Source organism: Pinus tabuliformis, chromosome X (genome assembly GCF_031772625.1).
Source record: "Pinus tabuliformis cultivar Carrire ecotype Pingquan chromosome X, CPIR1, whole genome shotgun sequence".
Taxonomy (NCBI): domain Eukaryota; kingdom Viridiplantae; phylum Streptophyta; class Pinopsida; order Pinales; family Pinaceae; genus Pinus; species Pinus tabuliformis.
Genome location: NC_142308.1, coordinates 1,325,314,507 through 1,325,458,685, shown reverse-complemented (window position 1 = coordinate 1,325,458,685; position 144,179 = coordinate 1,325,314,507). Strand labels below are relative to the sequence as shown.

Below are 144,179 nucleotides of genomic sequence, written 5' to 3'. Positions count from 1 at the left end.
TCAAAGGACTCAAGAAGACAAGATGTAGATGTTGAATGCTACAATTGTCATCAAAAAATTCACTATGCTCAAGATTTTCCTGAGAAGAGAGATGCTCCAAGAAGAAACACCTCAAGGTCCTACAAAAGTAATCGTGGCTACAAAAATAGGTCGTATGATAGAAGAGATGGAAGAAAGAATGATAGAAGAATAAGAGACTCTCCCGATGATCATGATGAAGGCTATCATCCACAAAAGAGGTCAAGAAATTCCGGGTGTTGAAGTATTGTTTCTAATCAATATGAATATATCCTTATTTATGCTTTTTCTAGTTCCTCTCCTATGGATGCTTGGAATAGTTGGTTCGTTGATAGTGGGGACTCTCATCATTTCTCGGGTATAAGGAAGTTCTCTCAAATTTGGTAGAGAGGGAGTCAAGTTTGAGGATTATACTTGGAGATAACTCCACTCATCCCATTAAATGATTTAGGTCTGTTAAATTTCACTTGGACTCTAGGGAATATGTTTTGCTTCATGATGTGATGTATGTGTCAAGATTGAAGAAGAATTTGGTATTTATACCTGCTTTGGAATACAAATGAATGAGGGTCGCTTTCATTAAAAGAAAAGTACTTACTTGCCCTGTTGGTTCCTAGATGAGAGATTCTTTCACATTGGGATCTAGATTCAAAGGACTATATAGAGTAATTGGAAGACCTCTTCTAGCAATGGTCCATGATACAAATCATCCAAGTGAGTTGTGTGTTATGAAACCAGCTCAAGAAAAGATAGAAAAGATAGATCAACGCCTTAGAATTCAGCCTCTTCGAGGGGGCAACCTCCTTTACATTACATAAATGAACAATTCTTGGATGATACAAATGACAAAACCTCATTTCTATATATAGGAGTCTAAGGAGTCACAATATAATCCAGCCGACCTAACAATAATAATATAAAGCCACAAAAATAACAATAGAGGGATTCTATGGGGCACATAAATAACAATATGGGGGTAATAGGGGCACAACAATATAAATAAGGGGTATAACTACAATAGTAATGGGGTAATCACTAGTATTATAGGGACCCAACATGCCCCTCTCCTTCAAAAAAGTGTTGTCCTCAACGCTTGAGTAGTTCTGGATACTTCTGCATAAAATTCTCATCCTCCCATGTGGAATCTTCAGCGGATAAGTTCTTCCACTTGATAAGATACTCTGAAATTGATCGATTTCGTAGCTGTCGAGTTCTTGTTTCTGTGACTGCTTCCGGTTCCAATATAATTTTTCCTTCCTCGTCAAGTTCTGGCAATATTGTTTGAATTGGGAGCTTGTCACCTATAACCTTCTTTAAACATGAAACATGGAAAACTGGGTGCAATCGAGAAGCTGCAGGAAGCTCCAATTTGTATGCCATAGTACCAATCTTTTGCAACACCTTGTACGGACCATAATACTTTGGTGATAATTTATTATCCTTCTTAGCTTGCTTTAGGGACATTTGCTTATATGGTTGTAGCCGTAGGAATACCCAATCACCTACATCAAAACTTCTTTCACTGCGATGTTGATCTGCCTGTTGTTTCATTCTATTTTGTGCCAACACGAGGTTATCCTTTAAGAGTTGGAGGACTTGTTGTTGATGTTCGATGTGATGTTCCACTGCCTGAACCTTAGAATTTTCTCTTAAATATGATGTGATGGATGGTGGTTGATACCCATAAAGTGCCATAAATGGGGTCATTTTTGTTGCTGTATGGAAGGAAGTGTTATACCACCATTCAGCCAGAGGCAACCATTTGACCCATTGTGTCTGTTTATCAGATACAAAGCAACGAAGATATCCTTCCAAACATTTGTTTACTATCTCAGTTTGCCCATCAGATTGAGGATGATAAGATGAGCTATGAGCTAACTGAGTACCAAGACAAGAAAATAATTCTGTCCAAAAATTTCCAGTGAAAATGGGATCTCTGTCACTTACAATAATCTTTGGGTTTCCATGTAGCTTTTGAATTGTTTCCATAAATGCAGTAGAAACTGTACTGGCTTTAAATGGATGTGATAATGCACAAAAGTGTGCATACTTGGTAAGTCTGTCAACTACCACCATGATGACACTCTTTCCCTCAGACTTGGGTAAACCTGTGATAAAATCCATTGAAACCTCCTCCCAACGTTGGCTTGGAATGGATAAAGGTTGTAATAGACCCGGTGTCTTAATTGTTTCAACTTTATTTTGTTGGCAAACCAAACATTCCGCCACAAACTTTTGAATATCTGATTTAAGGCCATCCCAAAAAAATTCCTTCTTAACCCTGTGGTAAGTTTTTAAAAATCCTGAGTGCCCTCCTAAGGGAGAAGTGTGCAATTCCATAAGAATCTTTTGTTTTAGCTGGGAATTCTTACAGAGGTATAAGCGATCTTTGTACCATAACGAATCATTTTTCCAGCTAAATGTATCAGAAGTACTGGAATCTTGTTGTAGCTTTCGAATAAGTGCCCACACTTCTTCGTCATTCTTCCATTCCTCCCTTGCTTCGTTTATCCAATCTGGTTGGATAATAGAAATGGCACACAACAATGCTTCCACATCCTCATCCTTTCTTGAGAGTGCATCTGCCACCACATTTTGCTTCCCTTTTTTGTAGATGATTTCAAAGTCATAACCCAACATCTTTGTGACCCACTTTTGTTGCTCTTCAGAGGATAATCTTTGTTCTAAAAAGTATTTAAGGCTATCATGATCCGTTTTTACCTTGAAGTGTCTTCCCATTAGGTAGGGTCGCCATTTCTTAAGTGCATGGAGTATTGCCAACATTTCCTTCTCATAAATAGCTTTGCTTAAAAACTTTCCCTTGATTGGACGACTTTCAAAAGCAATGGGTCTTTCATCTTGCATTAGAACAGCACCAATTCCATTTCCTGAAGCATCACATTCCACAATAAAGGTTTTTGTGAAGTCCGGTGTAGCTAAGACCGGTGCTTGGCACATTGCCTCTTTAAGATGTTCAAAGGCCTTTGTTGCTTCCGGAGTCCATGAAAATGAATCTTTCTTCAATAATGTTGTTAGAGGTGCTGCTATTCTCCCATAATTCTTAACAAACTTGCGATAATACCCTGTCAACCCAAGAAATCCTCGCAGATGCTTTATGGATGTGGGGATTTTCCATTCCTTAATGGCTTTAATTTTGCTAGGGTCTACCTTAACTCCTTCATGAGATACAATATGACCCAAATATTCCACCTCCTGGACTCCAAAGAAACATTTGGATCTTTTTGCATATAATTGTTTCTCCTCCAATAGTTGTAGCACCCTGTCAACATGTTCAACATGATCCTTCCAAGACTTGCTGTAGATTAGTATATCATCAAAAAATACTAACACAAATTTTCTAAGGAATGGTTTGAAAATTGAATTCATCAAACCTTGAAATGTTGAAGGTGCATTGGTAAGGCCAAAAGGCATGACCAAAAATTCATAATGACCCTCATGAGTTCTAAATGCCGTTTTCGGAATGTCTTCAATCTTCATTCTGATTTGATGATATCCTGAACGAAGATCCAACTTGGTGAAGTAAATTGATCCATGCAATTCATCCAGTAATTCATCAATGACAGGAATGGGGAACTTATCTTTAATAGTGAGCTTGTTGAGCTCCCTATAATCTGGACACATGCGCCATGATCCATCCTTCTTGTGCACCAATACTACTGGAGCTGAGAAAGAACTTTGACTCGGTTGAATTATACCAGCCTCTAGCATTTCTGCAACCATACGTTCAATTTCACTTTTTTGGACATAGGGATATCTGTACGGCCTGATGTTTGGAGGAACACTTCCTGGAATCAGATGAATAGCATGATCATGATCACGCATAGGTGGGAGACCTTGGGAGTCTCAAATACCTTGGAATGATTGTCCAGGACTTTTTGGAGATCTGGAGAAATAGATGATTCCAATGTGGAAACATCTAGCGAACATAATTGTGCAATTACACCTCTTTGCTCCTTTTTTAGAAGCTTTGTCATACCATTAGAGCTGATTATCTTTCCTGGTTTCCCTGCAATACCCCTTAATTCAACTTCCTTTCCTTCCGTAGAAAATTTGATGAAAAGTTCTTGAAAATTAAAAGCTATTGTACCCAAGGATTGTAGCCATTGGACTCCTAGTACAACATCAGCACCTCCCATTGGAATGGAAAGCATTGGGCTAGTCAATACATATTCTCCCATGGATAGCTTGATATTATGGCACTTTCCAGAGCAATTTATTGTTCCTCCATTTGCAATCATCACTTGACACTCTGGTGCTGGATATAGGAAGCAATTCAATTCTTTTGCTACCCTACAATGAATAAAATTGTGGGTGCTTCCTGAATCAATCAACACTATTACCTTTTTCTTCTTGATTTGTCCTTCTATCTTGATGGTTTGAGGAGTGGTAATTCCCGCCAATGCATTACAAGATATGGTCGGATTTATTTGTTCTTCATCTAGGCTTTGTTCCTGGAGTATATCTTCTTCTTTTGACCTTTCTTGCTCCTTTTCTTCTTCCTCTTCACAATCTATGTAGAATAATTTCTTCTCAGCACACTTATGACCTTTAGTGTATTTGCTATCACAACTGTAACAAAGCCCTTTTGCTCTTTTTTCTTCCAATTGTTGTGGTGTCAACCTTATAGGTTGTGGAAGACTAGGGGCAACAACACTTCCGTCTTTATAGTTGTGAGTGGTATGCTTCCTGGTTGCCATAATTTTGCTTTCCATTTTTCTTGCTAACCTGAATGCCTTCTCTAATGAATCAGGTTCCCAAAGGCGAACATCATGTTGGATATTATCCTTTAAAGACCCTATGAACACATCAATCCTATGCTCCTCTGGAATATCTTTTACCCTTATGTTCAATTTTTGGAACTCCTCAATGTGCTCCATTATTGAACCCTTTTGTTTGAGACTTATCAATTGGCTAAAAAAAGTGTTGCTTTTTGTATCCTCATAATGTGCTATCAATTCTTCCGTAAAAATTGCCCAAGTGATAAATTGTTTACGAGAGCAAAGCCATTGATACCATACAAACTGATTTGGTTCCAAATATACAGTTGCCATACGTACCTTTTGTGTGTTTTGCACATTATTGAGATCGAAGAATTGCTCCATCTGTAATATCCATGTGGCGGGATCCTTGCCATCAAACTTCCTCATATCGATTTTTGGAATATGGTGATTCTTCGATCCAACATTAGCGTCTATGGAATCATGATTAACATTTCTTTTGTTCTCATCATGAGTTTCCTTTACTACCTTTTCACCATTAGTGACCCTTTCTTGTAGCAACTTCTTCAATTCTTCCATGTCTGTCTTCAAATCTATCTTCAAATCTGCCATATCTCTCTTCAAATCTGTCTTCGAATCATCCATCTTAGCTTCCATGCCCTTTATCTTAGATTCCACGCCACTTATCTTAGCTTCTGTTAGCTTTTGTGAGCGTGACATTTGTTGCACTTGTTCTTGTAATTTTGATATATCATGTAGCATTTCTTCCTCTTCTTCATGAGTCATGCTAGAGCTTTCAGGTTCCTTACTAGGTGTTTGCATTTTCTTTCCTCGGGGCATCAGTTACCGATAATAATGCTTTACTATGCCCTTTGAATTCCGTTAAACCAAGCTTACACAAAAATTTAAAAAAAAAAAACTACACACCTTTTTTCACTTTATAGAAGCCTGATATTGAATCTGATGTATCTCTGTAATTTCGGATCATCCAGTTCTAAAATTGCTACCTGTAGTAGCCTTCTGTGTCCTCTTTCCAATGCCACAAGTCTGAGCCCAATTGGATTCTCCAAGGAAGAGTTATGTGAAATCTCCCACAGTGACTTGCTTTTAGACTGGTTCAGTAGAGCGAACTTGTACGACGTGCCACGAGTCACTGTTTCAACCTTTGAATCTTAAAAACACACACAAGAAACTACAGTCTGTCCTCTTTCTGTACCTTCTTACGAAATTTCAATCCGATCCCCAGAGAGAAAGTTATGACGATTTTCCCCAGGTCACCTGTTTTGAATGTAATTCAGGAGTCTGCAAAAAGACCAACTTCCTCAGATCATATCTCCGCAAATATCGCGCAAAAAGCTCTGAAATTCGGACCCAAGGTTCAGCGCGATTTCTTCTCAAATGGGTTTTTTTTGCGACTTCTGAAACGTCACAGAAAAAAAGTTATAGCGAAAATTCCACGATGACCTGTTTGGAGCAGCGAAACCCTAGAATCCAAAGCTCTGATACCAAATGTTATGAAACCAGCTCAAGAAAAGATAGAAAAGATAGATCAACGCCTTAGAATTCAGCCTCTTCGAGGGGGCAACCTCCTTTACATTACATAAATGAACAATTCTTGGATGATACAAATGACAAAACCTCCTTTCTATATATAGGAGTCTAAGGAGTCACAATATAATCCAGCCGACCTAACAATAATAATATAAAGCCACAAAAATAACAATAGAGGGATTCTATGGGGCACAGAAATAACAATATGGGGGGAATAGGGGCACAACAATATAAATAAGGGGTATAACTACAATAGTAATGGGGTAATCACTAGTATTATAGGGACCCAACATTGTGGCACCGAAGGCTGGCCCATCTTCACTATGAAGCACTTTCAAAATTGAAGAAGTTAGTCTCTGGGATCCCTGATGTTCAAGCTCAACATGATGGAGTATGTCTGGGGTGTGCTAGTGGAAATAAGACAACAAGACGATTTCCCTCTAGCAAGAACAAGACAAAAGACATCCTCCATCTCATTCATTCTGATATATGTGGTATAATGTCTATACATTCACTTGGTTGTCATATCTACTACGTTACCTTCATCGATGATTTCTCAAGAAAGATATGAATATATTACTTGAAGCACAAGGATGAGGCATTCGATATGTTCAAGGAGTTCAAGGCTTTGGTTGAAAAAAAAATAGCGAAGAAAATTAAGAACTTCGGGTGTGACAACATTGGGGAATACATCTCAAATGAATTCATAGACTTTTGTAGGAAGGAAGGTATCAAGAAGGAGACTATTGTTCTCTATAATACCAAACAAAATGGAGTAGCTGAGAGAAATAATAGGTCCATTATAGAAGTTGCCTGAGTTATGCCCCATGATCAAAAGTTGTCAAAGTTCCTTTGGGTTGAAGCAACAAATTCAGCAGTATATGTTCAAAACGAGGTACCTTGTAACTTACTTTGTATTTTATATTTATTTGTTGAGAAAAAAGAAAGAAAAATAAAAATATATATATAAGATATATAAAAAAAAAGAAAAAATAGGAAAAAATGAAAAGGGATATAAAAAATATATATATATAGAAAAATAACAAAAGAGAAAAAAGGAAAGAAGGAATAAATCTCGATAACTATTGGAAAAGGTGTGCTAATTTAAATGCTGCCCATAATTGTTAATTAGTTGATTAATTTGTTTAAACATAATTAAACGACTAATTATAATCTCTTGGTAAATTTGATTTGATGCTTTGTCATTTTCTGTAATAATAGTTATAATCTCGACAATCGAGATGCTCCCCACCCAGATCAACGGCTGGGGAAGCACTTCTAAACCCTCCCCCCCATCCCGCGCCTCTGACGTTTAACCAAGGGGGGTGGAGGGGGCTCCGAAAAGTTGATTCAAATAAACTGTCGATGCAATGAGTCCTCCCCTCAAGCATTTCAGACCCCCCTCCACCCTCCCCTCCGTAAAGTACTTACCATCCACCCCCCACCCCAAAAACCACCAATTGATTGTTTCTGCTCCCGCAAAAAGGATAAAGTCACTCTGCCTTCGCCATTTGTCCACCTTCCATTCGTGAAACAATTAACTATTACCTATACGTTCAATCTCCTCAACCATTTCCTTCCTGTAATAAATGTCCTGCTCTTGTTAATGGATATCCTTGCAAATGGTTAAACCTCCCATTCCATAAATAAAATGCATATTTTTACTTCTGTTTCTTTTACGCATTCCATTTACAAGTTGCATGCCTAGGTCCAATACAACCAGACCAGCATCGAAAGCACATCTTTCATCACTACAGAAATCCGCTAATCACCTAGTAAATGTCACTCCTTACTTAATTATATCTTCAGCATGTCTTCCAAAGGAAAATCTAAAATGGTAGAGGAAAATCCAATGATGCCCCCTGTCATAGACTTAGATAGATTACCCCTAGTCGACTAGGAATATAAAATCTCTGATACCAAATGTGAGTTCAACCTATATGAACTCCACAATTGGGCCAAACAGAAATTTCTTGATGCCAACGATGAATTGAGCATGTGGGACTCCTTCCTGCCTCAATCCATCTTTCCCTGGACCCATTTCTTTCCATAATTTTTAGCCTGGTGTTATTTCAGATACATTCCAAGCCAAAGAGCTATTATTGCTCAAAATAATGATGCTTTTTTATATTATCCCCTAAGTCTATATGTCAAATGCTTCAAGTGAAATCTTCAGCCCCTCTGCACCATTTTTCTGTAGATTCCCTCATGGAAATCTATAAAGAAAAAAACTCATCTTCCCTCAAAGAGCTAAGATCTTTGAGATACTCCTTCCTGAAAATGCAGAATTACCAAAAACAAATCCTCCATACCCCTCTTCAATGTTCCCATAAATGAGTAGACATGTTGTCTCAGTAGTTTTTTGTCTATTAGGTTATCCAACTAATTAGTGGGTTGATGAAATTATTCTAAGATTCCTGTCAGTGTTTTCATCAGGTGAAAAACTCTTAATGATCTTCCATTACAATGAATTTGTGTCAGAAGCAATACATGATCAATTCTTGAAGTTTTCAACAGAAGGATCTTTTAAATATCAATCAGTTCTTGTATACCTGTTCTTGTTTCATCAAGCAGATAAATTTCAGTTTCAATTACAGAAATTAGATGAGCAGGGTAATCCTCAATCTGTAATTCATTGGACTTCCTTGGTAAGGAAGAATACTAATGAATTTTCCTTCAATGATTACACTAGTCAATTTTTATATATGGCTTCATGCTTGCTCAATAGTGATGTTGTTCCCAGGGTTTCCCCTGAAATCAAGAGAATTACCCACCTTGACGAGTAAACAAAGACTAGAGATTGGTATTTGTATGAAATCAGAGTATATGGATGTGAGCTTCCTCCATATAAACTACCTAAGTTTTTTCCAATTAATAATTTTCATTAGAGTATATAAGGCAGATGATGAACATGGATGAGCTACTCTTTGTGCCAGCTAAGAAGAAATCTCAATTTAAATTAAAGGCTCATATTGGACCCTTTATTTGTAATACCATAGTAGCAGCAAAGGAAGCAGATCTCTGTCTGAAACAAATGAAAATCATATTAATTTTTACCTAGTCTTATGATCCCTTGGGGATTGTTTCTAAGCTAAGGGTAGAACAAAAAACTACTCCTTATGCACACACTCCTAGATCATATATTGAACAGTACATGAACTAAGAGGAGTGGCAGGAAATTACATTGCAGGAAGCAAAAGAGCAGGTTTTCATTTCTACAACTTCACAGACTCTAGTACCACAGGAAAAACATGCTAAGAGGACAAGGGAAAGTATTTCCCCTCTAGTTTCATAAATTCAGCAGACAGACTTCATAATGTACAAGAAGAAGAAAAATAACCCTCTTGAAGAGCCATCTCAGGAAGAGAGTTCACAGGAACATACCACATTAGGTTTAACAAGTCTTCATGTTGCGACATTTCCGAGGATTGAAGAAATTTTCTCAAGCTTTCTTGTATCTGCAGTCACTCAGGACCCATTAGAATCAGTTCAGACAGGAGAGCTAACTCATACTACTACAGAACCAAGTATCTTTGATAGTGTTGTAGGGAAAACCCAACAGCCTCCCCCCTCCCATTTTTGACTCAATTACTTCAAATAACGGGGACCCTTTCCATTAATTTTTGGCAAAACCCTTTTATGATTTTCATTTAATTTAATTATCTTACAATTTTGCCATTTTTTATTTTATTTTGGTCAAATTTATATTTTGATTGTTTCATTGAATTTTACTTTTCACTAGTTTTCCATCGATATTTGTTTTGTCTTGTTTGGTTAACCGGTTTGTAAATAACACTCCTTTGAAGTTTGATCATTTTTGTCGTCTAGGTTAATAAATGTAAAAAATGTATGATATTTCAATTTTTGCAATTAAAATAGTCATTCATTGTAAATATTAACTCTTAGTTAATTTTTACTATTTTTTTCATTTTTCACTAACGATCCTACAAAATGACCCAGCCAAATTATAGAACAATTGAAAAACGTGTTTCAGGTTCTCGGTAATTTACTCCAATTTATTATTTTAAAACAAATTGCCAAACCCGAAATCTCAAAATTGCAAAGTGATTATAGTTCAATTTGTAGAATATTTAATTCCATGTGGGTCCCACTTCACATCACATCCTTCCAAAATCGTCGATCTAACAATTCTGATTTTTAAAAATCGATGATATTCCAATATCGCATATTAACTTATCAGCAAATTTGATTGTACATGCATTTTTATGAAACTTTGATTGTCGATTTAAAATTATGCGATAGGGTTTTTTTATTTAATATATGGTTTTCGATTTACCTCCTTATAACTCCCGCTCACGTCATCCTCACCTCACTCTCCACCTTATCCCTCCACCTCATTCTCCACTCACCCTCCTTATCCCCTCCATTACCACAATCTTATGATATTGAAATTCTTTATAACTTTGTTTTTTCTATATTTATCAAACATTATAATAATATAATAATAATTATATTTTAAATATGATATTTTTATGATAATTTTAATATAATTTAAATTATAATATTAATATAATTTAAATTATAATATTAATATAATGTAATAATATTGTTATTAAATTATTAATTTTTTTAATTAATTAATTTCTTATTAATTAGTTTAACTTTGTAATTACAAATAATTAGCATTAATCAATAAATAATTGTAATTTAATTTAGCATTAGAATTCTAGCAGTTTTAACTCATCAATTTTGGAGGCTCATAAATTGAGTTTTAGTTAGCCAAATGAGCCTCAATATGGCTCGTTGGATAGATAAAATAATGGAGATTATTTCTAAAGTGGTTGCAAAACTAAATTTGATCATTTAATGGGTCTAAAATTCAGCAGAAGATCAAGCTCCAAATTTTTAAATAAAATCAATTTTCTGAGTTTTATTTTCTGCATTCTCATTTGCCCACAACTCTTACTAAGTGCAGATCCATTCATCTATGTTCTCCTTGACCAATTAGATTCTCACAGACATCAATATAAAGCTCATATTTCTTTTTCATTTAATTATTTAATTAAGTTTTGATTGAATATGTTTTAAATTCCAGATTTGGTATTTTGATTTTATTTTTGTATTTTAATTTATTTTTTAATTTACTTTTGCAAGAAAATAGTTGAAGAAATGAGGAGAAGAAAATCTCAATCAATGAGAATGCTCCAGCAATAGAAGAATAATATTTTGGAGTCAATGAAAATTGATTGATCAAAACTACTCTTCAACAATTTTATGATTGAGAATTCTATTTGTAAATATTATAAATAATAGATTGTAGAATGTATGAGGGGATTCTCTTCCCTTCTATTCTGGAATTCTGAAAAGAATTATTGTAATCAGGAAAACAGTCGTAGATGAAAGAAGAAAAAATCTCAGATCTAGGGATTATTGAGGATTTTTCTTTTGCATTATGAATTATGTATAGAGAACAGAGTTTGCACTATTGCAACTCTAGTTTTAACAGCAAAAGTTCAAACATTGTTAAGGGTTGTTGGAGATCAGAGCCAGAGAAACGGTTTCAAGAAATTAGTATTTATAATACTATTATTTTAAATATTGGTTTCATTTTATGATGGAAAAAATGTGTCATTTTATTCATATTTGTGCACTATATTCAATGTGAGTAATTTGCTTCCATAATATGTTGTTATTTATCTCTGCTCTTGTGAGTTGAATTGTGAAGTAACTATTTGCTCATAAATCTATTTTTTAATACTGATTTAAAAAACAGTGATATTTTGTGAACTATTTCTTTATATTATTGTTTAATTATTCAAATTATTGATTTAACAATCAATATCATTTTGTGAACTACTTCCTAAATGTTGTTGATTGATTATCTCAGTTAAGAGGTCTCTAAACATAATGTGTTTTGGTATTCATAATGTCAGTTAATTGAACTACTTCGTTAGCTTGATATTCATTATAAGTCAGACATATTTAAATCTCAATCATTTAAATATCTTGCTCTCAGTTGGGTTAGATCTACATCTTCCTAATCGAGATAGGCTTAGGATTTATTTCCTTTTGCTTGTATTTTAGGATAATTTTGCATTTAGATTTAATTCTATATTTCTAGAAGTCCTCTTCCAAAAGAGGCAAACTTTAGTTGTGGCTTGGCTGAGCCCCAGATCAGCTTAAGGATCACTTTTTTGCCTGATTAGCAAGAGGACTGATCTGATGTCTCTTCTCTATTGGTAGATTAAATTTATACTTTAAGCCATTAGAAATAGAAAAAAGGTAACTAGACCTAGTTAAACCAATCAGAACCACCATCTCAAAGGAGAAGGAGTTGCTTTAAGTTCTGGACTAGGTGGTCTCCCTTATAGTGTTGTAGGCAGAGAATTTTGAGCCTTCAACAGCTAGATATAGGGAAATTAAAAAGAAAAATGAGGCACTGAAGGCCACCACTTATTCTAAATTCTAGAAGCAAACTTCAGCTTCCCAGTACAGGCTTCTCTCAGCATTAGATATTGAAAGAGGACAGTTTTAGATGACCCTTCTAGAGCCTAAAGTACCTTTTCCGAAAACTTAAGAAGATTACAAACAATATGTTTTTGCTTTTGACACTAAAAAAATTCATCCTATTGACCATATTGATCTACACAAGCAAGTTGGGGAAATGATTTACTTCACCTTGACTAGCTCAGCAATGGCAGCATCTAAGTTGCAGGTTTCAGTGAATAATATTTAGTCCCAGCTAAAGCTAGAAAAGATATCATCACTGGCCAAAGATACCAAGATAAAATCCTTAGAAGATCTGGTAATCAAATTGGGATATGATCCCAGTAATGTTAAAGTTGTCGAGGAAATGACTAAGTGGGAAAATGTTGATATTCAAGCATTGAGAAAACAGATAAAACTCCCTACTACTGAAGATCCACAGACCAAAGAAGTTGGTGAGTTAGAAAAAAAAAGGAAAGCATGTTCAAAATTATTGTTGTACAAAATTTATAGATACAAAGGATGGAGACTGAACTAGAAAGTTTATTAAAGGAAAAAAAAAAAACAAACAGATGTGGCTATAGTTATTCCTATAGCAACAACTTCTATTGCATGTACTTCAACAACTTCTATTGTAGGGACTTCTATTGCAGCAGCTATAGTAGTGGAAACACAGTCCATTGACTCAGCGATTGATTTAGCTAAGGCAATGGGACATTTCCCCATAAAAGGTCAAGAAATTGAAAAGCTGAAGGCTCAACTCAACAATCTCCAGGAGCAAAAACTAAAAACTGATAATGCTTACTTAGTAGAGCTTCAGAAAACTCATAGACTAACTCAGAGAATAGAGACTCTAGAAAATGAGTATGTTCTTGCTCAAACCATTGCACAGGCCAAAGAAAATATATGGCTGGATAAGTTATGAGGTTGGATATTGTGTCACTATGAGTGCTTCTATGTTATATTTTCATTTTGTTTAAATCTGCGTATGTTTGAAATTAATGGGAATTCTGGGTAGGATAAGACTAAATCTCAATCTATCTGAAAGCTCCCACAAAGTTATAATCAATCACAGATATTAGTTAATTGGACTTTCTGTTTTAATTAACTCCTCTGCATCTTTTAATTGTCACTTCCCTTTAAGCTTTAAATATATTTTGTTTGGTTGTAAAAATATTTTACAAACATCATTTGTATATGACTAGTTAAATACTTTGATTGAAGATTTAATGAATCATATATTTTCTAAATTTCAACTTTACACATTTTTTGAAAGTTAAATTTTGTTAAAGGTGAAGAATCATCCCTTCTAATATATCATAAGTAATAAAGAGTTTGCACCTATTTAACAATTTAGAGCATTAGTCATCCAAAAATCCAAAACAAACAAAACATTTTAGATGCTCTCACATAATTCCTTATCCTAGAATTATCTACAGAGGTACAACATCAGATTGACGTCGTTGCCGGGGAGCAAAAAATTTTGAATTATATTTCCCTGGGACAACGATTAGGGTTTCCTTTTAATGGTGAATAAAATGTTAGTAGGTTAGAAAATTTCACTTGGAAATTCCACAAAACAAAACTCGCTTCACGTAGGCACACTAGGTCTCTCTCATATCCTCAACTTTATTATCCATTATCATATCCTGGGAGACTGGTGAGAGTTACCTCTTTAAGAAGAATATTAGAAACCTCTACCTGTGCTCCTGTATCATTTCCACTTGAAATTGTTTTAGAAACTGATCCTTTTAGACTTGTCACAATTCCTCCTAAACTATCAGATCTACCACCAAAAGTGTTAAAACTTTTATCCAAAGGGGTTGATTTGTAGTAAGCTCTTCTTGTTTATCAATTAGAATCTTACCATATTCCTGAAACTCTTTCAAAGTCTCCTAAATCAGAAGCAGAATTCAGTTTAGAATTTCCTGAATTAAAACCTAGTGATTTCATTTCTTCTGTCATTCATACCTACCCATCTACTTCTCCTAATCCTGAAGATAGATTTTTTGTTTATACAAATCCTTTATTTGATAGCGAATGAAAGTTTAGTCCAGAAGTGTAGAAGTTAGTTATATAAACACCACTAATAAAAGCTTCTAGAAATTATTCTCAAACATCTTCCCCCCCTACAACCCCTAAAAGATCATCTTCATCTTCACCATCTTCATCTCCTCAAAGTTCATCTTCATCCTCTCTGTCTTCGCCTAATCAAATGGTTGGTTTTAAACCTATTATTCAAGATCGTTATGCAGCATTAGTCCTTCCTAATCAGCTTAATAGTTTTCCAAACGGATATCTAAAGCACTTACCTAGGTTCAATGGGGAAACTAATTTGTCTGTTGAAGATCATTTAGCTGCCTTTTTGGACTTTGCTGATAAAATGAATATAGAGCATGAAGATGTGTACATGATATTATTTGTTCAATCTCTTGAAGGAAATGTTAGGATCTGGTTTACACAACTATGAGTGCATTCTATCCCTAATTGGAATGAATTAATTACTATCTTTAAAAACCAATGGGGAGTTAAAAAGGATCCTACTTACTATCTTACATAATTTAATGACCTAAAAAGAAATCTTAGTGAACCTGTGGTTGATTTTATAAAACGATTTAATAAAATTTATAATAAAATGCCACTAGACTGTAAGCCACTAGTGGCTGCAGCTAAAGTCAAATTTTCTAAATCTTTTGATGATGATTTTGTTGTTATGCTTAGAGAAAGAACATATGTCACCCTACCAGATATGCAGACTAATGTCATTGAAGTTGAGGCTAATATATCAACATCAACTAAACTTAAGGTAATGGCAAAAAAAGTTGAAAGAAAGATGAAATCTAGGGAAGAAGGAACTTCTTCATCTAAAAGTAAGAGTGAGGATCATAAAATAGATGAAATTACTTCTACTAAGAAATCTTTCTAATAGAATATCAAAAATGGAAGCACAGCCTAGAGTAGTTCAACCAACATCAAATAGACTTCAAGTTCAATATACGAGACCTTTTCAACCTCAAATCTTACAAAGACCTAATACTAATCAACAAATTAAACCCCCATTAATGATTGATGATCAAGAACCTGAAGAAACTGGACCTTGAGTTACAAATGATATCAATTATTGTGATGATCTATCATCACAAAATGTTATAATTCCAGTTTCTCATGATCAACCTTCACTTCAAAATCAAGAAGCTTCTCAGGTTTCTAAATACCAGGCCTTCTCTAAATTTATTATTGCAAAATTAAACAGAAGATATGATTTGAGACTTAGACTAGTACCTGGTAGACCAGCTAAAAATTTCACTATTAATGAACTTCTGGTCAAAACAACTGAAACACAAACAACAGTGATGAACCTCTGGTCAAAACAACTGAAACACAAACAACAATGATTCAACCATTAAATCAACCAAATGAACAGAACACATTTGAAAAGATTGTTCCAACAACTTTTAATGTGGAGAAAGAATTAGAGAGAGTTAACATTCCCATTCCATTATTTGAACTCTCCAAAAACCCGGGTTACAAGAATCAAGTGCCAGAATGGATTCAATCCTCAACTATTGATGTTGAGGGAGATGTGATCAGTTTACAGGATGAAAAACCTTCAGTGGTTTTTGGTCCTAGTTCTAATATGATTGATGAAAATGTTCCTCCCTTTTCTCTTATACAATTGTATGTTAGATTTTGGGGCCTCTCACAATCTAATGCCTAAAGTAACTCTTGCCCAAATCCCTATTAAGAGTGTAGTTTAAGATATTGTTGTTACAAATATTCCCCCAAAATTTGGAATGTTATTATCCAGATCTTGTTGTGCCAAGTTAGGAGGAAGTCTGCAAATGGATATGTCTTTTTCTACAATTCTTGTTTATGGGGGAGAGCATCTTAGATTATATAGAGAGGTGATATTTATTAATATTGTTTGTAAAGTTGATCAAACAATAAGTCATCCTATTTATGTTGCTGATCAGGATTTTGGATGTTTTAATTTATCAACTAATTATCTCCAAAATGCTCAACTTAGCATTGAACAGACTGTGAATAAACCTAAATGTATAAAAACTGATGTTTGGAAGTTATATGTTGATGGGGCTTTTTCCAAAGATGGTGTTGGAGCTGGAATTGTACTTATCTCTCCAAATAAAGAAAATATAACTCAATCTTTTAAGCTAGCCTTTGATATTGTTATCACTGAAAATATTTCAAAGGAAAAGGAGAGCAGAAATCTTCATCAAATTCAAGCAAGGCAGCTCCTCAATTAAGCAAGGTATTTTCTTCCAAGTTGTTTTGTCTAAAGAAATTTCAAAGGAGAAAATGTCAAAAGAAAGGAAAATATCATCATCAGTACAACCATCACCAATGTACAAGAATGACAGAAACAAGGCAGCCAGCAGTCAAGAAGAAAGACAGAGCTTTGAGGAGGATAAGGAGAAATTTTGAAACTAGCTACGAATCCACGTTTTCGTAGCGCAGACAGTGTAAAAATCCTGTTTTGCGCTACGAAATCAGTGTTTTCGCAGCGCGCTGCAAAACCCCTGTAGCAGCCTGTTTCAGCTGAAGAAACTCTGTTTTCTGCTTTTACTAGTCAATTTCTAAAAGCTTTCCTGAGCAGCTGAGAACTTAATTTTGCAAACTGAAAGAGGCTTTTCTTCCTAACATGCTGCACTACAAAAACCTCTTTCCGTTTCTTCAAATTCGTTCTGAGGTGGGAGTAATTTATGGTTAAACTTGCGCTACGAAACTGCAGAAAGTCAAGCTTTGTCTACTGGTTTTAGTAGTGTTTTTCAAAATCAGTTTCTGGTCACATGAAAGGCTATCTTGGAATTCTGAAGGAGGTTTCTCTTCATAACATGTCCAGCTACAATAACCTATCTCACTTTATTCGTATGTGTTTTCAGTTGGGAGATAAGAAGCTTTCATTGAGACCCTAATTTCAGAAAACGGATTTTTCCCTGTTTGCCACGTGTTTTTCAAGGACAGGTTCTGGACAGCTGGAGAAATATTTTAAAAAAACAGGAGAGGTTTTTGTTCTAGACAACATGGGCTACAAAAACCTCCTTCAGTTTCGTAAAATGTGTCATGGATGAAGAGATAAAGGCTCTGCAATTTTCAAGGATCTAACCCTAAAAACAGGGAAACATGTTCCCTAATTTCTAGGGTTTGTCATCAGCAGTTGGGTGACCACGTGGGAGGCTTCATCAAGTTCGACTTCATGGAGTGTTAGGTGTCAATGAATGCTTTAAATGTTTAGATAATATTGTTGAATCATGATAAGGAGTTACACTCCTAGTTGTATTAGGTCTCTAGGACTGCTAGTTAGGTGTCATTTGCATTTAATAGTTAGTTTTGAGTGTCATTAGGTGTCACTGATGGCAAATTCGAATTCTCTTGTTGAGGGATGATGGAATCCTAATTGTAAATGCTTTATATAGAGCAAGAGGTCGAATTAGCAAGGGGTTGGAGACTTTTTGGCTCAACTGCTGCTCTATGTGCAGACTGTGTATATTTTTAACCTAATGCAGAATTTCTACTTAGACAACTCAAGATTCATGAAGAGTTCTTGTATGTTCTTGTTTTGATGGCATCTTCCAATACTTACATTGCAGTGAGGTTTACTTATGATACTCAGAATTCATCAATGATGCTCTGACTTCCTTCATAGATAAACTAACTATGTTTCATTGTTTATATTTGCATTTCTGCACTTGAACTCTATAATGCCTTGACTTCCATGCTAGGTAGAATGTTTTGGCTTCACTACTCAGGATTCAAAGAGGGTTTTTAATGTCCTATTGTCTCATGGCTTTCCTCTTTCACTTACTTGCAGTGGTATGAATACATGTTACTTAGAATTCATCAATGATGCTCTAACTTCCTTCATGTATTTATAAACTGTGTTTCCTTGCATTATATCTTTGTTTTGTTGATGTATAAAAACTCTCTATGCCCTGACTTCATGTTAAGCTGATCTTGCTGTGGTACTGAACATACTTTGACTCCATAGCCCAATGGTAGCCAACCTTCATCTTTCAACCTATAAACATATACAACCACAAACCATAGAGTTAGCCATCTATCTTATTCTTTAATCAAAATCTTTAACCCTTTGAGAGAGCCCTCTCAGGCTAAGGAGGCTAAGCCTTAGCTAAAAGATTGGTTTGAAATAGTTACACTAAGATAGTCTGATCAGCAGCCTATCAGGGTCCTATTTTGGTGATAACATTTTGGTGCGTCTGCCGGGAGCCTGAAGTCTATTCATTCCCAAAATTTAGAGGCTGAACTTCTGAAGGTAGCAGGAGCTTAGACATCTTTTTGAGGTTGCAAAACTACCTTGGCGACTCCACACATCGAATAAGAAATTGGAAGGTGACTCCACTGCTAGAAGATCAGTAGCTTGATGAAGTTTCAAAATGAGTTCCACTGCAAGAATGAATGCCAGGTATGCTCCTATGAATCGGTCTCATATCCCTGGTTTTCCAAATCCTATGCCAAAGGTTGATTGGTTAGAGGATCTTCCAATATTCAAAGATGAAAAGAAAGACAATGCTGCTCTTCATTTGGTTAGGTTTCATATGCATGTACGCAGTCTTAAGGTTCACTTTCCTGAGGATTGTCTCATGAGGATGTTTATGGCCACTTTAGAAGGAATAGCATGGTCTTGGTATAAAAGTTTGGAAAATGGTTCATTATCTTCTCTGGCTGATTTCCATGATGTGTTCTATGACATGTATAAAGAGTGTCATCCTTCCTTATTGTTGCTCAAAGATTGTTGTATACATTCTTTAAATCTCATTCAGTACTTGGAGGATTGTTATGATGATGATGAGTTTATGGATGAAGAAATTTTAGAGGCTCTTCATAACAATGCATTTCAGCACCAAGAAGAAAGTACAACATCTCATGAAATGCAGCATGAAGATCAGCAGGGGTTTACTTATGAAAACCATGTTCAATCCTCTGATATTGATGTAGAGATGCAGCAGACTTGTCAGTCTTCGGATCATTATCAAAATGAACATGATTACAAACACCAAGAAGAAATGTTGGAAGAAATTTTTTATGACCCTCAGGCAGAGGAAAAGATTGTTCATTTTTGTAATTTCTTGCAGCAGCTTACACCAAAGAATGATGATAATAATGAGGAAAATTTCATTGTTTGTTGGAATGATTCAGAAAAGCAGTTGGATAGCTTGTCAAATAGCAAATTGGATAGCACATCAAAGGGGTTTTGTGTGGCTAAGGATCAGTTGTCTAAAGAGATAGAATGTTATGATGATTATCAAACTAACCATGTGTTTTTTGACCCTATAGCTGACTACATGGAAAAGATTTACTATTCAGGCTTCCAATTATATGTTCATCTTGAAGAACAGTTGCACCTCATGCTTCCTTGGTTATTTCAGTATCTGGTTTATTTATGCTTCAAGCACAGTAAGGAGATCCAAGTTTCAGATCAGATTGATGACTGGATTTATTGGAAGTTTCATGTTCCTTGAGCTACAAGTGGAGCTTGCAGCTGATAGGGTAGGTAGGTAGGAAAGTGCAAATAAGCTCAAGGTGACTGAGCATTTTTATTTTTCAGTAGATATAGACTTCTTTCTCCTACAGTGATCATCAAGCTTAAGCCAGAGGTGAAGGCCCAAAGAACTTAAAGAAGATGTTTGTCAAATAAATTTTTGTTCATGATAAGAGGATAAGGCACTGGAACTGCAGGTTCTTAGTGTACCACAAGGGCACACTATCCCAAGTGGAGCCACTGTTATCACTGAAAATATTTCAAAGGAAAAGGAGAGCAGAAATCTTCATCAAATTCAAGCAAGGCAGCTCCTCAATTAAGCAAGGTATTTTCTTCCAAGTTGTTTTGTCTAAAGAAATTTCAAAGGAGAAAATGTCAAAAGAAAGGAAAATATTATCATCAGTACAACCATCACCAATGTACAAGAATGACAGAAACAAGGCAGCCAGCAGTCAAGAAGAAAGACAGAGCTTTGAGGAGGATAAGGAGAAATTTTGAAACTAGCTACGAATCCACGTTTTCGTAGCGCAGACAGTGTAAAAATCCTGTTTTGCGCTACGAAATCAGTGTTTTCGCAGCGCGCTGCAAAACCCCTGTAGCAGCCTGTTTCAGCTGAAGAAACTCTGTTTTCTGCTTTTACTAGTCAATTTCTAAAAGCTTTCCTGAGCAGCTGAGAACTTAATTTTGCAAACTGAAAGAGGCTTTTCTTCCTAACATGCTACACTACAAAAACCTCTTTCCGTTTCTTCAAATTCGTTCTGAGGTGGGAGTAATTTATGGTTAAACTTGCGCTACGAAACTGCAGAAAGTCAAGCTTTGTCTACTGGTTTTAGTAGTGTTTTTCAAAATCAGTTTCTGGTCACATGAAAGGCTATCTTGGAATTCTGAAGGAGGTTTCTCTTCATAACATGTCCAGCTACAATAACCTATCTCACTTTATTCGTATGTGTTTTCAGTTGGGAGATAAGAAGCTTTCATTGAGACCCTAATTTCAGAAAACGGATTTTTCCCTGTTTGCCACGTGTTTTTCAAGGACAGGTTCTGGACAGCTGGAGAAATATTTTAAAAAACCAGGAGAGGTTTTTGTTCTAGACAACATGGGCTACAAAAAACTCCTTCAGTTTCGTAAAATGTGTAATGGATGAAGAGATAAAGGCTCTGCAATTTTCAAGGATCTAACCCTAAAAACAGGGAAACATGTTCCCTAATTTCTAGGGTTTGTCATCAGCAGTTGGGTGACCACGTGGGAGGCTTCATCAAGTTCGACTTCATGGAGTGTTAGGTGTCAATGAATGCTTTAAATTTTTAGATAATATTGTTGAATCATGATAAGGAGTTACACTCCTAGTTGTATTAGGTCTCTAGGACTGCTAGTTAGGTGTCATTTGCATTTAATAGTTAGTTTTGAGTGTCATTAGGTGTCACTGATGGCAAATTCGAATTCTCTTGTTGAGGGATGATGGAATCCTAATTGTAAATGCTTTATATAGAGCAAGAGGTCGAATTAGCAAGGGGTTGGAGACTTTTTGGCTCAACTGCTGCTCTATGTGCAGACTGTGTATATTTTTAACCTAATGCAGAATTTCTACTTAGACAACTCAAGATTCATGAAGAGTTCTTGTATGTTCTTGTTTTGATGGCATCTTCCAATACTTACATTGCAGTGAGGTTTACTTATGATACTCAGAATTCATCAATGATGCTCTAACTTCCTTCATAGATAAACTAACTATGTTTCACTGTTTATATTTGCATTTCTGCACTTGAACTCTATAATGCCTTGACTTCCATGCTAGGTAGAATGTTTTGGCTTCACTACTCAGGATTCAAAGAGGGTTTTTAATGTCCTATTGTCTCATGGCTTTCCTCTTTCACTTACTTGCAGTGGTATGAATACATGTTACTTAGAATTCATCAATGATGCTCTAACTTCCTTCATGTATTTATAAACTGTGTTTCCTTGCATTATATCTTTGTTTTGTTGATGTATAAAAACTCTCTATGCCCTGACTTCATGTTAAGTTGATCTTGCTGTGGTACTGAACATACTTTGACTCCATAGCCCAATGGTAGCCAACCTTCATCTTTCAACCTATAAACATATACAACCACAAACCATAGAGTTAGCCATCTATCTTATTCTTTAATCAAAATCTTTAACCCTTTGAGAGAGCCCTCTCAGGCTAAGGAGGCTAAGCCTTAGCTAAAAGATTGGTTTGAAATAGTTACACTAAGATAGTCTGATCAGCAGCCTATCAGGGTCCTATTTTGGTAATAACAGATATTACAAAAAATGTAACAGAATATGAAGCCTTACTTTTAGGACTAGAGTTGGCTAAAAGTATGAAAGTCCAAAACTTAAGTGTATTCAGTGACTCATAGCTAATTGTGAAACAAGTAAGAAATCTATGCCAAGAAAAACATCCTAGGCTTAGATCTTATCGAAATGAGGTATGGGATTCTGTGGATAATTACTTTCAAGCTTTTAACATTACAACAATCCCTAGAAATGAAAACATTTATGCACTCTTTAACAGTCTCCACCAGCTCTTTCAAAATTCTTGATCCAATGCAATTGCAATAGGCCTCCAATCCCTGACAATCTTAAACATTAGCAATTTTTCGAAGATGATGAGAAATTAGAGGTTTTCTTACAAGCAATTGATGATTTTTCAACCCTACAAATTGAAGAAAAAAAATCATTGACCATAAGTCAAATAATGAAAATCAAACTTCACAATTAAATCATAAGATAGTTGATCATAATATCATTCAGTTGCCTAATAATTACATTCCAAAGGGTTTAATTCCTCTTGAAAAACTTTTTGATAATAATGATGTTTGAAATACTTCATTATCAAGTTCACAGCAAGAGGATGTTGAAGATTGTAATATTGGAACCAATGAAGAAATCAAAAATGTAAAAATTTCAGCATCATTACCTAAAGAAACAAAAGACAAATATGTTAGTCTTCTCAAACATTATAAAGATGTCTTTGCTTGGTCATATGAAGAGCTTAAAACCTATGACACAACTCTTATTGAACATAAAATTTCTCTCAAACTAGAAGCTAAGCCTTTCAAATAGAAATTGAGAAGAATAAATCCAGTTTTGCTTCCAACTATTGAAAAAGAACTTAAGAAATTGTTGGATACCAAAATTATTGTTCCTCTAAGATACTCTGATTGGATAGAAAACCTAGTTCCTGTCAGGAAGAAAAATGGTGAAATAAGATTGTGTGTAGACTTCAAAAACCTAAACAAACTATCTTTAAAGGACAATTATCCATTTCCCAAGATGGATCAATTGCTCCAAAAAGTTTCAGGCTCCAATAGAATTTCAATGTTGGATGGATTTTCTGGATACAATCAGATCTTGGTAAGTCCAAAAGATAGGGAAAAAACAGCATTCACAACTCCTTCGGGTACATTTATGTATGCTAGAATCTCTTTTGGATTAACTAATGTAGGAGCTACCTTTCAAAGAGCAATGAGCCTAGTATTTGTTGGTAAAATTAACAAGTTTTTTATTATTATCTGGATGATCTAACTATATTTTCAAGTTCTAATGAGAAACATTTAAAGCACTTGAGAAAGGCTTTTGATAGATGTAGGAAATATGGAATTTCACTCAATCCAAAGAAATCTTTGTTTTCTATAAAGGAAGGAAAGCTATTTTGACACATTATTTCAAAGGAAGGAGTAGTGATTGATCCAAAACAAGTCTCGGCCATTGAGGTAATTAGCTTACCTAGAAATAAAAAGGAAATTCAAACTTTTCTAGGAAAGATTAATTTTTTAAGAAGATTTATACCAAACTATGTTGAGATAGTCAAGGATATTACTGATATGCTAAAGAAGGATCATGAAGTCAAATGGACAGTGTAGGCAAGGTATGCTTTTACACAAATCAAGAAAGTTATTTTTGAAGCCCCAGTACTAGCCAGTCCTGATTATTCAAAGCCTTTTAGCATTTTCTCCTTTGCCTCTGATACTACCTTAGATGTTGTCTTATTGCAAAAGAATGATAATGAAGATGATCAGCCTATTGCCTTTTTCAACAAAGTTATGAGAGATGTTGAGTTGAAATATGATATCATTGAAAAACAATCCTATTCTCTTGTGCAAGCCTTAAAAGCCTTCAGAACTTATGTCCTTCATTCCCCTATTACTGCTTATGTCCCAAATAATGTTGTAAAGAATGTCTTGACACAACCTGATACAGATGGTAGGAGAGGAAGATGGATTGCAAAAATACTAGAATTTGATTTAGATATCAAATCTACCAAGTTGGTGAAAGGACAAGGTTTAGCCAAACTCTTAGCTGAATCAAATTGTAAAGTTCTGGGAATCAATACTATCATGCAAGTATCAGGAAAGAAGAATACACAAGAACCTTCTCAAAGTTCAAGAGAGAAGAATACACAATAACCTTCTTCTACTGCAGATTTAACTCCTCTTCCACTTCATATTGATGAAAATTTCCTATTATCTGAATGAAGAATGATATTATACATTTTTCTTCGTGATTTTGGAGTATCATCTTGGATTCACAAAGAATCAATGTAAAAACCTAAGATTAAAGGCTATGAAATATTGTATCATAAATGTTAATTTGTATTGGAAAGATCCATTGAATATCCTTATTTTATGTCTAACTGAAAATGAAATAGGTGTAAGAACAATTTCATGAAGTTATATGTGGAGGACATTATGCTTGGAGAGCAACAACATATAAAATTTTGGGAGCAAGTTTTGATTGGCCGAAATTATTTCACAAATTGGAGCAAAGGTCATTGGGAAGCAAAGGTTAGCATCACTTCCACTTGTTCCAGTATTGATCGAAACACCTTTTTATAGTGGGGACTAGATTTCATGGAGAGATAATTCTAGCATCTCGTAATCATCATAGATGGATCGTAACAAGTATAGACTACTTCACAAAATGGGTAGAAGTTATCCCTGTCAAAAATGCAATAGACACTGTTGTCATCAAATTCATTGAAGAAAATATATTATCCAGATTCGGTTGTCCACAAAAAATAGTCACTGATAATTCACGGGAATTCAGTAGTGTTAAAAATGAGAATTTTTCCAAAAGTATCATATTTTATTGCATCATTCTACCCCATATTACCCTCAAGGAAATGGATTGGCATAATCATAAAATAAGAGTTTGGTCAAAGTTATCAAGAAGGTACTCTTGTATCATAAGAGGAATTGGGATAGCCATCTCAAGTATGCAGTTTGGGCTAACAGAGTTTCACCTAAAAGATCTATTGGTAAATCCCCTTTTCAACTTGTTTATGGCACTGAGGTCGTTTTTCCTACACAACTAGTTTTCCCTATTATGAAATTTTTACAAGAATCATATGAAGAACCTGATGATTTTTCAAGAAGAATCAATCAGATCATTGAGTTAAATCAAGAAAAAGATGAAGTTCAGTACAAGCTTCGCCAATACCAAAACAAGATGAAAAGTTTGTTTGACAGAAAGGCTAGAGAAAGAGACTTCAGACAAGGAGATTTAGTCTTAAAATGGGATGCCTGAAGAGAGGAAAGAGGAAAACATGGTAAATTTGATAATCTCTGGTTAGGACCATTCAGCATTGCAGAAGTCAAGGGAAATAATATTTTTATCTTGCAGAATCTGGAAGGAAGATATTCTTCATTGCCTGTCAATGGACAATATCTTAAACACTATATTCAATATTGAAGTTACTACAGTCATAGTCCATTGTACATTACCAATTTTATTTACATTTTGTTGTCAAGTGTGATTTTCATAACAAAGACTCCATAGCCTAAGGAAAAGGCACATGGATCTACATGTTCTCTGCGTCCCATAGGGGGGAACATTCCCCAGATGGAGCTGATGTTGTAACTTAGTTTGTATTTTACCTTTATTTGTTTAGAAAAAGAAAGAAAAATAAAAAATATATATATAATATATATAAAGAAAAATAAAAATTAGGAAAAAATGAAAAGGGATATAATATATATATATAGAGAGAGAGAGAGAGAAAAAAAAAATAACAAAAGAGAAAATTTGAAAAAATGAATAAATCTCAATAACTATTGGAAAAGGTGTGTTAATTTAAATGTCGCCCATCATTGTTCATTAGTTGATTAATTTCTTTAAACATAATTAGACAAATAATTTTATCTTTTGGTACAGTTGATTTGAAGCTTTGTCATTTTCTATAATAATAGCGCTAATTCCAACTCCCGAGATGCTCCCCGCCCAGATCAACAGTTGGAGAAGCACTTTGAACCCCCCCCCTGTGCCTCCGACATTTTACCAAGGGGGGTCCAAAATTTTGATTCAAATAAACTGTCGATGCAACGTGACCTCCCCTCAAGCATTTTGGAACCCCCCCCCCACCCGAAAGCCACCAGTTGATTGTTCCCGCTCCCGCCAAAAGGATAAAGCCACTCTGCCTTCGCCGTTTGTCCACCTTCCCTTCGTCAAACAATTAACTGTTATCTATCCATTCAATCTCCTCAACCATTGCCTTCCCGTAATATATGTCCCACTCTTGTTAACGGATATCCATGCAAATGGTTAAACCTCCCATTCCATAAATAAAACGCATATTTTTACTTTTGTTTCTTTTATGCATTTTGTTTACAAGATGCATGCCCAGGTCCAATACAACTAGACCAACACCGAAAGCACATCTTTCATCACTGCATAAATCTGCTAATCACCTGGTAAACGTCACCCCTTACTTAATTATATCTTCAGCATGTCTTCCAAAGGAAAATCTAAAATGGTAGAGGAAAATCCAATGATTCCCCCTGTCATAGACTTAGATAGATTACCCCTAGTCGACCAGGAATATAAAATATCTGAAACCCAATGTGAGTTCGACCTATATGAACTCCACAATTGGGCCAAATAAAAATTCCTTGATGCCAGCGATGAATTGAGCATGTGGGACTCCTTCCTGCCTCAATTCATCTTTCCCCGGACCCATTTCTTTCCAGAATTTGTAGCCTGGTGTCATTTCAGATACATTCCAAGTCAAAGAGCTATTATTGCTCAAAATAATGATGTTTTGTTTACAGTATCCCCTGAGTCTATATGCCAAATGCTTCAAGTGAAACCTTTAGCCCCTCTGCACCCTTTTTCTGTAGATTCCCTCATGGAAATCTATAAAAAACTCACCTTCCCTCAAAGAGCTAAGATCTTTGAGATATTTTTACCTGAAAATGCAGAATTACCAAGAACAAATCCTCCATACCCCTCTTCAATGTTCCCAGAAATGACTAGACAGGTTGTCTCAGTAGTTTCTTGTCTATTAGGTTATCCAACTAATCAGTGGGTTGATGAAATTATTCTCAGATTCCTGTCACTATTTTCGGCAGGTTAAAAACCCTCACTGATCTTCCATTACAATCAATTTGTGTTAAAAGCAATACATGATCAGTTCTTGAAGTTTTCAACCGAAGGATATTTTAAATACCAATCAGTTATTATATACCTATTCTTGTTTCATCAAGTAGATAAATTCTAGTTTCAATTACAGAAATTAGATGAGCAAGGTAATCCTCAATTTGTAATTCGTTGGACTTCCTTGGTAAGGAAAAATACCAATGAATTTTCCTTAAGTGATTACACCAATCAGTTCTTATATATGGTTTCATGCTCGCTCAATAGTGATGTTGTTCCTAGGATTTCCCCTGAAAACAAGAGAATTATCCACCTCAGCGAGCAAACAAAGACTGAGATTCGTATTTGTATCAAAACTACATAGAGATCAGAGTTTATGGATGTGAGATTCCTCCATATGAACTGCCTAAGTTTGTGCCAATTAGGATTTTTGTATTAGAGTATGTAAGGGAGATGATGAACATGGATTAGTTGCACTTTATGTTAGCTAAGAAGAAATCTCAATTTAAATTAAAGGCTCATATTGGACCTCTTATTTGTAATATTAAAGCAGTTGCAAAGGAAGCGGGTCTCCTTCTAAAACAAATGAAATTCAAATTAATTTTACGTAGTCTTATGATCCTTTGGGGGTTATTTCTAAGCTAAGGGTAGAACAAAAAACTACTCCTTATGCACACACTTCTAGACCATAGATTGAATAGTACATGAACCAAGAGCAGGAAAATACGTTGCATGAAGCAAAAGAACAGGTTTTCATTTCTATAACTTCACAGACTTCAGTACCACAGGAAAAGCATGCTAAGCGGACAAGGGAAAGTATTTCCCCTCTAGTTTCATAAATTCAGCAGACAAACTTCATAATGTACAAGAAGAAGAAAAAGAACCCTCTTGAAGAGCCATCTCAGGAAGAGAGTTCACAGGAATAGACCACATTAGTTTTAACAGGTCCTCATGCTGCAACATTTCCAAGGATTGAAGAAATTTTCTCAATCTCTCTTGTATCTTCAGTCACTTAGGACCCATTAGAATCAGTTCAGACAGGAGAGCTAACTCATACTACTATAGAACCAAGTATCTTTGCTAGATACAAGGAAATTAAGAAGAAAAATGAGGCACTGAAGGCCACCACTTATTCTGAATTCTGGAAGAAAACTTCAGCTTCCCAGCACAGGCTTCTCTTGGCATTAGATACTGAAAGAGGACAGTTTCAGATGGCCCTTCTAGAGCCTAATTTAACTTTTCCGAAAATTGCAGAAGATTACAAACAATCTATTTTTTATTTTGACACTAAACAGATTCATCCTATTGACCAGATTAATCTACACAAGCAAGCTGGAGAAATGATTTACTCCACCTTGACTAGCTCAGCAATGGCAACATCTAAGTTGTAGGTTTCAGTGAATAATATTCAGTCTCAGCTAAAGCTAGAAAATATATCATCACTGGCCAAAGATACCAAGATAAAATCCTTAGAATATCTGGTAATCAAATTGGGATATGATCCCAGTAATGTTAAAGTTGTTGAGGAAATGATTAAGAGGAAAAATGTTGATAATAAAGCATTGAGAAAACAACTAAAACTCTCTACTACAAAAGATCCATAGACCAAAGAAGTTGGTGAGTTAGAAAAAGAAAAGGAAAGTATGTTCAAAATTATTGTTGAACAAAATTTAGAGATACAAAGGATGGAGACTGAACTAGAAATTTTATTAAAGGAAAAGGAACAGCAAGCAGATGTGGCAGCATCTATTCCTATAGCAACAACTTCTATTGCAGGTACTTCAACAACTTCTATTGCAGATACTTCAACAGCTTCTATTGCAGCAGTTATAGCAGTGGAAACACAGTCCACAGACTCAGCAACTGATTTAGCTAAAGCAATGGGAGATTTATCCATAAAAGGTCAAGAAATTGAAAAGTTGAAGGCTCAACTCAATAATCTCCAAGAGCAGAAGCTAAAAATTGATAATTTTTACTTAGCAGAGCTTCAGAAAACTCATAGACTAACTCAAAGAATAGAGACTCTAGAAAATGAGTTTTTTATTGCTCAAACCATTGCACAGGCCAAAGAAAATATCTTGCTAGATATTAATGAGTCTATGACTAATTTATGGCCTTCCATTGAAATTATTTTTGAGAAGGAAGAACTATTGGAAAAATCAAAGGAAATAATTGCAGAAGTAAAGAAAGACCTAGGTCAAAAACTAGGAGAGGCAACAACATTAATCAGAATTCTGAATTCAAAAACAAGGGAAGAGCTGGAAGAATATGAAATTGAGGACAGAACTGAAACCATTTTGGAAGTAAGAAGGATTCTCACTAAAAGGAATCTAATGATGCAATTAGAAACTTAAGTTTCATAATCTAGAAGCTATTATTCAGAAGTTCCACAAAAAGTTTAATGTTCTACATCAAAAAGGACTTTCAGGTTTAAGAGGAATGGCAAACGGTCTGGTTCCCCTTGAAGAATACCAGCGTAGGTTGCATGCTATAGATATAAACAAATCCAGCTTTGTTAAGATTAAGGGGACTATTACAGGAAATGCCTTTATTGAAGGTTTGAGTTTTGATTTATTGATAAAACATGAAATCAAACATATGTTCGTAGTCAAACCCACTTTTCAGAAATACACTAAAGTGGATGAAACATATAGAAAATTAATCAAATATTCCATTCTTGATGAAGAAAGATGGGAAAAGATATGTCAGCTCATTAACTGAACAGACAATAGGTTTCTAGCAACAGACAAAAAGTTTTCAGCAACAAGATGCATATTTTTAGGAGCAACAAAACAGCGGCCTTTTTAGCCCAATCATCACTAGAAGTCTTGAATTTTGTGCCAAGATATCCAAATAGTTTTATTTTCCTATTTTGTAGTTCTATTTTTGTAAAACAGTTTTGAGATATTTGTAAATAAATCTTAATATTTAAATCAAGATATTTTCAGGAAAGTTGTATAAATACTTTGTAGATCAAATTATAAAGGGTTGAACCCTTGTGATAAACTCTTGAGCATACTTGTAATCCTCTGAAGTTATTTTATGAGACTAATAGAAGGATTCTAGATTCATTTTGAAACAACTTGTGTCACTGTGAGTACTTCTATGTTATTATATTTTCATTGTGTTTAAATCTGCATATGTTTGAAATTAATGGGAATTCTGAGTAAGATAAGATTGAATCTCAATTTATCTGAAAGCCCCCACGAAGTTATAATCAATTACAGAGATTAGTTAATTGGACTTTTTGTTTTAATTAACTCCTCTACATCTTTTAATTGTCACTTCCCTTTAAGCTTTAAATATATTTTGTTTGGTTGTAAAAGGATTTTACACACATCATCTCTATATGACTAGTTAAATACTTTGTTTGAAGATTTAATAAATCATATATTTTCTAAAGTTCAACCTTACACATTTTTTCAAAGCTAAATTTTGTTAAAGGTGAAGAGTAAACCCTTCTAATATATCATAAGTAATGAAGAGTATGCACCTGTTTAACAGTTTAGAGCATTGGTTGTTCAAAAATCCAAAACAAGCAAAGCATTTTAAATGCTCTCGCATAATTCCTTAACCTAGAATTATCTGCAGAGGTACAACATACCTCTCAAGGAAGTATACACAAGTGTTAAGCCTAACATTGGTCATCTCAGGATATTTGGTTGCCTCGTATATTTCCATGTGTCGAAAGACAAAGGAAACAAGTTGGAAGACACCGGTGTTATTTTTGTAGCATCAGATGTGTTCTAGCCTTGAAATTTTGTGGAGATGATACAATACATGAGATCTCCAAAACCCAGAAATCGTTTTTGAAAATTCTGCCTAGAAATGACTTCATTATATTATTAACCAGTTTTTAAATATTTCCTAAGTCTAAACTTAGGGAATATGGTTAATTAATCAGTATTAATTAAGTCAAGGTGAGAATCATTTAGAAACTCACACGAATAGACCTCAAGATGATCCTAGCCATTGATTTAGATTTAATTTTGGTCGTTGGAGTCCCAACAGAGGATCATAAGAAGAAGTCAATGGGCACTTGGAGAAGACACTTGAGTAATTCGATTTCTTGGCAGATCGATTCCCAGAGTAGCAGTAGTCAGTGGTCAGAGAGAGAGAAAGAGATCGAAGCAATGTGAGAAGGGAAAAGATAGTGAGACTAGAGGAGGCATTCTAGATCCAGCGAGTGCATTTACATAGAGGCAGAAGAGCCACAGAGAGGTTGATGTTGGGGCATCCAGCAACTTCTAGAGGCAAAGTCGAATTGTTGAGAGGGATTGACATTTTCAGCTCCAGAGGCCGGGAAGGACTCCCAGAGTTCCAGAGAAGCATATTTCCACTCAGCTGAAGGCAGAACAACTTCATCATAGACCAATCTTAGGATTGACGTCTTGCAGGTTGCGTAGAGCAACGCAGAGGCTGACGCAGAGGGTTAGAGGGCCGAATGTCTAAAGGCTCGTGCCAGGAGTTTGCCTTGGGTGACAAAAATTACTCACTAGTTTGTGTCAATATTTTTCTCTGTAGGATTGCCAGAATTCGGCATCCTATTGTACTCATATTTTATCACTGCTGCATAGTAATAAAACCCTCCTCTGTTGCACCGGTTTTCCCAAGTTGGGCTTTTTCCATGGACTTTTGCCCCAAAATAATTGTGTTAATTTTATGTGTGCGCTAGCCTTTCTCAGCTTCTAACGTTTTATTTTCTTCCGCAATGTTTTATTCGTGAAGGTTGCAGTGTGATTTATTCAGTGTTTGTTGTAGCAAACAGCAAATAAATTGTTAAATAAAACTAACAATTAGGAGAATAATTTTCAGTTGCTGCAATAGGGTTACAGTTTGGAATTTTAACATGGTATCATAGAAAAGTTGATTAGCCAGAGAGATCAAAGGCAAAAGAGAAGGAATTTCGTTGCTCGGTGTGGGAAGCAGGCCGAAATTCCCAAGGGCAGCGTAGTCATTCTGCAAGGAGGCCGAGTTACTTGTGGACGTTCGATTTTTCTAAGTGATGGGTAGAAAAATTCGATCCTACTAGATCAAGTGATTCCAAACGCAGAGGGAGCAACTCAATTTTTTTTGTCGTTAAGAATATCTCTAGCTAGACGCAATGGTTTTTGCAGCGGTTCGCTAAAGTAGAGCCAGCGTCGAGGTGGAAGAGAAAAGAGAACACACAGAGGGAAATTTTTCCTCAGGGAACTTTTAGTCTCAAGAAGTCCAATTTTCCTTGCAGATTGCCAATCGTTATGAGCAGATCTTCTCACTCCAAAAGGGAGTGTGAATGGTAGAATAGCGGCCAAGCAGAAGGAAAGAGGAAGTTTTCAACAGTTCATTGAGATAGGCACTACTAGGCTTTGTGATCATGACAGGTTGGATGGAGCTTCCAACTACGTCATCTAGAAGGCAAGGATGTCCTTCCTTCTAGATGAATATGGCCTGAAAGCCTATATTGATGTAGTGGTAGCAATTCCCACGGATGAAGATCAGCGAAAAGATTACAAGAAGAAGATGGCACGAGCGAAATGGATGATCCTAGATGGAGTCTGGTATCATGTTGTTTCACATATCGATGGCAAAGATACTGCCTAGCAGATGTGGGATGCTCTCGCCATGTTGTATCAGGTTACATCCGAGCAATGGAAGGTGTACCTCGAGGAGAAGCTAAGGCTCATCCAGATGCAGAAGGGGGAAGGCATAGACCCCTTCCTCACCAGGACTCAGGAGGTCTTGGACCAATTGTCAACTATTGGGGCAACACCTCAACCCATAGAGCTTGTGAGATTGGCACTCAATAGTGTCTCTGAGGACTGGCAGGTCTTTGTCCAAAGTATATTGGGAAGAGACAAGTTACCAAACTGGGACAAGATGTGCTGACTTGCAGTGGGAGGAACTGAGGTGAGATCTTCTAAATAAATCCATCAGTGGCAACAGCAGCGGATCGAAGTAGGTGGAGGAGGAGAAGAATGTGGCCCTCGCATCAAAGGGTCCTAGTCATGGACAGGGGGGAGAAGAAGGACTTGTCGAAGGTTAAGTGCTTCAAGTGTGGTGAGCTCGGTCACTACTGTACCCAGTGTCCTCTCAAGACGAAGGACAAGGAGAAGAAACAAGACCAGTAGGCATCTTCTGTAAATATCGATAGGCTTTCCTCCAGGCTGGAGGAAGACTTCGCAATGATGGCAGCCATACCTCCAGGAGTGAGGTGGGATGCCTTGGAGTTGTAGCCCCAAAGTGCTATAGTTGGGCAGGGTCCTTGAAGAGTCCACCTCATGGATCAATACCTTGCTACGAGGGCCCACAGTATTCAGTAGTAGGATGGATCAATGATAATTGGTGTAGTCAGAGACTGAGTGACAGTTACAGAGACTAGTAGCAGTGATATGTTGGGGAGCACAATGCAGTTGGCACACTGCAGAGTCAGCAGTAGCGCAGATTCTTCAATCACAGTGCAGATACTAGCAGCAGTCAAAGACTCGGGTGACAGATGCATTATACTGGTCATAGTTGATTCAATTTTTTGGATGCTTTTCAGCTGCAGTTGTAGCGGCAACAAATGAGAGGGAGTTGCAATGCAAATGCATTGTTGGCAGCAATATAGCAATGTCAGAAACAGCACGGATGTAGTGTATATCAAATTTGCACAATGGTTGGTTGGCAGTGTATGTACAGACATCAGCAGCATTGACAGGAGATGATGCAGAGACAGGACGCTGCTACAAGGTGTGCAGTGGCACTAGAACACATTCCTCACTAAGAGGGAGTGTTAGTTTTTGTAGCATCAGATGTGTTCTAGCCTTGAAATTTTGTGGAGATGATAGAATACATGAAATCTCCAAAACCCATAAATCATTTCTGGGAATTCTGCCTTGAAATGACTTAATTAGATTATTAACCAGTTTGTAAATATTTCTTAAGTCTAAACTTAGGGAATGGGGTTAATTAATCAATATTAATTAAGTCAAGGCGAGAATCATCTAGAAACTCACACAGATCGACCTCAAGATGATCCTAGCCATTGATTTAGATTTAATCTTGGACGTTGGAATCCCAACAGAGGATTATAAGAAGTCGAGGAGCACTTGGAGAAGACACTTGAGTAGTTTTGATTTTTTGGCAAATCAATTTCCAAAGTAGTATTAGTCAGTTTCCTAAGAGAGAGCAAGAGATCGAAACACTATGAGAGGGGATGAGACAGTGAGGTTGGAGGAGGAATTCCAAATCCAGTGAGTGCATTTGCATAGAGGTAGAAGAGACACAGAGAGGCTGACGTTGGGGCAGCGCAGCAACTTCTAGAGCCAAAGTCGAATTGTTGAGAGGGACTAATGTTTTTAGTTCTAGAGGCCAGGAAGGAGTCCCAAAGTGTTGAAGAAGCGTCTTTCCAGTCAGTTGAAGAAATAATGACTTCATCAGAGACCGGTCTGAGGCTAGATGTCCAACAGGTTGTGTAGAGCAACACAGAGGCCGACGTAGAGGGTCAAAGGGCTAAATTTCTGAAGGCAAGTCGTGCCAGGAGTTTGCTTGTAGGGTGATGAAAATTCCTCACTATATTTGTGCCAATATTTTTCTCTGTAGGATTTCCAGAATTTGGCATCCAATTGTAGTCATAGTTTCTCCCTGCTGCATAGTACTAAAACCCTCATTTGTTGCATCGGTTTTCCCAAGTTGGGTTCTTCCGAGGAATTTTGTCCAAAAATAATTGTGTTAATTTTATGTGTGTGTGCTAGCCTTTCTTAGCTTCCAACATTTTATTTTCTTCCGCAATATTTTATTTGTGAAGGTTGCAGTGTGATTTATTCAGTGTTTATCGTAGCAAACAGCGAATAAATTGTTAAATAAAATTAACAATTAGGAGAATAATTTCCAGCTGTTGCAATAGGGTTCCAGTTTGGAATTTTAATAACCGGAAGAAAAGGTACATTCATTGGATATTGTGAAGATTCTAAAGCATTTAAAATATATATTCCTAGTCAAAGGAAGGTTGAAATTAGCAGGGATGTAACATTTGATGAAGATGTTTCCCTTTAGAAAGCAAGGGACCTTCCATTCTAGAAGGTCCTTTTGTGCCAGAATCCAAGAAAGATATTGTTGATGATCCCATGGAGCTTATGGACCCCTTGGATCCTCCTCCATGTGATCCTCCTGCCAGGAAGAGGCCACTTTGGCTTCGTGACACATTACAAGATGCCAAGAGACACATTCCCACCAGAGGGACCTTTAGAAAAAGCAAAAAGTTGTGCAAGTATCAAGGATATGTGGTAGTTATGAGCAACATGATTCAAATTGAGCCTCCCACCTTTGAAGAAGCCATTCAAGAAAAAATCTAGAATGATGTTATGGCTGAAGAATACGAGTCAATTATGAAGAACGACGTATAGGATGTTGTGACGAGACTGAAGGGGAAATCCATGGTGACTTCAAAATGGCTCTGCAAAATCAAGCATGGGGTTGATGGAAGCATCAAAAAATACAAGGCAATGTTCGTAGCCCGAGGGTTCTCCCAAAAAGAGGGAGAGGATTATGATGATATATTAGCTCCAGTTGCTCGCTACACCACCATTCGATCCATTGTTGCACTTGCAATGAATCAGGGATGGACTGCTCACCAAATGGATGTGAAGACTTCCTTCTTGCATGGTTTGCATCAAGAAGAAGTATGTGTTGAACAGCCTCCAGGACTTGAAGTTCATGATAGAAAGACCCATGTGTGTCGATTGAAGAAATCTCTCTATGGATTGAAGCAAGCCCCCCGTGCTTGGTATGCATGTAATGATAGTTACTTGATGAAGCTGGGATTCACAAGGCGTAGTGCCTATCCAAACTTGTACTCAAAGTGATCCAAGGTATGCCTCTCATTTTGGTATTATATGTTGATGACTTATTCTTGACAAGTGCGTACCCTCTCATTCTTGAACGTAAGAGGGAGTTGGCTACTAAATTTGAGATGAAAGATCTTGGTTTAATGCATTATTTACTGGGACTTGAGGTATGGAAAATATTGGGCGAGATTTTCCTTTCATAAGGAAAATATGTTGTGAAATTGTTAGAGAGATTTGGCATGGTTGAATGCAAGTCCTTTCCTACACCTATGGAGATGAATTTCAAAAATCTATGGGGAGAGGTTGTCGGACCGGACCTAGCAAACCCCTCTGAGTATAGAAAATTGGTTGGTGCTTTGATGTTCCTTGTGAACACTCGTCCGAACATATGTTTCACAATTAACACTTTGAGTTAGTTTATGACCGAACCTCACCATGTACATTGGGTCGCTGCCAAACATGTATTAAGATATTCTACATGGGAGTATTAACCATGGACTAAGATATGTCATTGGATATGTTAGACTACATGGAAATACAGATGCAGATTGGGCTAGTAGTGTTGTTGACAGGGAGAGTACTTTCGGATGTTGTTTTAGTCTTGGATCTGCCATGATATCGTGGATGAGCAAGGAAGTAGAAGTTTGTAGCTCTTAGCACAGTTGAGACAGAGTATATTGCGGCTAGCCTGGCGAGTTGTAAAGCAGTTTGGTTGAGGAAGCTCTTTGGAGAGTTATTTGAGTAGGTCCTAGACACGACAGTTATCTATTGCGACAGCAAGAGTGGGATTTGTTTGTTAGAGAAGATAGTGTTCCATGACAAGTCCAAGCATATTGAGATTAAATATCATTACATCTGAGGCATGGTGCAAAGAGGAGTTGTGAGACTCCTTCACATTTTGATAGATGAGCGGATAGTTGATATCCTCACCAAGGCTTTGCCGAAAGGGAAGTTCTTGGTCTTCAGAGAGCAGCTTGGATTGGTTGAGATGACCCTTTCAAATAAGGGTCCTAGCTGATCAAGAACATTGAGCAGTGCTCTTCCCCCCTAGTTGAGCTCCTAGGGTGATGAATGGAGCTAATGAGCTCTTGGGGATGAGAGACCCCTGACCGATAAGGTGTAAATACTTAGGTTCTCCCCTAGTCATGGTATGCATGTTAGCGTCTTGCCCACTCTGTTGGATAACCTCCCGATCTGGCCAATGGGATGAGAGACTTGGGATAGTGTGTGATCCCTACCCTTTGCAGTAGGTGGATCTCACCCAAGTTGGTGGATGCAAGTGTTCTACCATCTCACTCTCTAGGGTTAAGATGGATGATCAGGGACAATAGGGTAGAGTGTGATCCTTACCTTCAGCAAGTTGATCTCACCTATTGTCAGGGACTTTGGGATATATTGTGATCCCTATGCATTGGATTAGGTTGATCTCGCCCATTGTATTTAAGATATTCTACATGGGACTATTAACCTTAGACTAAGATATGTCGTTGGATAAGTTAGACTACATGGATATACAAATGCAGATTGGGCTAGCAGCGTTGTTGACAGGAAGAGTACATTCAGATGTTGTTTTATTCTTGGATCTACCATGATATCGTGGATGAGCAAGAAGCAAAAGTCTGTAGCTCTTAGCACAACTGAGACCAAGTATATTGCAACTAGTATGGCGAGTTGTAAAGCAGTTTGGTTGTGGAAGCTCTTTGGAGAGTTATTTGAGCAAGTCCTGGACACGATCGTTATCTATCGCGACAGCAAGAGTGGGATTCGTTTGTCAGAATATTTAGTGTTCCATGACAAGTCCAAGCATATTGAGATCAAATATCATTACATTTGAGGCATGGTGCAAAGAGGAGTTGTGAGACTCCTTCACATTTTGATAGATGAGCGGAAAGTTGATATCCTCACCAAGGCTTTGCCGAAACAGAAGTTCTTGGTCTTCAGAGAGCAGCTTGGATTGGTTGAGATGACCCTTTTGAATAAGGGTCCTAGCTGATCAAGGACACTGAGCAGTGATCTCCCCCCTGGTTGAGCTACTAAGGTGATGAATAGAGCTAATGAGCTCCTGGGGATGAGAGACCTTTGACTGATAAGGTGTAGAGACCTAGGTTCTCCCCTAGTCAGAGTAAGCCCCAATTAGCATCATGCCCACTCTTTTAAATAACCTCCCCATCTGGCCAATGGTATGAGGGACTTGGGATAGTGTGTGATCCCTGCCCCTTGCAGTAGGTGGATCTCGCCCAAGTTGGTGGATGCAAGTGTTCTACCATCTGACTCTCTAGGGTTAAGATGGATGATCAGGGACAATAGGGTAGAGTGTGATCCTTACCTTCAATAAGTTGATCTTACTTATTATCAGGGACTTTGGGATAGAGTGTGACCCTATGCATTGGGTGGTTGATATCGCCCACTGTCTTTAGTTCCGGGGGGTAGCTATGGCTCCCCGATGGTGATGGAGTCAGGGTGGTAGTTGGAGCTCCCCCACAGGGATTCTTCTTCTTTAGATTCCATAATGTTCAGCGTGAGATGAGCAGAGACCAACAGAGATGAGCAAGGACGCACATGACATGATGCTGAGATACTTGATATAGTTGGAATTTCTCCCTAGCTGAAAGCAATTGTTAATTTGGCAACCCAGTGAAAATTTCCAACCATTAGACTAAACTGCTCTTTCGGAGAGGACCAAAAGTGACTTTTGAAGCACTCAATTCGAATAAAGAAAAATGTATTTTTGAAGTGAAGCCCACTATGTCAAAATTGTCAAGGTCGGCCCATGGACAAATTAGCCCTCCTCCAATGCCTATAAATTAAGGACACCTCAAGCTCATTTGGACATCACATCAACACACTCTTCTTCTCTCTCTTGGTTTGTTTGGTTTATACAGGTCTGAGGCAGTTGAATTCTCTTCACACGTGCAAGGTTCTCTTGGGCATCTTTGACTTTTTGGGATGACTTTTTCAGCTGGATGGTTTGACCACAGTTTACTTCATGTTGACTTGTTGAGTGGGAAAATTTTGATTTTCATAGGCAAAGTAGAATGGCACAAGATCGAAAAAATCTGGGCAATTTGACCAAGCATTGATCGCAGGAAATTGTAAACTTTGACCGTAGACTTTATCTCTCTTTTGACTGAGTTTGACTAGACTTTTGTTTATTGTTTTGGGTTGACTTTGACCAACAATTAAGGCCGAGTTTGTGGGCTATTGACCATGCTGCTAAAGGATTGTTTTGACCCTCCACTAATGACTGGTTAGGGCACATATTGTTGGAGTTAATTGTTGTTGACTTGGACAAAGTTGAACTAGAGTTGGCTCTCTCTCTCTTCCCTGTATTTTGGATAAATTCCTTGGCATATTGACTTGATTAGATATTGGATATTGGTTAGTCAAAGCTTAACTTTGAGTCTTGTATGATGTACTCTCTCTGTTGAACATTTCAAGACAATCTAATAAAATAAGAATTGCAAGGGGTTTTCCCCCTTGTGGGGTTTTCCCTGCTCATTGACCAAATATTGTCTCGTCCCTTGGTTGTCTTTCATTGTGCACATTGTATAATTGTTCTATCTACTATTGCTCTATTGTTAATAGTTAATTGATGAAGTGAAATTTGTAATTTGGATGCTACTGGAAATTGTTGAAGTGATAGTCACAACATAGAACAATTCTTGATGAAAAATTAACAATCCAGAAATTCACTTTGCCTGATCTGACCCAGAAATTTCGACCCTCCTACATTTGTCAGTTGCACCAGAATTTCGCTCCCCTACCATACGATGCCCAGAAAAATTGTGAACTAGGAGAAAGAGGCTATATCCACACGTGTGAGTTGATGAGAGAAAGAAAGAGAGCCATTTCGTCTTCTTCTTCATCGTATTTGTCCTTCTTGTCCTTCACTTGCTTTCCCATAAACTATCTTTTGTGAGAGATATGAATTGCTCGAGTGGAGGAGGTTGAACTGCCTTTATATAGTGATTTGTCTTGGTCGAATGGGTGTGTCTTCTACCAAGGCCGACTTGACTTGGAGGGAGGTCGACTTGACAACTTTTGGAGCCAAAAATTACAATTCAAAATTTTAAATTTTCTTATTTAAAAAGTCACAATGGACTTTGACTCAAAATATTTTTTCTTTTGACTTTAGCATTTAAAATATGCTTTACAATAATAAATACAAGTACATCAAGTGACCAAATATACATTATGAAGACCGACCATAGTTACAAATTCAACACCCTTGGTGCAAATCCTAACAAGCATAATCCAATTAAGAGTATACTACAAAATGTAAATTGGCCCTACCAAGAAAGTTTATGAATTTATACATGGTTTTGTTTGTAATGGCTACACCTAAACATGTCATTGTGAATGAAACTAAATACAAATACTAATAGTTGCATACACTTCCCTTAGTTAATCTATATTAATTGGTTTTTATGCATAGAGTATTTGTGTAGTCTGAAAGAACTATCCTTGCATTTCAAAGTTAAAGGTGCTCCTTAGAGATATGCATGGTTGTTCTATTGAAGAAAGTTAGCAAGCTCGTTGCCAAGATTACCTAAGCGCAAATCCTAGTCAACATGATTAGATAAGGAGTATTAGAATAAATATAAATTGAATCTATCGAGTAAACTGATGAATAGTGTTGGTCACACGGGCTACGCCTCAAAACATGTTAATGTTAAAGAACCTTATAAAAATGATTGCATAAGCATTCCCTTAGTTGTCTATATGATTTTATAATCATCCTCTCATCCCACAACTTCACTCACCCCATTTTTCTTTCAATCCATGCAAATGTATCCTTTGATGTTATAGTAGCATCAATCATATTTGATGCTTTAGTAGCTTCAATTGTTTCTATAACTTCATCTCACAAGAATGAACTAACTAAATGAGAACAAATACTATCTTTTACAAGTATAGAGTTTACAAGTCCTTGTGTCAATGTTATTCTCCATTTTTTAATCTTTTTGTTATGAGTTACAAATGCCAGTGGATATACAACACCAAACTAAAATTCATTGCATAGCTTCTAAGATGACAGCAAAAACTAACAAGAGCCACTTGCATTTTAGTGGCATCTTTGTTTTCTATTATTATAGTGGACGAACTTATTTCTGTGTCAGAAATATCTCGCAGCTAGCATTAGTGAATCTTTTAGGTCTTGCTAAGATATAATACTCTAGCACTAAGTATTTTAATTTACTCTTTATAAATGGGGTTTAAAATCTGACAAGTTCCGAGTAAAACATATTGTGATGTTATTCCAAGGGAGGAAAATAGATCTTTTAAATTAAAATTTAAATAGATAAATAAATAAATCAACCTAAATTATAATTAACCTAAATATTGACCACCGACCCTGAACATGACATCAAAATAGAGTTGACAATTATGGACCTCAAGATATGTGACTGGTGATTTGACCATAATTACACCACAATTACACCGCATTTCGAAAAAGAACAAAATCCTACCATATGAGGTCCATTAAGACAGCATTGTGCAACACCAACTTTAGATCTTTTACGAAGACATATATGGAGAGCTCTTGCTCAGACTTTGTTTCTCTGTGAATTGGAAGGTGATCTGGTGGAAGCATGCTTTCTCCTGCAAAGATAGAGATAGTGTCCAGCAGCATGCTTTCTCCTGCAAAGATAGAGATAGTGTCCAGCATATATTTCGGGGTGTCATTGTACTCAAATGCCAAAACTGGGTGGGAAACTTATTTATATTATAATGATTTTCTTTGCTCCCAAGTCTGCAAAGTTGGAAAACAAACTGGGTAGGGTCAACAAGTTAGGAGGTTGATTCAGCAGTGCTACAAGACCAAAGTTTATACAATTTGGCAGAGTAGAAACAGAGCTTACATTGATCAATGAGTCCAATTTCTAGACAAAAGTGCAAGCCGTATTTTCAACAAATTCAGTAAACAGTAGATAAGTTTAATTGTGAGGTTTTCTTTCGATTAGCTATGTACAGCAGTTCAAAACTGCTCACAAGCTTCTAAGTTCACTTAGTTATTAGAGGGTCTAGTTTGTTGCACTTCAGATTTGAAAGTGCCTTATCTACATTTGCTTTTGATCTCATTGAAACCTGCTTTACCAGTAACAGTTAACATGCCTTTGAATAAACTTTCAAAATATTAGATTTTGTAAGGCAGTTGACTTTAAATGATATACCTTAGATACAGCCAAATTTACCACAAAATAAATAAATAGCCTTCTACTCATTAATAGATCAATTTCAAGGAAGAGAAGATGGGACTCAAAATGAGTTCAGTTCTACCTATCTGAATTACAAAAGAATGCGGAGCCAAAAAGGAAGCAATAGAATCAATTGTTATTTAAAAAAACATAAACTCACAGAGAGGCTGTCGTGGTGACTGCATGTCAGATAATGCTCAAAATAAATTTATCCAACAATTTAAAAATAAATAAATAAAAATAAAACACAGCTGAAATATTTCCTTCAGTGAATTGGATGTTATTCATCTTTGCACAATAAGAATAGATTCCTGCAAGTCCCCTCGCAAGTAGAATAATCCCTCAAAAAGTGACCAACTCAAATTTGTTCAGCTTCTGCTTGTATCAAATTCTGTTGCAGTTTAAACTTCAATGGCATCTACCAGAGCTACTCAGAACTCATTGCAACTCCATGTTCAGGCCACCATATCTTATGGCATATTAACCACAAAAGTTCAGCCTCTTCATTATTTTTGCATAGGCCGGTGTGACAATAGCAGGTTGTCGCAGCCTTCGTTTCGACTTTTTAGACTGCAATGTAGAAAAGAAAGTCAAAATTAGTTTTCACTAAATTAAAAGATATCAGGTCCATATTCGAATTCTAATCCCACATGGCTCAAAACCTCAAAGGTTTCCATTTTAGGCAATTTTTATCCCACAATACATCTTTAAAAATAATAACTGATACCAAAAACAAAAACAAAAAAAACAGGTTTTAGTAAATTAGTAATTGCTACAATTTTGTACTTTTAGAGCACTAACACTGACAGTTTTCAGTGACCTGTGATGTATTTAGATTTCTTTTCTTTTGAACTGCCTTCCTCTTATCACAATGTGGATAGCATACCTTACTACCTGGGAGAAAGTGTAACTAACATCATTCAGTCTGGAATCCTTTGGCTAAGAGGCTACAAATAGTCTATTCTGCCAAATATCCCCAGCACTTGCCCCTGACCCCAACCACTGTTGTGTGCACTCGTGTATCCACAAGCACAAACAAGACCTTGTCGTTAGAGAGACTTGAACCCTGGTGGGGATAATATAAACGCCCGCTTTCACCTCTGGCAAGCCACTATTGACAAATTTAGATTATTGATCTTGTAACCAATGACTTTCAGTTAATTAAGTAATTTGAATCTAGTAAATGTCAATGGTGGTTAAAGCTAGTAGATGTCAATGGTGGCTTGCCGAGTTAGCAAAAGCATGTCACTAATATCACCCCCAGTAGGGTTCAAGTCCTACCAAGTAACGTGCCAATGCTTGTGCCAGCATTTGTCGATGTGCACCAGATATCATTGACCAATTTAGATTCTTGATCCTGTAACCAATGATTTTCAACTATTTCAGTGTTTCAAAGTTATTAGATGTCAACAGTGGCTTGTAAGATTTGTGAAAGCGTATAGCTAATATAACCAACCAGGGTTCAAGTCCTATGAAGTGACATGCTAATGGTTGTCAATGCATGCCAGTGTGCTCAATAGCAGTTGGGTCCAGGTGCAAGTCATAGGCAACTTTGGCAGAATAGATAGCTCCATTCATCACTGCTTAGTCGAAGGCAACCAAATTGAATGGTGCTAACGTTTCCACCATGATGCTAAATCTGGGCATCTTAGCCTTCTCCGCATGTGAGTTTTCAGTTGTCTGTTCATATGCAGCTGTACTTTTGTACTGTCATGAAGCATTTACTACTGATGTATTAATATATTTTTATGTAAGTCAAAGGGAAGTGATATTTAGTGTTAAAAAAACATTACTGGAGGCTAGTCACATGACACTTTCCATTCGGCTCAAGTTTCTGTTAGATTTCTGTTAATTTTAAGTTAACAATGGTATGTTCTATGCTTGCAACAATTACGTCAATGTCCTTTAGATAGCCCAATGACAATTTCCAATAGCAATCACATTAATCATCAATCACATTGACAGTAACTGTAAATAGAACATAAACAATAAATGCAGAAGACAAGAGAACACCAGGATTTGGTGAATGCCAGGGAAAAACCCGAAGATGGGGAAAACCCTTTGACCAATTCTTCTTATTATTATATCAAATGTTCAGCAGAGAGAGAGTACAAAAGTCAAAACAGCCCTGTCAAATCTGTAGTCAACAACAGTCAAATTATGCCCTAGCTAGAAAGTCAACGCTGGTCAATGCAGCAGCACACACTCCACAATGTAGCTCAGTCAAACCCAGTCAAACTTCACCTTCTTTGCTGGTCAAAGTCAGCCCAAAACAGTCAATAAAACAGCGGTCAAACTTGGTCAAAATCCAAACTTCTGTCCTGCGGTCAGCCCAGTCAACATGCCGAAAAAACCTCGGTTCCTGTGCCAATTAATGCAGCCTTCCAAAACTGAAATTTTGGCACAAAAAACACAGTCAAAGGAGGTCAAAAAGGCCCTGGTCAACGCTGGTCAAACCCTGCAACAGATCCTGAAATTCGGCCCTGTAATCCGTCCTCTTTCAGCCACATGTGTGAGAGAAGAGTTGCTCCTGTAATCTGTACAACCCAATCAGAGGAGAGAGATATGTTGTTGTGTGATGATGTCAAATGAGGTTTGAGGTCTCTCTTATTTATACAAGTCGTTGAGGGTCAAGAGACATGTCCATTGGGCTTCATGAGCCTACATGATGATGTGGCCGACCTTGACAATTTGCACATGCATGGGCTTGACCTCAAAAACATATAAATTTGATGATCTTTAGGTCGATTTTGGTGCTCTCGAAAAGAGGACTTCAATGCAATAATTATCTCCATCAAATGAGCTGTCCAAAGAGGAATTTAGCCCTCTTGCCAATTTTAACAATTTCTAATACCCAACTACTAATTTAATAAAAATTCTGAGATGAGGAAACTGAAAACTGAACTCCAAACTCTTTTATTAAATATGTCGAGTACTCTAACAAATAATAGCAGTGGAAAATAAAATCATGAAGACACAAGCACACAAGAAACCCAGCTGGGGAAAACTTGCCAACTTGTGTGTTTTATTGTTATTTTGCTCAGCGAAAATCACAGAAAATTGATTACAAACACTGGGAAAAATTCCCCTTCAATTCGTTGTCCCTCAACACACTGTTCTGTGTCTTTCTAACCAACTTGGCCCCTGCATATGCAGTTGTACGGACTCGTACAGGCTATTCAGCCCTCCTGCATAGGCTGACTCAGCCTTGGAATGTGAGCACATTGCTGAAGAAATCACTAAGGTTATTCGGCTTCCGCCTCTTTGCCCTAGCACGTTGAACTAGAATCTCTTCTTGCTGAGCTAAAACACACAAGTCTCTAGTGCATAACGATGATAGCCAAGTCTACACCCTTCCCTTTTTATAAAATCGAATTGGCCCTTCAACTCAAGTTGAACTGGCACATTAACTCAAGTCATTAACTCAAGTGGAACTGCTGAGTTCGATTTACTAGTTTTGACTATAATTTTCCAAAGTCAAAATTAAGTGAAAGTATTGTTGACCACTGAAAGTTGTACTTCAAATTTTTTGAAGACTCCATGCCCAGGGATATGTCAGGGGCTTCATGTACCATCAAAGTTCATATATCATCAGAATTTTTTAACTCTAGCTTCTTCTTCTCATCTTCTTCTATGTTGTACTCTAGGATGAATTGAGTCATGTAACAGTCCTAGGTAACTTGGGACATTGTTATCAATTCAGTTTACTCTAGGAGGTTTTTTCACTTGGTTAATTATTAAATATTTTCAGGCAATTAATAATTAATTATGTTTTTTCCTCCAAGCATAACCCCAAAGCCGGAGTGCGGCTTGATGGAAAGGCCTTGGGTGAGTCCTAGTGACTAGGTCATTGTATATCACTCATAAATCTTTGCAGAATTTGATTAAGTCTAGTGGTCAGTCTTTTAATTTTTTTAATTGCTCGCTAGACAAAAAATTTAATAAATTCTGATTGAAAAATGTAATAAGTGATGTCTAGAGAAGTTGCATGGGGTATGGGTGCTCAAAATTACACCTCTTACTCTCAACTTTCTACTAAGACACACTTTGGGGGTAAAAAATAAGTTCTAGACCCTCAAAACCTACTTTCCTAAGTTTGGGAAAATGTGGCAATAAATTAGCCCAAAAATAAATTAAATGGAGAAAAATAAAAACTCCATGTAACAAAATGGCATGGAAATGACTTGGAAATTATCTCAAGTCAAGAGTAAAGTAAAAACACAAGTGGAAGATAATTTGGCACATGACATCATTAAAGCATTGAGCACATGGGGAAATCAAATTCCTAGCTACAAATGAGGAAATCGATTGGGTGACTTGGCACATCGAATTTCTTGGAGGATCTTTTGTGGAGGTCAACGAATTTGGAATGAGAGATTAGTGGAGTCTTGTCTCCACTCTCACTACACTTAGCTCCTACACATGGCAAGGAACTTCACTCCAAACCCCACGCATTTCTTGTTGGAGGCTCAAGGCATGGCAAGAGGGGAGGTGTCAATCATTTGATTTGGTCATTGAGATCATGTGAGAGATGACTCTCTCTTGTTCCACACTTGGAATATCTTTACTTCACACATGGAGAGTTCAATTTTCTTGAGGAGATATGTTGGGCCAGCTAGAGGAATTCGATTTTGATGAAGTGCACATGTGTCATAGCTACTTTCCACTTGGAATTCGACTTGCTCTCCTTAGGATCTTCTCCAACTCCACTTGTCACATGGTTGTTTCATTGTGATCTGATCTCATTTCTCTATTTAAGTGAGCTTTGGGCTCTCATTTTGTATTCTTGATACTAGCTATTGTGCTTGCAGAAGCATTGCTACTTTGTACACTTTCAAATATCAATAAAGACTTTGGGGTTTCATTCATGAGAAGTTCTTCCTTCTTGGAGCATGGTATGATCTTGTGTTTATTTTCCTTCTATATGTGCTAATTATTTTATGCTTCCATATACTTTAGATGTTTTGATGTAGAGTTATCTTGCATCAATACATGATTTAAAAATTGTGCTCTAGATTTAGATAGTCCTAGTAGATTTCACATAAATCTCTAGGCCTCCTTTTCATTGCATATTTTTTAAATCTATATGTGGAGCTAATCTTTTGATTGAATTTTGTAGAAAGGAAATTTCTAGTTGGATCAAAGATCAAGCGTGAGGGGAAGTCTTTGGAGAGACCAACCCACTCTTGATATGCTCTTGAAGGAACTCTCATTTGTTCTTTGAGCCTCATAGTCTAATCTAACACATTGTATTGCAGGGGTGCTAGCCATAGCTTGTATACAAGCCAAGTTATTTTCAAATTCAAATCATTTTTCTTAAATCTTGTGCTTCATTGTTTCAAATTTTCTATTTAAGAGCTTGATGATGGCTAAGCAAAGAGGAGAGTTTACTCACACTCTTTAGCTTAGCCCTTGTGAATTAGATTGTACATATACATTTCATTTTGTTGATTTTCCACTAATATTTGACTTGTCTTGCAGCCCTTGTTTGAAGTGTTTGTTAACTCCTTTGTGGCAGATTTGAGGAGCAAAGTGCTTAAGACTTTCGACAAAATTTTTGTAGGACCTTTGTTAATTTAAGGTATGTTCTATCCTTAAAGCAATTTATTTCAATTTTCACAGTTAGCTCAATATCTTTTCCAAATTAGCAATCACATCAGTATTAAAGTAAACTGCAGATAGAACATAAACATAAATCGCAGAAGACAAGCCAAGACAAGAGAACACAAGATGTGGTGCTAGCCAAGGAAAAACCCCAACGTGGGGAAACCCTTGATCAATTCTTCTTATATGTGCTTCAATAGTTCAGCAAAGAGAGAGAGAGACAGTACATTTACAACAGAAGTCAACACTTTAACATATCTAAATAAGAGCATAGATCATCTCTAAGAAGATGATACATGAGGTCGCTGAACTCAATTGAAGAAATGATGCTTCAACTGATTCTCCCAGGTGACTCCATCACCATGCTGCACTGATCATTGTGTTGATCCTCGTCATCATGCTGCGCCTTACCATGTTGCACCAAGCTGCACCCATGTGCCATTGGTGCACCATGTTGCCACACTGCGATCACATGTGGTATGTTGAACCATGTTGTCATACAACATGTCTCATGTGCTTACAACACCATGCTTGCTGCTGTCCCAAGTGGCATGATGTACCTTGCTGTTGTCCTAATGAGTTTGCAGCATCATGCTTTTGTTGTTGTCCCATTGTAGCCTTGCTACCACATGTCATTGCAGCTGTTCCAATTGTGCCTTTGTTGCCATGTCATAGTTGTTGTCCCAATTGTGTCTTTGATGCCATGTCTGCCATCCATTGCTGCTCCTCTGATTGCTTGTTGTCCCACTATTTGTTGCACCAAGCACCATGCCTCGCTGTCCCATTTATCTAGCTACCAACATACCATACAGGTATGTACTGGCTCACTGTTCGAGGTCCTCCTATGCTGCCACATAGGCCTAGTTAGGGCATCATTACAGTGCCATATCCTGCCTTCAATTCTGCCCAGATCTGCTTTTAAGGAGTGTGGTTGCCCTTTGTTAGGAGGCTGACCCTTCTTGCTGTGAATCTGGGCAGTCTAGCCCTCTTTAACAACTTCGGCCTGCCTGTAATTACAGCGGCACCCTACAACAAGACTGTGTAGGGTTGCGGCTGCCCTTCCATGGATCTGCACCCTTCCAAAGTGCCCTCAAATCAGTCCTATGACTGCGGCTCTTCCAGCAAGGGAACTCGACCCTCCTTCACCCTGAAACAGGCCCTAAACCAACAGCATTTAGCCCTTAAGGGCTTGGCCTAGCACACCACATACTCAGCCTCCATTAGGGCAACTCGGACCCCAAAACAATCCTCCTATTCCATGTTGTTCCAGCCTCCTTATGCTGCGGCTAGGGCATGTTGTTATCCTCCTTGACTGCATCTTAGTAGGGACCAGCGTATAGGGCTATAGGTCTCCTTCTAGACTGCGTAGAGACCAGCGTATAGGTTAGGGCTATCCTCCTTGATAGCGTTAGGGCTTCTCTTCTTCCTGACTTGACTGCGTCCTCTTGGTTAGGGCAGACTGCGGCTAGAACATCCTTTAGGACTACGGCTAGGGCATCCTCCTCCTAGATCTCTCTTCCACTAAAACCCAAAGCGAGTGGAGAGAAATCAAGAGAGAAGTGTGTGTCGAAATGACTATCAAGTCACCTCTTTTTATACTAAATCGTGGACAACATGTGTGGGTTATTTGGTTGTTGGCCGACCTTGACGAATTGTCTTATAACACAATTAAATTCATAACTCCGTGAATACTTATCGAAATCGGATGATCTTTAGATCAATCCTACACCTCTCGATGAGAGGGATCCAAGAAAAATATCAACTGCCATAAATAAGATGACCCACATGGAGTTTGGCCCTAGTTTCCAATTTTAACAACCTTTGACCACGAGTTAGCAGCCCCAAATCAACAAAGTCGTGAGCCTTTTGGAGGATATTTTTTGGCATAACCAAGTTTCATTTGAGGGCAGCTCTTTTCCTTGACAAGGTTGTGGGCTAGTAGAGGCATAACCTCTCTCCATTGGCGTTAATTGTAACATTTTCATGGTTGATTTGTTGATGGAAAAATATCATTGATATTTTCAGATTTGAGGAGACCTCATTTGTGATCTCATTTGCCAAGTATCACTCATTTTCAAGGAGGAGATTTAGCTCTTATAGTTCACACTTTTGTAAACCTCCCCTTGCTTCATTTGGCAACCCTTTTGAGAGGCTCTTACTCATTGTAACATCACTAATAATAAAGATTTATTTTCTTGTGAGGGAGCTTGGGAATTATCCCATGGCATCCTGCCTCCTTATTTAGAAGGACTTCTCTTTTGGGTGGATTGACTTTCTTAGCTTAGTTTCTAACTTGCATGTTTTGACTCTTGTTAATCTAATCTAACTTGTGCATGATTTAAATCATAATTTCAACACATAACACTCACAACTTCTTAGCTTTGCAATCAAACTTGCTATTTCATTTGCTAGATCTTTTGTGTTGGGCAATTTACTTTCATGGTTATTTAAGCTACAACATTTACAAATCTTTTTGGGCAACTCATTTTATTTGCTACAACTTGTCACAAGCAAGCATTTCACATTGGCAATCTTGATTGGTCTAGTTTCATTCACTTAGCATTTGCTTCATATGTTTTGTTGATACATGCTTCACTATTTTTATGACAACTTGTGCTTGAATGTTATCTTAATTATACTGCTCATTGATAAATCCTTTTGAGACGTTTTCATTTACTTGGACCAAATTAGCAAAGCTAACATTTACTTATTTTTGGCTAAGTTACCAGGATTCGGATACGGATTCGGATCCGGATCCGGATTCGGATCCGGATCCGTCATATTTTTGAAAATCCATGATCCGGATACGGCAAGGAAACGGCAAGTGCTATATATATAGTTACAATACTTATGGCTATTAACATAATCTCTCTTGATACAATTTAATGACCTTGACATGCAACTACATCTTTATGTGTAGACAAAACCTAGCTACATAAACTAATCCATTGGAGTTACATAAGGGGCAAAATTATGTTCTTATCAAATGCTTAAAGTCTTTGGTTGTTAGCTTAATTCCTTATGTTTTGAGGAAAAAAAGATTTTAGCCAATCAACATTTTTTATATAAAAATACAACTTAAATAAAAAAATTTAAATATGTATAATTTGTGTTGTATGTATCTAAACATTTTAATAATATATCTATATATATATATATATATATATTTTATAATATACATAATAGAGATATAATAACATATATAATCTTTTTAAGTATTTAATTTAATAATTTCTTTACTGAACCCGACAGAAAATAAAGCATAAAATAAATTAACATATTTATATTTATACACTTTTTAATAACTATATACATAATCTTTTAAATTAAAAAATTCTTTAATGAACCCGACAAGGAAAATCAGGGATTAAGTAAATTAATATTTTAAAGATTTAAATGTATATAAATTTTTATTTATATTTGGATATATAAATTAATATATTTATATTTACACACTTTTTTAATAACTATATTATTGAACCTGACAAAAAATCAACGATAAAGTAAATTAATATTTTAAATATTTAAACGTATATAAATTTTTATTTTTATTTGAATATATAAATTATATGGTATAATTATATAATATAAATAATATAGATATAAAAATAATGCATACGATTATATAATCTAATTAATATATACCATATAGACACACTTTAATAACTATATACATAACCGTTTAAATTAAAAAAGAAAGGAAAAATTAGCGAACCGGACAGAAAGCCAATGTATCAACAATTACACGGTTTGGTGGTGACATTCGGGTCTTTAGTGAACCCGACGGGAAAGAAAGTGTGGGATGGTGAAATTCGGCTTTCCTATACACGCTGCTCACCATGTGACGACACTTTGAAAAATTACTATTGAATTTGAATTTTGAATTAAACGCATCCACGATTCGCTGTCCAGCTGTGAATGAGCACAGGCATTGAAATTCAGCTAATACGAAACTGCAGGGAAACCTTGTAATTTTTATATTTAAAAACCGAAAAAGAACAAGATGCACATATGAATCTCGGGATTCGTTTTATAGTGGGACACATTTCTTTCCATCAGCGCATGAAACATTTATCAAACAGATTTTGGGCGGATCCAGCCGAATCCGAATCCGGTTCCGGATCTGATCCGGGGATCCTTCCCCCAAGATCAACAGGTCAAAGGATCCGGTAACATAGATTTTTGGGCAACTTGTAAAGCTTATATTCACATGCAATTTACTTTTTCAAAGCTTATGAGTTGATGTTAATTTCCATTTATTATTCTCGTTGAAAGACATTGGACATATTGAAATATTTTCTCTCATTACACTCCCTGGGGAAACAATAGCATTCAAGCATTTCATTTAGGCATTCTAGTTTAGACTAGCACATTCAAGACTTACCTCCAAGCATAAGCTTGGTTGTATATACATAATAGGACAAAGTTTTCCTTGAAAATTTCTTCCATTTGGTATAGATTAAGGTAAAGTGTGTGACGTTGCAGTTATGAAGGTGGCTTTGTCCCCTTGTAGGAACGACGGCACATATGATTTGTAAGGATTAGGGCAAGGGTATCATTAACCAGTGATCATATAAGATATCCTTCTCTATCAACTAGTTGAAATAACCCTTGTTACCGGTCATATGACAAGATGCTCTATTGTCAATATACCACACATTATTATTGGCCACTAAGCTTGCCATGCAAGCTATGAGCAAAAACTCCTCAAACTGAGAAGTGAACTCCTCCACCTATGTTGATGCTGCCACATGATCCTTCTTGGATCCCTTCTTCCTATTTGGACACTTGGTGGAGTAGTGCCCAAACTGATGACAAGAGAAGCACTTCACTTTGCTAAGATCTTTCTTCTTCTTGCCTCTTGAACTAGACTCGGCCCCTCCTGGATTTTTCTTTCCCTTGGCCTTGCCCCCTTTGCCAGCTAGGGAAAAGTTTTCCTCTTCCTCAGTCTTCATATGACTAACCCAAATTTAGCTTTCTTTCTAATCTCCTCTTGCATGTAATCACTCCATAGTCGCTCCCAATCTGAAAGCTTTTCTCCTCCACTCACTGCATCAGTGAAGTTTTCCCACGACTTGGAAAAGCCCAATAGTGAAAAACTGACAAGGTCTTTGTCAGAAACGGTCTCCCCAACTCCAGCTAACTCGTCCCTCACTTGGGTGAATCTAGTAAGGTATGAGATCACAGACTCAGACTTGGTCATCTTGATATTTATGAGTTTATCTCTAAGTACCAACTTCCTGGCCTCACTCAAAGCCTGGTATAGCCCTAAGATAGTTGTCCACATGCCTTGAGTTGTCTTCTTTCCAGAAAGGTGAGGTATGATGTGATCCTTGACTCCTTCAAGAATTATTATTCTGGCCTTTGCATCCTTCTTATTATGCAAGGCCAGCTGCTGAGGGTCTTGTGGTTGGGCTAGTGGATTGTCCACAAATTCCCACACTCCTTGCTCCTCCAGCACTACACCAATCCTCTCCTTCCAAGAACAGAATTTAGGGCCCCTTCAAAGCGGTCCTCAAATCTCAACCCCAAATATGCCATTTGCTTGTTCGATCTATTCAAAAACCCTTGCGCGGAGCTTGCTAAAAGAAAACCCATGTGTAGAATATGCATTGGTCATGCAGCCAAAAACCCTTGTGCAACCCTACAGTGAACTGCGTCCCCTTTCCTGCATCTTTCACCTACCCTTGAGGAAAATAACACACTTTCTGGTCTTCAATCAGAGACCCGTTCTGATACCATGTTAGTTTTCTAATACCCAGCTGCTAGTTTAATAAAAATTCTAAGATGCAGTCACTGAAAATTGAACTCCAAATTCTTTTACTAAATATGTCGAATATTCTAAAAAATAACAGTGGTGGAAAATAAAATCACGAAGGCGCAAGCACACAATAAACAATACACCAGAATTTACCAAGGAAACCCCAACTGGGGAAAACCTACCAACTTGTGTGTTTTATTATTATTCTACTCAGCAAAAATCACAGAAAATTGATTACAAACACTGGGAAAAATTCCCCTTCAATTTGTTGTCCCTCAACACACTGTTCTGCATCTTTCTAACGAACTTGGCCCCTGCATACGCAGTTGTACAGACTCATACCAGCTATTTGGCCCTCCTGTGCAGGTTGACTTGGCCTTGGAAAGTGAGCACGTTGTTGAAGAAATCGCTGAGGCTATTCAGCCTCTGTCTCTCTGCCCTAGCACGCTGAACTGGAATCTCTTTTTGCTGAGCTAAAACACAAGTCTCTAGTGCATAATGATGACAGCCAAGTCTGCGCCCTTCCCTTTTTATAAAATCAAAGTAGCCCATCTACTCAAGTTGAACTGGCCTATCAACTCAAGTCAAACTGCTGAGGTCGATTTAGTATTTTTGACTATAAGAAAATTAGAATTTTCCTAAGTCAAAATTAAGTGAAGTATAACTGCACCTTAGCTTCACTTGTGGGTCCCTCTGCCAAATTTAGTGCACTTCTAAATTTAGCAGAACCCTTCCATCTCTAACTTCAATTAACAGCTTCACGTAACTATCCTTTCTGTCAACTTTGCAGATACTACTTGATGACTATCTAAAGGTATTCTAATATATTTGGGTTTCTGCATTTGGAAACAGCTATGTAGAGTGTTGTTCAACCTCATCTAAGAAACAAGGGAACATTTGCAAGCAAAACAAGCATTTCAAAAGATATGGAACAAGGTGGAAAGCAAAACAAGCATTTCAAAAGATATGGAACAAGGTGGAAAGCATAACAAGCATTTCAAAAGATATGGAACAAGGTGGAAAGCAAAACAAGCATTTCAAAAGATATGGAACAAGGTGGATGTTACACTATGTATAGAACACCAGAAAGAAAACTAAAATCGTCTACTCTTACTGTAGGAATCCAGCCTTGAAAGGATTTGGAGGTTCATTACTTTCGGGCAAATAAGTAGGAACATAGTTTAAAGATATCCCAAACAATAGGTCTTGAAGAACATCATATCAACAGGGGATTTGAAGCAGTCTAACAGAACAGAGAGATTTTTTGGCCATGGGGATGCAAAACATAACCACAGTCATATAATTGCCATCATATTTTGAGAGTCGTATACTAAATACACATGTTGAAGACTGTGCTTAGGGATTCACATCCTATCACAGCTTACAGGCTACAATACTAGATACACTGGAGGACAGCAGATACTGCGTATTGCATTTATAATACAATAATAGCTTTGATACACCCCGATATGGATATAACACAGCTGTGATATGTATCCAGATCTAAGTATGGTATATGCAGATCTGGATATGACGTGGATGTGCTTAGAATTATGCTCAGAATATGTGTTGAATATGTCTGGCACAAATCCTCCAGTGTATCAATGAAAGATGTTACAACATAAGCAAACAACCCATGAAGCCTTAATTTTTGTCAACTATAAATTAGCAATTGGGAAAAGAAATACCTTAAACACATATCTTCTTGTATTTGTGCAAATTTGAGGGCATTTTCAAATACAGAACAAACCTGGGCATTTCTATGAGGGTGTGGAGGAATTTCTCCAGGCATTTATGTGGATATTTTATGTGTGAATGTTTGGATGAAATTACAGTGCGTTATTGGACGTCACACTATGGAATTTGCATCCAACATTGCTGATCCTCCAGAGGATTCAAATGATGTGGAGTTTCAGTACTTTGATGAAGATAATTTTGATGATATATAATTTGTAATTTTTAATGAATCTGATGTGCTAACTCTAGATGGTACTAAGTAAAGTGACAAGACATTCATTTTGCATATCATAATACTAACATTAATGACAATTCTCCTTTTTGGCTTTATTTCATGAATGGCATTCTAAACCTTTATTTCTCATGATTTTTTGGAACATATAAATATATATTGCCACATCCTAGTTGTATTGTATCCAGGCCCTTCTATAAATTTGTTGTATCCATACCAGACACCACACCTATATCCATATCTATACAACTTAGCCTACACATAAGATCTTTAACTCAAGTAATTTGTAAGTTCCTATGATTTGTTTCATATCTATTTTGATTTAACAGTTTACATTTATGCTACCTTTATGTGATGGACACATTCCATCCTGCTTTCCAGGTCCCTGTTTCAATGTGCTTGTGACATTGAAGGTCAATAGTAAATACACATTCATCCATTTCTTTTGAGATAAATAAACTAGTTGCCATGAAGGCATATCATTTAGTATTATTCATTCATTCAATCTCAAATCTGTCTTCTATTTATGGTTGTGCCACAATATAAGTTTGGTCCTTGCAGGGTGTGGAACTATGGATGGTGTGACATGGGCAACAATCACTTGATTTTGCCACATGATTCATTGTAGCCATCAAGTATTTGGCAGTCTCATATGCACAATGTTATATAAGGAAACAAAATTGTTTTCATACCAGCCTAGATCCATCTTAACTCTGCATCTGCCAAGCGCCGAGAGGGATCAAATCTCTTGGTGCAAACCTCTTTTTTATCCCTCTCGGCACCTGGTAGATCCAGAGTTAACAAGGATCTAGACAGGTTTTATATAATATTTATGAAATTTTGACCATTTTTAAAATAAAATAATCTTATCCTATAAAATTTGGTTAAAAAATAGAAATTAACAAAAAAATTATAAAAGATATCAAAAATTAATTCATTTACAAAAATTAACCCTCGAAAATATGAAAAACTAACCATTTACAAAATTTAACCCCCAAAAAAAATATCATTTTAATCCATTTCCAAAATGTAACCCCCGAAAATATGGAAAATTAACCATTTACAAAACTTAACCCTTAAAAAATAAAAAATAAAAATTAACCATTTATAAAATGTAATAATTCACTAATAATTTTATTGTAATAATACCCGAACAACCGCACTCCATCCGATCGTTTAAAATCAACACACATCATAAGCCCCCGAGGAGCGCGTTTGAATTCCACATTGCTTCCATTTAAATAAGGATTTTTTTGTCCAAACAGGGGGGCAATACCTGCTTTAATGATTACGCATATTTTTTTGAAAAATGTAAATGTAGATCCATAAATGAAATTTATAATGTATATAGACTCGTTGACCATCTATATATGTGCCTTGAATAGACCATCTAATGTTGCACCTGGATGCTTAATCTGCAAATTTAATTCAAATCAAATCAGATGATTATTTCCATCCTTACAAGTCTAAACACTATGGTCACAATAGACATAATATGAATTAGATCTGTTGGTTCACTGAGAAATAAGTCTCAGATCACTATGAGACTTCCCCTTTGTTCGCATCGTTGAAGCTACCTCACCAACTTGGATCCCCGCAGCTATAGCAGCAGGGTGTTCACAGAGAGAAGCTACGCTAGGAGATGACAGTAGTTCCAAGGAATCAGCAGGTATTAAAGATTCAGGCCAATAAGAAAATATAGAGGGTTATGCTCATTACTTAGACCAGATCACACGCAAGTACAAGGGGAAGCCACATCCCTCTAAGACCCTTAACGATCCCGTGAAGAAAGGAGAATGCAGGGCGAATGCCTAAGAAAATTTAAAAAATAAAATAAATAAATAAGAAATTCGTTCAGTTGTACCTGTAGCTAAACCCAGCAAGCACAAAACATATAGAGATCAACACCCTAGAAACTCAGCAGCCACATGTATATAAGAAATGAAAAACAAAAAGTTGTGCACTTAAACCTGAAACCAATAATACAAGATTGCAAAGGAGCCATGTGTGTTATGGAATTTATCAATAAAAATGAAAGAGAAGAGAGCATTTCGCCATTTGAAGCCTCTGAAACCTGCATGCCTAAAAAACCAAAGCTTGACTCTTGAAAAACCCTAGTCGAGAAGACGAGAAACGAACACTGGAAAAGAAATTGGGGCAAATGATAAATGATGAGAGGAAGATGGATAAGAGGAGAAATGATCAATGAGAAGATATAAATACATAGTATGCATCAAGATATTAATACCATGGGAAAAATAATGGGTTGTCAAAACCTGAGTCAGAAAACAGGTAACGTTTACAGGACAGGACAGCAAGGAAAATTTTAGGGGCTAATATTCGTAGGTGGGCTAATTTTCCATACTTTTCTTTGGTGGAGATCATGGTACTATCAATTGCTTGTAGGGCTCCTCTTTCTACATCATGTCATGAACTTCATCTTGTTCATCAAGGAGCCTTCTTCATCATCACTTTATCGTAGGGCATCCGCCATCTTTTATTAGAATAACGCTATTAAGTGATTAATGCTCATTCTTATTAGCTGTTTCTATTTCTATCTTTTTAGCAGTTTCTTAAAAGAAACTGGTTGTTTCTATTTCCTAATAGAAACTTGATGTTTTTATTTCTGTAAATATCTCTGTATTACTTATTGAGCTTCATTTGCTCATGTAAATCAATTCAATACATTCATTGATTATGGTATCAGAGCTTGGATCCAGGTTGCTGGATCGGATGTTGTTTGACCGCTGTTCGAATTTTTTTTTACCGTGTGGATTTTTTTGTTTGACCTACTCGATTCCACCTTCTACTGTGGCCAGAAGTTACGTCACCTCTGCAATCGGCGAAGACCGCTCTCTGCCGCCGCGTCCAATCCTGGATCTGCACCACGAGACTGACATTTTTTTTTTTTTTTTTTTTTTTTTTTTTTTTTTTTTTTTTTGCGGCAAAAGCCGAGACTGCCAACATTTCGTTGCTTCCTCCAGGCTGACTGCAGGCGTGGCGTAAAACTTTTGGCATATGTCTCGCCGCCAAATTTCCGTCGTCGTTCACCAAGCAGTCTTCGTATGCTAGAAGCCGACGCAAAGGAGCTGCACCTGATACGCATGTGTTTATCATTTCAGGCATACCGTCTGTGAATGTGTAAATAAAGGCGTCAACATTCATCCGGCTAAGCACTGCACCACGACAATCCGCAACACACTAACTGCAACGTAGTTGATGATTTGAAGGAGCGGATCTGCAACAACAGCAGGAGGCACAGCAAGTTCCTGTTTCGAATTTTCGAACGAATCTTCATCGGGGTTCTTTTTTGTCATCGTTGTCGACTGTCGTGGCAGAATTGTCGTGGCAGCGTTCTCAAGGGGACCGAATCTTGTCAATCTAAAGATTCTGAAACCGGACGTAATAACACGTGGGCTCATCCTGGTGGGCTACGTATTTTTAGGGACAGTCTGGTATGTTATATAGCTTCTCTTTTTTGCATAAAGAAGTAATTATGGAGACCATGAATTGCTGGTAACCTGCCCATATCAATTCCTCAGTATATATATTTTTTTTTAATTCTTCAGAAAATACAGATTTTTTTTTTCTTTCTGTTTCTGGGCATACAAATATTCTCCAAGTTTCTTCCTGCCTAAGCCTCTCAAAGCGATTTCTGGTTTTATTTGCACCAGCACCTGTTAGCTTTTTTTTCGGATCAGTCGACATCAGCATTAAAATTCGTGCCGGATTTCTTTGGTGTTTTCTGTGTCTTGGGAAACGTGTAGATGGCTTCGCTAACCAATCTGATGTTGGAAGGCAGTCAGCGCTTTAATGGCACCAATTATAACATCTGGAAACAGAGAATGTTGACCATTTTTTAATATAGGCGTCTTGACCAGCTTGTTTTGGCCAAAGAGCTCTGTCCTGGTACAGCTAGTACCGATCAAGATAAGTTTGATGATCGAAATCGAGAGGCTGTTATGCTTCTCAAACTCTCTGTGACTAATGATTAGTTACCAGTACCACAGATTCCTTCCGGCAAGACAACTGCTGAAATCTAGCAACATTTGAAGGAATTGCACGAGACATCCGACAAGAGCAGAGCTTTCTTTCTCAACAATCAGTGGTTCTCCATTATGATGGACAAACATATGTCTTTACAGGAACATCTTAACAGGATTAAAGACATTCAAGATCAGCTCGAAGCCATTGGTCAGACCATGAAGGAAGAAGATATGGTAGTCATCACTCTGAAAAGTCTAACAAAATCTTATGAGCACTTCATAGAAACACTCAACATTACCTCCACTAATGTTGATCTGAAGTTTCCAAAGTTATGCACCAAACTCATGCAGCAGGATCATTGGAAACAACAGTTTGGTAGTGGTGCTTCATCAGCCTCCTCAGAAAATGCTTTTGCTGCCAAATATCAGTCCTCTCAGTCCTTTCAGCAGAAAGGTTCTTCTCAGTTTTTTGATCCTGCTAGGAAGAAAAATGTGCAATGTAATTACTGTCACAAATTCGGCCACATGAAGAAAGATTGCCGATAGAGGATTGCTTCTGAACAGAAGAAACAGGGAGGACCCCATCAGACAGTGAATGTTGCAGAACATTTCGAGCAAACAGAATCTGTCTTTTACGCCTTTATGGCTAAAAGGTCTTTAGATCATGTCCCGTCTTCAGCCTGGTACATTGACTCTGGTGCATCACGCCATTTCTCTCACAGGCGTGACTGGTCTATTGACTTCTCACCTTTCAGTGATTTAGCAGTATTTGACGAAGGTGAAGAGTACACAATGGTTGGCAAAGGTACAGTTCAGATCTAGTCTGGTGGGCGCACACTCATCTTCCTGAATGTGTACTATGTTCCTGGTATGGAAATTAATCTGCTGTCTGTCAGCCAGATTATGAGGAACTCTCCTCAGCTTGATGTAGTGTTCAGTGCGCACAAGTGCTCCATTATCGACAGGGACACTAGTCTTACGGTTGCAGTTGGCCTAGAGGATCATGGTCTATACAGGCTTCTTGACATTGGAGATTCTCCAGAAGTAGCTCTAGCAGCTCGTGTTTCTCCCATCAGCACTCTATGGCATCAGCGATATGGGCATCTAAACATGTAGTATCTCTCTCAGCTCTCTCGAGAGGGACTTGTGTCAGGGTTACCTGATATTCAGACTCAGCAGTTGGGAGTATGCGGCACCTGTCAAGCTGGCAAGCAACATTGGTCTTCATTCAAGGATGGAGAATCTTGGCGCGCATCTAAGGTACTCCAGTTAATTCATGCTGATATTTGTGGTCCTATGCATACATCTTCTATTACTGGTTGCAAATATTTTTTGCTTATTGTAGATGACTTCAGTAGAAAGATGTGGGTGTATTTTCTAAAATATAAATCTGATGTATTTAGTATCTTTCAGAAGTTTAAATCCTTAGTTGAAAAAGAGTCTGGCTGTAATATCATAAATCTTAGGACAAATAACAGGGGGGAGTTTTGTTCTTCTGCTTTCTCCAACTTCTGTGATACTCATGGCATCAAATGTCAATTAACTACACCCTACACCCCTCAGCAGAATAGTGCTGTCGAACGCCGCAACTGTACGGTTGTTGAAATGGCTCGTTTGATGTTACAACACAGGAATGTTTCGAACAAATTTTGGGCTGAAGCAGTATTTACTACTGTCTATCTTCCTAACCGATCACCTACTCAGGCTGTTAACGGGAAGACTCCCGAAGAGGTTTGGTCTGGCCGTAAGCCTAAGATCAGTCACCTAAAAGTATTTGGCTCAGTGGCATATGTTTGGATTCCAGCAGCTAAGCGCTCTAACTGGATTCCAAAAGCCAGAAACTCATGATGACAGGGTACAGTGATCATCACAAGGCCTATAGGTTGATAGATATAGCCACTGGTCGTCTTAGCTTCAGTCGTGATGTAGTATTTGATGAAGACAGAGGATTCTTTCAGTCTCCTCCTTCTGAGCAGTGTTCTGAGGATCAGCCTCACAGTGTTCTTCTTCCGGTAGGTCCACCTGATGGGAGGGATGATACAACATCAGTATTTGATGATGCACTACCTGAGCTTCCTCCGGAAAATAACCCTCCTCTTGTTGCTCCTATTGTTCCTGAGCCTTCTCCATCTCCTCCTGATATTGGTTCCTCTACTCTCCGGCCTAAATGGTGGGCTAAAACCATTGGTGATCTCCAGGATAATGAGCTCCTTGAAGGTAGAACTTCTAGACATAAGCGCAAACAGCAGCCTACAGTAAATTTTGCTCTTATGGCTAACCTGCACAATATTTTTTAGCCTCAAACCTATTTAGAGGCTAAGGGTACACCTGAGTGGGAACAGGCTATGGAAACTGAATTCCAGAGTCTTCAAAAGAATCACACTTGGATCCTTTCTGATCTTCCTGCAAGGAAAAAGCCCATTAGCTGCAAATGGGTATATAAAGTGAAATACAAAGCAGATGGAACCCTAGACAAGTATAAAGCTCGACCTGTTGCTCGAGGGTTCTCACAGAAGGAAGGCATTGACTACGAGGAGACCTTTGCTCCTACAGCCAAGATGAGTATCATACGACTTGTCCTTGCCTTAGCAGCTCAATTCAATTGGAAAGTCCATCAGATGGACGTAAAGAGTGCTTTTCTGAATGGTGACTTATAGGAAGAAGTCTACATGACACAGCCTCCAGAATTCAAGGTTGTCAGTCAAGATCAGAAAGTCTATAGATTAGTCAAAGGCTCAGAGCACTCTATGGTCTAAAACAAGCTCCTCGGGCTTGGTACATGAAAATTGATCAGTACCTCACAGATCATGGTTTTTAGCAGAGTCCATCTAATGCAAACCTGTATATCAAGCATACTAGTGATGATATTCTGTTTGTGGTTGTCTATGTGGATGACCTTATCATTACTGGCAGCTCAACACATTTGATCCATGGGATCAAACATGGCTTATGCAACACTTTTGATATGACAGATTTAAGACTTCTTCATTACTATTTGGGCGTTGAAGTCCGGCAGACTAAGAACAACATCTTTCTCTCTCAGTCCAAGTATGCCAAAAATCTTGTGGACAGATTTAGAATGCAGGATTGCAAACCTGCCATGACTCCTATGGAACCAGGGCTCAAACTTTCAGCTCAATCATCCTCATCCCTTGTGGATGAAACTTTATTCAAGCAATTAGTGGGCAGCCTCATCTACCTTACTGCCACTAGGCCTGACATCAGTTTTGCAGTGAGCTACATTTCCCACTTCATGTCAGCTCCTAAGGCTGATCATTGGATAGCAACGAAGCGTGTGCTGCGTTATGTGCGTGGCACTCCTGATTATGGACTTCTGTACACTCGAAGTTCTGATCCTATACTCAGTGGTTACACAGATTCTGACTGGGCCGGTTCGGTTGATGACCGTAAATCTACAACTGGGTATGTGTTTAGTCTAGGATCCGGTGCTGTCACCTGGACTAGTAAGAAGCAGCAGGCAGTGGCTCTCTCCTCAACAGAAGCAAAGTATCGGGGAGCAGTTACGGCATCTTGTGAGGCAGTTTGGTGTCGACGTATGCTTGCGCATATGCATGTTTTCCAGACAGGTCCTACTCCCTTGTTCTATGATAATCAGGGAGTGCTCAAACTTGGCAAGAATCCAGTCTTTCATGAACGAACAAAGCATGTAGAAACCCATTATCACTACATTCGCCAGCTTGCTGAAGACGGATCCGTTCAGTTGCGATATGTTCCCACAACGGAGCAGCCCGCCGACATCTTCACTAAGCCTCTTGGTCCTGATAAGTTTGTCAAATTTAGAGGGTCTATCGGTGTTGTAAATAGTTTGAGCATTAAGGGAGGGTATTAGAATAACGCTATTTAGTGATTAATGGTCATTCTTATTAGCTGTTTCTATTTCTATCTTTTTAGCAGTTTCTCAGAAGAAACTGGTTGTTTCTATTTCCTAATAGAAACTTGATGTTTCTATTTCTATAAATATCTTTGTATTACTTATTGAGCTTCATTTGCTCATGTAAATCAATTCAATACATTCATTGATTTCTTTTTCATCACTTTCCCTTCAGCAAACCATAGTGTTGAACCAATAGTCATGTCATCCTTCTCTTCATCGGAAATTGATCTTCTAGTCCACATCTGGCTTTTCTTCATACAGCTACCTCTTCCAAGGTTTTTTTTCTCCCAAGATCTTCCATCCAATCACACATGCATTAGTTGTAGGTGACTTCTACAACCTTCTTTCAGTAGCCCTATAACAACCCAACCAGATGTTCTCAAAAATCAAAATGAACAATAAATCAAATATACCTCTTTATGACGCCCTTTCTTCATGACATCCAATTCAATCACACGAATATTAGTTGTAGGTGACTTCTACAACCTTCTTTTGGTAGCCCTGTAACAACCCAACCAAAGGTTTTCAAAAATCAAAATGAACAATAAATCAAGTTACCTCTTTATGACGCCCTTTCTTCATGACATCAGCTTCTGACATCAACATCCTGCACATGTATGAATCCATTTCCAAAACATACATTACCAAGGTTCTCTTTTTCTAGCACACATGTCTTCATACCTTCTTCATGCAGATGTCATAACTAATCCTTCTAGTCAATATCAGATGTTGATTCCTTATCTTATAGATGCATCTTCCCACGAACTCTTCTTTCATTTTTCTTCAAATATTGCTTTCCTTGAGATCTTTTTTACATGGTTCTTTCAACTTAGGAACCATGCCACCTCAAGTTCTTCATGAAGTCATATTATGTTGATTTCATCTTGTCAAAATGTAGAAGAATTCAAGGCGCATTCTCTACTTGCCTTCATGCATCTTTGTAATGGAAGAGATTCTTTTTATTTCATCATGCTCATGAGATAAGCATTTTAACCCATACTATCTGTAACCATACGATAAAAAGACTTTATCTCTCTATTACCAAATATATACATATCTCTTCTTTCTTTTGGTCATCTAGACTTCATTCAGCAACTTCCTTTCCTTGCTTGAAGATGAAAGTATTTCAACCAACTTGACATGTTGCATATCTTGGTCATCATACCTTACTAGTGGATCCCACACAAGGTGGAATGTGGACCATCTGTGAGGCACTTGCTTCTTCTAAGAAGAGGTGAACCTTCTCATAAAGATTCTAGTGGAGGATCTTAATGATCCTCATTCTGCAAATGCTCCTCTCTAATAATGATGATAATGTATGATGATCTTTCTATCTTGCTAGATGACTTCCTCCAACTAGATAGCCTACTACTTTCCACTGGAGATGCCATGAGTTATTTCATTTCTATTATGATGACTGCTACAACCATGTAGACTTTCTATTTCAGTTATCCTTCCATGATGTCATCTCAATCTTATAATGCATCCTATCATGCTAGTGATGATTTCTATCATGATTACCATCTTTCATAACTGAAAATATCTAAGTGAAGGAGGTTATCTCAGTCATAGTAGAGATCTTTCACTTCCTCCTTTGTTTTCTTCTTTTCTGATTCTTCCACTTCTTCGGTAACATGGGCTTCATTTCTTTCCTTTCTCTTCTTCTTGTCCTTCTTGAGTTTAGGACAATTCCTCTTAAAGTGCCCATATTCATTACATTCATAGCATTTCATTTTTGACATATCGATCTTCTTCTTTTTCCGAGGATCAAACTTTCCTTTTCACCTGGCCATGGCAGCATATGCTTGAACTTTTTCATTTGATCCAACATCGCTCTTTGCCTTCAACCTAGTTTCTTCAATCTTACATAATGACCAAAGTTCATTGAATGGAGTGGCTTCCTTCTTTCCATAGATAATTGATACAAAGTTGCCCCATTCATCAGGTAGTGCATTGAGCAAAACGATGGTCATCTCTTTATCAAACATTATTTCTCCTAGTTCTTGTACTTGATCTCTTTTGAGATACCTTCATAAGGTATGAGACTACTCCTTCATCCTTAGATACCTTCATTTTGTATATTTCTGTTCTCAATGATATAACTTCTCCTGCAGTGCTTACATAAAACAATTCTACCAACTTTTCATAGAATTTTTTCAATGTTTCCATCTTTGCTACCAATGTTATCGGAACCAGTGGCACTGACCGATCCGACCGTTTTTGGCCCAAAACCAGTCCGAACCAGCCTATTCCGGTTCGGATTGGTTTTGGGCCAAAAACGGCCGGATCGGTCAGTGATCCGGCCTATTTCACCGAACCAGTTGGTTCAAGACCAGTCTATGCGATTTGTACCTATTGAGACCAGCGTATCAAAAAAAAAAATTGCCTTTTTTTTAGTTGGTTGGCCCACTTCTAATTCTCCCCTAGGCTAGCCTAATATTCAAGCCTATGGACCTCAGCCTAATAATCAAGTGCCTTTTTTTTTAGTTGGTTGGCCCACTTCTAATTCTCCCCTAGGCTAGCCTAATATTCAAGCCTATGTACCTCAACTTAATAATCAAGTCTATGGCCCTAGTATTGTTATGCAATTCATGGTAATGTTGAATTCTTAAAGTAAAAGTAACATTCTCCTTTATCTTTCATTTTCATCCTTTTACTTAAATTTTTATCATTACCATGAAATGATTCAGGATGTTTGAGAGTGGTTCCAACCTTATTGGATTTCATATGGAGAAAGTATAATTTTAGATTTCACTCAAAATCAAGTAGACTTTACAATTTTTCAGGATTCTAGGATTGGGGGGATTGCAACGTTTCCATCGGATTTTGTCATGTACGAGGGTATGTAACTAGTATTTAATAAAGAGCTCCAAGCCCTCTATGTACTTTGATGTTAGTGGCATTGGTTGTCGAACTCCTCTATCATGACTACTAAAAATGTACCCATCACTCAAACAAAATCTTGACATGACATGCTACGTTTTTTCTATCTTATTTTAATGCCTAAATGGTTATATTGATGACAAAGACCCCAATATAGGCAATGATTTTGATGATATGTAGGCATTTGTTGTAGCATGATTTTTTTTGGATGCTAGAGGCCATCTAGAGCCTATTTGTTGATGTATTTTCGGTTCAGAGATGGATTGCACTCGATGCTATTTTGGTTATGTGCACCCTTACATGCTATGTAAATGAGAACTTTTGCATATTTGTGTATAAATGGTTTGGATTCATATGGATGCACATGAATATATATGTTTTTCTTTAAAATATGAATATTTTATGTGTTTTTGGTAAACCGGTTTTTTTCCGGTTTCGACGGGTTCTCGGTCCACAAGGTTTTTTGGTTCGATCACCGGTTCAGTTTTGATAACACTGTTTGCTACATAAGGGATGAGTGAATCCTAGATTGATTCTATGAGGATTCTTTGAGCCCTTATCACTCCTTTCATGAATTTTGATAGTGCTTGAGATTGCTCTTGAGATGGTTTGGAGATTGAACCCTTGACATATTTGATAACTTCATTTTCTATGAGGATCAAATCTATCCTCTTATTCCATGCAAGGAAATTCGATGACCCAACCAATTTGTTGCTTTCCTTCCAAAATGAAGTCATGTTGATAGTAGATTCAGACATAAATATAAAGATACTTACTTTTCAAGTGAAGATGCTCCTTGATGATGATATCTTCAACTTGATGCCTTTTTGATAATATTGATAATAGAAGATGCCTTCTTGATGAAGATGTCTTTCTTCATGTATGCTTGAAATGTGATTATTTCTTCAATGAGAGGGAGATTCACCTTGATTTCTTTAATGATGATGGAAATGCTTCTTCTTGCTTTCTTTGGATGTAAAAATGTAAAATATGAAGACTTCAAAATGCTTCAAAAGTGTACTCCTTTCTTTGAGTGGAGGTAGGGTCCTTGAGGTCTTCTTCTCCTTGTGATGATGTGATCCTTGAGATGAGTACTCCTCCTTGGTGATCTTGAGTTCGGCCCTTGTGTGTCCTTCTTCAATTGGATGATCTTCAAGTTGCATTTCCTTGTTGTTGTCACCTTAGCTCTGATACCATGTTGAGAAATCTAGGGGCAGCTAGATTAGGTGATTTCTCTTACTTTGATAACTGCTTGTGATGTATTTTTACTTAACTTGATTAGCTTCTTCTTTCACTTGATTATTATTATGTTCTTATGATCAAACTGCTACGAAACTATTAAGATCCAATAGATAAGAGGACACAAAATGTAGGCTACAAGCTAAGGTCAAAAACTCTCCTCTTGAGAGGAAAAGCCACAAGAATTCCTCTTCTTATAGAATGTTCAGATGACAAATTCCAAGACCTAAGACCCTTGTTAAAGACCCCTCCAAGACCAAGTCAAACTTCTTCTTGATAAACTTTTCTAGCTACTTTGACCTAGCAGCTTCCAGCAATTTCGACCCAGCAACTTCGACCTAGCAACTTTCAGCAACTTCTTCTGCGATTTCAACTTCCAAGGTAGTTTCTTTTGCAGCTTCGACTACCCTAGTAACTTCTACAATTTCGGTCTAGCAACTACTTTAGAAACCCTAACAAGAGAGAGAAGGAGGTCCAAAACTTCAATCTTGCTTATCTTCTTCCTTTTCTTAATTTTCGTCCCTTTCCAACTTCTTTCTTTAGGAAATCGAATTTCTTCTTGCTTGATTGAATTGTGCTTCCAAATGAAGTCGAGGTTCCCTTGTATATAGGCTTCTTAGGAGGCCGAATTGTTGTCCATGAGACCGACTTGATCCTTCTTGTAGGCCGACTTGTTTGACAAGGTCTTGGAGGGTATTTATGACACTTTTGACTTTACAAAAATTTTCTTTACAAGATATAACATGCCCAAAGGGGTCTTACATGTATGACAATGACTCTTTTGACTTCATAATTCTATGACAAACCTAGGAGCACTCAATGGGTGCTTGACCTATAAATAAATTTATCTTGAGCATGAAACCCATGCATCAAGAATGACAATAATAATTTATTTTCTCTTTAATATCAAATATATAAAATCATGATTACAATAGACATTATGAAGACCGAACCTAGTTACACATTTCAACACAAGGTGGTCCAAGGTATGCCTTTGATTTTTGTTTTATATGTTGACGATCTATTCTTGACATGTAATGAACCTCTGATAATCAAAGTAAGGGGGAATTGGCCTCGAAGTTTGAAATGAAGGATCTTGGCATGATGCATTACTTTCTAGGATTAGAAGTTTGAAAAGGAAAATATGGCATGAAGCTAATGGAAAGATTTGGAAAGACAGAATGCAAATCTTTGGACACCCCAATGGAATTGAATTTCAAGAAATTATGCAGACATGTTGTTGAACCTGACTTAACAAACTCCTCTGTGTACTGACAGTTGATTGAGGCATTGATGTTCCTTGAGAACACTAGTCTGGATATATGTTATGCAGTGAACACCTTGAGTACACATTGGATTGCCGCCAGGCACATTTTTGAAATAATCTGCATAGGACGATCAATCTTGGTCTAAGTTATACTACAGGAGATGTACGACTACATGAATGTATTGATATTCATTGAGCTAGAGACGTTATTGATAAAAAAAAGCACATCGGGGTGCAACTTCAACTTAGGATTTGCCATGATATCTTGGATGAGCAGGAAATACAAGTTTGTAGCTTTAAGCACGACTGAAGTTGAATAAACTGTTGCTAGCATGGCTATCAGCGAGATAGTTTGGTTAAGGAAGCTCTTTGGATAGTTGTTTGAGCAGGCTCTGGATATGACAGTGATATATTGCGGCAATAAGGTTGGGATCCGAATGGTAGAGAATCTCATACATCGCTGGGATAGAGATATCTTCATAGATTGAGACAGTGTTGTTGTATGAGACAAGCTTAGGCTTGTGGTTGTTGCCTCCATGAGAGGGAAGATGAATAAGGTATCCTTTTATGACATGTATTTGCTCTAACATAATATTTGATTTGATGTTTTGTATGAACAGGAAAACAAAGGATTGTTGCTCGAAAGAACTGCATAAAGTATGATTGAACTCTTCAGTGAATTGTTTGATATGAGCACGTTGATATGTTTTTGATCTACAAAGAGCAGGCCTGATTGAGGACACGGATCTAGCTCTTCCCCCTTGTTTGAGCTACCAGGGTAAGAAATTGAGCCGAAGAGCTCCTAGGGTTGAGAGATCTCTAGACAATAGGGTATCGCCCCTATCTATCACCCATATGGTGGAAGACATATGCACCCCTATCTTGGTCTAGCAGAGTATACCCCAGTTGACCTCATACCCACAAGTTGGGCTTATCGGGATTGTCCATCCCCATCTGCCCAACGGGTTGAGGAGGCTTGGGGGTGTGTGATCCTTACCTTTGGTAAGTCAGGTATCTCACCCAAGCTCGATTATGATGCAGGTGTTCTACCACATGACTCTTGAGGGTCATTGTTGGGAAGATCAATAGGTAATAGGATGGATGAGATATTGTATCTCGCCTATTGCTCGACATAGGGTGGAAGACATATGATCCCCTATGAGATGACTTAGGGTGAGAGTGTCCCATAGGACCTTCCCCACTATCATAGACATGAGGTGAGAGTGTCCCATAGGACCTTCCTCATTGTCATTGGATTTTGGGTTGAGTTGGGCTCCTCGATGTGGTTTTAAGTTGAGTAGGGCTCCCTGATGTTAAGCTCTCTGATGTTTCTCGGGTAGTAGCATTGGGCTCCTCGCTGGCAAATAATTTGGGGTGTTAGCAATTTCTCCCAGATGAATAAGGGTGGTAGCTTGGGCTCCCCTCTAATGTCAAATTATTCTTCTCTTTTTAGATTCAAGAGTGTTCAGCGTATGAGCAGAGACGAGTATATGAGCAGAGATGAGCATATATGAGCAGAGATGAGCATATGAGCAAAGTTGAGCAAATGAGCAGGGATGAGCAATGATGACATTTGTTCATGATGAGACATTTGTAATGGGACATATGTTGCAGTTACTAATGTATCCCTAGCTGAGAGGGAGTGTTAATTTGGCAACTCAAGGACAAATTCCCTCCATTGGACAATCTTCCTCATCAAGGAAGACCCCTCTAATCCTCGGAAGAATTTAATTTGGTTAAGGAAAAATATATTTTTAATATGGAAACCCACATGTGCACAAAAGGATAGGTCGGCCCAAAAGAGAAATTGGACACCCTTGGATGGCTATAAATACAAGTCAAGTGACCCTCATTTGGAGAAAATCATCAAGCATTCTTCTTTTCTCTTCTTTGGTTTTGGTTCACACAGGTTTGAAATTGGTTCGCGGGAAATTCGTTCGCACAGGTCCGAAATTGTAGGGTCCGAGCTCGCACGTGTGGATTAGGGATTTTGGTTCGCAGTCGCAGGGTTATTACAATATATTTCAATTGTAGTAGCACACACAGAAGCCTCTCCATGCAGCTGGAATGCTTCAGTCGCACATAGGATCACTTACTCTGTGTGGTTGCTACCTAGGGTTTCATTGGCAGTTGATCGCAAAAACGTCAACTGACTGCAGATATTGACAATTGACCGCAAGCTTCTGAATCATGTTTTTGACTAGTATTATTGTTGGGTTCATCTCTGGGATATGGTTTGGTTAGTTTTGTTGGATAGTCTTGTGAATGAAGAAATGGATTATTGCACTTTCTCTTTGCTGAACATTTTATGACAATCTACTAAGAAGAAGAATTTAAAAGGGTTTTCCCCCTTGTTGGGTTTTGCCCTAGTCTCCTACCAATCCTGGTGTCTCTGTGTGAATGTTTTTCTTCTATTGTTCCTTTATGTTCCGTGACATTGATGATAATATTGTTCTTTCTAGATAATTGCATATGTCGCTGATAATGTTATGATGTTGTGGGGTGAATTCAATATGTAAATAATGAAATGCAAATATCGAAGTAAAGAACAATATAGTCCTAAGAAAAACTAACAAGCTTCTTTAGAGAGACCCAAGTTTAATCACCCTCAAAAACATAAGGTTGTGCCAATGCAACCAAAAATTGTGCCATTGTTATACCTCATAATTATCTAAGTCTAGGTATCCTTTCTTGGGTAGTAGATCCACCAAAAATAATAGTGGATCAAAATTTAAAGGTCACTTACCCATTTGTTTCCTTATAGAACAAACTATTCACTAAAAAATCCAACACTACCCCGTGGGATAGATACCATTCTTAACTTGTTAGACAAAAAATTAAACCAACTATTGCATGTTACATTCCTTAATACAATATCTAATTTAATATTCCCAACAATACGATATACCCAGTAGATTTATTTTCTGAATTCCTAGATAAAAAATACACTGGTATTTTAGCAATAAAAATGAAGCAATAGCAAAAGTAGAAAATCAATCACACAACAGAAATTTCAAACCCTCTAATTTACTCTTCACTTCGATTACTCAAAATAAGGGCTCTCTTAGTGGGAAAAGGGCCCACAAAGACCTATAGAATTTAAACAACAGAAATGGAACCTCGAAATCTCAGCCCCTTGAAAAACTCAGCGCTTGGAATATTTCAGCCCTTAGAAAAAAAGCAAAAGGCTCTCTAATCTGCAATTCAACCTCCTCTCTCCTAGCCTTGTACGGCCCATGTGCTAGAGAATATTATAACCGTGTTGATTTTTCATGATTTTCTATACAGATAATTACTTCCAATGATTACTTCATTAATTTATCTTGTATCACATTCATCATTAAGCAATTACACATAGAAAATCTCAACTATAAAACAATAATGACAATAGGATCAAGAAGAGAAAAAACCTAGCAACTTTTTCTTAAAGAAATTTGTCCAATTCAACAAGAGATATAATCTGAACCTTCCAGTCAAATAAAATCAAATTGATCAGTAACCAAACCCAGTTCAAACCTAGTCAAACAAAGATAAATTCATCGTGATGAGATAGATTTAGAAATTTGGTCAACCTGAACTTGGAGAATTTCGGCCTGCCTCAGAAAACTTCGATTTGCTGCCTCAAAGAGCTTCCACATCATGCCCCAAATTCTTCCTTCATTATGCCTCAGATTTGTCCTTCATTATACCTCATATTCATCCTTCTTCATGCCTCAAAACTTAAAAGATATCTCTTATGATCTGAGTTCATGCTATGAGGAGGTGGATGAGTAGCCTTTATATAGTGATTCGAGGCACCCCAAGTGGTGTGTCTGTTTAGCTAAGCCGACTTGTCCTTGTGGAGAGAATTAATTCAATTTTCAAAAACTGAATTTCCCTCTTTTGAAGCCAACTTGAATTTTGCATTTTTATTTATCATTTCTTTTGCTTTGGAGGGCTAAAATAAATTATGAAGACATACCATAGCTACAAAAATTCAACACTCCCTCTTAGCTTGGGAAGTATTCATAATGACTTTCAAAGATGTTCTCTTGTTGAATAAAAAATTCTCTATCCTAAGAAAAGGTTGAATGAGCTCGGTTATGTTGATGAATTCATTCACTACATGTGGAAAGCATCCTGCATCAGCATCATGTAAAGGGATCTAGTAACCCACTAGTCACATCTCCTTTGCAAAGGATCTAGTCAAACACAAGTCAAATACCCATTGACAGGTCAGGCACACCCCGACACAAGACTAATCCTTGGGTCACCAAATCTACCAAATCATCACTTGAAATCTTCTCAGGAACCTGCCTAACCCATGGTGAAACCCAAGCCCCATTTACCATTTCCACATGTTGTCACATGCTACTGAATGGTAAAAATACTTGCACGATGCTGTAAGGCACAAGCTCAACCCACTAGCCAAAACCCATGGCAAAATGTTCAAATAACCCTTGACTACGAGAGCAATCCAAGCCTTGATGCTACTGGGTCAATCTTCCCAACCATATTACATGGATTCTTGATCAATACCCATGACCTAAGGGAGATTATCTGCCCCTTGATGCTACAACATCAACACTCCCTTCAACCAAGGGAAGCATTCTCAATCACTCCAAGCTTGTCCCAAAAGTATGCCAACTTCATCCAGGGACAGAGGCTTTGTGAGAATGTCAACAACCAGCTTGATTATAGAAATACATAGGAGCCTCACTGCTCCTTTTGTACCACGTGCTTTGACCTGTCATCACGGTCGTCTCCCACACTTGATCAAACAATTTTGCAAGTAGCTTTCGAAGCAACACTGCTTCACGACTTGCCAAACAAACTACAATATACTCTGCTTCAGTAGTGTTGTCAGCTTCTTGCTCATCATAGCAAACCCCAAGTTGAATCATCATCCCGATGTACTTTCCCATCTTATGCATTCTAAGCCCAATCTGAATCTGAGAATCCCTGCAACTGTATGAGACATATCTCAATCCATATCCAATTGTACCATTCGGTACCTCAACACATGTTGTGCCACATGCCTTGGCTCAACCATAAACTGACCAGCTTGAATCCATCACCACAGTTGCTTTCCAGTCACCCTGACTGGGTGCTCCCTCTAACGCTAAAACAAATTATGTTGAGACAATCTAGGCTACTCCCTCTGCCACTTAGCTTCATCAGATTGGATACCATGGGAATGGCCATGGACTTGTTGTCCATCATCCCAAATCTCTAAAGGATCGTAATAATACACTTCCTTTTGACCAAGGAAGATCTCACCCAGCTTCTGCCACACTTCTAGTCCCAAGAAGTAATATATCCAACCAAGATCCTTCATCTTGATCCTAGAGATCAACTCCCTTTGTCATGATTGCTCCCTCTATCGCGAAAGCAAAGCTTCCCGCCACCGTTGTTGCACTATTGTCTCCTCATGGTCCTCTCCCTCTTCCCGGTAAAATCCTTGCTTTGTACTTCTCTATGCTGCCATCTACCAAATGTTTGATCTTCTAAATCCACTTTGAAGTCATCATTGACTCTCCATAGATCTCGACACAATGAGCCTACCTGCTTCCTCTAAACTAGGAGCCCTTCCAACATGATTCTAGATATTAATACAATTTCTCCCTCTTGAACATGAATCACTCCAAAGAGAATCCTCTTGCCACAGAATTTTGCTTTGTTCTTCCAATATTTCCATCTGCTACCAGGGCCTTGGCATCCTTCACAATGTATCTGCAATCCTCACTAGGAGGCCATGGAAGAAACGATTATAATCCAGTAAAGGAAATAAAGACGAGAGGCTAACTAATAGTAAAAAACTAATAAACAAGGAAGAGATATAAAGTACTTATCTGTTGAGGGTTGTAGGGAATTTGTTGACTCCCTCTTGATCTTTGCCTTCTTGCAGAAATCATTGAAATCCATTTGCAAGCTCATCATCTTTGTCCTCATCGTCAATATGATGCTTTCCTTTCCTTCCTTGCATGAGCTAGAGTTTACTTATTTAGTCGAATCATCAATCTAGGTCCAGCCAGTGTTTTTAAAACCGGAACCGGTGACCGGACCGGTCCACCTAATGAACCGGTTTACCGACCGGAACCGGTCTAACCGGGACTGGTTTGGTCTAAACGAACCGGTTTTAGAAAAATACATTAAATAATTATTTTTTAATGAAAAAAACTATTTTTAAGATTTAAAAGCATGATTCCAAGCCAATAGAGACAAAATATGCAAAGATTGCTCATTTATATACCATGTAAAGGTGAATATATCAAAATGGCACCGAGTGCAATACATATCATCGACAAAATACATAAGCAATGAGGCTCTAAACCACTAAGAAGATATTAATATCACAAGTAAATTTCATCTAAGGAAAATGTTAGGTTTAATATGTTGCCCTAACCATTTTCCAACATGGTATCAAAGCTATGGTTTGTATCCTTGGTAGCTGGAAATATCACTATTTCATCTGTAGCTTGATCATTTGGAGATCAAGTATAACAAGACTAGGAAGAAGCTTATACAAAAGAAGAGAACCAAATGACAGACAAAAAGTCTGCCCCTAAATTAAAATAGGTCTGCATAGAGGTCCAAAGTCTGAGGTGTTTCAGAGACACGAGAATCATAGAGGTTCAAAGTCTGGTGTATTTCAGAGACCCAAGAATCACAAAGATCCAAAGTCCGGAGTATTACAGAAACCCAAGAATCACAGTAACTTCGTATAGAAGTCCGAAGATTGTAGGCCTAATAACATTGCAGAGGTACAAAATCTTCCTTGGTTAATAGAGGTCCGAAACTATAATGATACTAAAGAAGGTCTGAAGATTTCAGTGGATTACAAAGGTCTGAATTACAATGGTATTTCAATTTTCCCGAATTGCAGTGATATTTTAAGAACTTAGAAAATTGTAGTAAGGTTTGAGAGATGAAGTATCTAGAACATGTATCATTCCTATTGATAAAGTCATGAAAATCATAACCCCTAAACCACTAAACCACTAAACAACTGCGTTTTTTGTCATGTTTCAGTGGGCTGTCCATAAACCGGCCGGTTTAGGACAAAACCGGCCGGTTAGCAATAAACCGGCCGGTTTTGACCTAAACCGGCCGGTTTTTACCGGTTAGGTCAATTTTCCGGGCACATGGGGCTTCTAACCGGGTTTTTTCACCGGTTCTGACCGGTGAGCCTCCCAACCGGCCGGTTAGGCCGGTAACCGGTTGGACCGGAACGGTTTTTAAAACTATGGGTCCAGCACTAGGGTTTTGTTCACAAACCCTTAGGGCTCATAGTACCATTGCTATGACTTTGCTTGCTCTATGTGTGAGAGCCTTTCTTCTTGGCTCTTTCTTGAATCAAATTCATCATATCTCAGATGCTTAGCAACAGCCAGAATCAAGCAATGGCACCTAGTAATATCAAAATAATTCACCCATACAATCATGATCACATCAGTACAATGCAAGGCATCTTATGCATACTTGACAAGGGCCCTTATTCACTCATACAACATATTTCCATAGTACAAGGTAAATGGCATTAGATTTCTAGAGGCTTAGATTTTTGCAGCAACATCTTGCTACAGGTCCGTACGAAAACTTCAATCAACATATCACACTTCAGGATGCCATGTTGAAAAGTGTAACTAGGTTGGGTCTTCATAATGACATGTGTAATCATGATTTTATGTAATTGATGTAAAGAAAAAAAATTACAATTATTTTTGTAATGCTTGAGTCATGGATTCCATGCTGATCTAGGTGGATATTGGTGGCCACTTGCCAAGTCCACTTGGACCCCCACCATTGTTTCTTTTAGCTTTTCAGTTTCCTTAATTGTAGCATAGTTTACTATTTTTAGCAGTTTTTCAGATCCTGAACTTCCGGAGCCTTTTTGAGGCCCTAAACGACATTTTTTGGGAGAACTAGGAGCAACATGGGTCCATGGATCGATGCTGCTCTTCCCAAAATTGTAGTTCTCGGATAGTTCTTTCTAACGAGATATTGTGCGCGTCAAACGGAGATCATATGCCAAAGTTACGACCCCAGGGAGTTGATGTACCAATTTACCCAAACGGGGCCCACAGTTTGGCGTTTCATCTTCTAGGGTTAAGTTTCTAGATGTTTAGGGTTTTCCATTGTTTCTCACAATAAATAGGCCTTCGAGCCTCATTGTAACACAGTTCAGAGGCATGTAGCCGCCACATCTCTTGTCAGAAATAAGCTACCATCGCCCTAGCTGGTTTATTTCCATTGTTGTTTGTAAGCATATTTCAATATTTTACATTAATGAAATGAAGTATTATTTCCGCTGCATCTCTGTATTTATGGTTATCTCTGTGATTTGTTGCGTTCCTGTTTAAATCCGGATCACATGCTCAAGGAATTTTATTTTTAGTTAAGGCTCCCATTGTGAAACTTTAGGATTAGTCATCATGTCATAAAGTCTATAGAGTCAATGTCAAAGATGAAAGACCCATTTAGGCATGTAATTTATTGTAAAAGAAAAATTTGTGAACCCTCCAAGACAATGTTACAAGGTCACCTTAAAGTCAGCCTTAAGGTAATTCTAGAAAGGCATGTCGACCTTGTCACTTGGAGATGTCGACTCATTTTGAGGAGCAAACCACTATATATAGGCAGCTCGACCTTCATTTGTAGACAGAATTTCGGTCAAGGATAAGAAGGCAGAAAGAAGTGTGAAGTTCATGAAGAAGGAAGCCTATAACCAAGCGAAGGAAGGAGGAACATAATCAAGGATATTTTCGGATCTGTTTTGGGTTGATCCACTCCATACGTGCGAGGAATAGATGTTGTCCACTGCAGAAGAAGCCGAGGTATGACAGTCAAACTTGAAGGTCGGATTAAGGTAAAAGATAAGGTGGATATCAAGTCGAGTTGCCAAAGAAGAAGTTTCCATCTAGAACGAAGATAAATCAATGTTCAAAGTTGGTCAACCACACATGCCAGGGTTTATGAAGCAAGGATAAAAGTTGCAGATCTGAAACAAGGGATTGAAATCTGAAGGATAGACGAGCATGAGAAAAGGAAGAATTTTGACTATTGTTGACTCAAAGAGGAAAAATTTAAATCAAGAAAGCTTGTGACTTGGTTTTGGAGAGGTTGTTGTGTCAAGGGTCTTGGTCGTGGTATTCGTCAATTGAAGTCTCTATAAGAAGAAGAATTTGTTTTGGGTTTTCCTCTCGAGTGGGAGAGGTTTTGGCCCTGGCTGATCGCCTACATTCTGTGTCTCTTGTCTCTTTATTATTTATGCTATGGTAGTCATTTGATGGAGAACATTATAATAATCTAGGCAAAGAAAAGATCTGAATCTAAAGAAGAAAAAACCATTCACAAGCAGTTATCATTGATAGATAAATCTCCTAATCTTAATGCCCTAGATTTCTCAACATGCCAGACTATCTCGTCACAAGAGTATGGAAAATTCTTGATCCATCCTCCTTAGTAGGCTTTATTTTGCCTTGAGACCTTATTAAACATTGAACCATAATACAAATTCAAACTGTTGATGATGTCATTACTTCAAGACTATAGAACAACTATGTACATACATTGGTTGTGAGGAACTGACCTTACAACATCTTCCTAGATAACAGTATGCAACATCCTTATTCGGGACATACTTTTCAAGTCTTCTAGGGATTATAAAGCCCAAGACATCAAATCTATCATGTGCAAATTTTCTTGTTGTAGTCAATACAGATGGAACAATTTATCCAAACCATAAGAGGACAAGAATGTGTCATAGAGTCCCATGCCACTACAAATGTGATCAAGGTGTCAACAAGGTAATCTTATCGGTCAAACAAGGAATGCTCCATCTAATCAAAGCACTTTTTTCATGATCCAATATAGCCTTTATAAGGCTTATAATTTGCCTCTTTGTTGACTAGTATCATAAAAACAAAATATTGCAGGTCTTGTTGATTTTTAATGTACCTTGGACAAGTGGTTTCCCACGGGTTGATCTCTACCTAGGGAAAAGTGTCCAAAATAATTATTTTCTGAAGTGTGACTTTATAAAGTGAAAGTGACTTTATAAGTGGTAAAGTCAATGTTAAATTATAAAGTGAAAAGTGACTTTAGACATAAAGTACAATGAGGGTACTTTATTTAATGTGTGAGTTAAAAAATAGAAAGTGAGAATTAAATGCACATTTATTCTCATCCTTTGATCTAAATGAATCTGAGCCATTAGATCTTAAGGTTGCCCAAAAGTCATTTAGGAAAACAAAATGGGGAAAAGAATAGAGAGATTGCATTCATTCTTCATGAGCATATTGGAGAAAGGAGGCTAAGCGCTAGAGGAAAGCTCTGAAGGAGAAATTTGTGGAAGCACACTGAAGTGTGACTTTATAAAGTGAAAGTGGCATTATAAGTGGTAAAGTCAATGTTAAATTATAAAGTGAAAAGTGATTTTAGACATAAAGTACAATGTGGGTACTTTATTTAATGGGTGAGTTAAAAAATAGAAAGTGAGAATTAAATGTACATTTATTCTCATCCTTTGATCTAAATGAATCTAAGCCATTAGATCTTAGGGTTGTCCAAAAGTCATTTAGGGAAACAAAAGGGGGAAAAGAAAAGAGAGACTGCACTCATTCTTCATGAGTAGATTGGAGAAAGGACGCTGAGCGCTGAAAAAAAGTTCTGAAGGAGAAATTTGTGGAAGCAAGCTGAAGGAGTGATTTCTAGGCAAAGTTGGGCATGGAAATCAAGGTTTAAAAGACAACAAAAGGTACAATACAAACAACATTGAATGTTGTGAGCTACACGTTGTTTGAGAGATTTTTTGAAAAAAATAGAAAAAAAATTGTACAGTCCGTACAGTTGTATCCGTACAGCACATATTTTCAGCTTCAAGTGGACACAGAAATCGAGGTAAAGTGGGCATGGTTTTCAAGGAGTTTTGGACTAAAAAGATAAGTTGTATTTTGTTGTTTTGTTTTGTCTGCAAATGTATTTTTCCTGAACTTGAAAGATAAATAAATTTGAAGAGCTCTCTAACAAGTTTTCCCCGGAGAAGATTGAAGGGGTTTTACCTAGGTCTAAGTTGACCAAAATTCCGTGTATTTTTATGTGTGTTGTTGGTCTGGTTATGTCCATATTTATTTTCAGCATGTGTTGACAGTCCCATGTGTTTTAATCTGAAAATTTCATTTCCAGAATTCTATATGTTGAATGTATGTTTATGGGAAAGGGAATTAAGTGAATGGAAGTGATAAGGTGAAATTAAAACCGGGTTGGGATTGTTGAAAACTTTTTTTAGTCATCAAATTTCAACATGGTATCAGAGCTACAGGCTGAAAATTGCAGTTTGAACAACAAACAGTAGTTTGGGACAGCAAACAGTGGTTTGGACAACAAACTAAATTTTTGGACAGCAAACTGATATTTTGGGACAGCAAGGTGAAATTTCACACAGACTGAACTTTTGGGACAGCAAGGTGTGCTAGAAAGTTCATTTCTCCATTTTCTTGGTTTTGTAAATTTTGGACAGCAGTCATGGCCATGTTCTTAAGGATAGAAGACAGACTGAATAGGATATCCAACTATGCCGTTTGGAAGGACAGAATTCAAATAGTGTTTGAGGTAGCAGTTTGGGACATAGTGTGGCAAGTGGTTGTACCTCCCACTGCTGCAAATGAACTTGCTGAATTTACAAAAAATAATACAAAGGCAGAAAGGATTTTGATGGACAGTTTGAAGGATCATGTGGTTCCTCAGGTGAGAGGAAACACATATGCATATCAGATGTGGACAGCTCTAACCACTCTCTATCAAAGTACCAATGAGAGCAGGAAGATGGTACTCAAAGAACAATTGAAGAACATCAGGATGACAAAGGCTGAAAGTGTAGTTCATTATCTTGGCAGGGTCAAACAGGTATGTGATGATTTGACTGCTATTGGTGAGACAATTGCACCCACAGAGTTAGTCAGGATAGCTATAGTGGGACTTCCTAAGTCTTGGGAGGTCTTTGGAGATGTTGTTACCTCTAGGGAGAATCTTCCCAATTGGGACAGATTCTGGGATGATTGTGTGCAGCATGAGATATGGAAGACTGGCAGTGGTGGGGTGAAGATAGCAGATGAGGAGGATGTAGCCTTGACAACCAGGGGGAAGAACAAAGGGAAGGCCAAGAAAGGGGCCTCATCAGTTGGGACTAATGGAAATGAGAAGAAGAAGAACAAAGATACGGATATGTCCAAAGTCAAATGTTGGGCATGTCAGAAAATGGGACACTATGTTGCTACGTGTCTTGAGAGGAAGAACAAGGGGAAGAAGGGTACTGCAACTTCAGCAGAGGTGGAGCAGTTTGCTTCACAGTTTGACCAAGACTTTGCATTTATTACTTCTACATCTAGTAGGAGTACATCATCCGATGTGTGGTACATAGACAGCGGGGCTTCCCGCCATATGACAAGTGCACAAGAGTTCTTTTCAGAGCTTGCAGAGAGGGCACTTGATATTGAGATTGTACTAGGAGATGACCGCACCAACAGCTCTCACAGTGCCTGACATCTAGGCTATGCAAAAGCATCTATCCTAGCTACAATCAAACAACACTGAACAGTACATACCCTATTATATTTACATGTAAAATTTAGCCAATGATAATTAGGCCTTTTCTCCCAAATCAAAGGAGTAGATGCAAAACTTATTTATTGCCCCCTTGAAAGTAAGAACCCTAACCCATGTGTTCTTTAATTTGTCCAACTTTAACCAAGCATTGTGCATGTGCCAATTTCCTTCAATAATCTAGGATTGCTTCAATAAAATTCTTGCTACCTATGCAACTTATTGACCATGTCTATGACTTGCACCCACATTTTGATGGTATCTCTAAGTTAATGAACCACTACATGAAAATAATGCTATCCTTTCCTAAAATATACAAGAATTAATTTTGCCTTGTAGCTTATTTCTGAATGTTCTATATAGTTTTGGAGTGTCCCATGTCTTCCAAGTCTACATAAGGCCTTGAGTTGTAGTTGTTTACATGATCCTTGCTAGCCCTTCTCATCACCTCCAAGACAATGTCTTCATTCTCAACCATGATCTGTGGCTCCTTTTGTCTAGATTTATGCTTTTGAGTGTCTTCATACTTCACTAAAGTTGTCACTTCCTTAAAGTCATCACTTCTTTTATCAAATATGTTATCTGTTATCTTCATTAATTGAAAAAGTTTTAAAATTGGATATTTAGATCCTTCTTGACAGATCCTCCTATTAATTTTTATAGTTTCAACATTTACCTTGAGGTTTATCATCTTATCAACAAACTCATTCAAATATTTCCTAAGGTGGTTAAACCCAATGGCAATAAAAACCTTAGCTAAGTCTTAATATTTATCTGAAAGGGATTGCAATTGCCATTTTCATTAGCCTAGATTTCCTCTTCACCCTATCCATTACTAGATATGAATCCCCTCGAACCATGAAATTCGTCATTGTTTCAAAGGTGAAGAGTCATAGCTAGTGCAAATAATTTGACTTGATTATCATAAACTAATCCAATAATTAAGCCATAAGATAGAATAAGATTCAATTTATTGTCTCTAAACAAAGAGACCTAATCTAACTTTGTCAAGGTTATCTTTTGTAACTCCATCAAATTTCTAAAAAATCTAGAATTAGTTCCAAGTTGATGAGCAATGTTATCATGCTTAAACCCAATCCAAGATCGCTTTGTTAATTTTCCAACCCTAGCAACTTGGCTAATTATTTCCTAGAAAATTATTACACAAATCTACTAAATAAAAAGCATGGTTGAGATTTTAACATGAAAAAATAGATAATAGATAACAAAGAAAGCAAACATCAACCACACCAATCTCATACACATGCACACATAATTTTTACCCTTCAAAATTTGTTATTTCATTAGCAATAATCTATAGCATACAAGGGATCCCTTCTTGCAATAATGCCCCTCTGTGGAAAAACACAAATACAACAATAAACCTAAAAAGGATACAACTGATCAAACCCTTGACCTATCCTTCAATTTGCTAGTTGATCTAGATCCTTCCCTTGTTGCCAATTGCACTCTTCCTCAAACCTTGCACACCTAGATGAAAATCCTTCATCCAATCACCAAGATCTCACTATGTCTTGTGCTGACGAGATGTGTCTTCTCCCTTAGCCTAGCCTTCCAATTATAAGTTTGAGTTATTGACAAATCCAAAACCCTAATGTCCAAATTGATTGACAATTGTGATTAAATCTCAACATCACTTGAGATCAATGATTGAGACTCATCTAATTCACTTATGCAAATCAATGTTTTAAAACTCCGACTCGGCCGAGGGTCGACTCCGACTCGGTCGAGGGTCGACTCCGACTCGGTATCGACTCGGCTGGCTCGATTTCAATGACTCGGTCGTTGTAAAAAATACATTAAATATTTATTTTTTATAAAAACACATAATTTTAAAGATTTTCATTCATGTTTCCAAACACACAACATTAGAATATAGATAGAAGACAACATCTTATCAAAGTAGGCTCATGAATATATCCATTATATCAAAATGGCACCCAGTGCATTGTCCAATACATACACGATGATGATATAGAGATCAAAACAAAAACAAATAACCAAGGAGGCTATAAATGGCCTCTACAACAAAACTCTGTGACCAGTACTACTGGCTACTGCTAGAGTTGCCAACATCATCTGGCTCAGTGTTACTTGAGAGCGGGAGCGAAAGTGGGGAGCAAGAGCGAAAACGGGAGCTGGAGCGACATTTTCAAAAGCTCCTGGTTTGGGAGCGAATCCTGGAGAAGTTCGACAACCAATGTCACTAACATCAAGGTACAAAGAGGGATTGGTGCTCTTGGTTAAATAAGAGTTCCATACCCTAATACAGGACAAAATTCAATGGAAACATTGCAATCCTGAAATCCTGAAAATCTGATAAGTCTGCTGAATTTTGAATGAAATCTAAAATTCTACTTTCTCCATATGAAATCCAATGAGGCCGGAACCACTCTCAAACATCCTGAGTCATTTCATGGTAATGTTAAAAATTTAAGTAAAAGGATGAAAATGAAGATTAAGGAGAATGTCACTTTTACTTTAAGAATTTAACATTACCATGAAATTTGAGTAGCATATCAATACTAGGAGAGGTGAATGGACCCCAAATAGCACTTAACCAATTTAGAAAACACCTTGGAGTCCCCAACAATCAGCTAAATGTTAAAAAGTTCAAAAAAAATTAGAAAAATCGTTGTTTTTTGTGGGGACTGGCTAGATTTAATGACTCGGCCGAGTAGATGTGGAAACGGCCGGGTTGACCGAGTCATGATTGACTCGGCCAAGTCATGCAATAACTCGACCGAGTCAGTCATGACTCGGTCGACCGAACTGGTTTTTCTGCCGAGTCATAAAATTCTTCAATGACTCGGATCAACTCGGCCGTTTCGGATTCGATTCGGCCGAATTTTAAAACTATGATGCAAATAACCTGTGCATTTCAAGAGTAGGTGAAAGACGTAGGAAAAGGGCACAGATCAACTCTGAGGTTGCGCTAGGGTTTCTTGCTACATGACCTAGGGTTTTGCAAAAGATTAATCTATGCTAAGGTTTTCTCCTAGTAGGCTCTACGCAAGGGTTTCTGAGCAGATTAGACAAGTGGAATGGCGTATTTGGGGTTGAGATTCGAGCACTGCCTTGATGGGGCCTCAAACTTTTGTTCTTAGAAGGAAAGGATTAGTGTAGTTTTGGAGGAGCAAGGAGTTTGGGAGTTTGTGGAGAGTCCACCAGCGACACCAGCAAATCCTTAGCAGCTGGCCTAGCATAATAAGGACGCAAAGGCCAAAAGAATAATCCTTGAAGGAGTCAAGGATCATATCATACCTCACCTTTCCGAAAAGAAGACAGCTCAGGCCATGTGGATAGCTATCTTAGGGTTTTACAAGAGTTCGAGTGAGGCCAGGACGCCGATACTCAGAGATAAACTCAGATATATCAAGATGACCAAGTCTAAGTCCGTGATCTCATACCTTATCAGATTCACCCAAGTGAGGGACGAGTTAGCTAGAGTTGGGGAGACAGTCTTAGACAAAGACCTTGTCAGTTTTGCACTATTGGGTTTTCCCAAGTCATGGGAAAACTTCATTGATGTAGTGAGTGGCAAAGAAAAGCTTCCAAATTGGGAGCAGTTATGGAGTGATTGCGTGCAAGAGGAGATCTAGAAGCAAGCTAAATCTGGGTCTCATGCGAAGACTGAGGAAGAGGAGAATTTTTCCCTAGCTGGCAAAGAGGGCAAGGCCGAAGGCAATAAAAATCCAAGAGGGGTTGAGTTCAGTTCGGGAGGCAAGAAGAAGAAGGATCTCAACCAATGTTGGACGAAGCGGGGACGAAGCAAGGACTTTTTTGGAAGCGGGGACACCGAAGCATCATTTTCCAAAAATCTAGGAAGCGAAGCGTCTGCTATATATATATATTTGCATTTATACTCAAAACAAACATCCTAAATACCAAATTAGTTGTAGAAGACATGAAAACATGCATATTTTTACATAAATCAAGATAGATATAACATCCATTGTACATTAATGATTAATTATTCGAGCATCAACCATCTAGAATCTAGATTCTTCTCCTCTTGTCTAGCCTTTGCCTCTACCTCGATTATCTAGGAATATTGGTCAACATTGCCCAATTTTGATCAAACTACCTAATTCAAGACTTAAAATATGGTAGAAAAAGCTTAACATGCTTGATCGATGATTTTGACTTGATTGAAAGGTAATTTTTTTCTAAGGGCGTGCCGCGTAACAAAGGAGTTCAACAATTAACAACACCAACACTAGGGTACATATAGGGCTTGGTGCTCTTGATTAAATGCTAATCGCATACCTTCATACTTGATATAATCTAATGAAATGCCACAATCCCATTGATCCTAAATTCCTGAAAACTGTTAAGTCTGCTGAATTTTGAATAGGATATGAAATTCTATTTTCTCCATATGAAGTCCAATGAGGCTAGAACCACTCTCAAACATTCTGAGTCATTTCATGGTAATGTTAAAAATTTAAGTAAAAGGATGAAAATGAAAAATAAAGGAGAATGTCACTTTTACTTTAAGAATTTAACATTACCATGGGGAAGCATCTGCTATATTTATATTTTTTAATATTTTTTTTGCCTTCATTCCTCACCCTAACCCAAGATAGACCACCCCCAACAAGCAAACTCACCTAAAAAAAAAAAAATTGAAAAAAAAAACCGATTTTCTAAAAGTTTTTCCGGAATCGTACGGAAGTGTACGGGAAGCGTATGCTTCGCCCTCCAAAGCGCCACGCTTCGTACTGCCAAAGCGTCGTACGAAGCGCGCTTCCGAGCCACGCTTCGGAAAATTCCAGGAAGCGGCAAAATCAGGCGGAAGCGAAGCTTCCTAGACGCTTCCGCACAGCACACGCTTCCGGGCTTGGAACCGGGGGGGGCGCTTCGTGCAACACTGATCTCAACAAAGTAAAATGCTTCTCTTGTCATCAGTTTGGGCACTGCTCCACCAAGCGTCCAAACAGGAGGGAATCCAACAAGGACCACATGGCAACAACAATAAAGGTGGAGTTCGCTTCTCAATTTGAGAGGGAGTTTTCACTCATAGCTTCCCTGGCAAGCTCAGTGGCCAACAACATCTAGTATATTGACAGTAGTGTTGGGTTGTGTTATATTCTTTCCACGACTGGACCCTATATTAGATGGGCGGACCTACCTATGGTTATGTGCATGGATTTCGCACATGGTTTTAGGCGCGATGGTTTTCGGTCCATCTTATTTTGTAGATCTGGTCAAGGGAACTACGGTTATGTTCTAATCCAGGGTTAATGGATTGGGGTTTATGGATACTTCGGCATGTATATATATGTATTGTAACATTGAAATGAAAATAATGAAAAATCAATCTAGTAGTCCCGGTTTTGGGATCCAAGGAAAAATCTCTGTGTATATTTGTTTTATGTGTTATGCTCTCGCCATTGTTTATTTTCTGTTTTTAGAATTTGTATGTAGGTAATTTATGTACAGGGTTAAAACCTACATTTGGTTTCAGAGTTGTTTTGCTTCAAGGGGACGCCTTTGTTGCTGAAGGGTTTTTCTTGGGCCTATGGTAGACCCTATTCAGTGGGAGATTTGCGGGATTGATTCTTGTGGTGAAAGAAGATGGCGAGCAATGGAAAGATAGAGATCGAGAAATTTAATGGTCAAAGTTTTGAGTTGTGGAAACTCAAGATGGAGGATCTGCTGGTGGATAAAGATCAGTGGATCGCGGTAAATCCAGGTACTAAACCAACGACAGTGTTCGATGAAGAATGGAAGAAGTTGGATCGGAAGGCAAAAAGCACAATATGATTGTGTGTCTCAAATTCAATATTGTTGAATGTATCTGGGGAATCTATGGTGAAGACTTTGTGGGACAAGTTAGGGACTTTGTACCAATCTAAGTTTCTGGCGAATAAACTATTCCTACAAAAAAAGTTGTATAACCTAAGGATGAAAGAAGGAGACACGGTGACAGAACATCTGAACGCATTTTATACTATGGTAAGCCAGTTATTATCTGTTGATATTAAAATTTCAGAAGAAGATAAGTGCATCAATTTGTTGTGTTATCTACTAGATTTGTGGGATAGTCTGGTTGTTGCAATAGGTAGCAATGCAACTGCTTTGCAGTTTGATGAAATAGTTTCATCCTTGCTGACGGAGGAGATAAGATAGAAAAATATGGAGAGCCAGAATGGTGATGCCTTGTCTGTACAAGGACGGTCCCAGAACAGAAACAAAAATAAGTCCTCGAGTGGGAGATGTATATGTAGAGGGAGATCTAAATCTCCAGGAAAACCTGTAAAGGTGTGTTCGAAATACGGAAAGGAAGGGCACTACAAAAGGGACTGTAAATCTAAAGCTCCTAAGAAAGGAAAGGGATCTGATGATGCTCCTTCTGCAGAGACGAAAACCACCTCAGATGAAGGTGGGGTGTGTGCTTGGCTTCTATTTCAAGTACACATGTAGATCATGAGGCATGGTTGATTGACTCAGGTGCATCCTTTCACTTCACTCTCCATAGAGAGTGGTTCTGCGAGTATGGGAAATATGATGGTGGTGATGTCTTCTTAGGGGATGACAGGAAGGCTAGAATCATTGGTCGCAGAAAAGTCAAGTTTAAGTTACAAGGTGGAAGGATTATAACACTTTCGGGTGTTCTGCATATTCTAGCATCAACCAAAAATCTGATTTCTATAAGCAAGTTGGATGATGCAGGTGTAAAAACAGTGCTCGAGAAAGATACCTGCAAGATGGTTCGGAGAGCATTGGTATTGATGTGGGGAGTTCAGATTCGAACTCTGTACAAGCTGCAAGGTAGCATTGTTATTGATGGGTGCAACAATTCTATGGTTCCTGAAAGTGGAGCAGAAAATCTAGTGGTCTCTAGAGAAAAGGCCATGCTATGGCGTCAAAGGCTTGGATATATTGGAAAGAAGGGTCTTCGAATACTTCATAGTAAAGGTATGGTAGAAGGTATGTCTAATAGCTCTCTGGATTTTGATTTTTGTGAAAATTGTGTACATGGGAAGTAGAATCAGGTGAGTTTCCCCTCTGGTGGTAAAAGGGCGAAACAGATATTAGAACTTGTACACAGTGATATGTTTGGACCTGTGTCGGTTCCATCACTGGGTAAGTCTGTGTACTATGTATCATTTATAAATGACTTCTCAAGGAATACATGGATATATTTCCTCAAGAAGAAATCTGAAGTCTTTGACAGGTTTAAAGAATTTAAGGATCTGGTGGAAAACCAGACAGAGAAGAAGATAAAGGTGTTGAGGACAGATAACGATGGAGAGTTTTGCAAGAAGGAATTTGAAGAGTTCTGTAAGAAGTGTGGTATAGCACGGCAAAAGACTACTCCATACACACCTGAGCAAAATGGAGTTGCAGAAATAATGAACAAGACGTTGATGGAAAGGGCAAGAAGCATGCTCAGTGGTGCCGGGTAGGACAGGAATTCTAGGTAGAGGCGATGGAGACTACATGTTACCTGGTCAACAGATCACCTTCATCAGCATTGGAGGATAAGACTCCACAAGAAGTATGGACTGGTAACAAACCTTCTCTTTCACATCTGAGGTTATTTGGATGTGATCCATATGTACATGTTCTAAAAGAGAAAAGAACAAAGTTGGATAGTAAATCTGAAAAGTGCATCTTTATTGGGTATAAGGATGGTTTAAAAAGTTATAAGCTTTGGAAACCAGTAAGAAGGAAGGTTGTGTACAGCCGAGATGTGGTGTTTAGAGAGGTGAAAGATGTTATTAAACATGAAGTCCTACCAAAGGAACCTGAGAAGATAGAGTTTAAGCTAAAAGAGGAAGAATCAGACTTTACAACAGAAGAGGAATCAGAAGATGAAAAGCCACAAACTCTGGTTGTGAGAATATCAGTCCGAGAAAGAAGGCAGCCAGAAAGGTATAGTCCATCTACTTTCTGTTCAAATTTTGTTTTATCTATTATTGATGATGATCCCAGAACTGTGAAGGAAGCAGTAGATTCAAAGGATGGCAAACTCTGGAAAGAGGCCATGGTTGATGAAATGGCATCTTTGCACATAAATGAGGCTTAGGATCTGGTGGAGTTGCCCGCTGAAAGGAAACCCATTGGCAGCAAATGGTTGTTCAAGAAGAAGATGAATGCAGAAGGAAAGGTGGAGAAATACAAAGCTTAGTTGGTAGCAAAAGGTTATTCCCAGGTGTCGGGAATTGATTTTGGTGATATTTTTTTCTCTTTTTGCCAAGGTAGCTCATATTAGATTACTTTTATCTGTTGCTGCTGCTTTTGATTTTGAGGTAGAATAGATGGATGTGAAGACAACATTTCTTCACGGGGATCTGGAAGAAGAGATCTACATGAAGCAACCTGAAGGCTTTGCAGTGAAGGGTAAGAAAGAACTGGTTTGCAAGTTAAAAAAGTCTTTGTATGGGTTAAAACAATCACCAAGGATGTAGTATCAGAAATTTGATACATTTATATGGGGACTTGGCTTCACCAAAAGCAAAGCAGATCACTGCGTGTATTTAAAATTAATTGGTGATCGTATTATTTATTTGGTTTTGTATGTGGATGATATGTTGTTGGTTGGAAATAACAAAGAAATTATCCAGGATTTGAAGACCAAATTATCCTCCAAATTCGACATCAAAGATCTTGGAGATACAAACTATATTTTGGGCATGAAAATTAAACGAGATCGGGCAAAGAGGAAGCTCTGGTTAAACCAGAGGAAGTATGTCAAGACAATACTACAGAGGTTTAATATGCAGGATACTAAATTGATGAAGGTTCCTATTCCTGTAGGTGTAAAGTTATCTGTTGAACAGTGTCCCAAGACACAAGAAGACGAAGAGGACGTTTTTCGTGTTCCATATGCAAGTGCAATCGGTGGTCTGATGTATGCAATGGTTTGTACTAGACCAGACATTGCACATGCAATGGGCGTATTGAGCAGGTTTATGTCAAAACCAGGGAAGGAGCATTGGACAATAGTGAAACGAGTTTTCAAGTATTTGTGTGTCACTAGTGATTATGGTTTGTGCTACCAAGGAAGACCAGGATTGGACAGAGTTTTGGACATTCGTGACTTTGTCAATGCAAACTGGGCTGGAGATTTGCATCAGAAAAGATCTACAAGTGGGTATGTGTTTAACATATTTGGAGGTGCAGTCAGTTGGATGAGTGAGAGACAATCTGTAATGGCATTGTCAACTACAGAGGCTGAATACATGTAGCCACTCATGCAAGCAAGGAAGCAATTTGGTTGCAAAGATTGTGTTCAAGTATGGGGTTAGTACAGCGAGCTATAAGGATAGACTATGACAGCCAAAGTGCAATTTTCTTGGCAAAGAACCCTACTTATCATTTAAAGACAAAGAACATTGATGTTCAGTATCACTTTGTGAGGGATATGGTAGAAGACAAAAAGGTGTTGTTGGTAAAGGTGGACACTTTGAAGAACACTGCAGATGCATTGACAAAGTCTGTGAACACTGAAAAATTCTCTTGGTGTAGAGAAACAATGGGCGTTGTTGGGCTGGATCAATGACTAAGCTCTCCTGTGGCCCCCTGTGGAAAGAAAACAACAAGTGGGAGAATGTTGGGTTGTGTTATATTCTTTCCACAACTAGCTGGGCGGACCTACCTATGGTTTTGTGCATGGATTTTGCACAAGGTTTTGGGCGCGATGGCTTTCGATCCATGGTATTTTCTAGATCCGGTCAAGGGAACTACAATTATGTTCTAATCTAGGGTTAATGGATTGGGGTTTATGGATGCTTCGGCATGTGTATATATATATGTATTGTAACATTGAAAGGAAAATAATGAAAAAATTAAAATCAATTTGGTAGTCTCAGTTTTGGGATCCAGGAGAAAATCTCTGTATATTTGTTTTATGCGTTATGCTCTCGCCATTGTTTATTTTCTGTTTTTAGAATTCGTATGCAGGTAATTTTTGTATGGGGTTAAAACCTACAAGTGGAGCGTTTTATCATATGACCAGGAACAAGAGTTATTTCAGCCAGTTGACAGAGAAGGACATGCAGTTTCATATAGAGATGGGAGGTGATGGCAAGTACCTAGCGTAGGGCGTGGATACTATCAAGTTTGAGAGGGAGTCCGGAAATCCTCTCTACCTTAGAGATGTCATCTACATCCCAAGGTTGAACAAAAACCTTGTTTCGGTCTCAACCTTGGAGAACAAGGGGTATGAGGTTATCTTCAACGAAGGAAAGGACTTTATCAAGCCTTTCAACTCAAGAGCAACTAAGCAAATTGGAGTTAGGGTAAAGAACCTCAACAGGTTACAATTTGAGACAGTCACAGCCTTAAGCAACAAAGGAGTCAGTGAACAGGGTCATGACCATGGGGGGCTTTGGCACAAGCGTATGGGTCACTTACACAATGGAGCGTTGAAGATTCTCAAAGAGATTGCTACAAGACTGCCATAATGCAATGTTGACCAGCATGACGTGAGTAAGGGTTGCACACTTGGCAAGTATGCCAAGACATCCTTCCCCAGCGGAAACAACAGGACCAAGAGTATCTTGGAGTTGTTACATTCGGATGTTTGCAGACCATTTTCCTCGCCATCCCTTATGGGATACCTTCATTGATGACCACTTGAGAAAGAATTGGATGTTCTTCATCAAGAAGAAAGATGAAGTCTTCTCGAAGTTCGTAGAGTTCAAAGCCCTGGTAGAGAACCAAACTAGTAGGAAGATCAAGGCACTAAGGTCAAACAATGGTGGGAAGTACATCTCCAATGCCTTCAGAGACTTGTGTGCCGAGGGTGTTAGGAGAGAGCTCACGGCAACTCATGACCCTCAACAGAAAGGAGTGGTTGAGTGCAAGAACCAAAGCATTGTTGGAGTGGAAAGGGCTATGTTGCATGACCAAGGGCTACCTATGTTTCTTTGGGCAAAGGCGTGCAACATTGCAATCTTTTTGCAGAATAGGAGTACACACAGGGTGCTAGGCAGAGTCACAAGTGAGGAGGCTTTCACGAGCAAAAACCCTGACGTGTCTCACTTCCAAAATTTTTGGCAGTCTTGTTTACTGCCATGTGTCTTCAGATAGTCGGAAGAAGCTAGAACCCACAACATAGAAGAGCACTTTTGTGGGCTACAGCAAGACATCTAAGGCATACAAGGTGTACGACCTAGTACTCAGGAAGACAGTGAACAGGCGTGGTGTGAAGTTCGAGGAGGTAAGGGCTCTTAGGAAGTCCTTGGAGTGTAGGTCGGGTTCATTACAGGAGGAGCAACAAGCTCCCAAGCTAGAGGCTCAGCCAGCTCCTCAGACTTCACACAACTAGTTTTTGGGTTGGCCGAGCAACATGCAAATGAAGTGAAAGCGCAGGAAAAAGAGGAGAGGGCAGAGCAAGTGGAGCCCAATCAGCTAATGACTCCCAGTACAGGGAGAACACGAGCCAAGTGGGTAGATCAGTTGATCATAGCGGCTCAAAAGAGAGTTGGAGACCCCAAGTCCATATTCAGACAGAGTAAATAGCCACATATATATATCGGCTACGTCGCACTTATAACTGAGGTGATAGAATCAAAGCTTTCTTGCTATAAGGAGGCAACTTCTTCGTAGGTATGGCGAGATGCCATGGTGTAGTATTCCTCCATCATGATGAATGATGTCTAGGAAATAGTGCCAAGATCAGCTGGCAAATCAGTTGTGGGATCACATTAGGTATACAAAATCAAGCGCATGGCTGATGGGAGTGCGGAGGAGTGTAAGGCTACATCTGTGGCCAAAGGTTTCTCTCAAGTCGAAGGGATAAACTATGATGAGACGTTCACACCAGTGGCCCAATATTCGTCCATTAGGACCATTTTGGCAATTACAGCGCAGATGGGCTGGAAGATCCACCAAACAGATGTGAAGACTATCTTCCTTAACAAAGTTATTGAGGAAGAGATTTATGTTGAGTAGCCTAAGGGATTTGAGACCTTCAACAAAGACGCATGTTTGCAAGCTAAAGAGATCTCTCTATGGGCTCAAACAAACAGGCATTGAGGGCATGGTATGCCTGGATAGACAGCTACCTTCTTGGGTTGGGTTTCACCAAGAGTGAAGTTGACCCTAACTTGTAATACATTATGGTTGGGGGGTAGCCTCTCATTCTTGTGTTATATATTGACGATTTGATATTGACAGGGGACGAGGAGCTCATCCATGACTGCAAGAGAGATCTTGCAAAAGAGTTTGAGATGAAGGATATAGAGCAGATGCACTATTTCCTTGCGTTGGAGGTATGGCAAGGTGATGGGGAGATATTCCTAGGACTAGGCAAGTACACACAGGAGATTCTCAAGAGGTTCCATATGCAGTATTGCAAGCCCGTGACCACGCCTCTAGACACAAACTAGAGGAAGGTGGACACGACCAGATGTTAGAATTTCCTGAACCCAGCACTCAGTATTCCGTTCCCAGTGATTATTAACTAAATGAATACATGGCTAAGTTCCGAAACAAAATATTTAGCAGAATCAAAATTACTTGATCTGAATCATATACACAAACAAATTTTTGCCCAATCAATAGTTCTTCACTAATAAATTAATGATAGAACTTACTTGGGATCTCATCATGGGATAATGGCCCAACTGAGAAAGACAAATTACAAAATTGATCACAAGTGTCTCTTCACTCTCTTCAACCCAACACACGCTCACTGAGAAGCCTCTCTCAATCTTTTGTTGTTGTGTCTTACCCTCAACACTTAGGCTCAATTTATAACTTTCCTAAGCTAAGATTGACAGCCAAAATTAGCTCGTCAAGTTAATTGAAGATAACTAACTTTACTTTAGTTAACTTCCGAATCTTTAGCTTTCTTTACTTTAACTCAAGTACAAGTCATAAATCTAGCTTTCTTTACATGCACATCTCATGCATGTCACATGTAACAAATTTGCATGTGTTCAACTCACTTGCACTCCTTCTAGTCAAGACACAAGACTAGAAGTACCTTCCGAGCTACAAAACTCAACACTCCCTCTTAGCAAGGGAGGTACTTTTGGAAGAAACTTCTCCACCTGGACCTGTCTCTAACACCACTACGTTATCCGTTGTTGTAGTTGCTCCCTCTGAAATAGAAGACTTCCCTGCTACCTGCTACGGAATTTTATCTAAATACACATTCCTTCCAACCATTCTCCTAGGATCTTGATCATGAATGTCTAACAATGTCATATCATACTAACTAAGGCTCCTGGCCGTACTTAAAGTATCACTCTTCCTTGCCACCTGCTACCTCCCAGTAACTGACATTGTTCTTGTATCTGAGATCCCCTCGGATATACCCATGGGCTATCCCAGCAACCTATATGACTGCCCTTGTCTGATGCCAAGCACTATAGCTGCATCCAAGGTTGCTCCCTCTGAATATATAAGCACCTGTTTATCTCGAAACAAAAATCTATATCTAGCATCCTCCAAGGTTTATACTGAGAACACATGTAACATCAACCCTAGAACAAATAACATCACTATCACCTCCAAAAATCCTCCTGATTCTAGCTAGATCTAACATATCCACCCCCTTCACTGAATGCATGGTACTAGTCCCACTAAACACATTGCAATTTGAGCTTGTCTCTGAAATATTGCGGAACACTGACCTCATCCCCGTCATGTCACTGGACGCTACTAGTCCCACTAAACACACTGCAGTTTCATCTTGTCTCTGAAATACTATGGAACACTAACCTCATCCCTGTCATGTGACTAGATGCTCTATTGTCCACTAGCCATAACCCGTTGTCCTCATAGACAACAGTACACTGTCAGAAACCATAGGCAACTAGAGAAAATTCCTCCTCAAATTTCTTCGCGAAGTCATCAATCTCAGTTGATGCTGATGTAGCCACCAGAACCTCCTCCTTGTATGGACACTGGCTCGCATAGTGGCTAGTATTGTGACACGCAAAGCACTTCACTTTGCTCATGTCCTTCACGAAAGCAAATCACCCACTTCCCTTTTCTTTACTTTTGGCCTTTACATCAAGAGAAAAAATCTCCTCATTATCCTTATCATCATGTTGGCTTGCAATTTTGGAACATCTCCTTGTCTCTTCTTGTACGAAATCATCCCACAATCTACCCTAACTGGGCAAATTTCCTCATGCGACGATCCCATCAACAAAGACATCCTATTTTGAAGGAAAGCCACTCAAGGTTAATCTAACCAACTCTTCACTATCAATAGTTTCCCCCACTGCTGCTAAGTCATCTCTAACCAAGGTGATCCTAGTTAGGTATGATGCAACTGTGTCAATTTCAAACATCTTGGCGTTTCTCAATTTCTCCTTCAACACCATCTTTCTGTTTTGGTTTGTACTCTAGTATAACTTGGTTAAGGATGCCCACATCTCAAAGACATACTTCTTCCCTGTCACATGAGGTATAATATGGTCTTTAATGGAGTCCAGGATTATTCTCTTGGCCTTCACATTCTTCTTATTAAACTCAACCAACTGAGTAGGATCTATGGGAATTTGGATGGCCTTCTCCACGATGTCCCACAACTCCTGCTCCTCAAATAATAGAACAATTCGTTCTTTCCATGGGCTGAAATTTCCTGCCCCATCCAACCTATCCTTGTAATGTAACCCAATAGTCATCTCAAACCCCACTAACCAATAGTAATTTTCACCCTTTTTTATTATTATTTTTAAATGGGCCCTCTTCTTTCCTCTTTTCCCTTTTTTTGAATCATCCCCGCCTTTTTTTTAACTCCAAAATTGCATGTAGAAGGTAAAAAATAAAAAATAAAATCCTCTCGACCCTTAATAAAAAAAAAATGATTTGTATGATCCCAGCCAACCTGGCTCTGACAATCCGAGACAAACCTAGCACCTGTAATTCCAAGGTCGATTTAGAGTTGGGGCTCTGATACCGTGCTAGAATTTTTCGAACCTAGCACCCAGTACTATTAACTGAACGAATACATGGCTAAGTTCCTAACCAAAATATTTAGCGAAAGCAAAATTACTCGGCCTGAATTACACATACCAATAGATTTCTGCCCAATCAACAGTTCTTCATTAATAAATTAATCACAAAACTTACTGGGGCTCTCGTCCTGGGATAATGGTCCAACTGTGAAAATACAAATTACAAAATTGATCACCAGCCTCCCTTCACTCTCTTGGACCTAGCACATCCTCACTGAGAAGCCTCTCTCAAGCGTTGTTGTTATGCCTTAGCCTCAACATTTAGGCTCAATTTATAACTTTCCTAAGCTAAGAATGACGGCCAAAATTAGCTCATCAAGTTCACTTAAGATAAGTGAATCTATTTAAGTTAACTTTCCAATCTTTAGCTTTCTTTACTTTAACTCAAGTACAAGTTATAGATTAGCTTGTTTTACATGCACATTTGATGCATGTCACATCTAACACATTCGCATGCGTGCAACTCACTTGCACACTCAAGAGGCAAATCACCTCGCATGCAAGCACCTAAAGAGGCAAATCAAGGTCCTTCTAGTCAAGACACTAGACTAGAAGTACCTTATGAGCAACAAAACTCAACATCCGAGGTGAGCAAATGCTTACAAGCAGCTCATAGGGCCGTTGATGTATCTTGTGAACACATGACCAGACATTTGCTTCACAGTTAACCAATTGAGCCAGTTCATGGTTGAGTCGACCCGAATGCATTGGATTGTTGCCAAGCACGTGTTGAGGTACCTCAAGGGCACAATAGATTATGGGTTGTTACACAGGCAGGTTGATGGAGTGAGTCTTCAAGGATTCAGTGATGCAAATTGGGCAAGGAGTTCAATGGACATGAAGAGCACTTCAGGTCATGCCTTCAATGTTGGTTCGGCAGTTGTTTCCTGGTTCAGCAGGAAATAGAGTTTTCAGTTTTAAATAAATGTAGAATTTAAATTAAATTCCTAAGTGCGCAATCTACTTATCATGGGCTGATTTTTAACACCCTCAACCCTAGTCCTTGCAGTTGTTCAATACAAGGTCCAGCTCCCTTCTTGGAGCAATGGGAATGTCTTAAGCAGTAATAAAAAGTAGTAGTTGTTGATTTTTTATAGGATCTCCTAATGATACTTACTTATGATTTCTTACGTTATCTTTTCTTGCAATCAAATTCAACATAAAGCAATTACATAGAAGATCTCAACAGTAGAAACAAAAAGCCAGTGGGATCATAAAGAGACAGTCAAACAAGAGACACAAGAATTTACCCTGAGAAAACCCACATGGGAAAAAAACCCAGCAACCTTTTCCTTAGAGAAATTCTTTAGTTCAACAAGAGATACAACTGATCTTTCCTAGTCAAAATGACGTCAAACATCCCAGCTAGAGATCCCTGGTCAAACCTGCTCAAAGTACATTCAAATCAAGTCAAGATGCTGCCCAAAGGTCTCGGCCTGCTATGCTCTGCTAGGGCCAAATTTTGGCCTCCTCCTGAACTCAGAAAACTCATACCTCCTGCCAGAGATGCCCAGAAATTTGTCACACGTGCGAAGTCAAATTTGGAGAGAGAAATGCTTCTTCTTGTCTTCGTCCTTCTTGTTTTGTTTCTCCTTCGCTTAGATCAGAAGATGTCATTGCTTGAGGTTGAATGGTGCCAAGGTGAGGAGGTCAAATCACATATATATATATCTTCTTGGGAAGCCGAATGGGTGCCACAATAGGACTGGGCCGACTTGACTTTCTTGAGGCCAAAATATTAAATTTTGAAAATTCAAATTCTTTCTTTTGAAAATGACATGAAGAACATGTCTTACATTTTCCATTACTGACATGAAGAATATGTCTTCCATAATTCATGGGCTAAAATATTAATTATGAAGACCGACCATGGCTACACAATTCAACAGCTGCAAATGAAAATATGATGTTGACTTGATTTTTAAACAAAGAAATAGCTAATTAAACTCATTCAGAATGAAAGTTTGATTTACCTTCAAATGGGCAGAAGATTTCAAAGAAAAATGTCATGGCAAATAGGTGGACAACAAATGCAGATCAATTCCCTGTTGAAATCAGCCTTAATTCTGCTGTGAATTAGCTTTTCATATTCACTCCACCAAAGCTAAGGTGAATGCTACAGCACCAAGTTCTTTGAATGATCACAATATGAAATGTGAGGCAAAAAGGGTTGGTCAGGCGGTTTAAAGGCTTTTTTGGTGGGGTTGGTATTTTTAATTATTTTTGTTTTCTTTTTCTTTATACTTAAGGTTAACCAGACCTGCAAGAAGGAAGCCCAACAAGCCTTTTGGGATTGACCAAATCATTGTTGACTTGGTCAATTGACCAGTTTCAGTCTGAACCAACAGAATCATCCATCAGCTCAAGTGGAATTTGTTGATCTTTTGTGTAAGGTCTTCTATACTGATAATTACTTCGAGTTTGGATGATTTAGATCTTGTTTACATTCTTATTCATTATTACATCATCAAGCAATTACACAGAAGACATCAACAACATAATAATGACAGTAGGATCACGGAGAGACAGCCACACAAAAAAGCACAAGAGTTTACCCTGGGAAAACCCACATGGGGTGAAACCCAGCAAACCTTTTCTTAGAGAAATCATTAAGTTCAACAGAGATACATCAAGTCAAACACAAGGTCAAACCTGGTCCATCCTCCTAGTCAAGTCATAATGCTTCAGTCTTTTATCCTTCCACAGAAATTTGGTCCCATCATGGAGATTATTTTTGCATCATCACAGAGCTTTTGTCCTGTCCTTGTATCATCACAGAGATAGAGACTTCGTCCCTGAATCATCAGAGTGATAGAATTTTCGTCCTTGATCCATCACAGAAATTTCGTCCTTATAATCACGGAGATCAGCCTCAGACCATCCAAATTTTCTTCAACAGAAGAGATGCAAATTGCTTGCCAAATGGTGGAGAACAAGTGTCAATATATAGTCTTCTTCCATGCCGAAGGGGTGCCTCTTTGACTGGGACCGACTTGAACATTTGAAGGAGTCAACTTGACTCGGAGGAGACCAACATGACTTATTTTGGAGCCAAAAATTATTTTTCAAAAATTCAAATTTTTCTTTTTCACAAAGGACATGAACATGCCTTTAATAATTTTCTTTTGACCATAGCATGAAGAACATGCTTTACAAAACACATCAATGACCAAAAATGATAATTATGAAGACCAACCATAGCTACAAAATTCAACAGATTTTTCCCAAAACCAGTTCAAACCAGCCAAGTCGTTTTCACTCAGTCAATTATTATAACAACAGTGATGAGTTTAATAATTTTCTTTTGACCATAGCATGAAGAACATGCTTTACAAAATACATCAATGACCAAAAATTATAATTATGAAGACCAACCATAGCTACAAAATTCAACAGATTTTGCCCAAAACCAGTTCAAACCAGCCAAGTCGTTTTCACTCAGTCAATTATTATAACAACAGTGATGAGTCCTAGTCCCTAAGTTCCTTTGGACCTAATAAACTATATATTATAATCATAATTTACATTTTATCTTTTGTATTTTCCTATCTCATTGTAAATAAATCACAGGTAATTTGATCACTCACTTTAATATGCTTTTTTAAATGGATGCTTCTGGTCAATATGTGCAAGCAGCACCATTCAAAAATGAGAATTTATAACAATAAAGTTGATACATTTTACAGTTAACGGAAACTGTCCTTCAGCTAAGCAACCACAACTAAGGGATATCCTTTACATCAAAGTTGCCCACGACCCGCACTTGTCCCCAGTGGCAAGAAACAGCTTGGTTGCACGAGCAAGACAGCCCACAAGTAGAAAATATGTCTCTGGGGGAATTGAATCTCAATGGGGAGATAGCAACACTCACTCTTTACCAACCAAGCCCCCATTGACAAGAAAATATGTATATTTTATTGTAATCTAGAAGCTTAGTTCAACTTCAAATATGATCATTGTCCAACAGTTCTGTACATTTATAGATAACTAATACAATATTAAGTGTAGATACATGTATGTTGTGGCAATTTCCTCTCTACTTGCATGTTGTTTCTCTAGGATTGTTCTATTCTTCAATATAAGTGTTCACATTGTCTCTTTGTGTTTACATCACAAGGTGAGGGTGGCTATATCATGGCCACTCATCAACTGCCCACTAGGCCACCACTCATTCATAAGTTAAACAAACAATTGTTTCAATTAATAAAGTAAGTAGATAGCAATTTGCAGAGGTTTGAAACAGATAATGTCATCCGCACTAATGCTTGCTGATTAAAAAATGGTTCTAAGTGGCTGTAGAAATATCTGAAACAGCAATTCAGGCAACTTTCAAAAACCAAGGAAGGGAAATTGTTTATGAAGGCAAAGTGTTAACTAAGAAACCAGATTCGTCCCCCAGGCCTGACTTATACCAAATCTGGCGAATCGGACATGATTCGAGCGGATTCAAGTCCAAAAATCAAGACACAATCGAATCCGGATCATGTCCCGATTTTCAGATTCGAATCCGAAAATCAGAACCCACACAGCGTTATAAAGTGACTTTTCTCCATTCTTTTTTCACATTCAGTTGTTTAGTTTGATGTGGGTTTGTTGTGGGTGTTTGGGAGCAAGGAGCAAAGGGTGTGGGAGCATTTTCAAGGAGATTCAAGCAACAGGTAAGTGCATTTTCTCTCTATTTTTTTTGCATTTTTATTACAACAGTTTGCATATGCATTTCTTTTACAAATTTGTGCATTTTTGGTTTTTTTTTACAACATTCATGGCTCAATCAAGGGCAGCAGGGAAGGGGCAAAGGAAGGGGAAGAATGTCCCCATTGGAGATGCCCCTCCTCTCCCAATTTCATCAGAGTCTGTTGCAAGTGTTCCCTCTATTGCAAATAATGTTGAGGGAAGACTTCCTCCTCAAGGTAACAAATATCCCTTGTGGAAATATGTCACAAGAGGGCAGGGGCCACCCAGCAAGGTGAAAGGAGGCAATGTGAGTTGGAAATGCAGCTATTGCCACAATACTTTCACGAGCACATATTTCCATGTGAAAGGTCATTTGTTGGCTTTACCACGTTGTCGAATTGGAGCTTGTATAAGTGTCTTTATCAAAGAGGAAAGAAATGGAAAGAGAGTCCAATGTTGGTATGGCAAATGTGGCTGCAAAATTTAATTAAAAAAAAAAATTACCCCCTTCCATTCTTGAGGAAAAGCAGCAACAAATTCCCATTTGAGAATTCTGGTGGGAGACAAGCAGCAAAAAGAAAGGCAATTTCACTTGGTCCAATGGACAAGATTTTTCAGACGGAGAAACAGGGAGAGCTTCATCTCACCATTGCCTTTTTTTTCTATCAAAACTTCATATCCTTTAATGTTGCACGCTCATCTCTATTTATTACGATGTGTTGAGCTCTAACTCAAGGGGCTCCATTAGGGTATGTGCCTCCTGGGTCAAAGAAGCTTAGAACCACATTATTGACGAAGGCAAAAAAGGAGGTGGAAAAAATGCTTGAGCCTATTAAAGCATCATGGCTAACATCTGAGGTTAGCATTGTTTTTTATGGATAGACAGATCCAACACGACACCCACTCATCAACTTCATGGTGTCTTCCTTGATTGGTCCAGTTTTCTTGAAAGCAGTGGATGCACTTGGACAATACAAGGATGCACAATATATGAGTGAGTTTTTTATTAAATTTATTGAAGATGTAGGTGTTGATTCTTGTGTCCAAATCATTACAGATAATGCATCTCTTTGCAAGGCTATTGGCATCATTGTGCAAGCTAAATATCCACAAGTGTTTTGGACACCTTGCATTGTCCATTCATTGAACTTAGCACTTAAATATATTGCTTCTGATGTGCTTTGGATTGGTAACATTATTGAGGATGCACGACATATCCGTAACTTTGTACAAAATCATACAAATGCCCTCACTATCTACAAGGAGTACAACAATCTATCATGTTGAAGAGGTTGAGGGAGGTCAAGACTGCTCTTGGGGCCATGGTTATTTCAGAGTTTTGGTCTTTTTGGAGAAAGACAAATCAAGTAGCCTCTAAAAGAGTGAAGGACACAATGTTATATGATGCTTGGTGGGCGAGGGTAGATCTACTTATTCAGATCATGGACACTATCATTTCTTTGCTTCGATTTGCAAATACAAACCAACCCATCCTAGGAGAAGCTTATGAGGGATGGGATTCCATGATTGAGTTTGTGAGGAGCATTATTTTACAGAGTGAGTGCCCTGAGTATGAGACATCATCAGAGGCCTTCTTCACCACTATACAAGATATTATTGTCAGCATATGGGACAAGAATTGCACACCTTTACATTGTTTGTCTCACTCATTGAACCCAAAATACTACAGCCATGAGTGGCTGAATGGTGGACCTTCCCGCAGATTCCCTCCTCACATGGACGGTGATATCTCACAAGGGAGGAAAGATGCATTCAAGCGGGTTTTTCAGGATCGAGCATCCCTTGATGAGGTGGAGGATGCCTTTACAGAGTTTTCCACTAGCACTGGTCGATTTGCAAGATATGATATGATTCGAGACAGGGGCTAAGAAGCCCTATTTTTGGTGGGCAAATCAGGGGCAACAAGCCCTCCTCTACAGCAATTAGCCATGAGGCTCCTCTCTCTAACTTCATCCTCTTGTTGTGAGAAGAATTGGCGCACATATGGGAATTTGTATAGTGTCAAGGAGAGAAGGCTTGAGTAGTCCAGGGCAGAGACAATGGTGTACGTGCACATCAACCTTCGTCTTATTTACAGGCAGAGGGATGAGTGGTTGAAGGGAAAGACAAAGATGTGGGATGCCTTTCCTGATGATATGGGTCTAGACACCAGTGTTGAGTTGGCATTGACCAACTTGGATCTCAATGATCCAGTGCTAAAGCCTGTCACATTTGATGATGGTGATACTATAGAGGGGTCATCCTCCACACTAGCAGATGCAAAAATAACTTTGGATACAAGGGAGGAGGATGCAACAGAGGAGAGCAGTGGTGACCATGATGATGAGGACAGTGATGCTGATTTTGATGATGACTATGAGGATTGATGACTCATGAGTCATGAGCTACCTACTGCCTTGAGGCTTGTATACTTGTACTTGTAGTTGTTTTGTATTTGCTATTTAAACAGTAACACATTTTGATTTTGATGGCTTAATGAGAAAACTACAGTATCTTTATCTTACTATCTTGTCTTTCTCCTATTGGATCATTGATTAATTAAATATGTATTATAATTTATCATTTATCATTTATGTCACAATTGTATTTGTATGCATAATGTTACTTAGTAAAACTTACATCTAGATGAAGATCTATGTTTGAATCAATGAATTTGTATCATGAATGAGAATTTGTGTAAGAAATATATATATATATATATATCTGAACGTGTTTGTATCTGACACTCGAATCCCTGTATCCTTCAAATCCTGAATCTCCGTGTCAAATGACTTAGGTTAAAAGATAAACATAGCAATATGTAACCAATATATGAGCAAAAAATGTCATATCTGTCATATAAGAAATGGATGTTATGGGTGGTACCAAATTCCATAGACCGGGAGGATCATGATAGTCTTAAATGCCCTGTATCTTAAAAACAAGAGTATTCTATAGTGAAAAAAATATCACGAGGAAGGCAATTAAAATGGTAGATGATTCATAGAAAATAAACTGTAATATGATTCAAGGATCACACGAACAAATTCGTTGAGGTGCCAAGGGATGGCTATAACAACTGAGTGGTGGAAGACAGCAATTTTTGCAATATTTAAATAAAGGTAACTTCTCAAACCTTGAAGCAGAAAATGGCATTGTTGTAATATCCCTTGGGGAAAAAGTGCCCTTAGGGTTGAAAACAGCATATGACAGATTTGTATTTTAACTAGTATCATAGTGTTCCTTCAATTTTGTAAGCAAATAAACAATATTGAATACAATAAACAGTGTTGCCAGCATCAACAACTCATGTACATGAAACCAATCCAACAGTACATACTGGGTTTAAACCCACAGCCCTTCCAACTTCACACTACAGAATAAATACACAACAATTAAATTATCAGCAAACCCTATTAACCTACTACTCTTAGCCTGACCTTGCAACCAGCCTCAGAATTGCTGCCTCTTTGCTACCTTGGCCCAACCAACCAGACCTCTGTTGCCACAGTGCATGAAATACACCACAGATTCGTCCCACTGCCACAGATCTGCACAGAGGTGATGCCGCTGCTTCAAATCAACCCTATGCTGCGTTAAGCAGCCCTCGCTGTCCCAACCATACCACAGGTGAGGCTGCTGTCACAGATCATGTCCACTGATCTGTCTTAATATGCCGCTGCCAATGAGGAATCTCCCGGGAAACCCTTAGCTCAATATGCTTTAAACAATCCTCACTGCCACCAAAAATACACTCTCGAATGAGTCGCTGCCTTAGTAGGGTTTCACTGCCCTAGTTAATACTTTGCTGCTGCAGAAAAACATCTTCAATGTGGCCACTGCCTCAGGTAGGGCCCTAGGGGAACTCTGCCGCCAAGATTTTCTTCCTTGGATAGATTTGCTGCCACAGGAACTCCTCTAAAGGTGCCACATGCCTCAGGGAGGGTTTTCATGGCTGTTTGCTGCCCAGTTTTGACCTTCGCTGTCCCTGAAAATGCCTTGGACAGACTTCACTGCCATAGATCTGCTACTTTGATGCTCAATCAAATCATGCCACAGTATTTCTCCCTTGACTGCCACAAACAAGTGAATGTTGCCTCAGAAAATTATGCCAAACAGAATGAGGAGGAGGTATTGGCTAGAGTGGAATCTTTCACCAAAGAAACCAATCATAGATAAGGGGTCCAACAGCCTCAGATCACAAATCAGAAATATCCACCAAAACATCATGGTAAAAATGATTCTCCTCTCTCATTTTCATAGATTCCCTTTGGGGTCTTCCCTCCTAATTTTAATTTGAGGGGTTAAGAAGTCTCCCTCCATTTCGCCCCAAAATTTGCCTTTTTCCACAAGTTTTCCTCCAATTACCCCAACTCACCCAATGTTACCCCAATTACATTGAATAATGCATTTCCCCCTTTACAAATGACTGTATCCTATGGGGTTGGATAGGCTACTTTGTCCTCCCTTGGGAAATTTAATTAGAAGAGAACATTATAGTACCCCCTTCCCGACATTGGTTGACCTCAAGCAATTGCAATTTCGGGTGTTGCACGATCTGCTCTGATCCCACTGTATGATCAACAACAACCATGATCACCTTTGCATAGCAATTTGGAGTTCGTGAATGATTTGCAAATTTCAACTTATCTCCCTACCAGTATGCATGAAGAAATTGATCATTCAAGTTGAAAAGTAAGGCGTCATTTCGATCATAAATCTTTCCCTGCTTATCAGCTTCTCGATGTGAAATCAATACCAGTATACTCCCTAAGGTAATCATGTTTGTTAACAGGGTTCTTTAAAAATGTTCCCCATCCAGAAACATCTGACCTTCGAAGCATTACTAATTGTTGTTGCTTTAGGAGAAGCTTCATATTTCTGCATTCATAGTTATTAGCCTTTCTGTTTCCATCAAACCGCAAAGTTGGCCCATCTTTGACTTCCCACTACATTGTGGATTCATTGCGATGGATATATTCTGCTATCTCAGAACAGGTCTTCAGACCATTCAATAAGTTGTGTGCTATAAAGCAATTGTTCTTTCCGAAGATCTCTACACCTTTTGCATATAAACCTTTCTCAGTTGCACACCAGCCACAATCATCTTGTTCGGCACATGTTACAACAATTGAGTTTGTTATAACGCTATTTGCCACTCCATTATAGTAAGAGAGACCCAAGATCAACTTACCTTAGTTGCTGCCTGGAATGCATTCCCTTTTCACCTTTTCTTTTACTATGTGAGGGTGAAATTACATAATTGAGCAATTTCTCATATTTTGCCAAAATATTATATTTATGAGATAATAATTAATTGAGATAATTGAGAAAAAAAACTCATAATTGTGAAAAATGTTTCTAGAGTTTGTCATTCCCAAGGAGATCAACTTGACCCACTTGTGTATGAGTTGGCTAGGGATCCATTATTGTAGAAGTTTCCTAACTTCTCAAGCCCCTAGGTGTCTAGATACGTTCTCCCAAAGGATAGAATGAACCTATATAATCTCAGCAAGAGGAAAGGGGGGGAGATTTAGTTTCCACACTATAGCGCGAAAGCTCTGTTGTATTGGGAGAGGAGACCATGCTACAAGCTTGAGGAGAGGATCTCATTTGTTGAAAGTATAATTGTACCATTTGATTCATGATTAATGAAATTACATGTTCCTTCCTATTAATCTATGCTTATGGTTGACTATACATGTTAATGTTTATTTGAGCTAACAGTCTTTTGCGGAAGGCTATTTGTGGTCTTTGTTTGGTGATGCATGTGTGTAGGTAGTAGATCTATTGCAGGAGGCAAGATCTCTTGGTTGGAGCGAAAACTTTCTGCATCGAACCCAACAAAGACCACAAATACCCTTCCGCAAAAGACCATTAGCTCAAATAACCATTAACATGTATAATCAACCATAAGCATTAAATAACAGGAAGGAACATGTAGTTTCATTAATCATGAATCAAATGGTACAATTATACCTTCAACAAATGAGATCCTCTCCTCAAGCTTGTAGCATGGTCTCCTCTCCCAATACAGTAGAGGTCCCGCGCTATAGTGTGGATACTAGATCTCCCCCGCTTTCCTCTTGGTGATATTATATAGGTTCATTCTATCCTTTGGGAGAATGTATAGAAGTTAGGAAACTTCTACAATAATGGACCCCTATCCAACTCATACACAAGTGGGTCAAGTTGATCTCCTTGGGAATGACAAACTCTAGAAACCCTTTTCACAATTATGAGTTTTCTCTCAATCATCTCAATTATGAAATAATTATTAGCTCATAAATATAATATTTTGGCGGAATAATTATGATAGATTGTTCAATATGTGATTTCACCCTTTTAACATGGGATAAATCTCACATAAGTAAAAGAAAAGGTGAAAAAGGGACCCATTCTAGTCGGCAACTGAGGTGAGTTGATCTTCGTTCTCTCTTACTATAATGGAGTGGCAAATAGGGTTATAACAAAGTCCTTTCTACAATGTTCCCCATCTTCTTCCTTTTCAATTGGAGCACCTTGGATGTCAACTTTAGTGTCATCCTGTGTTGAAATTCGAATGCAAGGTTGAATTTCTTATCCTGGTAATTACTTGTGAGTAATTATGTACATATTTTTCATTTAGTTCTTACTTCATTCATTAGATGATCAAGCAATTACACAAATACAATACAAAAAGACAAGAGACACCAAAAATTAGGTCAAAGGCCAGGGCAAAACCCACAAGGGGAAAACCTGTGAATCCTTTCCTTATAGCTTCTTCATCAACAAGAGAAATCCAAGTCAAATTTAACTAGTGATCCAATTGCCAAGTCATCTCTCCAAACTCTGTTATGTTTAGTCCATGAGATAGTCCTTCAATCAACCATAAGTTTGTCCTCAAAAGCCTCTAAAACTTGCATCATATTGTATCTCTGAAACACCCATCAATACAGAGAACTCGCACCACTAAGAGAGAGATATATCATTGGAACTCGCATCACTGAGAGAGATACAAGGAACTCGCATCATAGAGGTTATATGTCACGAAAACTGGCATCACTATTACATGTCACAGGAACTTGCATCACTGTTACAGGAACTCGCATCACCGTTACAGGAACTTGCATCACTGTTACAGGAACTCGCATCACCGTTACAGGAACTTGCATCATTGTTACAGGAACTCGCATCACAGAGGTTACATGTCACAGGAACTTGCATCACAGGAACTTGCACAGGAACTTGTCACAGGAACTTGCATCACAGGAACTTGCATCACAGGAACTCGCATCACAGAGGTTACATGTCACAGGAACTTGCATCACTATTACAGGAACTCGCATCACAGAGGTTACATTTCACAAGAACTCACATCACTGAGGAACACGCATCACATAGGTATATCACCACAGAAACTCGCATAATTTTGGTATGCTTGTAGCTCTCATAATAAACAGAGATAATGTATTGTTGGAAACTCATATCGTCACAGATATGGTGTTGCTCCTATAGCTCGCATATTCAAGAATAATGGTCTACTTGTAGCTCGTCCTTATTACAGAAAACATAGTGTCTTATCAATCTCGTGTACCATAGAAGGGTATACCTCATATATCTGAAAATATTCTACCACAGAAGTGCAGCGAATTGCTTGCCAAAATGTGGAGCATAGGTGCCAATATATAGTTGTTCGACCATATGAAGAGACACGTACTATGGGCTGGCCAACTTTGACACTCTACAAAATTCAAATTTTCTTCTTTTTATAGGGTCACGAAGAACATGCCCTTTGACTTTTTCTTTTGACCAAAAATAAAGCATGAAGAACATGCTTGATAATAAAAAATAATAATATTTTTTTGTTTTTACATGAAATTCATATTAACACAAGTACAAGAATTATGAATACTAAACTTAGTTACAATTTCAACATCTTGAAGCTCCATATTTTCTGCATTGTTATCCTTCTTGGTAGTTGAATTTTTTTTCTCAAAAGATTCCTTGTTGAGGATGTCTTATTGTTCTTCTTATGTGGTGCCCCCAATGTTTTAGCATCGTCTTTTTTTACTTTAATCGCAGGTTAATATTCACTCGTGAAACAACTCCAATAACAATGTTTCCAATGTTTGAAGCCGATCCTTTTCTGCCTTTTCTATTGAGTTTTGTAGCTCAAAAGGTACTTCTAGTCTTGTGTCTTGACTAGAAGGACCTTGATTTGCCTCTTTAGGAGCTTGCATGCAACATGCAGAGTGTGCAAGTGAGTTGCACGCATGCAAATGTGTTACATGTGACATGCATGAGATGTGCATGTAAAGCAAGCTAAATTTATGACTTGTACTTGAGTTAAAGTAGAGAAAGCTAAAGATAGGATAGTTAACTAAAGTAAAGTCACTTATCTTTAGTTAACTTGATGAGCTAATTTTGGTTGTCAATCTTAGCTTAGGAAAGTTATAAATTGAACCTAAAGTGAGGAGCTAAAACACAACAGCAACACAAGGTTGAGAGAGGTTTCTCAGTGAGTCTGTGTTGGGTCCGGGAGAGTGCAGTGATGCTAGTGATCAATTTTGTAATTTGTATTTTCTCTATTGGACCATTATCCCAGTATGGGAGCCCAAGTAAGCTCTGTGATTAATTTATTAATGTGGAACCACTGTTGCTTTCAGGGAAGCTTCGTATTTTTGCATTCATAGTTATTAGCCTTTCTGTTTCCATCAAACCGCAAAGTTGGCCCATCTCTGACTTCCCATTACATTGTGGATTCATTACGATGTATATATTCTGCTATCTCATAACAGACCTTCAGACCATTCAATAAGTTGTGTGCTATAAAGCGGTTGTTCTTTCCGTAAATCTCTCAATTGCAATCCAGCCATAACCATCGTGTTTGGCGCATGTTACAACCATTGAGTCCTTTCTACAAGATTCCCCATCTTCTTCCCTTTCGTTTGAAATTCGAATGCAAGATTGAATTTCTTATCATGGTAATTACTTGTGATTGTTTATGTATATATTTTTCATTTAGTTCTTACTTCATTCATTAGATCATCAAGCAATTACACAAATACAATACAAAAAGACAAGGGACACCAAAGATTAGGCCAGAGGCCAAGGCAAAACCCACAAGGGGAAAACCCATCAATCCTTTCCTTATAGCTTCTTCATCAACAAGAGAAATCCAAGTCAAATTTAACTAGTGATCCAATTGCCAAGTCAGCTCTCCAAACTCTGTTATGTTTAGTCCATGAGATAGCCCTTTAATTAGCCATATATTTGTCCTCAAAAGCCTCTGAAACTTGCATCATATTGTATCTCTGAACACCCATCAATACAGAGAACTCACACCACTGAGAGAGATATCATTGGAACTCGCATCACTGGGAGAGATACAAGGAACTTGCATCATAGAGGTTACATGTCATAGGAGCTCGCATCATTGTTAAAAGAACATGCATTACAGAGGTTACATGTCACAAGAACTTGCATCATTGTTACAAGAACTCGCATCGCAAAGGTTACATGTCACAACAACTCGCATCACTGAGAAACTCACATCACATAGGTATATAACCACAGAAACTCACATAATTTTGTTCTGAATGTAGCTCTCATAACAAACAAAGATAATGTACTGATGGAAACTCATATCATCACAGATATAGTGTTACTCCTATAGCTCGCATACTTCAGGAATCATGGTCTACTTGTAGCTCGTCCTTATTACAGAAAACATAGTGTCTTATCAAGCTCGTGTAACATAGAAGGGCTTATCAAGCTCGTGTAACATAGAAGGGTATACCTCAGATATCCGAAAATATTCTATCACAGAAGTGCACCGAATTGCTTGCCAAAATGTGGAGCATGGGTTCCAATATATAATTGTTCGACCATATGAAGAGACACATCCTACAAGTTGGGCGACTTGTCCATCTGGAAGATCGACTTGGCAACTTGGACAAACAAATGACACTTTACAAAATTCGGATTTTCTTCTTTTTATAAGGTCACGAAGAACATGCCCTTTGACTCTTTCTTTTGACCAAAAATAAAGCATGAAGAACATGCTTGATAATAAATAATAATAGTATTTTTTTTGTTTTTACATGAAATTCATATTAACACAAGTACAAGAATTATGAAGACTGAACTTAGTTAAAATTTCAACATCCTGAAGCTCCATATTTTTTGCATTGTTATCCTTCTTGGCAGTTGAATTTTTTTCTCAAAAACTTCCTTGTTGAGGATGTCTTGTTGTTCTTCTTATGTGGTGCCCCCAATGTTTTAGCATTATCTTTTTTTGACTTTGATCTCAAGTTAATATTAACTCGTGAAACAACTCCAATAACAATGTTGCCAATGTTTGAAGGCATCCTTTTTTGCCTTTTTTGTTGAGTTTTGTAGCTCAAAAGGTACTTCTAACCTTGTGTCTTGACTAGAAGGATCATGATTTGCCTCTTTGAGAGCTTGCATGCAACATACAGAGTGTGCAAGTGAAATGCACACATGCGAATGTGTTACATGTGATATGCATGGGATGTGCATGTAAAGCAAGCTAGATTTATGACTTGTACTTGAGTTAAAGTAGAGAAAGCCAAAGATAGGATAGTTAACTCAAGTAAAGTCACTTAACTTCAGTTAATTTGACGAGTTAATTTTGGTTGCCAATCTTAGCTTATGAATGTTATAAATTGAGTCTAGAGTGAGGAGCTAAGACAACAGTAGCACAAGATTGAGAGAGGCTTCTCAGTAAATGTGTGTTAGGTCTGAGAGAGTGCAGTGATGTTGGTGATCAGTTTTGTAATTTGTATTTTCTCAATTGGGCCATTATCCCAGTACGAAAGCCCAAGTAAGTTTCGTGATTAATTTATTAATAAAGAATTGTTGATTGGGAAGAAATATGTTTGTGTATGTGATTCAGATCGAATAATTTTGCTTCCGCTAAATATTTTTGGTGGGGAACTTAGCCATGTATTCGTTCAATTAATAATTGTTGGGATCCAATTACATGGTGTTGGGTTCAGGAAATTCTAACATTTTCCTCATACAATCTAAAACTCGTTCAGCAATCCTTTTATTATCTTTCTTTGAACTCCTTGCAAGTTTTCCCCTATGTTTATCCTTATGTGACGATTCAGACTGCTTAAAGTCAAAGTTGTCCTTCCCCACATCATATTCACCACAATTGCTCTCAGTCACTAGCTTTCCATTTGAACAACCACTTTTAGTTTGAGGAGCTTTTGTTGTTCTCAAACCACCACCAGTTGAACCTTTCCTTCCGGTGCATACCTTAGGTACATCATTGCTTATAGAAAGAACATGTTTTGTGCCACTTGTTTCTTCAACTTTTGCAACCCACAGATGATAGCAAGGAATACCACGCAACATGTTACACTCTTCTTCTAGAGGAATCCTAGTAATTGTAACATGCTGTGTGGTATTCCTTGTTGATTGTTTTTCACAAGGGAAAACAAGAGCCTGAGAACAACCATGCAAGCGACAATCAAATACTAGGCAACAACAACAAAACATATTATCAAAGGGATCCATAACTGCATCAAGATCTTTTCCAAGAAATATATCACCCAAGGCTAAATTTTCAACACCAAATCCATTGCCTCCAATCTCAGCAGATTCTTTTTGATGATCTTGTTCCATAAGAAAATCATACCTTGCCTTATTTTCATAAGGCTTGACCCCAAGGCATTGACTAAGGCTATCTAATATTGCATGTGATAAACCCTATTCTTGAATCATTATCCTTGGGGATGTAAAGTTTTCGAGTCGTGGTACATTTATGGCTGCTTCATATACTCCTTTCATATGATGATCAGGTACTTCAGCTATTTGAACACCTAACTCTTTCTATTTAGCAAAAATTTCTCCCAAGTGTTGCCTCCTTTTTTTGGCATTCCCATCTATGAACATTGGAATTGGCCCACGCTGGAGTAGTCCTACAAAAGTACACCTGGGCTTGTTCTGCTGACAAGTCTTACACTCTCTTACATGCCTCAACACATCATCCTTGAAAGTTGAGGCCTTTCCAAGAAAACCTTTCCATAATCTACTTGTAAGTTTTGAAGAGCCCTTGGTGTCCTGTTAGATGTGGGTTATGTACGGCCTTCAAGCTCTCCTTCTTGAGTGTAGATTCAAGGATCAAACATATCCTGTCTTTATAGAAAATGACCTCATCCTCTACTTTATACCTATCATCTTGGATGAGTTTGTTCATCCATTCGCAAGCAAATTTATTGTTGGAATATTTTACCAGGAGGTGGCGTTTCCAATCTCTGGTGATTTTCATGAGTGTGCATGTGGTTGGTTTCCTAGAAAGTGCATCAACCACAACGTTCTTCTTGTACTTAGTACCAAACTCATAGAAATGTCGGTGGATATCTGACGATATTGGTCTTGTAATCCAACATTTTGTTATGCAAGCCACATCTTTGTGCCTGTATATCACCTCCATTTTCTTAGTTGATATAGTTCAAGGACCACCATTGGACATACCTCTCAACACTACCTTATTTCCATTTGAGGCCCTAAATTCCATTTCCATCACCTGGTAGTTCATTAAGAATTTTCCTATCAAGTACAACCATTGTACCCCTAACACAACATTGGTATCTACAAGATCTACTATGTAGAAATCATCGGTGAATGTGTAATTACCCAGAGTCACGCTCAAATGTGGGATCACCTATGTGCATGTCATGTTGTACCCATTAGCTACCATCACGTTGAAGCTCTCAAATTCTTCTAGGGAATTCCTCTCCTTGCCATCAAAGTTGCATCGATGAAATTGTGTATAGCTCCACCATCAACCAAAGTTGTGATTCGTTGCCCCTATATGACCCCCTTGATCCTAAAGGTGTAATATTTAGGGACTCCAGAGAGAGGCAAAAGTACCACCCTTAATTCTCATATGGGATCTCTTATCTCCTTTAGCCTCCTCAAAGGACTGCTCTTCTCTTGAACTGCTAGACTCCTTGCTTAGTGCTAGCGTTGTATCATCTTCATCGTCACTGTCGGACACTATTTCAGTATGGTGGACCTTCCCCTTTCCCAAGCATCTGTGACCTAGTTCCCATTGTTCCTTGCAAGTGAAGCAGAGTCTTTTCCTCCTCAACTCACTCCAAGTCTCATCCAAAATGGCTTCTTATCTTTGTCCTTAGGCGGGATGAGTGGTTTCAATGGAAATTTACTTTTGGTACTGCATCTCCCATATCTCGTGCCTTGGTAATGGCACCTTGTAAGGTGGCAGGTTTGAAGGCCTTGACCCACCCACACAGTGTCACAGCCAAACCCTCTGTGAAGAGCATGACTATCCTTTGCTCAGATATATCTATAATTGTAACAACCACTTGCTGAAATTCTTCAACTATGCATCTAGTGTGTCGATATGCTTGAGTTGTGCTAGCTCTCTAAAGTGTACCTCCAGATCCTTCCTGTCAAATCGGTCTCTCACTCTTTGCATGAAGACCTCGTAAGAGGTGATGTTGTAATGTCCCAAGGTGACCAATCCATGGTACCACCATTCATGCACTTCAAATGCAAAGTGGCAAATTAGATAGCATCTACTTCCAGCATGGGGTTAAGTTGGAAGTAGGTATCTAATTTTTGTACCCAAGCCCTTGTCAAGCACTTGGATGACCCATCGAAGGAGGCAATGGACAATTTCCCCACCTTGCACATTAGATCATATGATTCGGTTGAGCCTTGAGCCTATTTCTATACTTAATGCTACTCAAGTCATGAAAAGTCATGGCTGCCCAAACATTCTCCTAGTGATGCATACTCCGGGAAATATTCTGTAAAATCTCCATTTTGTTTTGTTGCTCCTTGGGTTACTACCCCCTGACTATCTAGAAACTGGGGTAGTCGAGGCCTATGGTTCCTTCCTCTGGTTGCCCCCATGTTTACTTGTGCAAAGTTGTTGAAGGGGCCAGGATTCTAGTTGTTGCTCCCCTTTGCAAAACTCATGTTACCACCATTAGATCCACAAGCAGCGTTGTTACCTATAATAGTATAATGTTTGGATTTGCCATGACTTGGGCAAAAATCTCAGCCATTTGCTACTGCCCCTGGGTCATCTATTGTTGCCCTTGTGCTAACGGTTGAGCCATTTGTTGCTACCCTTACATTATTTGTTGTTGCCCCCTTCATAGCTCATTCAAGATACCAAAGGGGTTCTCTTATTCTTCCCTATCTTCCAAGAACGAGTTGTGGGTACCCCTTTTCTTCCTAACTGTAATGTTCTCCCTGTCATCTGGAAATATCCAGGGTTCATATGCTCATAGGCTGGCAAGATGCACAGCTTTGGTGCCATTGTCCTATCCCTTAGGATTGGAAAGAGTATATGACAGATTTGGATTTTAACTAGTATCACAGTGTTCCTTCAATTTTGCAAACAAATAAACAACATTGAATACAATTAATAGTGTAGCTAACATCACCAACTCATGCATATGAAACCAATCCAATAGTACACATTGGATTTAAACCCACAACCCTTCCAATTTCACACTCCAGATTAGATATACAACAATTAAATTATTAGCAAACCCTATTAACCTACTACTCTTAGCCTGCCCTTGAACCAGCCTTAAAATTGTTGTCTCTTTGTTGCCTCAGCCCAACCAACCAGACCTTTGTTGCCACAGTGCATGAAATACACCACAGATTCATCTGACTGCCACAAGCCCACACAGAGGTGATGTCATGAAATACACCACAGATTCATCTGACTGCCACAAGCCCACACAGAGGTGATGTCGCTACTATTAAAAATGCAGCAAGAAATTCCTAAATTAATTTTGTCCTTGAATTAAATTAGAAATGAAATTGTAATTCCACATCACAAGACAATTTGTATGAGTTAACTAAGTTAATTTGACTTAGTTGGCCCAGTTAATTCGAGTTGAGGGTTTAACTTGAGTCATGTAAAGTGTCTCCTACTTTATAGGACCCCTAGTTGAGTTTATTTTGAGTTGTAATTAATTAATTCAATTTAATTGAGTCAAAGTCAATTAAACTAGTTCCAAGTTCCAACTAATGGAGGAACTAGTAGGAGGTCTAACAGTGGGGTGTTGCTTCATGTGTTCAACCAGTTAAGTGATAATTCAGTCATAAATAACTAATGTATATGTGATTTGAAAGTTACCCAGTTGAGATTGGAGTTCAAGGGCATTGTACTATCAGTTGTATAATTACTTGTATTGTACAGATGGTGCATGTAGTCAGAGGAAGAGCCTACAGGAACTGCGCAATCCAATGGAGGAAAATTCCTATTAAATAGGGGCCTAATTCCTCATTGAACAGTGCAAGTAAATAGGGACTTGGCAAGTAGAAAATTGGTTAAGTATTGGCCAAGGCTTGTTGAGGAAGCTGTGCGAGACATGTTATCACTCTGTATTTCCTAAGACTATAAAAGAAATACAAAGGTAACCACAAAACCACTTTGGAAGTTGGGATCTAGCCCTGCCAGCTTCAGAGAGAGATCTCTCTTTCAAACTTAGATTTGTTCGTATTGAGATATTAGGCTAGTTATGAAAGTTCAATAATTTCATTTTAGATTTGGTTTGGTTGTTTGGTTGATAATGTAATAGTACACCATTGGGCAATGGAGTCAATATACTTCGAATGGATTCATTTTAGCGGTTACAGACAGATCTAACACAACAAGGTAGGCAGATTTATTGGATCTTATATGTTTTATGAGATGGAAAAAGAAGAAATGATTAAGTGTCCATTAAGCAAAGAGCAATTAAGAATTCTATTGCTTAACTTCAGTAGAAAACATTGAAATTGTTCAAAAGACAGAATTGAGTGTACTTAAACAAATTCAGGTTCATAATTTTCTTTGAACAAAATAGATTAGAAAACATATGTGAAATTACAAAGAAAGGAAAACACAATAACAAAAGAGAATATTACTTCACCAAAAATCTGACACAGGAATCCTGAAAAAGCTTTTGTATTACTGAAATGTGTCCACTAGAACTCTGTGGAACAACTTTACATCAATGGTCCTTTCTTTTACATAAACATCAACCTATACTACTTCGAATTATGAAGTACTTATAGAAAAATAATTACAAAATATCTTGATGTCAAAAGATCAAGACAGAATCCTAAAATATCTAAAACTGATTACACAAATAGTACAAAAATTTAGGAATTCAGAACTGCTGGAGTTGTTGGCACTATTGTCGAGGATGATTATTGATGACTAGTCCCAAAAAGGTGTTGCCTCACTGTCTGAGATGAAAGATGTTTCACTCAAGTAATTCACACAAGTGATCCCATCGATCTTCACTAGGGATAGAAAGTTTTATTAGCTTTCTATATGTTTCATCAACTTCGGTATATTTCTCAAATGTAGGCTTGTTGATGAAAATGTGTTTGATCTCATGTTTAATGATAAAATCAAACTCTAAAGCCTCTAGGAAAGCTTTCCCTGTAATACTTCCTTTTACCCCTGCAAACTTAGACTTATCTTGGGCAATAGTAAACAGTTTGTGGTTGTAGTCACTCAAACTGATCAATCTGTCATTCATTGCTACCAGCCCTGGTAGCCCTCTTTGATTTAGCAAATTGAACTTGGTATGAAACCTCTGAACAATAGTTTCTAGAGACTAACACTTATTCTCTAGTTGTATCATGAGGTTCCTCTTCTGTAAAACTTTTTTTATCTCCAAAATGGCTTATGTTCTGTTTGCAATCTTAAGCTCCTCTAGTTCTTCCTTAGTTTTAGAATTCAAAACTTTGATTAAGGTTGTTGCTTCACTTAGCTTGTCTCCCAGCGTTTCTCTTACCTCTTTTATCATTGTTTTTGATCTCTGCATCAATTCTTCCTGCTCAAAGATGATCTGAATTGATGGCCAAATTTCTGTTATGGCCTTATTGATATCCACCCATATGTTTTCTTTAGCCTGTGCTAAAGTTTGAGCCATTACTGACTCACTCTCTAAAAACTCTATTCTTTGAGCAAGCCTGTGAGATTTTTGTAATTCTACTACATAGGAGTTGTCTATCTTCAATTTCTGATCCTGTAAACTCTTTAGTTGATCTTTTAACTTCTCAATTTCTTTTCCCTGAATGGACATCTCGGCTTTTCTGTGGTTGGTATTGGTGTTGTTGTCGATGTAGAAGCCTTTGATGTCCCTGCGACTGAAGTACGTACTACAATTGGTCGAACTATAGCCAACTGTGAGGACTGCTCCTTCTCCTTGAGCAATTTTTCTAGTTCCACCTCCATTTCTCTAATCTGGACATTCTGTTCAATTATTATCTTGAACATGTCTTCCTTTTTCTTTTCCAGTTCTCCCATTTCCTTGGTTTGTGGATCCTTTGTAGATGGCAGCTTGAGCTGCTATATCTGCGTTCTTTTTCCTTACAATCTCCTCTACTACCTTGACATCACTGGGGTCATAACCTAGCTTAATGACCAAGTCCTCTAATGACTTAATTCTAGTATCCTTTGCCAAAGATGAGACCTTCTCGAGCTTTAACTGTGACTGTATGCTGCTGATGGAGGTCTGCAGTTTTAGAGTTGTCATGGCTGTATTAGTCAGAGTGGAGTATAACATCTCCCCAGTCTATTTATGCACATCCATCTGATCAATCAGATGGATTTAATTGGTGTCAAAGGATAAGATTGTCTTCTTGTAGTCTGTTGGTGATTTTGGGAATGGAACCTGTGCCTGTAGAAAAGCCATTTGCATTCTTCCTTGTTCAGTATCAAAGGCTGATAGAAGCATGTGTTGGGAAGAAGCAGTTTGCTTCCAAAACTGAGTATATGTGTTGGCCTTTAGCATCTCATTTTTCTGCTTTATTGCTTTGTACTTAGCAAAAATATTTGGCTCTGTTTGGCCTTGAGCCAAGTTTGTTGTCTGTGCTGAATCTAGAGGATCTTGTGAGGCTGAGGAAGATGGAGAGCCTACAAAAATGTCTTCTTGTCTTGTACCTGCAAAAATGTTTTCTGATCTTGTAGAAACATGTGGACCTATGGAAACTATAGTAGCCTATCCTTCATCATCCTGCATGAAAATTAGTTTTGGATTAGTTTTCTGCTTCTTTGTATATATTAGGAATTCCTTGGCTCCAATTTCTGTTACTGCAGGAGACTTTTCTTCTCTTGGCCTTTTGTCATGCTTCTCTTGAGGTACTGGAGTTTGTGAAGTGGTTGTAGACAGAACCTGTTCTTCAGCTTCTTGCAAACTATTCTCCTCCCACTGATCCTGGTTCATGAATTTTTCAATCTATGGCCTGGGAGTGTGAGTGTAAGGAGTGGTCTTCTGTTCCACTCTTAAACTGGAAATGATGTTGAAGGGGTCATATGACCAAGTAAAACTTAATTGGAAATTCATTTGTCTGAGAAGTGCATCTGCCTCTTTACCTGTTGTTCTGTTGTTGCATATGAATGGCCCCACCTGTGTCTTGATCTTGAACTATGGCTTATTTTTCACTAAAACAAAGTGTAAGTCATCCATGTTGATCATTTGCCTTATATATTCCAATGAGAAAATTTTCATAGGAACATATTTTGGCAGTCTGTATGGTGGCAACTCACAACCATACCCTCTAATTTCTGTGTAGTTCTGGTACAAGGACCAGTCTCATGTTTTAACTTGTTCACTGAGGTGTAAAGTTCTTTATATCTCAGAACCTATTATAGGTTCCACATTGTTGTTAAATAAATTGGTCTATGAAGTCACAACTGAGATTATTCGAACTCTTTCGCACCAAAGAGGTCCACTGGATGACTGGTTGTGCATTGCCTTATTCATCTACTTTTTACAAAGCAATTGGGAATCTTTTTGCCTGGAAAAATAGAAACATATAAACTATCATGATGCATGTTTAAACATTCCTTCTGTGGTAATCTTGAGAAACTACTCATGAATGTTGTCTGCAAGGAATTGACTGAAATTAAACATCACAGAAGGTTTTTCTTATGTGGAAAAAATGGACAAAAAAACTAGGATAGGTTCATCCACCCATTGATCTGATTGATACCCTAGGAGACAAGATACTAATGAGACAATTTGCTTGGTCTTTTCTCAAAACATGGAGGCTCAATATGGTGGATTATTCTTTGGAAGTTGGACATCCTCTGGCAAGAAAATTTCAAATATTTTGGCTCTTCCAGAGACGGTTAGCTTTTGGTAGAGTTCTATGAGGGAATCTACAGAGAAAGGGCTCAAAGAATCATTGTGGGGGACTTGAAGCATCTGGTTAATTGACTCTGGGGTTATAGTAAACAGAATGTCTCCATTCTAGGCCACAATGGCTCTTTGGCTGGGGATATACCTGGCCTGACACCATAAAACAAAATCTGGGAAAGGATGAGTCTGGGAAACATGAATAGTGGCAAGAGGGATTCCAAAGGTTGATTTCATCACTCTGGTCTAGAAAGGTTTGTTTGAGCCAATTGTGCAGTTTGAACAAGTCGAACTCACAATTAGTCTCTGTGATTTTATATTGTTGGTCAACCAGGGGTAAATGGTCTAGATCAATGGCAAGAGGGGTCATTGGGTTTTCACTAGTTGGTTTCAACTTTCCTTTAGGCACCATCTTTTTAAAAATTATCAAAACGAGAGGGGAAAAGCCAGTGGTTTTACCTGGGAAAATTTGATTGCTTTATTGAAACCGTAATAGATAATTGGTCAGGAAAACACTATATGGAATCTGCAATGGATGACGGAGCAATTCGGTAGGGGAGATGGGGGTTCTGTACCTGTTCTCTGAAGTAAACGGGACACGGAAAGGGGGCCACACTGAACAACTAGGAGGTTTTATAAGCAATTGGGCAATTCCCATTGTGTTTGACCATTATGGAGCGGGTCCGTTGCGATCTGGTGCACGTCGGAGAGAAAACGGTCATGGTGTAACGGATAGGGTGTAACGGGAATTATAAGTGTCAAGATAGGGATAGGACATGTGGCATAAGGGAAGGGCAACAGTATGCGGGTGCAAGGAGGACGCATGGCATGATAGGAGTGAAGGGGGAGCAAAGACGTGGTGGGAAGCAGTGAGGTGATGGGCGTTTATAACGTTGGCGGGAGATGGAGTGGTTTTCGAAGGGGGGTAGGTGGTAAGAGGTATTGAGCGGGGGGATGCAAAATCATGAGCCCTCGCCACGTAGCGTGGGACCCATGAAAATGAATCCGCTTTTCAGACCTCCCCTGCCGATAACGATAGAATGGGCTGGGGGGTCCGAAATCGATGCCCCGTCGTTGATCCGAGTAGGGTAGATCGTGGCGAATGGATCATGCGACTGCTTTACCACAAGCTGACAAACCAAATTTTGTCCCTTTCGACTTTACCATAAGTCAAAATTTAAGCGCCAGTAACTCATTTACATATTGTTAATCGTGTTAAAATGACATGATTATATTATTAAAAGCGGAAATAATTACTCTAAAACATATTTAATTAATCCTAAGGGCGCATTTAAGCTAGCAAGACCGTTTTTATTTTTTCTAAGGTTGTGCAACTTCTACTCTAATGTTTATTTATCAAATTTAACAAAGCTTAAACACTTTGGTTAATCTTTCTCTAATTTACCTAATTAATTTCAACCAAGATTAAACTGGATGGTTGATTTATTCACTAGCCTAAACAACCTCATTTAACTAAGTTTAACCATAATTAAATAGTATGATCAAACTTAGGAAGTCTATTTCTATGTGGCATTTAAACAAGCTGCACACTATGTTTGAAAAATTTTTGAAGTAACTCTGATGCATTTTTTGTTTTTCAGTGGCATTTAGGCTTGCTCACTTGCATACATCTTTTTCTTTTTTGGGGTTTTCATTCTTTTCTTTTTCCTTTTTATTATATTTTTCTTTTCTCATATACATTTTTTATCCCCTTTTTCATCATCATTTTTTTATACATATTTTTGTAAATCATTTGAAAAATACAATATTATTTACAATTTCTATCAACTGAAAGATAATAGCCAATCATCATTTGATCCTATGAATTGTAGGACCCTAACAAGACAGATAGAGATAGTGCAGAGGTTGCTCGGGCTTGAGCAAAGCATTGTAATCTTCTCATATTTTCTGACTAATGCAATATACAGATAGCAAAGGGGTTTTTAGCCGTGGATTTCCCCAGGAAATCATTGTGTAATGTGTTGATTGAATTCTTTCTCTTGTATGCTTCATGATTTCTCGATTGATTAATTGTTTCCGCTGATGAGTGGAGTAAATTCAAGTCTTTTGTTTTAGAAAAGCAGATTGAATCTACAAGGAATTTCTACATGGTATAGGAGCAAAAATCACTATGGGAGCAAATTTCACATTAGAACCAGTCCTTGAAGTCCTCATGTGCAGTGATCATTCAAGAACTAATGAGTTGTTAGGAGGCAGAGTTATGGAGCCCTAGTTAAGGGCAGATCCAGAGGACCCTATGTGCAAACTTCATTAATGGAGCTAGAAGGCTGCTAGTGGGCAGATCCAAAAGACCCTATGTGCAGACTTCTTAATGGAGCTAGTGGGCAGATCAATGAGCCAATATTTAGTGACACAAAAAGGAGTTGTGATCATTGACATTAGCAGATTGACGGGCAGAGATATTTCCAACAAGGAGATCGAGACTCAGAGGGAGCAGGCCTATGGAAGCTAGTACTTTTGACTATGGGGAGATCGGATTCATTACTGCAGTAGTTGCAGCAACAGTGCAAAAGCGACAACTGAGCAATAGCAACAACAGTATGAGTAGATCAAATTTCGGGTTATACCTTCTGGTGTGAGGTGGGGCAATGCGAAGCAATAGTCCCAAGAGTTGCAGAAATTTTGGCAGGGTCCATTGAGGAGTTTTTTATCTCATGGATCCTTACCTTGCTACAGGGGCCCACAGTATTCAATAGCAAGAGGATCAATGTCAATCAGATACTGAGGAGTGCAAAGTAGTGTTGACAGCAGAGCAAAAGGCTCAGTAGCAAAGTCAGCAGCATCATAGTTTTCCCAGGAAACAGGGATCATTGTCAGTCAAATACTGAGGAATGTAGAGCAGAGTTGACAGCAGAGCGAGAGGCTCAATAGCAGAGTCAGCAGCAGCACAGTCTTCCTAGTAGACAGTTGCAGACACAGTTGATTCAGTTTGGTTTTTTTTATGCTTTCCAGTAGCAGACACTACAGTAGCAACAACAACAGTGAGAAGTGTTGCATGTAGTACATTCCAAAGGTGTTGGATCAGGATAGATGTGAATCCATTTCTTGCTGAGAGGGAGTGTTGAAAATGCAACAAGAAATTCCTAAATTAATTTTGTCCTTGGATTAAATTAGGAATAAAATTGTAATTCCACATCACAAGACAACTTGTACAAGTTAACTAAGTTAATTTGACTTAGTTGACTCAGTTAATTCGAGTTGAGGGTCTAACTTGAGTCATGTAGAGTGTCTCCTACTTTATAGGACCCTTGGTTGAGTTTATTTTGAGTTGTAATTAATTAATTCAGTTCGACTAAGTTAAAGTCAGTTAAACTAGTTACAACTGATGGAGGAACTAGTAAGAGGTCTAACCGTGGGGTGTTGCTTCATGTGTTCAACTAGTTAACTAATAATTCAATCATAAATAACTCATGCATGTGTGATCTGAGAGTTACCTAGGTGAGATTGGATTTCAAGGGCAACGTACTATCAGTTGTATAATTATCTGAATTGTACAGATGGTGCATGCAGTCAGAGGAAGAGCATAAAGGAACTGCACAATCCAATAGAGGAAAATTTCTATTAAATAGGGGCCTAATTCCTCATTGAACAGTGCAAGGAAATAGTGTTGATTTTTGTAGCTTGGGAGGTACTCCAAGCCTTGTGGATCGAGGATTTGGAGGAAGGAGCTCCACAAGTGGCCTTGTGGGCTTGAAACCCAAGCTTGGGGTTTTTCACCCATCGTGATTTGGGCCAAAACCATGAGCACATTTCGACATGTGATGGATGAGGATTATAGCTCTCGTCGAGACGAATACAACGTAACGAAGATCATCCAATTCCGAGTTGTAAAAATGGAGTTATGAATATTTAAAGTTAATATATGTGGTTGTGGATTAATTTGGGAGAAAAGAGCAAGTCGGCTTGTGTACAAATTATACTTGTTGACACCACATGTAGCCCTCATGTTTGTGTATAAATATGAGGTGAGTGAGGATCATTTGGACACATCCAAAAGTGTGTTTATCTCTTGAGAAAATACATCCAAGTAACAACAACTGAGCGACGACCAAGTAGCAGCAACGGCCGAGTAACAGCAGTTGAGCAACGGTCGAGTAGCAGCGATGGAGGAGTAACAGCAGCTAAGTGACAGCCGAGTAACAGCAACGGTCGAGTAGCAGTAGCGAGCGAGTAACAGCAGCTGAGCGACGGCCGAGTAGCAGCAGCGGCCGAGTAGCAGCAGCGGCAGAGTAACAGCAACTGAGTGACAGCCTAGTAGCAGTAGCTGACCCATAGATTTACCAGAATGATAAGACAGTAACTACCTTGAGGAAAATTCTCCTCTAACACAATACCACATGAGTATTGTGTTGCATATAAATAACTACAAAAAAACATTAGAAAAAGCCTTAGTTCCCTTCAACTGGTAATTAAATGTCTGAACACCATCCATAAGAGACCTCATTAACCGATGGAAGAAATAATCTACTGAATTTCGTGACATTCACAAATATTAAATTCGTATTATCATTTGCAGAATATGGCTTCAAATGATTGATCAGATTGCACATATCATGAAACATTGAATACAAAAGAAAAGAAATTAGATCTTTGGAAAAAATTCAGTTTGCGGTAAAATAATAGATGATTCAATGTACATTTTAAACTATGTTAGCGTGATGTTTAACATTTGTAAATTCTTCGAAGGATCAAAGTATTGCTGAAATTAATGCCAATTTTTTAGTTGTAGATATCTAGATTCCAAAGCCATGACAGAGAGGGCAGCAAAAGAAGTACCTTGGAATGGGCATTGTGTCGTTTCCCAGCTCTCCAACGCCGGATTAGACCACTGGTAAGAGTCCTAAACCTGAATTTGTATGACCTGGCAACAAAAAGCGCACAACATACTCTGAGAAGCTCCACCCTGCAACCCTCCTTCAAAATTAACATCAGGAAACCCCTTGACATATGTCCGACAAAATCAAGATTCGCACAGGACGCCCTAAAAACGGGAGGAAATTGTTTTGTTTTATATTGATGATAACTAAAAATAATAATTGGGCAGTAAGCAAGTGAGGCTGTGGTTTAATGGTGAGATTGGCATAATATTAAGCGAGGCTGACAGAATATTAAGCCATTCATCCGCTTCCCTTCTGTCTGTGATAAACTGACACAAATGGCATGTCAAAAAAGAACAAGACCAAGTGCAAGTCCCAGTGAATTTGGCAGAATAGATAACCTACGACCCTGGCACTTATGCCAAAAGAAGTCCATGTTGTTATGCAGTGCAGCCCCACCATGGGGTATGTTATGTTTCACCTTAAAAGAAAAGAAAAAAATTATAGAAAAAAAGAGCAGTAGGTAATTCAAAGGGTACCCACGAATAGGACTTCATCTTGGTCTTCTTCAGCTTGGAAGGCGGAGCGCTCAGTCTCTTCACCACCTTCTTCGCAGTTTTCGTCCGCTTCTGGATCATCTGCACCTCACGATAATACAGAGATTTTTATGTCATTTTTCAACAAAAACCCATTGCTGGATTACTGCACAAACAAATAAAAAAATAAATAGATGACGAAATGTACCAGGAGAGGGTGAGAAAGTGAGGCAATGGGCAGCATATGGCGCCATTGAGGTTCTGATCTCAATGATGCAATTGATGATGGGATGATGTGAATGAATCTCTCAAATTTGTAGGCGGGGGTAGGAAAATGCAGCGACGGCGAAGAGGACTGTGAGACATAGGGTGTGGAATAATGCCCTTGAAGCAGCTGGGATAAGCCTGCACGTCGCAGGCGACATGCCCTTTGCATTGTTTCTGTTCTCCGTTTTGTTTGCAATCTATCATGCACTCACAGCAGATTGAAGTTACTGTGATGAAGCAAGCCTCGACGCCTATTCATTTGGTAAACACTGAACTGAAATAATAGTTTGGCCACATGAAACCCAAACAGGCCAACGGACAATGTATGTGGAACCCATCATAAAATAATTATAGGAAAGTATAAGCCCATGTATAGTAATTGAGGATTGAAGCTCTTGGAAAGTCTCATGAGAATAAAGTTTTAAATGGGTTGGGTTTTTTTCTAAACATTTAGGTTTGATTTTCATAGTGTTTATTGGTTTTCATTTGTAAATGTGGAGATATTCTTAGGCTTTGAGCAATTAATTTATTTCTTTGTATTTAAAAAACATGATTTTTTATTTATTAAAAATAGGTTTAGGTTTTATTGCAAAACTATATAATAATTTCAATTTAAATATAGTGAGTTCAATTTGAATAGTATTAAAAAAAACAAAAACTTTTATGGTTATTGTTATTTTATGATTATTGTTAATTTAATTTTTAATAGGTTCATGTATTGATTATTGTTAATTTAATTTTTAATAGGTTCATGTATTGTTTGATAACTCTTGATATTAATTTGATAAATCATTTATCAGGTTCTTATTGAGACCTTATTTCGTTATTGTTGTCACCATTAACATTTTTGGCATTGTGTTAGTTTTCAATTATGACCAGCGTCATAGGAAGAGTAGTGTTCTTTTCTGCCAAAACACTATCGGGGACAGTCACCCTAAGCAATGAGTTGCATTATGAGACCCAGGAGTTATGAACCCTAAGGCCAATGCAAAAGAAGCTAAATCCAGCCAACAAAAAACACAAAGGGTCAAGTGAAAAATGGATGAAGAATTTTAGGGTGTGGCTTACCAAAAGTAGCAACAGATCCAAAGTTTGAAATCCATTTGAGCTACATCAGAGAATATATTCAATACATGAGAGATCATGCCCTCATAGGCAAATTTCTAGGCATATGGCCATTAGAAAAAAACTCTCTCTTAGTGCATCCAACAAAAATGGAAGCCAAAAGGCCACATCAAGTTGGAACTTGGAGCGAAGGGTTTTTTCACCAGTGTATTTGCCAACATGGAAGATTGCATGAGAACATTTGAAAATGGCCCATACTTCTTCAACGTAGGGCTCCACTTAAGGTTATGGACAGAAAGATTTGTTTCTAACAAAGAGGATTTCGTGACAACACCAATATGGATTTGAATGTACTCCCTACCCAGAGAATTCTGGGATGAGGAAACACTAGCTAGAATTGGAATGAGTTGGGACATTTCATCAAAGTTTCAAAAGCCACAAAACAATCCAAGTACATATCATATGTTCATATATGTGTCTATATGAACATCTTAGAACCCTTACATGAATCCATTGATTTTTACTACCAAGATGAGCATTGAAAACAAACCCTGGATTATGAGCACATTCCCTTCACATGTTGCCATTGCGACAAATATGGGCATCTATGTAGGAACCGCCCTCTTCTCGTCCAGGAGATCCCAACAGACCCATCTCAAACTCAATCTTTGGATTAGGATGGCTTCTCCAAGCTAATAGGTCGTCGTCGAGGCCAGAATCCCCCTCAACCGTCGCCACACTCTAGCAAAACCCCTATCACTAGCAATAATTTCAACCCTCTTGCTACCCTTAACTCCATGACTCTACCCACCGATTCCCTATCTTCTAAATTCAAAATGTTGGATATTGATAATCCTAAAGCTCCTTGTGACCCTCCCCAACCCTCCTATGATATCCCTTCAAAACATATTATTCAGGAACTACTAGTTGTTGATTCAAAGATAAATTCATAAAGTAAAGAAGTAGAAGATATGGACATGTATGCCCTCGACCTTCCAAGCCTAGCAAAATCCGATCGTAGCTCCATCCCTAAGCATCAAGTCAAAATCCTTAGTAAAGCCTTCCTCAAATCTCAGCAACAAGCACAAAAAGCTTCAATAAGACAAACAAGTGCCAATTTGCTTGGGGTTCATGTACAACCCTTCAAAGAGATCATAAGGCCTCACAAAGATGAAAAGAAAAAATGAAGAAAGAGAAACCAACAAATGTTGGAGGAAATAGTAGAAATCTTAGTTAACTCAAGCATAAATAAGTTGATTTTGGAGGTTTACCCCTCCAACACCACTTCTCCTCCATGAAAATTATTTCCTGGAATATCAAAGGCCTTAATTGTAAGGGAAAGCAAAGGCTTCTAAAAACAAAATGGAAGACAGACAATCAAGAAAAAAATATGATACAAGAAACAAAAACTTTAGGCATTGTCATCAATCAATTGATAAAGAAATGGGGGCAAGATTTCCAATCAATAGCGATCGACACCATGGGACAATTAGGCATCTTCGCCATTATCTGGAATTATAAGGAGGTTTTGCTTCTTAACATGTTTGCCTCATACATAATCTTAACCATAGAATTTCAAATGTTGGGATCCTTGGAATCCTACTTTCTCTCAAATGGCTATGGGCCTACGCTTCACATATACAAAGTACAATTTCTTCACTTCATTAAGAAAATTAACCTCTGATATCACAAGGGTCTTGGATTCTGGGAGGCGACTTCAACTTGATCAAATCTCTTGATGAAAAGAAGGGAGGGATTAGGAAACTAAAAGGGGAATCAACTATATTTCAATATATAATGACCTCCTCCCATTTTCTAGACCTAGACACTATCAACAACCTACACACGTAGAATATTCGCAAAGGGAGATTGCAACAAATTGCCTCCAAATTAAATAGATACCTTATCTCTGAGAATATAATGGCCAAGGAAATTTTTATGGAAGCCTCCATCCTCCCTAGTCATGGATCAGATCACTAGTTGATCCAACTCGATATGGAATCAAAGGTCATTCAAAGAATTGGCCTTTTTGCCTAAAACAATTCTAGATCCATCACCCAACCTTTCAGGACAACATCAAAGAATGGTGGAATGAAATGGAAAATATCTAAGGTATAACCACGTATCGTTTACAACAGAAACTTAAACACCTAAAAAATCAAATCAAATCCTAGATAAAGAAAAATCTGGCAATATCCTCCAAGCCAAGTAAAAACTAGAAGCCCAAATGGAAATTATTTAGCATGAATACATCCTCCAAGGCCAACCTAATGAATTAATTGAGGCAGAGATAGAGTCCTCATGCAACTTGAAGAAACGTAAGTAGGAAGAGATCCTTTGGCTGCAAGAATCTTGCATTCATTGGTTAAAGAAAGGGGAGAGGAGCACAACTTTCTTCCACAACTCGATGCTTCAATATCAACACCACAATCAAATATCCTCATTGAAAAATATGGAGGACCTTAAGCTCAAGGATCATGATGACATGGTGCGCGAGTCGGTTTGGTTTTACGAGGGCCTCTTATCTAACCCCAAGCCACACAAAAAATTGTACAACATATACCACTCCTAGTTACCAACAAATTGAATGAAGTTCTCCTTCGTGAAATCACCATGGAAGAAGTTGAATTGGTGGTCAAGTCCATGCCAAAAAGGAAGGCCCCAAGCTCAGATGACTTCACCTCATAATTTTTCCAAGCTTCTTGGTCAATAGTCGCCCAAAACCTCTAGGAAGCGATGGAAGAATCACATAGATCTCAAACCATTCTTAAAGCCCTTGATGTTGCCTTCTCCATGCATGTATCCAAGAAAGATAATGTGGAAGATCTAAGTGGCTACCATCCCATAGCCCTATGTAATGTATTATACAAAATAATCACCAAGATCATCGCCAATCAACTTAGATCCCTTCTCCCGCGTCTTATCTCATTTGAGGAAACGAGCTAAGAGACACAAATCCTCGATGGATTTATGATTGCTCATGAAACTATTCACTCCCCTAAGATCGCCAAAATGCCATACATGTTGCTTAAATTGGATTTCTCCAAAGGCTTCGACAAACTCAATTGGTCGTATCTACTCTAGATCCTACAAGCCTTTAGATTCGACATTAAGTGGATTCGATGAATCAAATATCTCACTCCTCGTACACGGGAAAACACTAACTTGGGACTATTACCCACCAAAATGAGTAACCCCATAGGAGAAAACTTTTTCTCCTATCTTGGACAGCCAACTAGCCATCAGCCATACACATTTGCTTATTGATGATGACATGCCAGTTCCTCCACCCTCTACACCATCCATACACCTCTCACCATCTGACATTCCTCTTGGATGAAGGTGGGCTACCACTCATCAGGTACTTTGATAATTTTGCAATCAAGTGTTTTTACTTGATGTTTTGGGCATTTAGTATGGATAATGGGGTGATCTGGATGATTAATCGATCTTGACTATAAAATTGTTCTCTCACCTTACTAGGGGGTTAATTGTTATCCCTAGTGTAACGGGGCCCCCCTTAAGGCTTGATGGTTATAGGAGGGGCACTACTTGGAAGACCTAGGTTGAAATAGCATATTCATTCTCCCCTTTACCATACTTAACATTTTCCATGCTACATCATTATTTTTTGATATCATATCCATTTTTATGATTATTTGTCATTGGTTCATTGGGACACAATCTCTTATCCACATCCTTAATTAGGGCTAGAAAACATTTCCGTGGAGGTTGATGCATCTAAAAGGATGGAAAAGTATAAGATGGTCACAAATAAAGAAAAAGAAATGTTAAAATGCAAAAGATGGTCGAGACATAAGATAATGCGTGGTAAAAAGTCTAGCATGAGCTCTACCCTCCTCATTAGCCATCACTCAATTTATGAGCACTTGATGCTCCATCTCATCAAAAGGAACCCTTGAATGTCACAACTTTGATAAGCAATAAGCTGCCTCATCTTAAGGGGTAAATTAAATGTTATATCATAAAGAGCAAGCTTTGATCCTTAAGTTATGAACCCAAACAAAAAGTATTGTCAAAGAGAAGTAAAAGGTGCACCAGAGGGGTGGAAAAAGTAAGTTGAGTAGGGAACTCAAATTAGCTCAATGCTCAAGCCTCCTACTTGAGTTGAGTAGGGTATTCTGAGTTAATTTAAGTTTCAAGGAAGGGATTTACTAATCTTCTTTATGCAGGACCTGCTAGGAGTGGTCATTGATGAATGCACCTTTGTGTATGTTATGTTTTGCATTGCATATGTATTTCATGGTGTTGTTATTTTTCATTTTTGTAGCTAGAAATTTTTTTTTAATGTGATTGTCTTTTGTTATGTGTAGAAGTGTAAAAAGGAAAATCACATTAACAAAAATATTCTAGCTACAAAAATGAAAAATTAACAACACCATGAAATGCATATTCAATGCAAAACACATTCATCAATGACTACTCCTAGCAAATCCTGCATAAAGAAGATTAGTAAATCCCTTCCTTGAAACTTAAATTAACTCAAAAGAACCAACAATGCTTTATTTATCAATAACTTTCAGGATTGTAACTTGATGATGTAGCTCTCTAACCCTAGTCATAAGCAACTCTAAACCTATGATTGTCTACCCTAATTCGAGTTGCAAATGAGCATGTTTACATTACAAAAGCTTTGGATTCCTATTGAGGAACTCCAAGCTATGGGCTAGTAATTTAACGCTTAAAATATCCATTTTCCTCTTCATCAATTATGGTAGTTTATCGAGGAATGGAATTTTAAGGTGCATGATTTTCCTTCAATGCTAGAATAAATGTTCTGTCAAAAAATCCATGGACTCACTCATCATCTTCCTCATAGTAATCTACTTAAAATATTAATAGATTGCACGTCCATCTCATTCCTTATGTTGGCGCATCCTAGATTGTGCTTATGTAGCCTTAATGGTTTGTATGTTCATGTAATCAAGGCAAGTTGATCTTTGTGTACCCAAATTCCTCTTCCAATTGTCGTGTTATCATATCCCTTGATTTTTATGAATGTGTATGGACTACCAAGAGGAAGGAATGTGGTTTCCCACTTGTCTTTTCCTTCTACCACAATTGGGAAATATGCAACAATGGAACTAACTACTGGATAAACTTTTTAAATGATTTCTCTATAGCAATAGTAATTGAGGCTACATAAATGAATTCATCAACAAGCACATCAATAACTCATATTAATTGACATACATGAAAATTCAAGCATATTCTCATGGCAACTCATAAAATGCAATCAAAATTAATCATTGCAAGTTATTAATAAACAAACTATCATTAGCTAGAAAAGTGGTCAAGGTGAACAAGATGGGTCCTTTCAAGATCCCATCACCTTGAAAAATGAGCTTGACTTCTTCCTCCTCTCAAGGTGGATGAATTTCCTTGATAATTCAAATATTATTGAAAACTATGTGAATTTTGATAGTATTTTCCATCTAAGATTGATAACTTTGATTAAGTTGTCATTTGCTTCTGTCCCTTCCTTTAAACATGGTGGTGTTTTTGCTGCTACAAAACCCTCTCAAATTTCATTACATTCAAACTTTGAAGCCTACCAAATTATCGCATCAAGTGTCGCTTTGGTCATCAAGTGTCGTCTCAAGTCATTCTACATGTTTCAAGTGTTCTTGATCATTCCTAAGCGTCATTGCATTATTTAGAACATCTCTAGTGCTCTTCATGGTCATAACACCTTTCTTTGTTGCAAAACGACACTTTTGGTCGCAATCACACACACTTTGTTTATTGTAATTGGGGACTTTTTGTAAACTGGCGTTTTAATGTGTATTCCTAATTGCTTAAGAATGTCTAAGTTTTATTGATGATTTGGTATGTGTCACACTTGATTTCATGACTGAACTCATTATGTTCGCCCCCTGTTCTATCTTCCAGACTTGAAACAAATTTTGGTTGCACAAGTTAGCCCATTAAGGCTAGGAGAGAGCATGGCGCACTCTTAATCCTTAGTGAGGACCCCTTCCTTATTCTAAAGTGTGCCCTGCACCCTCCAAGAGCGCATTGTGAAATCACAAGCATCATTCCCCTTATGTGTCCTGAACTGCACCCTTTCCTTCGGACTTGCACCCTGCGCCCTTCTGGTTTCTCTTAAGCACATAACACACTTGGGAAGGTTGAAGCTTCATCCCTTCTACCTCCGGCAATGCGCCCTACGACCTTCATGTCTCCCTTGAGCAAACAATGCACTTGGGAAGCCTAAGTGGTCTTCCTTAATCCTTCATACCTACTCCATGTGCCCTCCATTGATCTTATCTCTCCAGTTGAACGCATAAGTGCATCTCAAAGCCTCGAAGCACTCAATCCTCCCCCCTTTGGCAGTGCGTCTGCACCTAGAAGTTTCTCCTCTGCTTCCCAAGTGCATTGTTAAGTCATGAACATACAATTCCCATGAAGCATTGTAACACCCTCCTCCCAGGCCTACCTAAAGTAACCATGCCAACAGGGGTAAACATGAGACGAGAGGCTACTATGATCAAATTCGACCTCCTATGTAACCTTAAGGGAGCGAAATCAACATAAAATTACACACATTCATCCAACATCAGCAACAAAAACCTCAGGAGACAAGTCAACCACTCAGACAACCTATCCATGGGTCCCACTGTTGTTCTGGACCTCTAAGGTCATAGTCGCTCTCATGCTATGGGAAAGGGAGTGACCATAAACCCAAAGTCGCTCTCATAGTCTTGCCTTCCAGTGACTATGGACCAAACTTATCAGTTTTGTGCCAGCGATCCTGGGAATTAAGCCGCTTTTTCAGGCCCAGAGCCCAAGCCACTACCTAGAATGGAATGAAAGCTCAAAATCAAGTAAAGTACAGGGAAATAATGATGCAAAAGTAAATAGTTGATCAAGACCTTCACTATACCCCTACTATCCATGACAGGCATTTCATCAAACATATTGTCAACCTGTAACCTATAGGTGTAAACAACATAATTAGGTGTAGGGATCTCATACTTATCTGAGAATCGTTATGAGCCATTGTTCCCTCAGGCCATTTGTTGCATTATCATTTATTAGTTCATAGACACATTATCCATTCATGTACAAGTAAAAACATGCTGAGAGCCATAGATAACTGTTGTCACAAAATGTACATATAACCAACATAATAGGAACATAAATACCATGAACATATTAGCCATCAAAATCCATATACACATCACTACAATTTCACATGAAAATCAAGGGAATGAATTTCTCATTGATGAATGCAATAAATCAATCAGAGATGGGACTACCACGTTCCACTCGACCGTAGAATGGTTGAGCCAAATCTCACTTTAGTCATTCACCCCTGTGTCATATTCTAAGCATGAATGTGGGATCTCATAGAACACATCAATCAAAACTCATCTAGGACTTCCAGAGGCCATCCACCTCAACCCATCAAACAGTGATTCCACCACACGATCGGACATCACAAAACCATCATCATATTGGTCTCCATCCAAGCCTTCCAGGGCTTCTAGAGCATTTTTCCAACCAAGGCTTCCAGAACTAGTAACTCAACCCACAACTTATACAGGGCTTCCAGAGTGTTTGTCCAACCAGGGCTTCCAGGACTAGTAACTCAACCCACCAAGGGCTTCCAGAGCATTTGTCCAACCAAGGCTTCTAGGACTAGTAACTCAACCCAAGTTGTTACAGGGCTTCCAGAGCGTTTGTTCAACCAGGGATTCCAGGACTAATAACTCAACCCAAGCTAAGGAAACATGAAAATCAACCAAAAACAAAACCATGAAAGTAAACCCACAATCACCATGCTATCCAGGAAATGGCAAGTCTAGGCAATCCATTGTCGATCCAGGGAATCCTCCATGCCAATTGTTGTAGCATTTTTTGGTTTTGATAAGATAGAATAAATTAGTCAAAAAATGAAAAATATGTTTACAAAATGTTAAGATAGGATATGGACAAAAAGAATATTAAATAAAAATGTTAGGAAATATTTTCATAAATATGTCCATATCAAAGAAAATGTTAGGATAGATGCCCTAAAAAATCAAGGCAAAAAACAAAATGTTAGGTTAGAGAGAAAAGAAAAAGAAATAAACTCTGAAAGTGTGCAAGTTCAAATGCCACTACTATTTTACCTTTTTCTGCAAAATAATGGTTGTGTGCAGCTTGTCATAAATGCCACAACCCATGACAGTCAAATAGTTTAATCTTGATTGCTTCATGCTTTAAATTTCATGTTTATAGTTAGAGAATAAAGATCTAGCCAAACTGTTTAATCTTGGCAGATCAATAGTTAGGTAGAGAATAATAAGGAGCTCATTAGTTTAATTTGAGCCCTTGGATGTTATAAGGTTAGAATTAGATAGTTTGTTTTTCAAAAGAAAAAGGGAAAAGAAAAGGGTTTGCTAGCTTAAATGCACCCATTAAGTGAAGAAAAATGTTAGGATAAGCAAAGGGTAAGTAGAAGAAAGGTTGCTGAAGTTCACAATTGATTAGTTAACTTCCCCCTCATTTCATCTCATCTTCCACTACATACTTATTAATTTCCCCTTCCCAAATGTTCTCCAATACTAAAACCTTCAGTCATAAAGGCTCAGAGCATTTCTCTGACTTCTGGTGGGACGGACCCTCGACTTAATTACTTATAGGTATTAAATATTGGAATTCCCTTCACAAAAGCCATTTTTCTTCATTTCCGTAAAAAACCCCTTTTCCTAAGGCTAAACACCATTTGCCTAGGAAAAATGGAAATCCCATGTTAATTCCCCTTTCACTCACAAATACCCCAAAAACCCACAAAATGAGTTTTATCCTAAGTACTAATGTATGTGGATGACGAGCATATAATTCCAAATTTACATTATACTTAGCATATCTCCTTTCCGCTCATATTCGTATTAACTTTTAATTTAATATATTAAATCCCTAAAATACCCATTCCCGTATATTATTAAGTCCTTTTACGTAAATATCCTGAAACCTTGTTTTAACTATAAAACTATGTATTTCACCCAAAACCCATTAACTTATCAATTCACGATAAAGTTAATTAAACCTCCGTTAATCATCCCAATCGCCTAATCTGAGTTTAAACTTGTAATTAAGCGCGATACCGCCGTAATTAACCCACCGGGCCCCTCCATTTCTCTTCCCTTTTTCCTCTGCGCTGCTTTATCGCCCGACCACCGTTAGATCAAAGGTGCTCTCATCCAACGCACCACATCCATATCGGGTTGGCCCGATGACTGAACCTTACCTGCCCGATAAGGTGGTTTTGCGCTGACCCCCTAGTGCTACGTGTCAACCAACGAAGTAGATCAGGTGACCCCCTCTAAAAACCACCTTCACCACAAAAGCGGTGCGATGGCTCCGCTTACCACTCCACCGTACTCCCGAACGCGGTATTCCTTATTCACTTTTCTTTGCGCCAAAATTTTGAAAAGTTGAACGTTCACCCGTTTAAACGTTAAATCGCTTGGTTCGCGCTTGGTTCGCCAGCGCTTTTACCTAAAATGAGAAATCTATCAAGCTTTGATAAAGGAACCAGTCGACCTTTAGGGATCCTCCCCAATGTGCCCATAACATTGAAAGGGAAGACCGTTCAAATGAACGTAATGGCCGTTCAAGGACCCTTGGATTATAACCTACTCCTTGGACGAGACTATATATATTGCATGGGAGCCATCGTCTCCTCACTCTTTAGAGTAATGTGTTTTCCGCATGAAGGAAGAGTGGTCAAGCTCGTGGACCAACTTTCATTTCCCGGATCACGCATCGCAAATAGTCATATACCATCCCTAAATGGTCTATTCACGCAAGAAGTGTCTCAACCCACGGTCCGTCCTCCTGATGAGCGCGAGTAATCCGGGAGGATATGACTGGAACCCAGGGGGCATGCGTCCTGGTCTGCTTCGGCAGGAAAACTTTGGGTATAGGGTAGGTTTCCGCGGAAGAATATGACTAGTCCGTACCCCGTCCGTGGTTGGAAGAGGGGTTGTTCTGGAATAAGATTCTTTTGTCAAAGTTATGTGTTTGGCGCTCGTTGTCACTCACCTTTGTCTATTTCGATAGATATCGCCGAAGAAGTGTTTTGTTGAAAGAATAACAGAACAATATTTGGGTAGCCTGAAAGAGGTAGGCCTCTCCCGGTAAAACAAATGTTTTATCTGCAAATTGAGGGGTAACCTTGAAATCGTACTTTATGCCCGGGGGCATGCAAACCTTTTGGAGTGCAAGCAAAGAGCGGTTATTTATCTATTTTTGGGATTAGCTGTTTCCTAACTCACATAAAGAAAGGATGCGGAGCAAAGCTTAGTGAGATGAAGCTCCATAAAAAATAGAATCTTGATGAGACACTCTTATCATATGACTGGGTAATCGAGCAGTTTTAGCACACAGTTCATGCTCGTTAAAAAATAAACGCAAGATCCGAGCAGTTTTAGCGCATAGTTCATGCTCGTTAAAAAATAAACATAAGATCGAGCAAATGTTTTCGCCCGCGTTTAAGCTCGTTAAAAAATGAACTATCCCGGTAAATAACCACTGTGAATGTAAAATCATCAGCCATTAAAGCCTTGGTCGTGTTTGCACCGTCACCTCCACTTTTCCATTGGTCGATCGTTCACCTCCATATGATTGTTTACCCATTTTGAGGAACAGCTACGAAGAGTGATTTCACTAGCCATCCTTGTGACACTGCCGTGATTGGAAATTCCGACCTGTACCTGGAATCAACTGCTAACCCTGTTTATCACTCGTTCCTCAAAAGACGAGTCTTCATTAAGCTCTTTTCATCTGACTCGCAAAATATGAAAAGATTGCCGAGTTTTGGCCTTCCAGCTCGTTAAAGGGACAGGAAGTGCTATCCCTCCTCTAGATTTTAATCTTTTTGGACCTGAGGGATTATTGCACAAAAAGATCGAGCGCTTGTTTTGTTCGGCTCGTTAAAACTATCGAAAACTCATCCCTTCTGTATTGTTTTATACTTTTACGGACTTAAGGGATTAGATGACGAAAAAGGACTTTTGGAGTTAACTTTATGTATCTTTTCAGACTCTCTAAAAATGAAAAGAACCGAGTTATCCTTGTCGTTAGACTCGTTAAAATCATTAAATAGCGACAAACTTGTCTTTAGACGAGAACGAGTTTCACTATCGCTAGGCTCGTTAAAACATAGCGATGGGCTTGCCCGAAGGGCAGGTTATAGAACAAGCATATGTTATCCTCCTCAAGCTTGACAAAAATAAAGAGGTACTGGTCAGCAATGACTGGGGAAAAATTGGGAGAAACTCAAGAAAACTTTGATGGTAGCAAGTCGCTCTTGAACATGACACTTTTCCTCCGTACCACAATCGGGTTGGGTTGTTTCATTCACCGGTCACATCCATGGTCTCGCCATACCATCCATAATTGGGGTAATGCTACCAATCCATCGCATCAGTGTCGCCATATGTTCAAGAGAAGTCGTTCAGAAAAGTCAACCGTGTCCCATCCACTGCCGTACATTATCCTTCATCCTTTCATGACCACCACCCTGAATCATATGTCACAGATCGTTTTCACCTCCATCAAAATCATTAGCTCCGTTCCGTGTCACTGATGTGGGATTCATTAAGGCCCTCCTTTGACGGATCGCTTCTTGTCGACATCAGCTCATTATCCAAGAAGTTGATCTAGGAACAACCCCTTCAGTACTTTGAAGCTTGCATGCCTCAATGGCAAGTTTCTCACTTCCGGCGACAGGTATACATCAATGACCTTCGACCGAAAGATTTTGCGTGGTGTTTGACGTCAAGTCCTTTATTCACACCACGTGAATTGTACTGCAGTACCTTGAGGGTCATTATCATTATCGGTGATTCCTCTCACGCTTGTTAACGGTTTACCTCATTGACCGGTAATCAAGCGATGTCTTTCCATGTTCGACTTCAGAACAATTCTCACATGGATCGACTTGTACTTAGAGTGAAGATCGAACGAGTTTGAAGACCCCGGATCTAGTTTCATCCATCCGGGTTGCAATATATATTCAGAAAAGATAAAGACATTGACATGTACATCATTGCAGCAGATAATCATCCTACTCAAAGGATGATAATTTCATCAAAATTATCAGTCTACCACCAGACGATTGTTCTATGTACAGAAAAATGAATTTATAAAGCTGAGCATGGGAATGTCCGCCTCAGCTAGATCATGAAAGCAGTATGAAAAATAATGTATTGTATTGTATCTTATTACAGGTCTCCTCCCAGCATTGGATGAACTTCGGATCCCCCTGATAAAGCATTTCACCCGATAAACGGCCTCATACTTTAGGGGGCAACTGTTATAGACATTTTTGTGCCTTACAGCATTGAGCATGAAATGTCCATAATCTAAGGGATCCAAAGTCCCTAAACATGTTGTTCCTACCCCTAGAGGAACAAGGCTAACAAATCACAGCAATTCACAGAAGTTCTCCACCAGAAACTGCTCAAAAGCAAGTCAATTCAGGATCATTTCAGTGGCTCCACTAGCTGTTTGCGCTGAATGTCAAAGCCAACACTGGCTACCTGCGCTGAATGTCAAAGGCAACACTGGCTACCTGCGCTGAGCGAGAGTGGACATGTGGCAAGTTCATTTCTCAAGGTGTCAGAACCCAGGAAGCTTCCAAAATGACACTTGCCTCTGGGAATTCGACTGGTGATGAGTAAGAGGTTCCAAATCTCCAAGTGGAAGCAAGAACCTCCAAGTGGAATCAAGAACTGACAGAGGGAGAGGACACTAGTCAGATCTCAAGCTGACTCATCCTCTCTCCAAACATCTATATATGGATCTCTCCTCCATGAGATTAGGGGGCTGGAATTTTGTGATTGCAAAGAATTGTTGTTGGTTTGAGATTGGAATCATTGGGTGCTTAATGCTTTGAAGGGGGTGAAGATAGGAATTCCATTTGCTGGGAAGGAGATGTTGGATTGGAGCCCTCTGGGTTGTATCTCTTCCTGAACCTTGTTATTCATCAATAAAGCTATCTTGGTTTCTCCTATATACTGATGTATTTTTGATGTATTATTACATTAGTATGTTTAGTTTATTTCTAATCCTGAACTAGTTATGAATATGAATCCATGTCTTGTGTAGTGTTCTCTTCTTGTGATCTTGCAGAAACCTCTTGAAGCTGGGCGAGTAAGAAGGCAAGTAGCTGGGAATCCTCCAAGAGAAGAGAGACCGGATCGAGGGACAAACGGAAGACACCGGTTAGTCCATCTATCTCTCTTCATTCTTAATTCATAAAGGAAGAATACTAGAATAGCTGTCTCTGTTTGTTGCTAAGGCACTGTCACACCTTAGGTGGATAGGATCGTCCTGCATAGGCATTTTTCCCCACAACAACATGGGTGTTAATTTACCATAATATAAACCAACAGATTTCATATCCCCTACCATTTTTTCGTTTCCTCCCACTTTTGGACAACCTGAAGCTTCTACTTCTGAACAACCCGAAGAGACCTTCTCAGTGTATTCAAATCCACTCTTTGAAACAAAGGAAGGTATTCATCCACAGGTCCAAAAGTTAGTTCTTAGGACTCCTTTGAAATCACTCAGGAGATCCCCTCCTTCTTCACCTCCAACTAGTTCTTCAACCCCTCAATCACCTTCTTCAACTTCTTCTTCATCTTCTTCAACTTCTACATCCACACAAACACCTCATACACCACCTCCCACTATGGCTTTCCAACCTATTGTACAGGCTAGATATGCAGCTTTAGTCTTACCTCCTAATCTCGATGCATTCCTAGCTGGATACTTGAAATACCTTCCCAGGTATAATGGAGAGACCAGTCCTTCTGCTGAAGACCATCTTCAAGCCTTTTTAGACTTTGCAGATAACATGAATATTGAACGAGAAAACGTTTACATGAGATTGTTTATACAATCGCTTGAAGGAAATGTCAGAATGTGTTTAGGCAGTTACCTGCAAATACCATTAGAAATTGGGAAGAGCTTACAACTGTATTTAAAAACCAGTGGGGTGTGAAAAATATCCTCCTTACTTTCTTACTGAGTTTGATGAACTTAAAAGAAATTTTGGTGAACCTGTATCAAAATTTATCAAAAGATTCAATAAGCTTTACCATAAAATGCCCCCTGATTGTAAACCCCTTGTAGCAGCAACAAAGTCTAGATTTTCTAAAGTCTTTGATGATGATTTTGATGTTATGCTGAGAGAGGGAACTTCAAGAACTCTTGAAGATATACAAACAAATGCTATTGAGGTAGAAGAAAATAGGGCTGCTTCAACTACTTTGAAAGCTAAAGAGGAAAAGGCCCAAAGAAAACTCAAATCGACACCTGAGGCTTCTAGTTCCTCTAAGACTAAAACTAAAGATTCTAAAATAGATGAAATAACTTCTCTTCTTAGAAATCTATCTAATAGAATTTCCAAGATTGAGACTCCACCTAGGACAACTCAATAAATAGTTTCTAGACCCCAAAATCAAAATCAGAAGCAAGGTCAGTATTAAAGAAATCCACCATTACGAATTCTTCAGAGACCTAGTAATGATCAGCAGGTTCCCACTCCTTTGTTGATAGATGATTAACAACCTAATGATAATACTATGACCATCACTAAAGATATAAATAATTTGGATACTTCCTTTGATCAAACAGTTATTATTCCTCTTACACAACAAAATCAGGTTCAAGAAGATCAAGAATCTTCACAGGTTTCTAAATACCATGCTTTCTTTGAATTTTTAATTGCAGAGTTGAACAAAAGATATGACCTTAGGCCTAGGCCTGGCCCTGGAAGACCTCCTAAGGAAACTCCAGTAATTGAACCTCGTGCCAAAGCTGCTCAAACTCAAACAACTTTTATTCGACCATTAGAACAACCAATTGATATTCCTCAAAATGACAAAAATGCATTGACTACTTTTAATGTTGAAAAAGAGTTAGAAAGAGTTAAAATCCCAATTCCTCTTTCAGAACTTTCTAAGAACCCTAGGTATAAAAATCAAGTCTCCAAATGGATACAAAATACCTCGGTTGATGCTGAAGGTGATATCATTAGTTTGCAAGATGAAAAACCAACAGTTGTTTTTGGCCCAAGCTCAGATATGATAGATGAAATAGTGCCTCCTTTCTATGTAACTCTTAAGACAAATGATTCCATGTTGTATAATTGTATGCTTGATTCTGGAGCATCACATAACCTCGTGCCAAAAACTATCATGTGTTGACACCTAATCCGAAACGGATGAGGTGAAGCTGGACAGTCATCTAGAAGATGAACTGATCCGTTTTGTATATGTATAAATAATGTGCTAGCTAATGAATAAACATCAATCAGTGTTTTCTCTCGTTCAATGAGGAGTTACCCTGGCCTGACATGGTATCAGAGCACAGGTCCCAAAATTGGTTGTAACTCCTGGTCTGTTCTGTCCTGAACGCCTCTGGCCTGACACTGCCCTCTCATGAGACTGCGCCCTCCGTCCTGACATGGAGACTGCGCCCTCTGTCCGTGGAACTGTACGTTGATGCGTTTCTGCTCAAACCTACCTCATTCCATTCAAACAAAATGGTATACGTTGATGCGTTTCCACTGTTAGGTAAAACCTATCGCTGGTGTCTGCGTTTGTTATGACTGTGTTGAAATTACACTGTGTCATTGCTCTTCTGAAGTCTGCGCTGCGTTTTTCAAAGAACTGTGGTATCGTTTTTTTTTTTTGAAGACTGAGACTGCGTTTTTTGGGAAATACATTGGGAGACTGCGTTTTTTGTAAAGAACTGTGGTTTCGTTAATGTATTGAAGACTGGGACTGCGTATTTTTAGCTGTGGGTATATACTTTTTAAATGACTGTGGACTGCGTTGTATTGTATTGAGGCCTGTATTGTATTGTAAAGCTGCGTTTTCTATTGAAACATTGGAGTTAGCGAAGGAACTGGAACCCTCGACTGCTTCTTCTTTCAGAAATGGGGGTATGCATGAAAACTGTGTGATTGAGGACGTTGCCGTTGATGTTGGCCGGGTTCGAATCTTGACCACATTCCATGTTTTGCCACTGCCGAATCCCAAGAACTCCTACTCTCTGCTGCTAGGCGCGCCATGGCTGTATAACGCGAGGGCGATAATAGAATGTAATAAAGAGAGGGGCACTGTGGTAAAAATATGTGGAGGTAACGAGACCATTACTATTCCTGTAGGGAAGAAGGCCAGTGGTGAGCGGGAGGAGTTATTTGTAACTAGCGTTGAGATAGCAGCGGAACAGTTATGGCTTGACAAATACAAATGGAGCGGAGTTTTAATCTTGGAGCGAAGTTTTAAACAAATACAAATGCCATCTGAAGCGGAGTTTTATTACGCTGTTTTCTTAAACAGTTTATATTTACTTGGAGCAGAGTTTTATTACGCTGTCCTTTTGAACAGTTTTTGCATTAATGATATATATTGAAATGATATATATTACGCTGTCCTCTCTTATTTGAGCGCCCTCTCTTTTTTTCAAAACAGTGATATATGTTGAGCAGTAATATATGTTGAACAGTGATATATATTTGAGCGCCCTCATTTTTTTTAAACATAATATTATGGAAGTGATGGTGATATAAGAAATGCTCATGATATGCTGATGAAATGTTAGAAGAAGAATAAAATGCATAAGGCTATGATATAAGGATTTTTTTACAGAAGTTTTTGGCAGAGATATTTTTTTCAGAAGGATTTTGTTTACAGAAGTTTTTGGCAGAGATATTTTTTTTACAGAATGCATTCAATCATTTCTATGGTCGGAATAGTTCTCACTGGCAAGGAGAACTATTCTGAATGGTCCCGGATGGTAAAACACA

The 144,179-nt window shown here is 38.2% G+C and overlaps 1 protein-coding gene and 1 pseudogene across 1 annotated transcript; both read right to left on the bottom strand.

Annotated features, from left to right (window-relative positions):
* Positions 1 to 42,793: 42,793 nt before the first annotated feature.
* Positions 42,794 to 126,640, bottom strand: LOC149144970 (Ribosomal protein L35). The gene is made up of 4 exons (XM_089447737.1): positions 126,219 to 126,640; positions 126,018 to 126,112; positions 125,434 to 125,518; positions 42,794 to 43,247 (listed from the first exon to the last, which is right to left on the bottom strand). Exons 1-4 carry the CDS (start codon positions 126,444 to 126,446, stop codon positions 43,158 to 43,160), a joined length of 498 nt encoding a protein of 165 aa, XP_089303863.1. The 5' UTR covers positions 126,447 to 126,640; the 3' UTR covers positions 42,794 to 43,157.
* Positions 110,223 to 113,128, bottom strand: LOC149144971 (histone-lysine N-methyltransferase EZ1-like; annotated as a pseudogene).
* Positions 126,641 to 144,179: the final 17,539 nt, after the last annotated feature.

Excerpts from the sequence above, each read along its gene's own strand:
- LOC149144970 (XM_089447737.1), bottom strand. The coding sequence starts at position 126,446 with ATGCAAAGGGCATGTCGCCTGCGACGTGCAGGCTTATCCCAGCTGCTT. Across the intron at positions 126,113-126,218 it reads CACTTTCTCACCCTCTCCTG|ATGATCCAGAAGCGGACGAA; the intron begins GTACATTTCGTC and ends CGTGAGGTGCAG. Across the intron at positions 125,519-126,017 it reads ACCAAGATGAAGTCCTATTC|GTCATACAAATTCAGGTTTA; the intron begins GTGGGTACCCTT and ends TTTTGTTGCCAG.